Source organism: Pongo pygmaeus, chromosome 1, assembly GCF_028885625.2.
Source record: "Pongo pygmaeus isolate AG05252 chromosome 1, NHGRI_mPonPyg2-v2.0_pri, whole genome shotgun sequence".
NCBI classification, from domain to species: domain Eukaryota; kingdom Metazoa; phylum Chordata; class Mammalia; order Primates; family Hominidae; genus Pongo; species Pongo pygmaeus.
The window spans coordinates 82387716-82507254 of record NC_072373.2 but is presented as its reverse complement, the minus strand read 5'-3'; the positions used below and the strand labels follow the sequence as shown (position 1 = coordinate 82507254).

Sequence of the window (119539 nt, the reverse complement as noted above, 5' to 3'; positions counted from 1 at the left end):
TTAGCCCTTGTTTGTTTGTTTTAAAGAGATAGGGTCTCACTATGTTGTCCACACGGATCGTGAACTCCCGGGCTCAAGCAGTCTCCTGCCTTGGCCTCCCAAAGTGTTGGGATTAGAGGTGTGGGCCACTGTGCCCGGTCTCCCTTGTTTTCCTATAAATACATGATGCCTAGTCTATACATTTAAAGAGATTTATTTCCTCTAAACATAAATGATTTAACAGTCATTTATGTAGCACTTACTCTGGGCTTAAACACTGCGCTAAGTTCCAAAGAAAGAAACAAAGATGGATTAGACAGGTTAATCAATTTTTTGCAAGTGAAATAAAACCTGACATTTGTAGTCCTAAATAATTGGGGTTTCATTTTCTTAAAGTCTAAGAAGTCTGGAGAAATATAGTCCAGAGATAGTGTAGTGCCTTAATGACATCATCAAAGACCTAGGTCTTCCTTTTCCCCCAGGTATTTCTGGGAGTCATTGGGAGTCATCAGATAAGGTTGCCAGATAAAATACAGGACACACAGTTAAATTTGAATTTCAGGTAAATAACAATTCCTCTTAGCATGACTATATCCCATGCAATATTTGGGATATATGTATACTAAACATTTTTTTTGATATTCATCTGGAATTCAATATTAACTGAGAGTCCTGGGTTGTTTTGTTTTGTTTTGTTTTTTGCTTTGTTTCTTTTTTTGAGACGGAATCTCGCTCTGTTGCCTAGGCTGGAGTGCAGTAGTAGTAGATCTCGACTCACTGAAACCTCTGCCTCCCGGGTTCAAGCGATTCCCTTTCCTCACCCTCCCAAGTAGCTGGGACTACAGGTGTGCACCACCATGCCCAGCTAATTTTTTTATATTTTCAGTAGAAATGGGGTTTCACCACGTTAGCCAGGCTGGTCTTGAACTCCTGACGTCAGGTGATCCGCCCACCTCAACCTCCCAAAGTGCTGGGATTACAGGCCTGAGCCACCGCGCCTGGCCCTGTGTTTTTATTTGTTAAATCTTGCAATGCTCCCTTTAGGGAGCAGCTCACATGTGTTCATGACAAATACTATCAGTTATTCCCTCAGCCCATGTTTTCTAGAAAAACAGAGCAGAGGCAAGCCTCACATGCTACAGCTCATTGTAAATCCCAGGGCGGGGCAAGGCAGGGAAGGAAGGAAAGCAAATGCAAGGTGGCACTTGGATTAGCAGCCCACAGCTTCCAAGGAAAGAGAGCAGCTGCTCAGCTGTGCAGAATGTTGTCTAGACAGGCCCTGTAGAAACCCATGCCTTGGAAATGTCCCTCTTGGTGAAAAAGGAGAGGGCTATATCTGCCAGGTCTTTCACCTTCTGTTATTGTTAAGATTCACTACACAGGGTGTTGATTCCCCTACTCTTCTGGTTGAGTTATGTGGCTACTCTAGGCAGTTGATAGGGAGGCCAGATCCCACGTCCTCCAATGTGGCCTTCACCTGACCCCAGAAGTGTGAGAGGAGCCACAGCAGCTGTGGGTCTAGTCAGGAAAAATCTGGACACCTGTGCTGTCCCCATAAGCATTATAGAAGCCATGTAGAAGCAGGCTGTCTCCAGAGGGAGGCTGAGGCTGCTGGCACTATGAGGAGATGAAGTGATGATGACCACAGCAGCAAGCACACTGGCAGCCACAGCCCTGGGGCGAGGAGACTGGTGTACGCATCACATGGACCATGTTCTCACCTCCGCCTGCTAGAGCTTCCTATGCTGGGGATCTCCTCTAGACACTAGTGCCCTTGCAAGATATCACTACTTCTTCTGGCCTCTTCACATGCATCTGCAGGGGCCACTGTGGCAGACCCCACAATTCCTGGCAGGGGGCTTCTGCCACCTTCTGTGCCACTGGAGCCCCTAAATGCTATGGTAGAAAAGGAAGATGGCCTCTCTTTTCCTGAATTTGTTTCATACTCTTTTAGATGGTTACCTATGGGGACATTTTCTGAATCAAGTGTCTGCAAAATCACACTCAAACCGACCGTGGCAAAAAATAAGTAAGTAACCAAAAGGAAGATACTATTTATGTTATTGAAGACATTTCTTAGAAGATGACATACAAATGGCCAATGGGTATTTGAGAAATGCTCAACATCACTAATCATCAGGAAAATGCAAATCAAAACCACGATGAGCTATCATATGACCCCAGTTAGAATAGCTATTATCAGAAAGTCAAAAAAAATGCTGCTGAGAATATGGAGAAAGGGGAACACACACTGTTGGTGGGAATGTAAATTAGTACATCTATTACAGGAAACAATATGGAGGTTCCTTAAAAAGCTAAAAATAGAATTACCGTACGATCCAGCAATCCCCCTGCTGCATATATCTTTGAAAGAAAGGAAATTAATATATCAAAGAGACATCTGCACTCCCATGTTTATTGGAGCACTATTCATAATATCGAAGATGTAGAATCAACCTAATTGTCCATCAGCGGGAGAATGGATAAAGCAAATATGGCATATATACACAGTGGAATACTATTTGGCCATGGAAAATAATGAAATCCTGTCATTTACAGCAACATGGATGGAACCGGAGATCATTATGTTAAGTAAAATAAGCCAGGCACAGAAAGACAAATATCACATGTTCTCCTGCATATGTGGGAACTAAAAAAGTGGACCTCATGGACATAGAAAGTAGAATGACGGCCACCAGAAGCTGGGAAAGCAAGTGGGAGGAAGATCAAGAGAAGCTGGTTAATGGGTAGAGATACAGTTAGATAGAAGGAATAAGTTCTAGTATTTTATGGCGTAATGGGAAGTTATAGTTAATTTTTTTTTTTCTTTGAGACGGAGTCTTGCTCTGTCACCCAGGCTGGAGTGCAGTGGCGTGATCTCGGCTCACTGCAACCTCCACCTCCTGGGTTCAAGTGATTCTCCCACCTTAGCCTCCCAAGTAGCTGGGACTACTAATTTTTGTATTTTTGGTAGAAATGGGGTTTCACCATGTTGGCCAGGCTGGTCTTGAACTCCTGACCTCAGGTGATCTGCCCTCCTCGGCCTCCCAAAGGGCTGGGATTACAGGCATGAGCCACCATGCCTGGCCTATAGTTAATAATTTATTGTGTTTTTCAAAATAGCTAGAAGAGAAGAATTTTAATGTTCCCAACACAAAGAAAAGAAAAATGTTTGATGTGACGGATATCCAGTTACCCTGATTTGATCCGTACACATTGTATACATGTATCAAAATATCTTATGTACCCCAAAATATGTACAACTAATATAGATAATTAAAAATAAAAATAAAGAAGTAGTGTTAAAAAAAAAATCCCAAGAGGAGCTTTACGTTCAGATGTGGCTGGGCTCAGAGCTCAAGTGATGTCTTCTGGGTTCTTTCTAACTCTTTGCTCTGCCCTTCCCTGTGTTGCCAGCATTATTAGGCTCTAGGCAGGGGCAAACCATCATAACCTAACGGCCTCCAAGGCAGTACAAGGAAAGCCTCTCTTCTGGCAGTTCTGCAGAGGAGTCTTGGGTTTCTTCTCATCAGACCAACTCAGGCGAGGGAGCCAACTCCTAAGCCAGGGTACGAACTATGCTCACTGCCCAAGGCTGAGTCATGTGTTGCATGCACCCCAACAACATGACGAGGAGAAGGTGGGGAGGTCAGGGAGTGTTGCTGCACCAAGGAAGAGGATACTGGGAGACAAACAAAGAAATACTGGCCACAGATTGGCCACAAACAAAGAAGGACTGCTTGTGCCTCCACTCCTCAAAGAGTTTTAATGTACACCCCTCTTCTCTATAGGACCAAGCTGTAAGTTCCTGGGGACTGTTCCTGGGGCAGACTAACAGAAGAAAGCAATCTTAGTCAAAATCTTCCCTCTCCAACAACTACGCCTGCTTACTGAGTCAGGCTCATGAGCTCCCTACCACCAACCAAGCTGTCGACGGGGAATCAAGCAATGTACTTTTGGATGCATTTGCTCCCAAAAGGTGTGGTCAGTATCTCACGCAGAAAGACTGTTTGGCCTTGTGATCCAGGAGAAACCACTCTGATCTTTGCTGATCCCAGGCCCCTCTGTGATCGGGTACAGGAGATCAGAACCCTCGAATAACAGGCTTGATACGGTTTGGCTGTGTCCCCACCCAAATCTCATCTTGAATTGTAACTCCCACAATTCCCTTGTGTCTTGGGAAGAACCTGGCAGGAGGTGATTGAATTATGGGGGCAGGTCTTTCCTGCACTGTTCTCATCATAGCGAATGAGTCTTACAAGATCTGATGGTTTTAAAAATGGGAAGTTTCGCTGCACAAGCTCTCTTTGTCTGCTATCATCCATGTAAGATGTAACTTGCTCCTCCTTGCCTTCCACCATGATTTTGAGGCCTCTGCAGCCATGTGGAACTGTAAGTACATTAAACCTCTTTTGTTTTGTAAATTGCCCAGTCTCGGGTGTTTTTTTTTTAATTTGAGACGGAGGCTTGCTCTGTCGCCCTGGCTGGAGTGCAGTGGTGCCATCTCCGCTCACTGCAAGCTCCACCTCCTGGGTTCATGCCTTTCTCCTGCCTCAGCCTCCCGAGTAGCTGGGACTACAGGTGCCCTCCACCACACCCGGCTAATTTTTTGTATTTTTAGTAGAGATGGGGTTTCATTGTGTTAGCCAGGATGGTCTTGATCTCCTGACCTCATGATCTGCCCGCCTCGGCCTCCCAAAGTACTGGGATTACAGGTGTGAGCCACCACGCCCTGCCCAGTCTCGGGTATGTTTTTATCAGCAGCATGAAAGCTGACTAATATAAGGCTAAAGGTTTTCTATAATCAGATTTATCTTAAGTCTATCCTAAATATAAAGCTGATTCATAGTTAGGAGGACAATTATCTATTCCCATAAATAATAGGTCAGTTTATATAATAAACAGTTTGCTGTTTATTATATAAAAGGAGTTGCTTTTCATGCTTGACAGATCTGGTTTTTTGGATCAATATTCCCTACCAGAAGCATGTGGTAGGGAATATTTTGAACCCAGCCCCAGTTCATGACTTATATGTGAAACACCTTGTGGGGAAGTCTGTCAGAATCAACATAAGAATGTGTCCTTGTCTGGGTGGAGTGGCTCATGCCTGTAATCCCAGCACTTTGGGAGGCCAAGACAGGCAGATTACCTGAGGGCAAGAATTCAATACCAGGCTGGCCAACATGCTGAAACCCCATCTCTACTAAAAATACAAAAATTAGCCAGGCGTGGTGGCAGGCCCTATAATCCTCGCTACTCAGGAGGCTGAGGTAGGAGAATTGCTTGAACCCGGGAGGCGGAGGTTGCAGTGAGCTGAGATTGCACCACTGCATTCCAGCCTGGGCAACAGAGTGAGTGTCCCTCTCAAAAAAAAAAAAAAAGGATGTGTGCTTTATTTAAAAATATTTTTTCCTCAGCCTTTGCCTTTGAGCCTGTGGATAGGACAGGTTATCGGTCGGAGCTGTGCAGACTTAATCTTGATGCTTGGTCATTCAAAGCGCTGACATAGCTCTTCCACAGGAGGCCTGCGCACTGCCACTCATGCTGCCACCATGTCTTGAGTGATCACTGAGAAGTTCCAGCCATGTTTTGTGAGTACTCAACACCAACGTCAATGTGTAGCAGAAAATAGCCCCTGCCATCAGTGCCATTAAGGGTGTGGGCTGAAGTTATGCTCGTGTGGAGTTGAAAAAGCAGACATTGACTTCCCCAAGAGGGCAGGAGAATTCACTGAGGATGAGGTGGAACTCCCTGAGGATCACCATCATGCAGAATCCACGCCAGTACAAGAACCCAGACTAGTTCCTGAACAGACAGAAGGATGTAAAGGATGGAAACTATAGCTAGGTCCTGGTCTGGACAATAAGCTCTGTGAAGACCTGGAGCGGCTGAAGAAGATTCAGGCCCATAGAAGGCTGTGCCACTTCTGGGACCTTTGTGTCTGAGGCCAGCATGCCAAGACCACTGGCTGCCATGGCTGTACTGTGAGTGGATTCAGGAAGAAGTAAGTTTGTAGGTCTTGTATGTATATATACTTAAAAAAATAAAAATAAAATAAAGTCCTGGTATCACCTTAAAGTTTAGGATAAGGTCACTATGAAAAGATCCCAAGCCACACTATGAATTATACAAATGAGAGCACTATTTATACACAGTGGATGGACAGAAATGACAAAGTCTGACTAAACCAAATGTCAATAACGTATTATACATGACTGTGGGAATGTAAATTGGTTTAGCCACTATGAAAAACAATTTGTCAGGCCGGGCGCAGTGGCTCACGCCTGTAATCCCAGCACTTTGGGAGGCCAAGGCAGGCTGATCACTTGAGGTCAGGAGTTCAAGACCAGCCTGGCCAACATGCTGAAGCCCTGTCTCTACTAAAAATACAAAAAAATTAGCTGGGCGTGATGGCAGGCGCCTGTAATCCCAGCTACTTAGAAGGTTGAGGCAGGAGAATCACTTGGACCTGGGAGATGGAGGTTGCAGTGAGCCGAGATTGTGCCATTGCACTCCAGCCCGGGCGACAGTGTGAGACTCTGTCACAAGAAAAACAAAAAGAAAAGAAAAAAAAGAAAAATGATTTATCATTATCTTCTATAGTTACACACATATCCTCCACCCACCTCTCCTTTCATCATGGACATAATACCCTAGAGAAACTGTTGCTCATGTATACCCACCAAGAAACATGTTTAGGGCAGTAATTTTTTATATGACCAAAACAAAACAGAACAGAACCTACCCAAATTCCATCAACAGGAGAATAGATAAATAACTTGTGAAATGCTTACCCAGTGGAATATTATAGAACAATGAAAAACTCTGTCTCTAGCTGGGCACAGTTGCATGTGCCTGTAGTCTCAGCAACTCAGGAGGCTGAGGTGGGAGGATCGCTTGAGTCCAGGAGTTTGAGGCTGCAGTGAGCTATGATCACACCACTGGACTCCAACCTGGGTGACAGAGCAAGACCCTGTCTCAAAAAAAGAAAAAGAAAAGGAAAGAAAAAAAAACGTCTTCACCAGCTACCTGTATCGACATGAATGCATCTTGGAGATATAACGTAGTGGGAAAAAGAAAGTCAAGTTGCAGAAGGCAATCCACCATATAATCACTTTTTTGAAGCTCAAAAAAGAAGTAAGATTAATATATAGTTTGTACACATATACATCTGTAGTAAAACTATTTTTTAAAAAGCCAAATTAATTAAAATGTAAAAGTAGGATAGTATGACCTCTCATGGGGAGGTGGAGGGCTGAAAGGAGAAGCACGCAGGTGGTTTAGATGGTACTGGTCATAAATTGGTTTATAAACTGGGCGGTGGATGCACAGGTTTCATTATGTTATTATGCTTCACAAACATATAAGTTACACATTTGCTTTGCATCCATCAAACATTACAACATGAAGAAAATTCCTTAAGTCATGTGGGAAAAAGCAAGTGTAGTCATATTTACATTCCAACATAATCCAAGGAATCATTTGTGAGAATGCTTTGTGATATTTCGAGCCCCTTTCACTTTTTAACATTTGTAATCTTTGACCCCCACTGCATCCCTTCTTGCAATGACTGTAAAATGCCACACTAATACGGAACAAAGCAGAATAGAAGTCAGGATAAGCATGGAGTCCTGATAGATTAGGTAACAATTGGGAGTAGGAGACATAAATCTTGTTTGGAAAGAAACACTCAAAATGTTAACCAAGGCAGCACTTGAGGTAGGATTGGAGGAAGGAGGCGTTTCAACAGGAGGACGCTTCACTTTTTACTCTTCTGTGCTGCTTGGGTTTGTTACAATAAGGGTACGTTACACATGTAAAAATTTCACAACAGTAGAAATGGAAAAAAGCAGAGGGATTTTGACCCCACACCTTTTCAGTGTGTATCTCATGAATTGCTTTTGCTTTCAGGTAAGGAGGAAGCATGTGCATTTGCTATTGAAATCAGAAAGACTTTTTCTAAGATAGGTGACATGGCTTTGACGTTGCCTACTAGGTTTTATCATAGTATCATGTCTAGCTTCAATAGACAGTTGCTTTTGTCTCCTAATCTATGTCCACAAATGGCTATGGCAGAGACTGGTTGACCCATTTCCCCCCTTTTTCTTTTGTAATCAACCTCCATATGTAGCTGGGCATGTGGCCATCCGAAACAAAGATTACATTTCCCAACACCCTCTTACCCCCGACTCCTCGTAGCTAGGTATGGCCATGAGACTAAGTTCTGGTCAATGACATGTATGCACACATCCTGAATACAAAATCGGAAAATGTCCTTAAAGGGAGGGAATACGTCCACCTCTGCCCTTCTTATTTCCTGAAATCTGCAATGTGGAACTGTAGCAGGAGCTCCAGCAGCCGTCTTGGGTGTGATGTCTTCAGCATGTAGAAGCCACATGCTGAAGATCAGAGCAATGGAGGGAGCCTAGGTCCCTGTCATTGGAGAGCATGATACCTGCTCAGCACTCAGCGCTGCCAGCCTCTGAAACCCATTTCCTTTCTTTTTTTTTTTTTTTTTTTTTTTTTTTTGAGACAGGGTCTTGCTCTGTCACCCAGGCTGGAGTGCAGTGGTATTATCTTGGCTTACTGCAACCCCTGCCTCCTGGGCTCAAGCAATCCTCCCACCTCACCCTCCCAAGCAGCTGAGACTACAGGTTTGTGCCACCATGCCTGGCTAATTTTTGTATTTTTTGTAGAGATGCAGTTTCACTAAGTTGCCTGGGGTGGTCTCAAACTCCCAGGCTTAAGTGATCCGCCTGACTCAGCCTCCCAAAGTGCTGGAATTACAGAATGAAATGAGAAACTCACTTCTATGAGAAAGAGCATCTGTGATGTTTAGGCCACCGTATTTTTTCTGTCATATGCAGCCAAACCTAATCCAAACTGATCTAACGGTTTTAGTTTATCTACTCTAAAGTCAAAAAATTTGGCAGACATCCTGTAACGTAAATTAGCTTTAGCAGCAATTCTATACAGCAGGTCAAAACATTCATTTACTCAGGGACCACAATTCCAAACTAATTTGTCCTAGAAGGTTTACCAGGAAACTACTGTTAAAATAAAATCCTTAGGCAAATTAAATTTAACAGAGTTTAATTCAGCAAAGAACGATTTGTGAATTGGGCAGCCTCCCAAGCCAGAGTAGGCTCTGAGACTCCAGCACTGACATGTGATGGAAGATTTATAGACAGAAAAAGGAAAGTGATCTATAAAAAACTGAAGTGAGGGACAAAACAGCCAGATGGGTTACAGCTCAGTGTTTGCCTTATTTGAACACGGTTGGAACTGTTGGCCACCTTTGATTGGCCAAAACTTGGTAATTGGCACAAGAGTAGGCTACAGTCTGTTTACAAGTCCATTTAGGTTATAGTTCATGATATATAGAGAAACCTTTAGGTCGAAATTTAGATATTTATATGTAAGGAGGCAGCTTTAGGTTACACTTGTTTTAACTCTATATTTTAAAATTAAGTTAAGGTGTTTTACTGAGAGATGTTTGTCCAAGTGAGCAATCTTGAGCATCTGCTTTGAATTTTTTCCCCAGCTAGAGTTATCATAGACATACTTAAGGCAGTGTCCTGTCCCAGTTGTTTCTTGAGTAATTGTTTAAAATGCAGATTCATTGGCTTACTCTAGAACAATGGAATCAAAAATCCATAGAGAGATTCCTGGGACTCTGCATTTTTAACAAATATCCTAGTACGACTTACACACAATAACATTCGAGAATTCTTAGATGCCTCTCTCTTTCTCTCATAAGCTAAAGGAGCCAAACTGTTCTTTGAAAGAGACTTTGGCTTCCGTTTTTGGGTACCCCCTTAATCTACCTTCTGCTGCTTCTTTTGAGATGTTACAACTTCACACTCTGCATGTTCAGTTTTATCAAAAGCCCAGTTAGGAGAAATAATATCTGTGGTGGATTTCCTAAGAACATGCAGTCCATTCATATTGGGTTTTTTTAAAGCTATTCTAAATTGTACCCTTAAAATGTATCTGAGTATCAAAGAACTGCCTACTGGAATTGTATTATTTGGCCTTTTGTTTGGTTTTGTTTTTATTGAATTGTACCCCAGAGTTACAATATCAGCTTACTTCAAACACAGTTATAAGAAAGAACAGGAGGAAATGTGTTACTATCGCTCTTGTAGGGCTATGTTGAGATGTCTCCCTCTACAAAACAGTACTTTCCTTATGAGCACCCATAAGAGAATGTGTCAAGTCTCAATATCAGAAAGCATAATACTTCCAAAGAGCAATTGGTTTCTTTTAATCTAATGGAGATGATAAAAACAATTATTAATTATTTTTCCCTTTTGCTTTGGTTTCTGAGAGTTTTCACAATGAAATGTCTTGTGACCTACCTTGAGCAAATATATAGGACTCTATGTTATACATTACTTTGCACTGGTCTTACCCATGACCTTTTTATTATTTTCCTTCATCATATCCCTTAAGAGTATATTGTATGATTATTTACTGTACGTGTTTTAATGAATGATTGCTAATCCTTTGTGGACAGAGCAGGGAGGGGAGGATAGATGGAGAGGAACCTAGATTTTTTAAATCCAAGTCTGGTTTTCTCTTGGTTATATCATAGTGCTTCAGTCTCTGCACATCTACACTCACCCCAACACACTCTCAAAAAAGAAGAGGCAAAGTTTTAAAACCACATAAATGAGAAAAATAAAAATGCCATGATTTCTAAGTAAACATAACTATTTCTTTTTTTTTTTTTTTTTTTTTTTTCTGAGACGGAGTCTCACTCTGTCGCCCAGGCTGGAGCGCAGTGACGTGATCTTGGCTCACTGCAAGCTCCACCTCCTGAGTTCACGCCATTCTCCTGCCTCAGCCTCCCGAGTAGCTGGGACTACAGGCACCCGCCACCACGCCCAGCTAATTTTTTTTTGTATTTTTTTAGTAGAGACGGGGTCCATGTTAGCCAGGATGGTCTCAATCTCCTGACATCATGATCCACCCCCCTCGGTCTCCCAAAGTATTGGGATTACAAGCGTGAGCCACTGTGCCCGGCAAACATAACTATTTCTAAAAGTTCATAAGAAGAGTAGAGAGAGAAAGGAAAAAAAGCAAATGAAGAGAAAATAATAAAAGACATGAAAAAGAAAGTATAAAAGAAAAAACAAACATGTAAAGAAGTAAGGATCATTTTCTGATTATTATTGTTATTATTACATATATTTTCCTCATCATATCCCTTGAAACAAAAGTTCTAGACTTTCCAGGCTAGCACAGGTCATCAGCTCCCCTCAGCATGCATGAGAATATAGTCATCCCTGGACATCCATGGGGGATTGATTCCAGGATTCCCATCAGATACCAAAATCCATGGATGCCTGTATTAGTCCGATTTCACGCTGCTGATAAAGACATACTCGAAACTGGGAAGAAAAAGATATTTAATTGGACTTACAGTTCCACATGGCTGGGGAGGTTGAAATTATGGCGGAGGGTGAAAGGCATTTCTTACCTGGCAGCAGCAAGAGAGAAGAGGAAGAAGCAAAAGCAGAAACCCCTGATAAACCCATCAGATCCATGAGACTTATTCACTATCACGAGAACAGCACGGGAAATACCAGCCTCCATGATTCAATTACCTCCCCCTGGTTCCCTCCCACAACATGTGGGAATTCTGGGAGACAAGATTCAAATTGAGATTTGGGTGGGGACACAGCCAAACCATATCATTCTGCACCTGGCCCCTCCAAATCTCATGTCCTCACATTTCAAAACCAATCATGCCTTCCCAACAGTCTCCGAAAGTCTTAACTCATTTCAGCATTAACCCAAAAGTCCACAGTCGAAAGTATCATTTGAGACAAGGCAAGTCCCTTCCACCTATGAGCCTGTAAAATCAAAAGCAAGCTAGTTACTTCCTAGATACAATGGGGGTACAGGTATTAGGTAAATACAGCCATTCCAAATGGGAGAAATGGGGCAAAACAAAGGGGTTACAGGGCCCATGCAAGTCTGAAACCCAGTGGAGCAGTCAAATTCTGAAGCTCCAAAATGCTCTCCTTTGACTCCAGGTCTCACAACCAGGTCATGCTGATGCAAGAGGTGGGTTCCCATGGTCTTGGGCAACTTTGCCCCTGTGACAGCCTCCCTTCTGGCTTCTTTCACAGGCTGGCATTGAGTGTCTGCGGTTTTTCCACACACAGTGCAAGCTGTCAGTGATCTACCATTCTGGGGTCTGGAGGACAGCGGCCCTCTTCTCACAGCTCCACTAAGCAGTGTCCCAGTAGGGACTCTATTTGGGGGCTCCAGCCCCACATTTCCCTTCTGCACTGCTCTAGCAGAGGCTCTCCATGAGGGCCCTGCCCCCGCAGCAAACTTTTTCCTGGGCATCCAGGCATTTCCATACATCTTCTGAAATCTAGGCGAAGGTTCCCAAACCTCAATTCTTGACTTCTGTGCACCTGCAGACTCAATACCACATGGAAGCTGCCAAGACTTGGGGCTTTCACCCTCTGAAGCCACAGCCTGAACTCTGTGTTGGTCCCTTTCAGCCATGGCTGGAGCAGCTGGGACACAGGGAACCAAGTCCCTAGGTTGCACACAGCACGGGGACCCTGGGCTTGGCCCACAAAACCATTTTCTCCTCCTGGGCCTCCGGACCTGTGATGGGAGGGGCTGCAGTGAAGACCTCTGACAGGCCTTGGAGACATTTTCCCCATGGTCTTGGGGATTAATGTTAGGCTCTTGCTACTTATGCAAATTTCTGCAGCTGGCTTAAATTTCTCCTTAGAAAATGGGTTTTTCTTTTCTATTGCATAGTCAGGCTGCAAATTTTCTGAACTTTTATGCTGTTTCCCTTTTAAAACCGAATGCCTTTAACAGCACCCAAGTCACCTCTTGAATGCTTTGCTGCTTAGAAATTTCTTCCACCAGATACCCTAAATCATCTCTCTCAAGTTCGAAGTTCCACAAATCTCTAGGGCAGAGGCAAAATGCCACCAGTCTGTTTGCTAAAACATACAAGAGTCACCTTTGCTCCAGTTCCCAAAAAGTTCCTCATCTCCATCTGAGACCACCTCAGCCTGGATTTTATTTTCCATATTGCTATCAGCATTTTGGGCAAAGCCATTCAACAAGTCTCTAGGAAGTTTCAAGCCTTCCCACATTTTCCTGGCTTCTTCTGAGCCCTCCAAACTGTTTCAACCTCTGCCTGTTACCCAGTTCCAAAGTTGCTTCCACATTTTCCACATTTGCTGAGTATCTTTTCAGCAACACCCCACTCTACTGGTAACAATTTACTGTATTAGTCCATTTTCTTGCTGCTGATGAAGACATACCCAAAACTAGGAAGAAAAAGAGGTTTAATGGACTTACAGTTCCACATGGCTGGGGAGGCCTCAGAATCATGGCAGAGGGCAAAGGGCACTTTTTACATGGCAACAGCAAGAAAGAAGAGGAAGAGGCAAAAGCAGAAACCCCTAATAAACCCATCAGATCTTGTGAAACTTATTCACTATCACGAGAATAGCATGAGAAAGACCAGCCCCCATGATTCAATTACCTCCTCCTGGTTCCCTCCCACAACATGTAGGAATTCTGGGAGATAGAATTCAAGTTGAGATTTGTGTGGGGACACAGCCAAACCATATCAATGCCCAAGTCCCTTACATAAAATGGCATCGTATTTGCATATAATGTACACATATCCTCCCAAATACTTTAAATCACATCTAGATTACCTAATGCAATGCCTACACATCACTTCACTTGCCTGGATTCAATGTAGTACTCAGTGCATGCAAATTCAAGTTTTGCTTTTTGAAACTTTGTGGAATTTTTTTCTCACACATTTTTGATCCACAGTTGGTTGAATTCACAGATGCAGAACTCATAGAATACTAACTATTCCGAGATTACTTCCCTTTAGTTTCTCCTGCAGGTCCTGGTACTTAGTAATTTGCCTCTGGGTGGAGTTCTGCAGATTCAGCAATTTTTCATCATTTCTTCCCAGCATGCTTCAAAGACATAGAAAGCAAAAGCGAAAACAAACGAAAGAAGCAAAAACAAAAGTGTTTCATAGTTTTAAGACTGTTTAAAATGTGCCTTTCTCCAGAGTTCAAAGGTGCGTTGTGCTCCTGACACATGAGGGCACTATTTCTGTAGTTTGTAATACTCATGGTACAGAAATTCTTGTGGGAAGCTAGGTTTGCAGAACCGTGGCTAGGAACATGCAGAGAAAAATGGTTTGCTATGTGTTCTAGGCTCACCAAGTTTTCCAAGTGTGACATGTCCTAATGTACCCTATGAACAATGCCAGGACTCTTGGGGCTGCAAGCTGGCCTTCTGACCACAGGGCTGCTAGCTGGAACTTCCTTGAAATGAGGATGACCTCATCTCATTTATCTCTGCAGGGATAGAACTAGTGTATTAAAACACCAGCTTTGGAGACTGACTGAGAATGAAAGATGAATGACCTAGAGCAAGCTGCTTAACCTTTTCTTGCTCTAATGATGGAGGTATTGCTGAGCACAGTGGCTCACGCCTGTAATCCCAGCACTTTGAGAGGCCAAGGTGGGCAGATTGCTTGAGCTCAGGAGTTGAGACCAATCTGGGTAACATGGTAAAACACCATCTCTACAAAAAAATGTAAAAATTAGCTGGGCATGGTGGCACATACCTGTACTCCCAGCTACTTGGGAGGCTGAGGTGGGAGGGTCAACTGAGCCTGGGAGGTCAAGGCTGCAGTGAGCTATGACTGCATTACTGTACTCTAGTCTGGGTGACAGAGTAAGGCCCTGTCTCAAAAAAGAAAAGTAAATAAATAAAAATGGAGGTATTACCTCATAGATCTGTGAGGAGGATTAAGTGGGGGTAATCTATCTAAAGCACCTGACACTTAGTTGGAACTCAATAAGGAGACACTAATAGTGTTTGTTACTTAGCAGTGCTGATGTATAGTGATGCTCAGGACAAGTTTAAGCAAGTGAATGAATGAATGATTAGGGTGTGTAGAATCACACAGATTTTACCAAACTGAAGAAAACTAACTTTCGAGCTTTTTTAGTGTTGAATCACTTCAGGGCAAAGTGATCAGCCAGTGTGCGGTAAGCCCTCTAAACTTCTGTTAGCTTTCTTGATTCCTTAACTGAACAGGTGAGAATGCTGAGGTCAGAGGAAAAATTGATGTGCCCCAGGCTTCAGAGCTGTTTCGGGAATCGGGATGAGACCCAAGGTCTCCTGAGGCCTAGCACAAAGCTTAACCCATAGGGACCTGCCTGGCTGGACTTGGAGTTGAGGGGTTAACAGACTGATCCTAGAAAACAAATAGGCTTTTGGCTTGGTTTACCTGTGCTTGCTAGGCATACTGTTACCCAGCAGTGACCCCATCTGAGTGTGGAAAGAGCTGAACCACAAAGAGCATCCCAGCTTGCTTCAGGGCAGCCACCCAGGGTTGACCTCTAATCTGAAGACATCTTTGGGGAGAGCTCTCACACACTTCCCCAAATATACTTCTATGTGCTTCTGTGTGTGTCACAAGAGGCCTTGGGTCACCTCCTTCCTTTGCGCAATGAGATCAAAAGAGCAGTTTCTGCTTCTGCTGTTGCGTCTTTCCTGTTACCACTTTCTTTGACTTTTTGGGGACTGTTGAATTCTTAGGACACAGCCCTGCTCTGGCCCTGGTGGGTTTCCTCTATTAGAAGGCTCCCCAGGGCTTCCTGACTGGAGCAGATGGCCCTCCCTTTCCCAGGTGAAACAGGCTGACCTGGGTGGGCCGGCCCCTCTGCCTTTGATCTGCAGGTGGGAGGCAATAAAAGGCACTTTCCACGTGCCTGCTATAACCATATTTTCCAAATTCAAAAGCAGGACTCAGGAATCTCTCTGAGCCTACTCTGGTTTGAGAGGCTGCCTGTAAAAATAAATAAATCAAATAACTAAGAGCAGGACTTTACCCACCCCATACATATGTCCTTCTAAGGACTTTGAGACAAAAGATGGGAAATTGGACCATGCCAGGAAACCCAGGATGGATGGCTGCCATACACATGCCTCATGGAAAATTCTCTCCTCTGGGGGATGTCTGCCGGAAGTGCCATCTGCTTTTGCCACAGATTCATGGCTGTGAGTGTGGCTCAGGCACTAACCACAGTAGACCCTTGGTTAACTCCTGCTGTGGTTCTGCCAGGAAGCCAGGCATGAATAGTTGTGTCCAGGAAATCTTTTCCCTGATTTCACTAGCTTGTTTTATCTGCATGACAACCCTGCTCCCAGGAAGGCTTTGCAAGGCACTTTCACCTTCAGCTCTTGGAATGAATAAACACGGCTATGATTTTTTAAAAAATATCAGTCTAACAATTTCAGTATGTCCAATAAATATCATAATGACCTGTTTCACATATCAGGAACTGTGCTGCGCACTGTCAGAGATAAAATAGTGAAAAATGCCATTCTCTTTAACCCTTTTGAGGCCCTGCTGCCATGAAATTGTGTTAGTGCTCAAGGGAAGGTACAACGGCTGAACACATAGTTTCCACCTTTTCACACTCAACTACAGTACAGATTAATCACGGTATCATAGGAGGGAGCCAGACTTGGCATCAGATCCTGGATTCAAATCTTGCCTCCTTCACTTGATGACTGTCTGGTACTGAACAAGGTACTCTTTCAACCTCTTACTCCTCATCTACCAAGAAGGAGGTCATAATTCCTGCTGGCAGTGAGGTTGGGTGAGGAATAAATGCTGGCAAATTGTTTATGAGCCTAAGGCATAATAGATGCTGAGAAAAGGTTTATTTCCTTCTTTCCTTAAGGAGCTTAGAGGCTAATAGATAACAACTGGTTCTGCTGTAACTAACACACACTGCTGACTGTCATACAATCTCAATTAGGGGTGTGAAAGCATGCCGAGGTGGCCTTTTGAGGTTTGTTGCATATGCTTGGGGAAAAATGCTCAGATTAGCATTGCTGGGGGCCGTTTCCTGGGCTCCTTCCTGCAGGGCCTGTTTCGGGGCCCTCCACCCAAATCCACTCCGGGAGGAGTAAGTTTCGGGGCCTTTATTACCCACTTGTGATTAGAGATCAGAAGTGGCCAGTGGGGGTGGGTTGGCAGTGACTTGCACCCAAGGGAAGGATGGGAGCCTGCAAGAGAGGCAGGGCTCTGGGGAGAGAGGCAGGCTAACCAGTAGAAGTGAATAGGATGTGCTAAAGTATTCCCTTGAGAGTGGAAATACGATATAGAAGACTTGGATATGTGGTTTTCACCCTAAACCAAGCTGAGGAACCAGCACCAAATGCTTAACAAACACACAAACAAAAACAAAAACCCCCCTCTGGGTGGCCCAATGCTGTAGCACTTCACTTTTCATGGGACCGTGCAGCTTACACGCAGCATTCAAAGACATGAGCTTATTTGGGCCTCCCAATATCCAAGTTTGTTAGGTAGCCTAATTTCATCACTTTATTGTACAGAGGAAAAATCTGAGATTCAGAGAAGTTATGCAACTTGCCAAGATCACATCTAAGTGGCAGAGTTGTGGCTCTAAGCCACATGATCCAGACTCTTTTTTTTTTTTGAGATGAAGTCTCGTTCCGTCGCCCAGGCTTTAGTGCAGTGGCGCAATCTCAGCTCACTGCAAGCTCCGCCTCCCGGGTTCAAGCAATTCTCCTGTCTCAGCCTCCCAAGTAGCTGGGATTACAGGCACCTGCCATCATGCCCGGTTAATTTTTGCAGTTTTAGTAGAGACAAGGTTTCATCATGTTGGCCAGGCTGGTCTTGAACTCCTGACCTCAGGTGATCCGCCTGCCTTGGCCTCCCAAAGTGCTGGGATTACAGGTATGAGCCACCATGCCTGGCCCAGACTTCTTAAAGAAAACATAAATGGCCTATCAATTCATGTAAGAGTCTCCCAAAATTATTATAATAGTGGCTCCTCTATGTTCTCTCCAATTTTTTTCTCTTTTTCTACGGCAACAGAAGTTTTTTTACTGTGTACATGGAAACTCAGATAAAGACTCTATTTCCCAACTTCCCTTGCAGCTACAATTGTTCATGTCATTGTCTGGGACAACATGAGATATAAGTAGAGGTGATATATGCAATCCTCAAGGCCAGACTCTTAAAAAGAAGTCGCATGTTCTCCTCCATCTTGATGGTAGTGATGCAAGATGTGATGATAGGAGCTGAGGAAGCCATTTTGTTGTGTACCAGCTCTGAACCACTCACCTGGAATTTTATGTGAGAGAGATAAACTTAAGTTTAAGCCATTATATTTTGGGTTTATTTGTTACAGAAGCCTAACATTTACTCTAACTAACATGGGTATATGGATCTGATAATAGTCCTTAGGAAAGAAGACTGTGGAACAATCATGAAAAAAGAATAGGAGTTAAAGCCTGCAGGACATGTTACCAGTATGTTCTGCCCTTGCAGAGTCTCCTGAATTCTGTTCCCTGTGTTGGGCCTCATCCTTAGGCACACAGAGGGTGTCCCCTCAAATTCTTATTTCATCAAAATTGAGCCAACAATTGCCCTTTCTCTCAAATTGATTTCAGGTGGCATGACTCAGAGAGCACCAGACTTAAGGTCAGAAGGCCTGAAGTCTAATTCCGGCTTGGTTTTTTCTGCCGTGCACAGTTATTTAATCTCTCTGAGCTTAGCTTTCCTCATCTATAAACTGAAGATGATGGTATCTGCCTCCAGGATTATTGTGACAATTGGCTTAGCTCAATGCTTGGCACAAAATAGACACTTCATACTCTCCCTCCTGCCCAGCCCCTCTGCCTTGCCCCATGCAGAACAGCCATGTGTCACATGAGTACAGTACAGACCCCCATCGTCTCTTGTCTCACCAGCCCACCAAGGAAAAACACACTGGGAAATGTATCCAAGGATTCATCGGCCCATACCACAGGGCTTAGGCTTTGGTGAGCAGAGAATGGAGGCCCAGAGTAATGTTGGCAGAATCTAAGAGTCTTTTTAAAGGGAGGGGCGGATCAGTGAAACCCGGAGCAAAAGAGCCTTGCAGCATTTGGGAAACACAACAGTGGGCTCCTTTATGTGGATGAAGTGCTGAGACCATGATCAGAGCCTCTGGGCTCTTGGCATGACCTTTCGGGTCAGAGGTACCTTGACAAGACTGGCTGGTTGGTTCAAGTTCAGGGTGTCACAGTTCTGGTGGCTCCAGTCTCCACTGAGAAACCTGGGAAAATCTTTCTGCTGGACAGCCCAGGGGCTGACATCAACCTGAACTGCTACCAAGTATCAGGAGAAGCTTTCTTAACAAGTCAGGAACAATGAGACATTGTGCACACAGGTAGATCACAGTCTGTGTTCAAATCCCACAAGAAGAATTCTTAAGTATCTGCTTTCAGCCCTTGGAGAGAGGTGTTTTTCATCTGGGGTCCTAAACTCCTCAACCACAACCTCTGGCCACGTTCTTGGCCCTCACCAGTCCCCGTGTATCTCCTCTCTGGTAGTGGGACCCCAAATACATATATGGCTCCACTACCAGGGGGCCTGCGGGATTCCTGGAGGCTGAACTCCAATTCCCACTTTTCTATACTTATCAGAAGCCTCACTGTCCTGTCCCTCTCATCCTAATCTAATCCAGTCAAGTTCAGGGTTTGCCAGCACACCAGGGCCTTCTCCTCTCCATCCAGACAGTGATTGAGGCTCCGGGCTGGTAGAGTATGAGTCAGATCAGACCAGCACCAGCACAGCTCTCCTTCTTCTATTGGTATTTCCCAGAGTGTACGTGCAAGTTTTAGATAATATGGGAATAAAAATTTATTGTAGCCCTGTGTTTATTGTAATAGGTATAAAAAATCAGTAGCTCATTGTAGTGGTGATTTCATGGATATCATTACTTAGTGTAATGTAAAATTTAAAAAGTAAATTAATTTAATATAGATCTAAAACTTACGAAAAAAATCATGGTATGGATGGCCCACGACACCAAAACAAAAATGGTGCTGGGAAAATGCTCTTCACTATGCTGATTCTCTGGTTGAAAATGAGAAATATGATTTTTCAGTTGACCCAAATACTCCTTCCAGCTGATAAATACAGTCTCTTTTGAGGAAGATTATTTACCTGTGAAGTCACATTAAGATAGCAATAGATTAAACAGATCAGATTTGCATTTTAGAGAGGTGATTCTGAAATAGAGTTGCCAGATAAAATACAGAACACCCAATTCAATTTGAACTTCAGATTGATTATTGCATGGTGATATGGTTTGAATCTGTCCCCACTCAAATCTCATGTTGAATTGTAATCCCCAGTGTTGAAAGTGGGGCCTGGCCAGGCACGGTGGCTCACGCCTGTAATCCCAGCACTTTGGGAGGCTGAGGCAAGGTCAAGAGATCGAGACCATCCTGGCCAACATGGTGAAACCCTGTCTCTACTAAAAATACAAAAAAAAAAAAAACTAGGCGGGCATGGTGGCGGGTGCCTGTAGTCCCAGCTACTTGGGAGGCTGAGGCAGGAGAATGGTGTGAACCCAGGAGGTGGAGCTTGCAGTGAGCCGAGATCGACACTGCACACCAGCCTGGGTGACAGAGCAAGACTCCGTCTCAAAAAAAAAGAAAGAAAGAAAGAAAGAAAGTGGGGCCTGATGGGAGGTGATTGGATCATGGGGTCAGGGTTTTAATGAATGGTTTAGCACCATCCCCTTGGTGCTGTCCTCATGCTAGTGATTGAGTTCTCACAAGATCTGGTTGCTTAAATGTGTTTGGCACCACCCGCCGCCCTTGGTCCTGCTCCTGCCATGTAAGATGTCTGCTCTGGCTTTGCCTTTTGCCGTGAGTAAAAGCTCCCTGAGGCCTCCCCAGAAGCAGATGCTGTTATGCTTACTGGACAGCCTGTGGAACTGTGAGCAAATTAAACCTCTTTTCCTTATAAATTACCCAGTCTCAGGTATTTATTTACAGCAATACCAGAATGAACTAATACAGAAAATTGGTACTGAGAAGTAGGGCATTGCTATAAGAATACCTGAAAATGGAAGTGACTTTGGAATTGGGTAACAGGCAGAGGTTGGAGGAGTATGGAGGGCTCAGAAGATTGGAAGATGGGGGAAAATTTGGAACTTCCTAGAGACTGCTTGAATTGTGACCAAAATGCTGATGGTGATAAGAACAATGAAGGCCAGGCTGAGGAGGTCTCAGATGCAGATGGGGAACTTACTGGGAACTGGAGCAAAGGTCACTTTTGTTATGCATTAGCAAAGAACTCATAGGCATTATGCCCCTGCCCTAAGTATCTGTAGAACTTTGAACTTGAGAATGATGATTTTAGGGTACCTGGTGAAAGAAATTTCTAACCAGTAAAGCATTCACGATGTGACCTGGCTGCTTCTAGTAACCTATGCTCATATGATGAGCAAAGAAATGATCTGAAACTGTAACTTATATATAAAAGGGAAGCAGAGCATAAAAGCTTGGAAAATTTGAAGACTGGCCATGTGGGAGAAAAGAAAAGCCCATTTTCAGGGGAGCAATTCAAGCCAACTACAGAAATTTGCATAACTAAAAGGAAAGCAAGTGCTGATAGCCAAGATAATGGGGAAAAAGCTGAACCTTTGCGGCACTCCTCTCATCAGAGGCCTGGAGGCCTAGGAGGGAAGAGTAGTTTCATGGGCCAGGCCTAGGGCCCCCCTGCCCTTTGCAGCCTGGGGACACTCCTCCCTGCATCCTAAGCCACTCTGGCTCCAGCTGTGGCCCAAAGGGGCCCAGGTACGACTCAGGCCACTGCTTCAGAGGGTGCAAACCATGAACCTTGGCAGCTTCCACATGGTGTTAAGCCTGCTAGTGTGCAGAGTGCAAGAGTTGAAGCTTGGGAGCCTCCACCTAAATTTCAGAGAATGAAAAGCCTGGATGTCCAAGCAGAAGTGTGCTACAGAAGTGTGGAGCCCTCATGAAGAACCTTTACTAGGGCAGTCCAAAGAGGAAATGTGGGGTTGGAACTTCCATACAGAGTCCCCCCTGGAGCACTGCCTAAAGGAGCTGTGAGAAGGGGGTTACCATCTTTCAGATCCCAGAATTGTAGATCCACCAACAGCTTGCTCCCTGCACCTGGAAAAGCTGCAGACACTCAATGCCAGCTCTTGAGGGGGCTGAATCCTGGAAAGCCACTGGGTGGAGCTGCTCAAGGCCTTGGGAGCCTACCCCTTATACTAGTGTGCCCTGGATGTGAGACATGGAGGCAAAGGAGATTGTTTTGGAGCTGTAAGATTTAAAGACTGTTGTGTTGGGTTTCAGACTTGCATGGGGCCTGTAGTCCCTTCCTTTTGGCTGATTTCTCCCTTTTGGAAAGGGGGTTTTTACCCAATCCCTATGCCTCCATTGTATCTTGGGAGTAACTAACTTGGTTTTGATTTTACAGGCTCTGGACTTTTGAGTTAATGCCAAAATGAGTTACGATTTGGGGGATTATTGGGATGTCACGATTGTACTTTTGCAACATGAGAAGGACGTGAAATTTGGAGGGGCCAAGGGTGGAATGATATGGTTTGGATCTGTATCCCCACCCAAATCTTATGTTGAATTGTAATTCCCAGTGTTGGAGGTGGGGCCTGATGGGAGGTGATTGGATCATGAGGGCAGAGTTCTCACGAATGATTTAGCACCATCCCCTCGGTGCTATTGTCATGACAGTGATGGAGTTCTCACAAAATCTGGTTGTTTAAAAGTCTATGGCACCTCCTCCTGTCTCTCAGTCCTGTTCCTGCCATGTAAGACACCTGCTCCTGTTTTGCTTTCCACCATAAGTAAAAGCTCCCCGAGGACTCCCCAGAAGCAGATGCCATTATGCTTCCTGTATAGCCTGCAGAACTGTGAGCCAATTAAACCTCTTTTCCTTATAAATTACTCAGTCTCAGGTATTTCTTTATAGCAATGTGAGAACAGACTAATACACATGGGACATATTTATACTAAAAACTACTTATCAATAGTTTGATGTTCAAATTTAACCAGATGGCTTGTATTTTTATTTGATAAACCTGGCAGCCTTACTCTGAAAGTTTAAGTTAATCTCGGCTTCTCCTACTTACTCCCACATCCTAATATGTACTTAACCCCTGGAAAATCAACCTTGTAGTGTCTTTCAACCCTCTTTTTCCTCTCCAGCTTAGGTCTTCAACTCTCCTGACTTGTTTTCCTGTCTGCAAAATTGCCTCTGATTCCTTCTGCTGTCGGAATCATCTTCCTAAAATGTAAATCTGACCCCTGCAAAACAGCTCTTAAGATGTTGCCCTTTCTCCTACTGACAAAGTCCAAATTCCTTTGCATGTCCAATTCCAGCCCCTGTTCCTCTCTGTCATCCCCACCACAATGGACTTTGCTTTTCCCTCTGTACAGTGCACCCCTTTGTGTATCCTCCAGTTTGCTCCTGATAGCTTCACAGCCTTGAAAAATCTGACTTGGGTCTTTGTAATTAACCCCAGTGCTCAGTCCTCAGTGACACCTCCTCAGCACCTTAGCTCTCACTGCTGTCGCATCTCTGCCCCAGGCTAAGAGCACTGGCTACATCTAAGACTCTATCTCAGGTTTGTAGTGGAGTGCTTGAGGGGAGGTGCCAGAGTGTGGTATTGACCATAGCAGGAGGGCCTGAGGTCCTTTGAGGCACCAGGAGGTAAGAGGAAAAGAAAAAGAAACTAGTACAAAGATGAAAAGAAAAAACTGGAAAATGTTGGTTCCTCCTACTTCTTTTCTATTTAAGTCTCTGTTGATTGTGCGACTGTGTGCACATGATCTGATTTAATCCTCACGATGTCCCTGCAATTTCATCACCCTGAATTTTTATAGGAAGAACTGATGACAAGAGAAGTTGGCATGATTTGCCCCCAAACACACTCAAGAAATAGCTATATTTAGAACCCAAGTCTTTTAGTAGGAAGACCAGCCTAGTACCATTTACTGAACTCCACCACCCTACCCCACCTCATCCTACCCCATATCCCCTTCTGCCTCAGACCTTGTACTCCAGGAGGAGGTCCTGGGAAACAAACCATTTCTTCTTTGCAGGCTGCATGCTCATTATTCTGTACATGACAACTTCCTTTGGCTTAATGTGTTGAACTGGTGATTATTAGGATTTTCTCATGAACGTTTTCAGAAAAAAAACAAAATATAAAAAAAGACTGGATTCTTTCATTGCTACTGGGGCAAAGAGCTGACTAAACAGGGCTGATGCATTTTGCAAAAGGGAAAAGGCAGGATGGAAGTCTGGAATAGAACTGGAACCTTTTCCCTGACCCCTGGATTATAGAACATTCCAGACAACATTTTCCTAGCATAAGACTTTAGCTTTCTGAGTCAGGAACTCAATTTTCTTTAGACCCTAAAAATATTGTCTTAAATTTTTCTACCATTAGATTTCTTTTGGAAATTCAAAACATTTCCAGGTTTTTTTTCTTTTCGTTTTTTATTGTTTATTCATTATGATTACTATTTTTGAGTTATAATACAAATAGCATAGAGTGCACAAGTGCACTGATCTTAAATGTCCTGCTTAATGAGTTCTTGCATTTGTATACACCAGCACCTGGATCAAGATGTAAAACATTTCCATCACCTCAGAAGGGTCCCTCATGCACCTTCCCAGTCAATATCCCAGCTCAGGGGTAGCTATTATTCTAACATCTATCACCCTGAATTAGTTGTGCCTATTCTTGAAGGTCATAGCACATACTCTTCTGTGTCTGTCTTCTGCTCAGCATTATGTTTTTGAAATTCACCTCTGTCATGTGTGTCAGTATTTTGTTTCTTTTTATTGCCGAGTGTGGTAATATTTTATTGCATTAATATTCCACAATTTGTTGATCTGTTCTTGGACATTTGGATTGTTCGTAGTTTTGTACTATCATGGATAAAACTGATTTGTACCAATATGATAGGCTTGTATGTGTCTTTTGATAGGTATATCTACCTATTTCTCTTGGGAGCATGCCTAGGTTTGAAATTCCTGGTTCATGGAGCAGAGTCACAAATTTTTCAGGAAATGAATAAACTCTTCCAACAGCCATGTGAAGAATGCTGCCCTTAAGCAAACCTCTAAAGTAGATAAAGATGTATTTACTGATCTCAAAGTTTTCAGTGACCTCTCTCTCTCCAACACCAAGAGCCTGTCCTGGGTATCCAATCACCCTGAGTCTACTCACTGTTTTTGTTCTTGTTGTTGTTGTTGTTGTTGTCGTTGTTATTGTGGAAATTTGTGAGGATATACAAGTCCAGAGAGAATACTGCTATGAATTCCCACATGCCTGCACCCAGTTTCAACAACTATCAATGCATTTCCAATTCTGCCTCATCTATCTCTTTAACGATTTTTCACCCCTGGAAGATTTTAAAGCAAATCTCACACCTCATGTAACTTTAGCCATGGTACTTCAGTATGTATCTCTGGCAGATAAAATCTTTTATTTTTAACACAATCACAATATCACTTTCACACCTAGGAAAAGTAACATGGATTTCTTGACATCATCTAATACCACCTGTGTTCAAATTTTCCCAATTGTCTCAAAATTATTGGTGTGTTTGAATCAGGATCCAATGAAGGTCCACACATTGCATTTTGCTGATACTTCTCTTAAGTCTCTTTAAATATATAACAATTCTTTCTCTCTCTTCTTTTTTTAAAACGTTGTTTATTTATTAAAGAAACAAGTTCATTTGATCTATAGAAATTTCCCACATTCTAGTTTTTGCTGATTAAATCCTCATGGGACGTACATGGGCCATCTGCCATGTTTCCTGTAATCTGAAAGTTAAAGCTGGAGGCTTGATTAGTCTCTGGTTTCATTTTATATTTTTTTTACTTTTGCAAATATCCCATCATCATAGGTGGCAGTGTGCCCTTACTGCATCATATCAGGATAGGCATAATGTCTTCTTGCCTCATTTTGAAAGATGCTGCCCACCTTTCACCTGCTCTCCTCCCTTTCACTCCCCCAGGGCTTTGCTTGTTTTCTGCTCTATTCCTGCCCGTCTCTCAATGCCCACATACCACATTGCCACCCCCAGCCAATCCACCAGACACACATTGTCATAGCTGTCCTACATTTCATCCACTCAAGTGTGATGTTAGTTTGTGACTTCAACAGTTAATATCATGACTAATCACAGAAAGAGAGATAATGTGCAAAGCCAAAAGGCCTTCTACCTCTCCTATCACCACTTCTCAGCCCAAATGTATGGTTTCCAACCTCAGAATCTCCACATTGGAAACTACTTTGAAAGTCAAGTCATTAGACTCTATCAGAACATGGACATAACAAACCAAAAGTGATTGTCTGAGATTGGCTTGTGATATTCAGTGCTGGAGAACACACATCTTTAGAAAAGAGACCACAGCTAGAAGGCTTATAAAAGTGTTGTCTTTATTGATGCCAAATCTGCTTTCTTACAATTTTTACCCAGTTAGTCATATACCTGGACTTAGACGTTAACCCAGAGGAGTGACACTGATGGTGGCAATTTATGGTCAGGCATATTCAGGTGTTTATTGTTTTATTCTTAAAAAATTTTTAATTGTGGTAAAAAAAATCACATATTATAAAATTTACACTCTCAGTCATTTTTTACAGTTCAGTAATGTACAGTGTACAGTTCAGTAATCTTAACTGTATTTACATTGTTGTGTAACAGATCTCTAGAACTTCTTCATCTTGCAAAATTGAAACTTTATATCTATCAAGCAATTCCTCTTTTCCTCCTTCCCCAAGTCTCTGACAACCAGTATTCTTCCGTTTTTCATGATTTTGACTACTCTAGACATATCACATAAGTAGAACCATGCAGTCCTTTGTGCCTGGCTTATTTCATTCAGCATAATGTCATCCTCAAGGTTTATTCATGTTATAGCATGTGACAAAATTCTCTTTTTTTAAAGGCTGCATAATATCCCATTGAATGCATATAATACATTTTCTTTTTTTGTTCTTTTTCTTTTCTTTTTTTCTGAGACAGGGTCTTGTTTGTCACCCAGACTGGAGTGCAGTGGTGCAATCATGGGCTGGCTAATTTTTGTATTTTTTGTAAAGATGGGGTCTCACTATATTGCCCAGGCTGGTCTCAAACTCCTAGGCTCAAGCAATCTGCCCAACTTGGCCTCCCAGAGGGCTGGGATTAGAGGCATAAGCCACCGCACCCAGCCAAACACATTTTCTTAATCCATTCATCTGTCAATGGACATTTAAGTCGCTTCCACCTCTAGGCTATTGTGAATAATGCTTCCATGGACATGGGTGTGCAAATAATCTCTTCAGGATCTTGCTTTCAATTCTTTTGAATATATACCCTAAAGTGAGATTACAGGATCATATGGTAATTCTATTTTTAGTTTGTTTTTTGTTGTTTTTGTTTTTGTTTTTGAGACGGAGTCTCACTCTGTCACCCAGGCTGGAGTGCAGTGGTGCAATCTCGGCTCACTGCAAGCTCCTCCTTCCAGGTTCACCCGATTCTCCTGCCTCAGCCTCCTGAGAAGCTGGGACTACAGGCGCCTGCCTCCATGCCCAGCTAATTTTTTGTATTTTTAGTAGAGACGAGGTTTCACCGTGTTAGCCAGGATGGTCTCAATCTCCTGACCTCCTGATCCGTCTGCCTCAGCCACCCAAAGTGCTGGTATTACAGGTGTGAGCCACCACGCCCGGCCCTATTTTTGTTTTTAAAGGAAACTTCATACCGTTTTTCATTGGGACTGCACCATTTTATATTCCCACCAGCAGTGCACAGTGTTCTAATTTCTCCATAAAAAATTAGAGAATTCTGGGGTTTTTTTCAGATAGTGGCCACACTAATGAGTATGGGGTACACTCAACTATCTCATTGTGGTTTTGATTTGCATTTCTCCAGTGATTAGTGATGTTGAGCATCCTTTCATATGCTTGTTGGTCATTCATGTAACTTCTTTGCAGAAATGTCCTTTCAAGTCCTTTGCCTACTTTTTTTAATTTTTTTAACAGACCTTCCTTCCTTCCTTCCTCCCTTCCTTCCTCCCTTCTTCCTTCCTTCTTCCCTCCTTCTTCCCTCTCTCCTGCCCTCCTTCCCTCCTTCCTTCCTTTTTTTTTTTTTTTTTGGTTTATTGTTGTTGTTGTTGAGATGGGGTCTTGCTCTGTTACTCAGGTTGGAGTGCAGTGGTGCAATCATGGTTCACTGCAGCCTCAACCTCCTGGGCTCAAGTGATCCTCCCACCTCAGTCTCCTGAGTAGCTAGGACTACAGGTACATGCCACCATGCCTGGCTAATTTTTTTATTTTTATTTTTTAGAGACAGGGTCCTGCTATGCTGCCCAGGCTGATCTCGAACTCCTGGGCTCAAGCTGTTCTCCTGCCTTGGCCTCCCAAAGTGTTGGGATAACAGGCATGAGCCACCACGCCTGGCCAGTTACTTGTTTTTCTATTGTTGAGTTGTAGGAGTTCTTTATATTCTAGATATTAACCTCTTATGAGATATGTGATTTGCAATTATTTTCTCCTATTACATAGATTGTATTTTCACTGTTGTTTCCTTTAATGTGGAGGAATTTTTAAGCTTGATATAGTCTCATTTGTCTATTTTTGCTTTTGTTTCCTACACTTTCGGTGTCATATTCAAGAAATTATTGTCAAATCCAATGTCATAAAGCTTTCCTCCTATGTTTTCTTCTAGGAGTTTTATAGTTTCAGGTCTTTAATCCGTTTTGTGTTAAGTTTTGTATATAGTGTAAAGTAAGGGTCCAACTTCATTCTTTCATATGTGGATATCCCAGCTTTCCCAGCACCATTTGTTGAAGAGATTGTCCTTTCCCCATCATATGGTCTTGGTAATCTTTTTGAAGATCATTTGTCCATATGCATGAGGGTTTATTTCCGGGCTCTCTATTCTGTTTCATTGGTCTATATGTCTGTCATTATGCTCGTGCCACATTGTTTTGATTATTGTAGCTTTATATTATGTTTTGAATTCGGGAAGTGTGAAGCCTCCAATTTTGTTCTTTTTCAAGATTGTTTTGGCAATTTGGGGTCCCTTGAGATTCCATATGAATTTTGAATTTTTTTTCTATTTCTGCAAAAAAAAAGCTATTGAAATTTTGATAGGTATTACATTGAATTTGTAGATAGCTTTGGGGATATGGCCATTTTAACAACATTAAGTCTTCTGATCCGTGAACATAGAGTGTGTTTTTGTTTATTTGTGTCTTTAATTTCTTTCAGGAATGATTTGCAGTTTTCAGTGTACAGATGTAGTTTTCAGCTTACCTCCTTGGTTAAGTTTACTCCTAAGTATTTTACTCTTTTTGTTGCTATTGTAAATGGGATTATTTTCTTAATTTTTTCTTGGATTGTTCATTGTTAGCACATAAAAGCACAACTGGTTTTTTATGCTAATTTTGTATCATGTAACTTTGCTGAATTCATGTAATAACTCTGCGTTTTGGTGTACAATTTTCAGGGCTTTCTACATATAAGATCATGTCATTTGTGAACAGAGATCATTTTACTTCTTCCTTTCTGATTTGTATGCCTTTTATTTCTTTTTCCTGCCTAATTGCTCTGGCTAGGACTTCCAGTACCAAGTTGAACAGAAGTGGTAAGAGGAGGCAAGCTTGCCTTCTTCCTGGTCTTAGAAAGCTTTCAGTTGGCTGGGTGCAGTGGCTCATGCCTATAATCCCAACACTCTGGGAGGCCAAGGTGGGTGGATCATTAGAGGTCAGGAGTTTGAGACCAGCTTGGCCAACATGGTGAAACCCCACCTCTACTAAAAATACAAAAATTAGCCAGGTGTGGTGGTGTGCACCTGTAATCCCAGCTACTTGGGAGGCTGAGGCAAGAGAATCACTTGAACCCAGGAGGTGGATGTTGCAGTGAGCCGAGATCGTGCCACTGCACTCCAGCCTGGGTGACAGAGTGAGACTATATCTCAAGAAAAGAAAAAAAAAAAAAAAAGAAAGCTTTCAGTCTTTCACTGTTGACTATAATGTTAATTGTGGGCTTTATATAGTTTTGTTTTGTTTTGCTTTTGTTTTTTGAGATGGAGTCTCACTCTGTTGCCCAGGCTGGAGTGCAATGGCATGATCTCGGCTCATTGCAACCTCTACCTCCCAGGTTCGAGTGATTCTCCTGCCTCAGCCTCCCGAGCAACTGGGACTACAGGTACGTGCCACCACGCCCGGCTAATTTTTGTATTTTTAGTAGAGACAGGGTTTCACAATATTAATCAGGCTGGTCTTGAACTCCTGATCTTGTGATCCACCCTCCTCAGCCTCCCAAAGTGCTGGGATTACAGGCGTGATCCACCATGCCCGGCCCACTTATAGTTTTACTTTTTAAAATATAGGGCTTTGAGACTGGTTTTAAAATATTAAATTTGGTTGAAACTAGTCACACATTAGAAATGATAGCCCAGGATGACCAACTGGCAACAGAAAAATCTGCATATGTATTTTCTAGATGTGGGCTTATTGAGACATATAGGTCCATACCTGTCTTGTGAGCTACGTTCTCTCATGCTTAGGTTTCAAGCGGGGTGGTTGACAAAACATATCCAGCTCATGTAACTAACGATAAGTCATTTGCCCGGGTGGTCCTTTAAAGCCAACCTTGACGTTTCACACGTGAGCCTGATTGACCAGTGAATGGAGAACACTCTTCGTGGGTCTGGATGAGGAAGAAGAACTTGGAGAGACTAATCACCATTTTCCTTCTAGGTTCTTAGTGGCTTTAGAAACTGAAGGCCTCTAAGTTTCTCTCTAGACTTTGATGAGAGGCAGAAGAAAAAGCAACCAGGAAAGAACAATATAGTGCTCTGATATGTCTCAGAGTCAACTGCCATGAATACTAAAACAGACATTGGCAAGCAAGGATACAGAACTGTGAATTGCAGCTACAAGAAATTAAGAAATACCACCCTGAGCAGGACCAAGTTGAATTTGGAAGCTATGGCTTGTTTTTGTTTTTGTTTTTAAGTGATAAGCTGACTTGAGATAAAAGGAAGGAGAGAAGGCTCATTCCTTCAATTACCAACTGCTTCCTGAACATGAATAAGCATGAATAAGGCACGTAAGTAGGCACTATAGAATACTGAGGAGAAAAGACACACCCATTCATCACTATGATGTGACGTAGAGATAAATACCATGAGGGGGTGAGGAAAGAGAGCTATGGGCAATGCACACTGTTAATGATTTAGGAATTCCTCCTCCCTGAGCAAGCAATCAGATCATCATCCTTAGCTCATCAACAGCTAATATTACAGTCTCTAATGCCCTTTCTTACCATCCCACTTCCTTCTTACCAACCCTAGTTCTAGTTTTGCTCTACCAGTCTTAGGGTAATCATGACCTGGTGCAGGGAAGTGGGAGAAGAGGCACTAGGCAGACAAACAGACCATGCCAGACAGATAATTCATGAAGCCTTAAACACAGCTGCAGAATTAAAACAGAAATGTCAAGGGAACAAAGTGTTCCAGCTGACTTAACTTCCTGTTGATATGTCTCTGGGGAGGAGGGGTGAGGTCTGGAGTTCTAGTATTGGGGTAGAGAGAGGGCAGGGGGTCTGGTGCCGGTGGGAGCAGGACTTACGTCTTTTCAGGCATGGGTACTCAGGAGTTGAGTTCCCATCTGCAAGGCTGTTGACACTCACTTCCTGAGGCTGGCCATGGTCAGAGGAGTCTCTCAGCTACTGATGTGCCCAACCTACAGAAAAACAGGATGTTAGGTTTCAGATCTGATTGAGCCATGAGATGCAAATTCCTTTTCCACCCCACCCCCACCCCTCTCCCCAACGGCTGCCACCCACACAATTCCCCTTCCGCGGCAAAGCATTCATCTCCCTGTGTGACTTCCATCAGGGGCTGTCTGCGTCCTTTGCTTCATTGCTGCCTGGCCGTGAGGGGTCAGATTAGTGCTTAACCCATTTCATTATGGTTTCAGATTTACGGTCATTTTGATTAGGAGTTCCTTACCACATTCCTGGGTGAGTGACGAGAACTCTCATCAAATTAGAAAAGGAGAACAGTAAAGTCACTTTGCTCTCTGCAAATCACCTATCTGGTAGGATCTTCAAATCCCCAGGCCTCACTTTGGCCCCTTTGCCTACAGGTTATCTATAGGTAATTGGTTGTCAAATCTTTCTTTCCCTTGGTTACTCTCATCCCATCTCTTTCTCTTTGTTGCCACCTAAAAGCCCTTCCATGTGCAATGAAGGAAACAGAAGCAGAAAATACAAATCAGAAGCCACTGCTCAAGTTCAATTATCTTCAAAATACAGATATCACCCTTTTTCACAGAGGCAAACGCCAAGCGCAAAACTCACCCAGAACAACATTCTGAGTGCAGCAGGATCTCCATAAGGAGGCTGAAATGGATTCCAAACTTTGTGCCTACTCAAAGGACTGATGTGCACCCTGTTGGAGCCGGCCCTGCAAATCTGAGGACTGAAGCTGGCTCTGGCAATAGCTCACGTTCTCTTCTACCCCCTCCGCGGGCTCCCGGGGCTCTTTGCTCACAGGATCCTTCCACACAAAGCTCTTCCATCAGCCCCTGCACCGAGCACACCTGTCAACGTCTTCTTCCTCTTGCCCCCAAGGCCTTCCTTGACGCTCCATCCTAGTCCTTCCGGCCTTCCTCAGTACCCAGCAACATCCAGTCTTACACTGCTTCAGCACATTTAGTATTTAGCTTGTATTCTGATTCAAAGGCTCAAGGATCTATTACTGCCTTTTCAGATAAATGACACTCACAAGGTATGAACTCTATGCTTGCCTCATGGGTCCTAGAGTGGTATTAGGTACACCAAGATGAGAAAAGTCTTTAAAAGTTTCAAAGATTATCACACAGCAGGAAGCAGGCAGTGTAATTATAACATACTCCCAAACCATAAAAATATGGAAGAGACTTCAGCACCAGGAGTTGTGACTTTATACAAGGAGATGATAGTATGTAAACTAGTTGATATGTGGTAATTAGGAAAAAAAAGGTCAGGTCTTTAACTGTGCTACGGTATACTGTATATTACAACTCCCTATGTTATTACTGCATTTTTAAGTGGGCATGTAAGAAGTGGATGACAAAATGAATTATCTACCTTTTTGCATGGGGCTAGTGTGCACTCATTCATCCAACATGTATGGATTCACCAGATTTGAAGGTGGCACTGATCATAGAACTTTGACCGAGATAGGGTGGAATGTGCCTTAATTAAGCTTAAAGTTTCATAAGAATATAAAGAAAGTAGATGGGGCTGGGCGTGGTGGCTCACACCTGTAATCCTAGCAATTTGGGAGGCTGAGGTGGATGGACCACTTGAGGTCAGGAGTTCGAGACCTGCCAAACCAACATGGTGAAACGCCATCTCTACTAAAAATACAAAAGTTAGCCAGGCGTGGAGGTGGGTGCCTGTAATCCCAGCTACTGAGGAGGCTGAGGCAGGAGAATTGCTTGAACCTGGGAGGCGGAGGTTGCAGTGAGCCGAGATCATGCCATTGCACTCCAGCCTTGGTAACAGAGCAAGACTCCATCTCAAAAAACAAAAAAATAGAAAGTAAATGGGCAATTATATAATAATTCTTTCAATGGCAGTAATAGTACAGGTGTTGAATGGCACATAGGAAATATCTCTCTCCCAGGTAGTGGGAGAGTGGGGAAAGGGGTGGTGGTGGTCAGGACCATCTTCCTAGAGAAAGCCTGAACCAAGAACTCTTATTCAAAAATGAATAAAATTTCACTTTGCGCGAATCAGGAAATGTATTCCAGGCAGAGGGAAGAGCCCATTCAGGGACCTGAAAGCAGCTCAGGATGCCTGGAGTCTGGAATACTGGCTGTTCTCTGTTGAGAAGAGGCCAGACAGTTAAGTGCAGCCATGTCAGGAAGGGGTGTGAGTGAGCCATCTAAGAAGTTAGCCTTTATCCTGAATGCTTCTGGGAGCCAATTACATGTTCTAGAAAGATTACTGCCTGTGGAGCGGAAAATAGATGGGGTGGGGGGAGTATGAGTCAAGGCTGGAGGTAAGGAGAACAACTAGAAGATGCAGAGATTAACTAGTACACTGTTTTCATAATCCCGACAGAGGGCAGTGACAGTGATGGAGGGAGGGGGGATGATGTCAGGGTACTTCAGAGCTAGAACGGCAGCACCTGATTGCTAAAGATGAAGGATAAATCAAGAGTGACTCCCAGGTTTCTGTCATGAGCAAATGGGTGGATACTGAGGCCACTGCAAGAGAGAAAGAGAAACTATCAGGCGGTGACACAGGTTTTCAGTATGTTTTTGCAAATGAGCACTTTGCCAAAGTCAAAAACAAGAACACGTTGTGCAGAAACTTTTGACATACTTCTCTGCCTGTTATCCATGTAAAAAGACAACGGGAGATGGGTCATAGGTGGGATTTGGATACTATTATTTCTTATAATCTGTTTAACTTTATTTGTATAGAGTTATTGGAGATAATTGTTTTAAGGCCAAGTGGGTAACCTCGAGCTTGGGCAAGTTCCTGCCCACTTCAAGATACTGATTTGAATTAGTGAATGCCCTTAGAGGCAAAACTGCAACATCACTTAACCTTACCCACAATATCCTAAAGAAATTATTTAAAAAAACCTAAATTTCAGTAAACATCACCTCATTTTCTCGGAGAAATTTGTTCTTTGTTAAGAATGAGAAAAAGGATTATCAATACCAACTGCTGTTTAAAATTCAGATAGGAATTAAAACACTTTAAATTCTGACAATGGTTACTCTTATTTTTTTCAATTTACAATTGTTTTTCCTCCATGAATGACGTTAGGCTTCTCACTCCCTTTTTCTGCATCGCATTGTCCCGTCTTTCTGTTTCTCTCTCTTTCTCTCTCTGTGTCTGTGTGTGTGTGTGTGTGTGTATGTGTGCATGTGTTTCTCTCTCTACCCTTCCCTGCCAGTCTCTTTCTCTCCACCTCTGCTCCACATTTTTCTGAGGGTCAACCTCTTTCTTTGTACTGATATATGTGTCTGATTTTGTCTTCTTATAAGTTTGTATCTATCTGAATCAGTTGAATACCTTCAGCTATAACAAAAAATCATAACTCAGCCAGGCGCAGTGGCTCACGCCTGTAATCCCAGCACTTTGAGAGGCCAAGGCAGGAGGATCATTGAGGTAAGGAATTCGAGACCAGTCTGGCTAACATAGTGAAACCCCGTCTCTAATAAAAATACAAAAATTAGCCAGGCATGGTGGTGGGCGCCTGTAATCCCAGCTACTCGGGAGGCTGGGGCAGAAGAATCACTTGGACCCGGGAGGTGGAGGTTGCAGTGAGCCGAGATCGCGACACTGCACTCCAGCCTGGGTGACAGAGCGAGACTCCATCTCAGGGGGCGGGGAGAGGGAAGATCATAACTCAAATGGCTTAAGCCATAAAGAAATGTATTGCTTTGCTGGGCGAAGTGGCTCATGCCTGTAATCCCACCACTTTGGGAGGCTGAGGCAGGCAGATCACAAGGTCAGGAGTTTGAGACCAGCCTGGCCAACATGGTGAAACCCTGTCTCTACTAAAAATACACTAAAAATAGCCGGGCGTGGTGGCTTGCGCCTGTAATCCCAGCCACTCGGGAGGCTGAAGCAGGAGAACTGCTTGAACCCAGGAGGTAGAGATCGCAGTGAGCCAAGATCAAGACATTGCACTCCAGCCTGGGCAACAGAACGAGACTCTGTCTCAGGAAAATCAGAAAGAAAGAAAGAAGAAAGAAGAAAGAAGGGAAGGGGAGGGGAGGGGAGGGGAGAAAGAAAGAAAGACAGACAGAAAGACAGACAGAAAGAAAAGAAAGAAAAAGAAAGAAAGAAAGAAAGAGAAAGGAAGGAAGGAAGAAAGAAAGTATTGCTTCACCTAACAAGAAGTCCAGAGGGGGAAGTCATCTCAGGGTTGCTTGATTCAGCACCTCAACAAAGTTATCGGGTTTTTTATTCAATGAAGATTCACTGAGCGCCTATTTGTGCCTGGCCTTGATTTGGGCACACAGGAAACACACTGAAAAAAAAGAAACAAAAATATCTGTGTTCATGGAGTTTACATTCTGGCTTTTTGCAGCTTTGCCTCATGATAGCAAAATGGCTGTTGCAGTTCCAGGCATCATTATAAGGTAGCATAACATCCAATATTTACAGGGCATCTCTTCCTGTGTGTTTCTTTATCGGAAAGGGTAATGCTTTCCCCCTTTTGTCTCATTAGTCAAAATTTCCTCACTTATCCCTCCCTAAAAAATAAAACAATTTCTGGCAAGGGGAATGATATTTCTAAAACTGGCTTAGACTATGCAGGAAATATCTTTTTATTGAACCTTAAAAAACCCACTAACACCAGGCCCTGCTCCCTATTGTTCTAGCATGGGGCCCAGGCCCAGATTTTTTCTTTTAAACAGGGTCTCACTGTTGCCCAGACTGGAGTGCAGTGGCATGATCGTATCTCACTGCAGCTTTGAATTCCTGGCTCAAGCGATCCTCCCACCTCATCCTCCTGAGTAGCTAGGACAGATTATTTTTTTTTTAAGAGATGGGGTCTCACTACACTACCCAGACCAGTCTCTACCTCAAGTGATCTTCCTGCCTCAGCCTCCCAAAGTGTTGGAATTACAGGCATGAGCCACTGAATCCAGCCAAGAAAGATTTTTTCCAAAGCTCTCTGGGTCATTCTAATTTACAGCCTGACTTGAAACTGTTGTGCAGGCGCCCTGCGTGATATACTTTTTAGGTTTAAGAAGGTTGGAGCTTCCTTGGTAGATTTACCTAATGTCATTCCTAAAACCTGGGATAATGTGTTAGAAGGAGAAGGTTGTGACCTTTTGGGACCTCTAAGTCATCCCCTTGGGTTTTCCATCAACACTGTTTTTTAGCCTCAGTTATTCGACCAGTGTCTTCTCCTAGCCCCATCCCTCATTGGCCCTTCTCTCAGCTGGAGACCACCCAGCCCTTTTCTTAGAGTACCTGAGCTGAGTGCAGTATCTATCCTCACAGCCACCCTTTCCTCAGTCCAGTCTGGAACTCTTTTATTTTCTTCTTTTTTAAAAATTAAATCTCTCCCCCCAAATTATGAAAATACATGTGTTTACTATAACCATTGAAACAGCACAAAGTTATTTCTACCAAGAAATATTTGAATAATCTTCCTCTTCCTGTATCCATTCTCTATTATTCGAGAAGATGAGGCTTTCTCTGGGCCTGTCTGTCTCCATGGCCAGTGCCCTCAGGCCCCAGCTTGTCTGTGCATCTCTGTGGTGGGGGTAAGGAGGAGGGGGTGACAAAAAGCTGGCACAGGAGTCAGTCCAGAATCAAAGCAGTGTGGGGGCTCAATTCTTCCCCCCAACTACCTTTTTTCTTAATTTTTAAAATTGAAACAATTTTATTTATTTATTTATTGAGACAGGGTCTCACTCTGTCACCCAGGCTGCAGTGCAATGGCACGATCACAGTTCACTGCAGCCTTGACCTCCCAGGCTCAAGCAATCCTCCCACCTCAGCCTCCCAAGTTGCTGGGACTACAACTTGTAGTATACCACCATGCCCAGCCAATTTTTTTATTTTTTATAGAGACAGGGTCTTGCCATGTTGCCCAGGCTGGTCTCAAACTCCTGAGCTCAGGCAATCCTCCCACCTTGGCCTCCCAAAGTGCTGAGATTACAGGCATGAGCCACTGTGCCCAGCCTGAAATAATTTTAAACTTTGAGAAAAGTTATAAAGTTAACACAAAGAACTCCCATATAGCCTCCCACCCAGAATTCCTTTCAGTTTTGCCAATTATCCTAATAATTCCTTTAATATGCTTGGCTCAAACGAGCCAACCCAAATCACTCATTTAACCCAGTTATCATGTCTCTCTAGTCTCCTTTAACCAGAACCCTTCCTCAGCCTTTCCTTGACTTTCCTGACATTGACACTTATAAAAATTACAGACCAGTCATTTTGAGGAATGTCTTCGTATTTGGTTTGTCCAGTGTTTCCTCATGATTAGATTCAAGTTATGTCTTTTTGGCCAGAATATTACAGAAGTGATGGTGCATTCTTATTGCATCTCATCATGTGACGTCAATTTGTTTCATTACTGATGATGTTGACTTTGGTCACTTGATTAATATGATGTCTATTAAAGTTTCTTCTCTGTAAGGTTGCTTTTTTCCTTATTGTAATTAATCAGTGACTTGAGGGAGCTAGTTTAAATTATGTAAAACCTCATTCCTTACCCCACTTTTACCCAGTAGATTTAGCACACAACTTTGTTTCTTTCCTAAAATTAATTTAACTATGATGGTTGTTAGATGGAAAATTTCTAACTTTTTTTACACGTTAGTTGGCATTTTCTGTTTTTCTTTTTTTTTTTTTTTTTTGAGACAGAGTCTCAGTCTGTCTCCCAGGCTGAATGAAGTGCAGTGGGGTGATCTTGGCTCACTGAAACCCCCGCCTCCCAGGTTCAAGCTATTTTCCTGCCTCAGACTCCCGAGTAGCTGGGATTATAGGCGCACACCACCACACCTGGCTAACTTTTGTATTTTTAGTAGAGACAGGGTTTCACCATGTTCGTCAGGCTGGTCTGCAACCCACCTGCCTCGACCTCCCAAAGTGCTGGGATTACAGGTGTGAGCCACTGCACCCAGCCCGTTTTCTATGTCTTGAATGTGTCCTCCAAAGTTTATGTGTTGGGAACTTAATTCCCAATGCAACAATATTTTGAGATAGGACCTTTAAGAGATGATTATGAGGGCTCTCTTCTCATGAATGAATTAATGTTGTTGTCTCAGGAGTGAGTGAGTTATCAAAAGAGTGGGTTCCTGATAAAAGGATGAGTTCAGCTCCTTTCCTCCCCTCCTCCCTCTCCCTCTCTCTCTCTCTCTCTCTCTCTCTCTCTCATGCTCCCTCACACCAATGCATGCCTTTCTATCTTTCTTTTTTTTATGTAGAGACAGAGTCTCAATATATTTACCAGGCTGATCATGAACTTCTGGGCTCAAGTGATCCTCCAACCTCAGCCTCCCAAAATTCTGAGATTACAGGCACCACGATACCCAGCCCATGCAACACTTTTCAACATGATGTAGCAAGAAGGCCCCCACCAGATGTTAATGCTATGCTCTTGGACTTCACAGCCTCCAGAACTATTTGCCAAATAAAAATTTCGTTATAAATTACCCAGTCAGTGGTATTCTGTTATAGCAGCATAAAATGGACTAAGACAGCATTATACTGTAAGAAAGAACTTTCTCTTCTACTTATTCACTTATTTATATCATTGTAGATTCATGAGCTCCCATTTAATTTGAAGAGTTCTAATCCATTGCTTTCATTATTTATTTTGATTTTTATGCAATCTCAATATTACTGGCAGGAGCATCTGTAAACTGATATTTGTAGCATTTTAACATCTCCCCATCACTCTTTGAGTACTTCCTTATTTTCTCCTACAATAAGATGTTCCAGGCTTATCTTGTCCTACCTGCCCTGGCCCTGTTATTAGCCATTTACTCCAAGAAGTCCTGGTTCTATTAATTAAGCACAGTAGTTAGAAACCAAGATCTGGGCTTTATGTGCACCTATTGTTACTGGGGTGTCATCACTCCCAGGCTTTCTCAGTGCATCAAACCAGGAAATATATGTATGCATGTACACACATTTATATCTACACTTACTTCCATATCTGTCTATGTATACTGAAAACCCTGACCTCACACCAATACCTCCTATTCCAATGCAACATCCCAGGGTTCATTCTAGCCCTTTTCCTTTGCATATTTGTACATCCCTTCCCCATCAGTGAGGAATCTGGCTCCCGTTGTCCTCAAGATATCTAAATATCTATTTGCTCAATGTCTCTATGTAGCCAATTTCCTGATCTCTGCAGGGCCGCTACCCCACAGGCCTAGTCAAAAGCTCTCCTCATGAAGTCCCCAGCCTATGCTGACTGCCTTCTCCACCACTCCAATATCCTCCCGCTGCAGTCCCACTGCTGCTGTGCTGTCTTTCTCCTCAATTTCCTCATCTGCCTTTGGGAACCTTTCCATTGCAGGTTCTTAAACACATAAAAACACTTCAGACTTTGTGCTTTCATTTCAATGTAATTCAAATTTGTTCCTCAATGACAGTTACGGCAAAATGAATTGGGATTTGTCTGTGTGTTGTGTGTTTCATTATATTTTGTTTTGCCAAATTCCCAGAATTTAGGAATGAATGGTATTATGTAAAATGTTATGTATATTATATGTTTATATTATTTTATATATTTATATTATATATATTTATATATTATATTAATATAACTATATTATATAGATGATAGTTCATGTAATACCATATTAGGTAATTTTTACCTATATATGCATTTACCTATGCCATACTAGGTAGTATTTGTAGTTGTAAAAGAATATTTGCTTCTTGCTCTTCATTTTTAAAATAGATGATCAGCAGTACAGTGTGTCCACTATAAACAGCTGATTGAGTGGACCTCTTTGCAATTCTGCTTGAAAGCTAATTAAGTTACTACTTATTGCGGCCTTTCATGATGTTTTCTCCCACTGGGTCCTTATTTCCATGGGAGACCCATCTCTGAAAGACTCTGTCTTTGACTTAAAGGGAAAGATCCTAATTTACTTCACTTGTTCATTCATTCACGCACATATTCACCAAATTATTTTTATTTTACTTTATTTTTTTAGAGACAAGGTCTTGTTCTGTTGCCAAGGCTAGAGGGCTCACTGCAGCCTTGAACTCCTGGGCTCAAACCATCCTCCACCTCCCAAAGCACTGGGATTACAGGTGTGAGCTACCACCTGGCCTCATTCACTAAATATTTATTGAGGGCCTTCTATATGCCTGGCTCCTCCTCATACGCCCCTCCCCTGGCTGAGCTGTATCTCTGGTATTCTTGTTCTTGTTTTTTTGTTTTTTTTTTTTAGATGGAGTCTCACTGTGTTGCCCAGGCTGGAGTGCAGCTGCACGATCTCGGCTCACTGCAACCTCTGCCTGATGGGTTCAAGCAATTCACTTGCCTCAGCCTCCTAAGTAGCTGGGATTACAGGCACATGCCACCACGCCCGGCTAATTTTTGTATTTTTAGTAGAGACGGGGGTTTGCCATGTTGGCCAGGCTGGTCTCAAACTCCTGACCTCGTGATCTGCCTGCCTCGGCCTCCCAAAGTGCTGGGATTATAGGCGTGAGCTACCGCACCTGGCCCCTTTTTTTTTTTTTTTTTTTTTTTTGTCGGAGTCTTGGCTCTGTCACCCAGGCTGGAGTGCAGTGGCAAGAATTTGGCTCACTGCAACCTCTGCCTCCTGGGTTCAAGCAATTCTCCTGCCTCAACCTCCCGAGTAGCTGAGATTACAGGCACAAGCCACCATGCCCGGCTAATTTTTGTATTTTTTTAGTAGAGATGGAGTTTCACTATGTTGGCCAGGCTGGTCCCTAACTCCTGACCTTGTGATCCACCTGCCTCACCTCCCAAAGTTCTGGGATTACAGGCATGAGCCACCACGCCCAGCCTGGTGTTTTTATTGTTAGTTACCTGATGATCTCTACTTATTGCGTGGCTGGTTCTGGCTGTCAGGATATATGAAGGGGAAGGCCCAGGGTAGAGTGAAGGGAGTGGTTCCGTGTTAGCCAGCCAGACCTCCAGAGACAGAGGGGAACCAACTCCTCGGAAAGTCACTTTCCCTTCCCCTTGGGCTGTTGTTTCCTCCCAGCCCCCAGAGCAGCCAGTTACAATCCCAGATAACCCAGCAAACCCCGGTGTTTATCAGCAGAGTTACTGCTATTCTGGCTCCTGGAGATCTTCTGTAGGGACAGAAGAAGAAGATAAGGGGAGCACACACACCACACCTACTCATGGCTGCCTAAACACAGCTCGGGGCTACCTCTTGGTCCCTCCCTCCCCGTTTTCCACCCCCTCACTCAGGAGAAGTCCCAGTCTGGGGCCCAAATAGCTCTGGAGCAGCATTAAACTCTGCACTGGGGACCCAGGAGCATGGTGGAGGCCAAGCTTGTTTGCTTTGTGGTCATCTGTTCTCAGCCAAGGGAGGCCTAAGCAGGGCGTGGGGAGCAGCTGCAAGTCACCTTGGGTGACTGTGATGTTATCTAGGCCTAACGGTTTCCTCTGGGTAAGCACTTCCGCCCTCCTGTTTGTGAAGCCAGAAACCTGTGCTGGGGCAGCCCCATTCTGAGCACAAAGGAGGAATAGGTAGAGGGAGAAAGGAAAAGGCCCTGTGGAACAGACTTAGAAGACCTGGTAGTACACTATGCAGTCATCACTATGTCCTGTACCTTTAAAAAGAAGAAAGGAAAAAAGCACAAGCAAAAGTGTGCCTTGCAGGTTACCAGTAAATACCCTTCCTTACTGCCGACTCTGCTCTAGAGTCTTCACCTGAGCAGCCATGTGGCTGGACTGGGAGGGGCCTCACTATTAATTCCTGGGAGTGAGGGCTCTTTTCACTGGGTCCCCGAGTGCCTGTCTCTAAATAAAAGAAATATCAGGCTAGGCTCTTATTCATCTGAAGCTTGTACATGGGGCTAAGCATGATAAAAACAGCCACTCTTTGCAGAGTGCCTACTACATTGTATAGGTGAGGAAAATGAGAATCAGAGCAGTTAAGTGACTTGTCTAAAAAATACAGCTAGAAAGTAGCAGAGCTGGAATTCAGCCCTCAATCTGTCTGTTCCTAAAACCAGGGGTCTTCCTCTATGCTTAGCTAAGCTAAAGAACTAGAAGCCACTCTGGCATTAGGGCTGCCAGTGTTTTAGAAAGTTGGGTCTTAGAAAGTTCTAGGACAGGAAGGAGGCCATATTTCTAAGACTGGTACCCAAAGCAGCAATCTAAGTGCCTGAAAGTGCAAAGATGGTGCCAGGATAAGCAGAATCAGGGTAGTCTTTGTAGCAGGAGCAGACTCAGCCTTTTTTCTCTACTGTTTCTGCCCGTGTCTCTTCACAGGGCTCACCATCACCTGTCCCATCGCCCACCTCTGATGGGGCTCCCCTCCCCTGGTTGAGCTCGGGTTGGGCGGGTGAGAATGCTGTGGAATAACCCAGAGGCGTCATATACCCAGCCAATACCCTGGCACTCACAGGTCTCTGAAGGCATTTTCCTGTTTCTCTCTGCCAAAGGGTCCGAGGAGGGCCGGGATTCGGGTAGCAGGGAGCGACCCTGGTGCAGATTCCAGTCCCCGCATCCCTCCCACGCGGTCTCTTTGCTGCCCAGCCGGGATGGCCCTAAAGGAAGGTTGCTATGCTGGGCCCTATGGGAATCAGATGTTGAGCATCTTGCCCTTTACTATATTTAACAGGAATGGAGACGAGGACCTTTAGCAAGCAGCTTGTGGGAGCCAAAATTCCCACAAAACCGAATGCATCAGTCAAAGCAAGCTTTGAAGAAAAGATTTACCACTTCAGGGAGCTTGGAAAACTTTGCGTGGATTCCTGATTTTCCTCCTCCTCCTCCTTCTCCTCGTATACAGATGATAGATGGATAGATGGATAGATAGTGGTTTCCTGGAAGGTGGAGAGGAAAAAAGGTGAGAAGGGAAAGGTGGTCCCGTCGGCGCCACGCTGAGCTCTGAAGCCTCCGTCTGAAGGGCTCCTCTTTTGGGAGAACACAAACGCCTTCCACCAGGGAGGGTCCTCGAACTCCACCCAAGAACTGCAAGGAAACCAGGTATGACAGTAATGCAATTTTGAAAAGAGGAAGAGGAAGAAGGAAAGCAGGAAGGATGGACACAAAAGAAGGAAATCTAAAAGAGAGGAAATAAAAAGAATTAAAGGACCACTCTAATTCTTGAAGGGCACGAAAAAGAAAGAAGGCGCATTAAGGGAGGGAGACGTTGAGAAGGACTGAGACCGTGGCAAAGCCCAGGGTCCTGAGAAACTTCGCGAGACAGAGGGGCCCAGCGGCTGCCCATCCCCATGTTTGGGCACATGGAGTCGTGGCTCCCGCTCTTGAGTCCTGCCCTGGGAGGGACAGTATCTGTTTAGATTTGCGTCTAAATTTAAACCCTGATCGTCGGCCTCCCTCCCCGCTCCCCACCCTCCCCTCCCCTTCCCTCCCCTTCCTCCCTCCCTCCCTCCTCCTCCTTCCTCGTTCTCTCGCGCAGGGCCCCCGCGGCCGGGGCAGTCCCGCAGCCGAGCGCAGCCGGGCGCGCGCCGCCGCCCACTCGCCCTGTGCCCGCCGCAGCCCGAAACTGGCCACGGCCGGGAGCGGAGGGGACAGCGGGGATCGTGAGCTCCGGCCCGAGCGAGCGGGTGCGTCTGCCGCGGAGTCGGCACCTGAAGGACATGGAGGTAAAGGACCCCGGAGGGAGACGCGGGGCTGAGCGGTGAGCGGTGTATCGGGCGCCCCTTCCCCGGGCGGCTGCTCCTGCCCTGAGCATGGAGCACGCGGCTCATCGCTGCTGCCAACTAGAAGGGCAAATGCCTGCTGTTCCGACGCCTCCTTGACCAACTCCGAAGGATCATCCCTGGTCCCACCTAGGACACCCGGGTTGGGAGGCTGGGGTTGGTAAGGAAAGACCTCAGAGGGAGAGAAAAGGGCTTTCCTAGAGGCCCGGGTATTTTGGTTAGGAACTTAAATGCTAAAAAAAAAAAAAAAAAAAAAAAAAAAAGTTAGGTGCAGCCAAGGTTTGTAAATGGGTAAACGTGTCAGCAAAAACTCTGCAAGAAGGCAGAAGCCCTTGAATCTGAAGAGATGGGTATTGAAAGAGAAACAGAACTGGCAACACGAGGCCAGCACGTCTTTGTGGGTCTGTGGGCTTCCCTTTTCGCTTTCGGAGTGGCATTTTAGAGAGTCCAGTTGTCCTCTTGCTTCTGAAGTCCTTCCTGTGTCTGTCGCATCTTCTTCCATAACTTTCTGAAAGCTCCCCTTACCGGTCAGTCGAATGACATTATTTCTGATAAAACTTAAGACTCCCTTGGACACCCCTGCCTCTGAAGCTGTGTGTATGGAGGTATGCTGGCCACATCTGCAGGCTGTGCCAGAGGGAGGCCCCGCACTTCTCTGCCTGCTGAGAGGAGGTCTGGGGACTTTCCTTGTTCTGTTCCAACTTCAGCAGAGGAGTGGTTGAGTGTATTCCCCACATCCCTCTCTTCTGCACATCTTGAGGCTTCCCTATGTTTCCTCCTTGAAAATGAGACCTGATATGTTGCCCTAAGTCAATCTTAGTAGGACCTGGGGATTTTGAGAAGATGCAAATGTTATATAGTTTTAAAGGTGATTCCCACTCATATTCAAAAGGAAACCTGTGTTGCTCACTAGACTGTGATCAGTGCAGTCAGGATTCACCGTTAACTCCGCTATCTCTTCCCCATTCCAGGCTCTGTGCCTGGGCCCTGGTGGTCTTTTTATTTTTTTCTTTTGAGACAGGGTCTCATTCTGCTACCCAGGCTGGAGTGCAGTGGCACAATCTCAGCTCACTGCAACCTCTGCCTCCCAGGCTCGAAGGATCCTCCCAACTCAGCTTCCCAAGTGGCTGGGACTACAGGTGTGTACCACCATGCCTGGCTAGTTTTAAAATTTTTTGTAGAGACAAGTTCTCACTATATTGCCCATGTTGGTCTTGAACTCCTGGGCTCAAGTGATCCTCTAAGCCTTGGCCTCCCAAAGTGCTGGGTTTGCAGGCATGAGCCACACCACTCCTGGCCCTGGTTGTGTTTTCTAAGCTAGACTCTGTGCTTGCCGGCAAAGCTTCATGACTTCTCTAAAGGGGCAATAAGTTTGTCCTTTAGAGAAGTCAGGGAGCTGTATTTAGGCATCCAGCCCAACCAGTTGTCTTCAAGAAACAGGGAATCACCTTCAAGGAGACTTTGTAGACTGCAAGAACCACTGGAGTCTAAGATGGACCCTCCACAGAAACATTTGCAAGGCCAGGAAGCTCCGGCAGATTAGGGCTGGCGGTGAGGCACGCACACAGCAAAGCTCAGCAGGTGGTATGCACACATCCACCCAAAGATCACACAAACACAAAACGACAGGGTTCTCTCTGAGCTGGCCAGTGCTTCAGGTCAGAGGAGGGAAATGGCCCAGGCAACACCCAGCTTCTTGGGTTGGGTGAAGGCTCCTTAAGAAATTGTTTTAGAAATGGCTTCCCTCTTCTGGAATTGTACAAAGTGCTTTAGGCCCCAGGCTGCAGATTCACTATGATGGATGGCCTAACCTCTTGAAGAAACGGATTGGAGATAAGAGGAAAGCAACTCTTAGACTTCAAGCAGGTTGCTACTGGGGGGCCAAATGCAAGTGTCAAGTTTGTTCTAGGAAAACAAGGAGGGTCTCTTTCCACAGAGGCAGTTTCTCCCCCCTCAGTTGAGGAAGGAATAGTGTATGGCAGAGGCCCTGAAACTATCAGCTGAGCAACTTCCTGTGTGGCTTGAGGGGTGGAGGGGATTGCAGTAAAAGAGAAGGCCCTCCCTTATTGAGATGTGTAGTAACTTATGCAGGATTCCACCAAGATACCAAAATCACTCCCGTGCTAGGGTTTGGGACGGATGCAGGGAGGGAATCGCTCAGCCAGCCAGAAGCCTGACAAATCACCCTGCATCTATTGCAGGGCGTCAATTTGCTGGTTGGACAGTGGCGGTTTTTGAAGTTTCTTTGTCTAAATGCCTGGAAAACAAAAAACAACAAAAACAAAACAAACAAACAAAAAAATCAACATGCAACTGCTAGTGAAGAAAGTAAAGAGGAAACCTAGGGGCCAGGGAAGTGACCATTCTTAGCTAGGAAGTAAACTTTTCATGGTGAAGCATGATATGCAGGAGTTGGATTTGGGGGTTTCTGAAAATCTCAGAGTAAAACCCTCTTTTGAGAGGTGAAACTCAGTTTTGGGACATGAAAGCCCTACTGTATCTGGAAAGAAATTAAGTTATATTACTTCTCAGTACTAGGAATCCAAACCAGACCAACGAGGGTTACTCAATATTCATTTTCTAAAGCTCACGTACCTATTGGAAGTCTTTGAGAGATCTTTTTTTAAAGTCACTGTTACCATTATCAACAACATCAATCTTCATCCCTCATAAAGCCCTGTGGAATAAACAAAGTATAGATGCCATCTCATCCCTGCCTTTTAAAAGCTCACAACCCAATAAAGGGACTATATCCTTTCATATATATAATCTTCAAATGCATAAATGCCAGTTGAATACTGCTGCAGATCATGAGTTCTGCAGGAGTTCAGACTAGATTAGGTTCAGAAGAAGCCTTGGAAGAAAGATGTGGGTAAGGAGGAGAAGGTATAAGGAATGGGCACAGGGAGAACATGCCAGCTTTGTCCAGCTGGCTGGGAAGGAAGGTAGGAAAGCAGTAACAGAAAAAAACGAAAGTAATAAGATAAATCCAAGGTCACTGAGTATAGTAGATGCCCAGCTAAGTGGGTGAGTGGGAGCTGAAATCCAAGTCACTTGGAGGAAAAGGTTACTTTTTGTTCATACAAAATCTCCTTGCCTAGTTGAGCCTCAAACGGGTGGCTTTTTCTAATTCATGCAGAGGCCATCTGCAACCCTTGAAGGCCAGAGTTGTATGGCCCTGGATTCTGCTCCATGGACAGTAGGAAACTCTGAGAGGTGTTGAGGCAGCTGGCAGCAGTGATGTAGCAAGGATGATACAGCAAAAATGCCACTTCATGGAGTGAGCAAGGGAACCAGGTGAGAAAGCATCTTTTCCAGTACAGGTATATTCTGACTTCAGGATACGATAAGAATGGAGAAGATGGAAAAGAGTAAAGACCATGCGCTGGAAGGGAAGTCAGAAATCACCAAGCTGCCCAGAAGAGTGAAGTTCTCTATGGTGCCAGTGAAAATGGCAGTACCAACTTTTACAGCTCCATACAAAGCCTTTTGCAGGCAGATTGTCTCATTGGTCTCTGAGTCTCCAGAATGAGCACAGTATCCAGCATATAGTCATATAATTTCTCAATAAAAGTTTGCTTGATAAATGATTAGCAGAAATAGGGAACTCCTTCCCCCTCTCGGTTTGCAGCTCAAACGTCTCCACCTCTGGAAGGCTTCTGTGAAGCCCCCAGACTCTACAGCACTCTCAGAGCACTTTGTTCAAGCCACTATTAGAACACTAGGCAGAACTGGAACTGTCAGCCTCCCTAACTGTCACCCCGGAAGGCTCCTTGAGGGTAGGGGCCATGTCTTATATATTTAGAGCCTAATGGGCACCAAGAAAGGCTTGTTGCATGAGCAAATATTGAAGAGGGAAGAAAGATCAGGGTTTTTTTTTAACAAGCAGTGTTTAGATATGTTGGTTTTGATTGTTCTAAGCAGAATGTCCACCACTCCCTAAGAAATACAAACTTGTTATGATACAAATGTGATTCTCCTCTAGAAGAGATAATAGGTAATGCTGTTGTGGATAGGAACCCAGAGGACAGAGGTGTGTAAAGAAGGAGCTGGAGGCGTAGGATGTCACATTTAAATTAATATTCTTAGTCACTTAAATATAAATTGTGTGCACTGCCAATAGCCTGAGGGCACTTGAAAAAAAGTATAATTTTCACTGACTAAATCCTTTGTTTGTTCAACTAAATTGTAGGCACATCATGGCACTGAAAAAATCATGAATTTCTAACTTAGGTGGAGTCAATAAATGAATCCTTTTCTCTGGAGTAACTGCAAATCTTTCCCAGGTATTATTTGTCATTCATGGACCTACTCAGTATTTATTAGGCCCTTATTACATACCAGATCTTGTATTTTAAATGTTACTTAAAAATTATGGAGCTCTCATGTCTTTACATTCTCACAGACTGTCAGTATTATTATGATGAGAGTGTGTGTGTGTGTGCATGCGTGTGTGTGTGTGTGTGTGTACACATTGGTGTATATAATGTGTTTGTTTTGTGACCTACTTTTTCATCCATATCTTTTTACTTCAGTAAACATTTTCTACCACATTTTTTAAAATTATGGGACTAGGAGATAGAAGAGAAACATGTAACGAATCCAAGTCTTAAAAAGATTATTTTGATATTTCACCGTGAAACACTAGGAGAAACACCCACAGCCTCGCTGTTTTTTGACCCACCCACCCTCTCACTGAGCCATATGTTGGCTGCTGGTTGGAGCTGATGGGCCGTAATTAGGAATTGCACAGCCTGTGAAGCTAGAGTTTGGCTCGGTGGACTTGTGGCATGCCCAAATACCCCACATTCCTCTCTGGCTCCCACGTGCTCTGTGGGACCCTCTCCATCACACTGGCCCCCACTCAGCAGACATCTTCCATTTGTTGGACTGCGACGACAGGGGGAATTTAGGGAGTGAGACTCTAAGGGCCCAGCCCAGGCCCTATCACAGGAGGGGGTGAGTGTGCATTCCTGGAAAGGAGTCGGGTTTCAGAGCCTGATCCGCAGCGTGGCTCCTCAGAGCACTGCGAGCCAGAGCTTGGCGCGCGCGGTTCCGTGGGAAATCTGAACACTGGCGGCTCAGCAGCCCGGTAATCTTATCAGGGCCGCAAGAGAAAGCATTTTGGTTCCAGAGAAATCTGAAGACAGCTCCGCTTTTCTCCAGTAATAATATTTAAGTCTGTGGAGCCAGCCTGACCACCCCTATTCAACTCATTAGAATCTAAAAATCTCAGAGCTCTGGGTGAGATAAAACAATCTTTAACTGCCGTCTGCCATATGGTAAAGGAATAAACCAACTTACCAAGAGGTATCTTGAGGATTTAGGCACTATTGGACTTTTGGAAAGCCAACAGCTTGCAATTTTTCTCTTACCTGGGGAGTAGTTCAACCCAAGCCTTCAGAAGTAAGACAGAAGAATGGTTCTTGTAGTAGCAAAGTTTCAGTAATGCTTCGGACACAGGATGAACACTGAGTTGCCACCATCAACAGGATTGCCCTAGGAATCTCCTGAAGCTCATCACCAGAGCCAGACCCGAATGAACACTGTCCTGGTTCTTTGGTCTTCTGGGCAGTCAGCCTCCCATTTTTTTCCTTTGGGGCTTCCTGAATACCCGTCTCCTGGGAATTGTGGAAACAGATGGCTAAACCCATGAGGCTCACCCTGTAGAGCCATTTATTTGGATGAATCAAATCCTATTCCATGGGAAGGGCCTCCAGTCAGTGCAATTCCAAGTCCCAATTAGTCCCTAAGAGAGGTGCACGGCCCTTACCTCTGTAAGAGACTCCTCTGAAATCCCATTAGAGCCTATGCTTAATGAATAGTATTAGAAGCCTCCAAGCTAGAGCAGTCAGGTGGGGGCACTGAGAAATTCTGGACATCGGAACAGACATTATCCCCAGCCAAAAATTCGAGTCAGCATCATAGATGTCTCCAGCCCTTTGTTTTGAACCTGTTTGTACCATGTCAGGGCCAACCTCCTGGCCTCAGGGTAGCAATCACTACTCTTTCCCAGGCTGAATCTTTTATAATTAATCATTAATGATTCACAGCATGCCATGCACTAGCTTCTTTTTTTTTTTTTTTTTTTAAATGGAGTTTTGCTCTTGTTGCCCAGGCTAGAGTGCAATGGCACAATCTCAGCTCACTGCAACCTCCTCCCAGGTTCAGGCAATTCTCTTGCCTCAGCCTCCCAAGTAGCTGGGATTACAGGCATGCACCACCACACTCGGCTAATTTTGTGTTTTTAGTAGAGATGAGGTTTCACCATGTTGGTCAGGCTGGTCTTGAACTCCTGACCTCAGGTAATCCACCTACCTCAGCCTCCCAAAGTGCTGGGATTACAGGCCACCATGCCTGGCCCATGCACTAGTTTTTTAGTTAGATTCAGTAAGCACACACTGAGCCCTTACTGCCTGCCAGGTACTGCAGATCTAAAGGGGTACATATCTACCAGCTTGCTGACCCCTGAAGAACTTGCAGTCTAAGAGGGGAGACAAACACCTAAATAGATTATTGCAGAGCAGGGATGAGAGCTTACACCCACAGAGGAGGGGCATCAGCCTGGGGCTCAGGGAGGGCTTCCTGCTAAAAATAATTTCTGAGTTGAATCTTGAGGGGTGAGTAAGAGTTAACCAAGGGCAGAAAATTGGGAAGAGCATTCCAATCAGAAAGAGTGACAAGAGCAAACCTACTGGTGCAAGAAACAGCATGGTGTGCATGGGAAATAATAAGTAGTTCATTCCTGGAGGATAAAGCAAGATAAAGATATTTGAGGACTAGATGGGGAGTACAGGAAATGTAAGTTGCAGTTCCTGCCCTAAAAGGAACTCTATTCTATTTGGGGAAACAAGATATACCCAAATGACATGACATAAAAACATGCAAGATAGAACCTTGATAAGTCCTAAGGTATGTGGGCGTTCAAAAGCTCCTCTAATACAAGGTAGAGAAAACTGGCTTCCTGTGCTGGGGATTCCTCCACAAGTGCTGCTCTTCCCCCACCTCCTGGCAGCCCTAGGGTGCAGAACACACAGGAGACCTCAATCTAACGGCAGCACGTGCCTGCCTGGGGCCTGCCCCAAAGGCTCCTTCTAGAGAAGTTGATTTGAAATAGGCTCCAGGTCCCAAGGGAATGCCTTTAGTCAAGCTCACCAAAAGCCACCCCAAGTCCTCCTGCCTTCTCTGACAGAAAGAGGACTCTAGGAATAGACTACACACACACACACACACACACACACACACACACACCCCTTCTGTTCCCACTCTCACTTCCACCTGCAGCCCCGCTCATTCCTTCCACTATCACCACACATCCTGTACACCCCCTGAAAAGTCAGCATTTCTCCTGCTTGCCCAGAGGCAGACAAGGGACGCACCAGGGTGGACTGTAGAGCAGCAGCCAACCATATGCATCAGCCCAAACCCAGTAAGCAGTGCCGCTGGGCCTTGTGACTGCTTTGCACAATCCAGGCACCCACGCCACAGGTCACAGAGAATTTGCATCTCACAATGTGCCGCAGCAGGCTTTGGGCCTCCTCTGAGCCTCCCTGCTAGGCCCTCCACCTTCAATAGTTCATTCCCAATGCATGAGCTAAATGTACGCTTTTCCCACCCTGCTGGGCTGCCTATCACGACCTCCATCTCTGAAGCACATTCCCAGGCTTCAGGTTCCTGGCTTGTCATCCTTTACAGATATGTTTTGATGAATAATGGGAAATTCATTTCTGAGCAGCCACACTGATGTCAGTGTGGGAGAGACCTAAAGCTTGTTGTCATGGTAATTACTACCACTTGTTGAACGCCTACTATATATAGATGCTGTGCACAAATTTATTTCTTTTAATCTTCATAAAGTCGTATTATGTCAGTCTTCTAGGAAAGGATGCTGAGGCTTTGAGATGCTTAAATGATGTGCCCAGGGTCTAGAAGATAATTACCAACCTTCTAACATTTGAACCTACCCTATCGGGTGAGATCCTGTCCCTGTTCTTCCTCTTGCTCTGGAGAAACTCTGGCTTCCCCCACAGCACCTGTATGGGCTCTCAGGGAGGCAACATGCCCCTCAGCCTGGCCAGTCTTCTACCAGCTCAGGCCAGGCAGCGGTGGAGGCCAGCCAGCTCAAGGCTTGGCGCTTGTAAGGCCTGGCACAGGTTTACTCTGAGCCCTCCTCTGCACAGCTAAAAGACTTCTGAAAGGCCCCAGTTGTGTCTCTGGTTGAAACTGGTGCCCACACCTAAAACAAAACAGGAAGATTTTTCCAAATTCATTTTTAGGACTTTGGAGTTTTGAGAGCAAGAAAGAACCATAGCAATTTCTTCCATCCCCTTCATTTTAAAGACGACGAAATTGAACATAAGTGATTTACCAATGGTCGTACTTAAAGTCAGTTAGTAGCCAAGTCAAGAGTTAAAACCAAGGTCCTGGTCGGGGGCGGTGGCTCATGCCTGTAATCCCAGCACTTTGGGAGGCCAAGGCAGGCGGATCACGAGGTCAGGAGATTGAGACCATCCTGGCTAACATGGTAAAACCCCGTCTCTACTAGAAATACAAAAAATTAGCCAGGCGTGGTGGCAGGCACCTGTAGTCCCAGCTACTTGGGAGGCTGAGGCAGGAGAATGGCGTGAACCCGGGAAACGGAGGTTGCAGTGAGCGGAGATCGCACCACTGCACTCCAGCCTGGGCGACACAGGGAGACTCCGTCTCAAAACAAACAAACAAACAAAAAGCAAAAACAAAAACAAAAAAACAAGGTCCTCTGACTCCCAGCACACTAGGGCGCCTTTGATCCGCATGTTCAAATGAACTCATAATGACTTTATTGATTTCACATTTTTGTGTATTGTCTTCTTGGCTCTCTGAAATCCTCCACACAGTGGTGCTCAGCTCTCTAGGTCTTCCCTAGCAAGCACCACTATCTGTGGGGATAGGGTGGGTAGGGAGAAGAACCGTTTTCATTCTCATTGTTTTTTTTTTTTCTTTGTTTGTTTGTTTTGAGACGGCGTCTTGCTCTGTCTCCCAGGCTGGAGTGCAATGGTGCAATCTTGGCTCACTGCAACCTCCACCTCCCGGGTTCAAACGATTCTCCTGCCTCAGCCTCCCAAGTAGCTGGAATTACAGGCACCTGCCACTGCGCTCAGCTAATTTTTGTATTTTTTAATAGAGACGGGGTTTCACCATGTTGGCCAGGCTGGTCTTGAACTCCTGACCTCAGGTGATCCACCTGCCTTGGCCTCCCAAAGTGCTGGGATTACAGGCATGAGCCACCATGCCCAGCCCATTCTCATTGTTTTAACAAATGCCAAGAGACCCAGAGCTGAGGCTAAGAGGGCCCAGCTACCCTAGCTGCAGCGCCACACCTTGTTCTACTAGGCTTACTTTCTCCGATGCCCTCAAGGGGTCTTTCTGGGGGAGCCCCTTGGCCCCTGTTGTCCAGTCATGCCTGAATCCCCTCACAAAGGCCTGAATTTAAGTACTGGAGAGGAGAAAAACAAGGATGATTCCAAATGCTTGTTTTCCTTGGGGAAACAAATGGGAGACTCAGAGATGCCTGGCACTCCAGGCTGCTATACAGTGCGGAAGTGCTGCCCAGGTGGAGAATCTGATGCCAGTGGAGTTGGCAGGTGTGTGAGTTTGCGAGGGCTGCTGCTGTAACAGATTACCACAAACTGGGTCTCTCAGAACAACAGAAACGTCTTCTTTCACGGTTCTGGAGGCCGGATGTCTAAAAGCAGAGTGTCAGCAGGACCTCATGCCCCACTAAGGCTCTAGGGGTGGCTCCATTCCATGTTTCTTTTGGCTCCTGGTGGTTGCCAGCTTCCTTGACTTGTGGCCACATCACTCCAGTCTTTGCCTCATCTTTGCCACACCTTCTCCTCTGTGTGTCTCTTATAAGGACCTGTGTCATTGAATCAGGACCTACATTGATAATCCAGGATGATCTCTTCATCTCAAAATTGGTAACTACCTCTGCTAAGACTGTTTTTGCACATAAGGTAACATTCACAGGTTCCAGGGATTAGGAAGTGAGCGTATCTTTTTTTTCCCCCCTCAAGACAGGGTCTTGCTCTGTTGCCCAGGCTGGAGTGCAGTGGCACAATCATGTCTCACTGCAGCCTCAACCTTCCAGGGCTTAAGTGATCCTCTCACCTCATCCTCCTGAGTAGCTGGGACTATAGGCGTGCACCACCACGCCCAGGTAATTTTTGTATTTGTAGTAGAGACGAGGTCTCACTATGTTGCCCAGACTGGTCTTGAACTCTTGGGCTCAAGGGATCCTCCCACCACAGCCTCCTGAAGCGCTGGGATTACAGGCGTGAAACACTGTGCCTGTCCAGGAAGTTATCATATCTTTTAGGGGGTCACCATTCACCCCACTATCGCAGGCAACATGCTATCCATATAAAGGTAAAGGACTTGGGGATTGGAGGAGTGAATCCTGGGTTATTGTTAAGCTATATTATAACCACCCCCCTGAGCCCCCACTAGTGCCTTGGGTGCAAATTACCAAGGAATATTTATTGACACCTGTTGTGTGACTAATTTCCTGCCTCTTAGGTAGCCCGTATATACAGCTGTGTCATCCATACCCCTAGTGCGTGGGTCTCAGCTATAATTCTCTGTTCAGAGAGCTGCAGTTGGGAGGGGAAGTCTATCTCCAGGCCGCTATGGAGCATTTCCATGAAGCCATGAGGATTACCCCCAACTCATCTGGTCACTTTTCAGGGAGATAACTATGGTGTAAGCAGGCTGGGAAGAACCACTCAAGATTATCTAGGATCACCCACCACCATTGTAAAGGATCACGCGTAGCAAGATTATAAAATCCTATTCTTAAATATCTTATTCTTTCATTAATCCCTTCATTCATTTATTTAGAGACATGTACCAAGACGCTACCAAATGCAAATTAATAAGACCAATCCTGGCCGGGTGCAATGGCTCACTCCTGTAATCTCAGCACTTTGGGAGGCCGAGGCAGGTGGATCACTGAAGGTCGGGAGTTTGAGACCACCCTGACCAACATGAAGAAACTCCGTCTCTACTAAAAATACAAAATTAGCCGGGCGTGGTGGTGCATGCCTGTAATCCCAGATACTCAGGAGGCTGAGGCAGGAGAATCGCTTGAACCTGGGAGGCAAAGGTTGCTGTGAGCCGAGATCACGCCATTGCACTCCAGCCTGGTCAACAAGAGTGAAACTCCGTCTCAAAAAAATAACAATAAGACACAATCCTTGCCCTCAAGATTCATACAGTCTGAAGGTAAAGAGGGGACATAAATGAAAGAAGTAATTACAAAACAGTGTGATTGGTTCCGAAAAGGCAGTGAGTAAACAGTCCTGTTGCATAAATAACAGGACAGGCTAGTGTTGCTGTAACCATGCCACAATCTTAGTGGCTGAAAACAACAAAGGTTTACTTTTCACACCTGCTGCAAGTCCATTGAGGGTTGGCTGGGGGCTCTGCTCTGGGTCATTTCTTGTCCTCCCTCTGAGACCTAAGCTGAGGGAGCAGCTACCCCTTTGCTTGTTGTCATGGCAGAAGGAAGGAAAGTTCTGGAAGACTTGCGCTGGCCATCAAATGCTCTCTTTTGGAAGGTTCCTAACTATCCACGTGGCTCCACTTAACCATAGGGGCAGGAAGTACCATCCTCTCACGGCGTCCAAATGATGAGAGCTGGAAGTACTTCACAAACATTGTTAGTGGCCTGATAGAGTCTTAGAAGCCTTCACAAAGCAGACGATCTTTGAGCTGTGTCTGGAAGTAAGACTGTGTCTTTCAGGCTGACAAGAGGGGGAAAGCCGAGGGAGAAAGCGTTTATCTGCACCACTCAGGGCTCATTCGCTCAAGTCTTACACAGCTTTTGTGGTCGGAGATGTTCTTGCAGATTGAAATGAAAACTGCTTCACAAGCACAAATAATGTTTTCAATGGTGTCAACTGTTCTTCATGCTTTGGGGGTGATTGAGAGAGGCAAGTAGGTTTGAACAAGAAGCTGAGGGTGCAGATATGCAGGAAAATGTATCAGAGAAATATAAACATAAGCATTAAGGGCATCTGTTTAGACTGTTTCTCAAGCCTCTTAGCCCTGGAACAGCCAATTCCCTGGAGCATGCCACCGGGAGTTGCAACTTATAGCCTAAGTGGCTCCTGGGAGGTGGACTTCTTTGTTGCTATGTGAGCAGCATAGCAACATAGTCCATGCCTTTGGATTGGAATGCGCTCCCCCTTGGTGAAAGGGAATCTATGCCTTTTTTCTACATGCAGTTACATAACACTTAGAATCACCATTCTTTCCCATAAGCCTTGTACATAAGCCCTACCTTTTGTCCCTAAGGAAGGAGTTGGTGAAAGTCAGCCTGTGAGTAACATTGGAATTAGGCAGTAGAATTTGAAGAAATGGTAGCAACAGACTGCCCTCTGCTCCCTTAAGGCTTTCTTTGCCTGATTATTGAATTTGTAATAGATCAAGGGGGATGCCATGCAGAGAAAGACCATCAATCCTGGGTTTTAGGTTCAGGGTCAGTTACCAGCCTCAGGGTCCCGATCAGTTCCCCACTCTGTAAAACCGATACCTGCTTTACCTACCTTCCAGGATTATTTTGAAAAGGAAGTAAGATCATGCATGTAATAAATATCTTATGAAAGTACCTTGAAGGGTTCAATTATTTCACAAATGCATGGTGGTGGTGTTATTAGTATTTATTAAACTGATATTGTGAAAAATTGTAACAACCCTGAGTGTGTCTTCTGTAAGAAAGCACTGGTGCTCTCTGTGCCTAGTGGAAGATGGCAGAAGGGAAGGCAAAGAGGGTGACATTGGTGCATATGAGCAAAGTGAACCTTTCCAATATAGGACAAAGAGGCTTTTTATAGCATAAAGGAGGTTCTAAGCTGTGCAACAATAATAGGAAAAATACTTTACAATTCTACCACACTTTATTTTCAAAGTACTTTCCCGTATCTGTTCAGCTAAACTGTAAGCTCTGCAAATCCCCATCATAGGTCCTAACATCCAATGATGAGCATAATGTATGTTCAACACATCCTGTGAGTAGATGCAGGAATGCAGGCTTCATATGCCGCATGGGGAGGCAGTGCAATGGCTTAAGGGCTAAAAGCACAGAGAGCCATATGGCTGGGTTTGGGTTTGACTTTGCCATTTACTAGCTTGTGACCTCTCCATGGCTTGATTTTTCCATTTGTAAAATGGAAATAATGATAACACCTACCTGATAGGGTTGTTATGAGGTGTAAATGAGTTAGTGGTTGTGTAAAGTGCTTAGTGCGTCGCACATATTAGGTGTGATGTAATTGTTTGATTAAGGAAAGAGGCTTTTATAATCATTTAGAAGAGAACAGCCTCCTGCGCTTTTGGCGCAGCTCTGACTGGGACACAGGATGGACAAGAGGACATCTGAAGTTCTCCTCCAGCCTGAGAGTTTGACAGAGGGGTGGTTACTGCATCCTACATGCAAAACTGCCGCTAAATCTCTCTGGGCTTCTGTAGGAGGCTGGGTCTTGGGGGCAATGCTGGAACAGTATCCCACATAAATCCACGCTAGAACCTGGGAGACTAGGGGAGCCTTGGCCATAGAATAGCAAATCCAAGTGTCAGGCTCATGGGCAGCCAAGACCTGCAAGAAAAAGGGAGTCTCCTTGGCTCAAGAAATACATTTTGGCTGGGCGCGGTGGCTCATGTCTGTAATTTCAGCACTTTGGGAGGCCGAGACAGGCCAATCACCTGAGATCAGGAGTTTGAGACCAGCCTGACCAACATGGAGAAACCCTGTCTCTACTGAAAATACAAAATTAGCTGGGTGTGGTGGCATGCGCCTATAATCCCAGCTACTCGGGAGGCTGAGACAGGAGAATTGCTTGAACCCGGGAGGCAGAAGTTGCAGTGAGCCAAGATCGCACCATTGCACTCCAGCCTGGGCAACAAGAGTGAAACTCCGTTTCAAAAAATAAATAAATAAATACATACATACATACATACATACATACATACATACATTTCAAAGAAAGGGAGGGAAGGAGAGCATATGGCAAGTGTATTTTTTGGGTTCACCCTGGTAGATCAATGAAACGAGGAGGTAGGAAATGGGAAGGAGAGCAGTCTGGAGTAGAGCTTCTCTTCCACTTCCTCCCCCCACATACCTGGGTTGCCTGTACCCTGACAATTCCTTACCTTTCACACCTCTGTGGGGAGGCCCCTGCCTAGGGAGCTGAACAGGGCGGGATTCGGAGACTGCTAAAATAGCTGCAGGGATTGGACAGTAAGAGCCTAAGCATTCAAACCAGAGCCTCTCTCCCTATCTAAGCTGACATCAGTCCTGATCTTTCCAACTGGGCTTAAGGAATTGAGTGCTTTCCTATGCCAACAAGGGTATTCTGATTTCTCACGTGGTCACATTACTTGTATTACAAAGGATTTTTTGACAAGATGTATTCAGTGCAGGTTGAACTACCTTGCCCAAAGTATTTTGATTAAGGACCCCAGGTCTTTTCTGAAGAAAGTCTCCAGTGGCAGGCCACGGGGCTCTATCCTTGGCCCTGATTATTAAACATTTTTGTTAATGACTTGGATGAAAAATAGAAAGAATCCAGTTGACCCACAGCTGGGATAGTTAATATGCTACGTGACATATTCAAGTTCAAAATGATTTATATAGGATGGGATGCTGGGCCAAAACCAACATAATAAAATTAAACAGGGATGAATGTAAAATCCTCTGCTTAACTTTAGGAAAATTTCATGCACCAGCATAGGACAGACCTGGCTTGGAAATATTCATGCATTTGTTCCACAAATATTTATTGGGCCTACTGTATGAAAGATGCTGTCTGGATTCCTGGAGGGAGTAAAATATAAAGACAGTATCTCAATAAGCTGGAGGTTTAGTAGTGGTGGTGCCAAGAGATAAGATGTGTCCCCAGATAAAGCAGGGCACAGGGTATGCTAAAGTGTTATATAAGCAACAAGACCATGAGGCTGGGGAATTTCACAGAGAAAGAACATTCTCAACTTGTTCAATTGAAGAAGGCTTATTGGGAGAGGGTGACATCAGAGTGGCCACCAAAAACTAGGAAGAATTTTTTTAAACAGGTGGTAATAATGAAGGGGCAAAGAAGGGGATGGTGGTAAGAAGCTAGTGTGATGAGAAGAAATGAAGGAGGCCCACGGGGAACTGTGAGTGCCCTAAGTGACTAGGGTGGAAGACCTCTTAACCCACATGTGTGGGTGTGGGTGCACATGTGTGTGCACAGCAGATGGGGAGAGGGTGGGTAAACACTGTTGGAAGGACTGGATGCAGTGAGGTGGTGCACACATTAGGGAGACAGCACTGATGCTGCCTGCTTCCCTCAGTCTGTCATGAAGGTCCTTGCAGAGTGGGGCTCACGGGATGGAAGGAATGGAAGGAGCACTGGAGGGCCATTAATTAATCTAGAAGCTGAAATACCAGTTGAGAGGCCAAGGCACCAGTGAGAGGTGGCCTTGAGAATGGAAAGGCAATGAAGCTGCAAAACCAACTGCGGGAAGAATCCACAGTGCAGATTTGGTATTTGGTTGGAGACTGTCACAGGGGCAGAATTAGAGAGAAAGTGATCAGAATGACTGCGTTTTCCATCTAGGAGCATAGAGAATTTTACTCGTTGGGGGTGCGGAAGAGGCTGAGTTTTGGTTGAGGCATTGACAGGACACCCTGTTGGAAATTCAGAAGTGGAGTTTGGAGGGCTTTGGGCCAAGGCACAGCTGGGTGGTCATTCCCGCAGCAGTGGTTCACCGCAGGCCTGGGTGGTGAGCAGCGGCTATAAGGAGAGAAGCAGGCCAAAGACAGCTCGGGACAGCCCTCACATTTAAGGAATGCCAGGAAGACTAAGGACAGTGACAGAGGGCTTGGGAGTTATAGCCGACCATAAGCTAACACTTTTCTAAAAAAAAAAAAAAAGAAGAAGAAGAAGAAAAAAAAGAAGTAGAAAGACTCAATTTTGTGTGAGACTTAGAGATTTTTTTCTTTTTCTTTTTCTTTTTATATTACTTTAAGTTCCAGGATACATGCGTGCAGGTTTGTTACATAGGTATACATGTGCCATGGTGGTTTGCTGCATCTATCAACCCATCATCTAGGTTTTAAGCCCCACATGCATTAGCTATTTGTCCTGATGCTCGAGTTTCTAATCCTGCCTAGGCATCCTCCCCAGGACTCTCCTTTGTGTGACCCCCTCCTTTCCAGAGCTCTTTCTCAAGCTCAGGGAATGGACGCCTCAAGAGAAACAGGATCCTCGGAACTTCCGAGGCATCACCCAAAAGCTGGGGTAGTGGAGCCAGGTAGAGAAGCGGGTAGAGGCCACTGCGGTGGCTCATGCCTGTAATCCCAGCACTTTGGGAGGACAAAGAGGGTGGATCACCTGAGGCCAGGAGTTCGAGACCAGCCTGACCAACATGGTGAAACCCCATCTCTACTAAAAATACAAAAGTTAGCCGGGCATGGTGGTGCATGCCTGTAATCCCAGCTACTTGGGAGGCTGTGGCAGGAGAATCGCTTGAACCCGGGAGGCAGAGGTTGCAGTGAGCCGAGATCACACCATTGCATTCCAGCCTGGGCAAAAAGAGTGAAACTCCATCTCAAAAAAAAAAAAAAAAAGAGAGAAGGGGGTAGAGGCAACAGAATTACTTGTCCATTAGGGACATGTCTTTAAGTGCTTTTAGTGATACTCGGGCTGCAGTTTCCACAGCAAGCAATTTATAACCCACAGCCATGCATTGGGAAGGCCTGCATGAGGCATGTTCTTATTTTTAAAACAAGGGGCCAAGCACGGTGGCTCACACCTGTAATCTCAGCACTTTGGAGGCTGAGGCAGGGTGGACTACTTGAGCCCAGGAGTTCAAGATCAGCCCGGGCAACATAGTGAGACCCCATCGCTAAAAAAAAAAAAAAAAAAAATAGCAGTGCATGGTGGTCTACCTGTAGTCCCAGTTATTCAGGAGGCTAAGGCAGGAGAATTGCTTGAGCTTAGAAGTTCAAGACCAGCCTGGGCAACATAGTGAGACCTCATCTATAAAATAACTAACTAACTAAATTAATTAATTAATTAATTAAAATAAAAGCAGTGCACGGTGGTGCACCTGTAGTCCCAGCTATTCAGGAGGCTGAGGCAGGAAGATTGTTTGAGCCTGGGAGATGGAGGCTGCAGTGAGCTGTGATCATACCACTGCACTCCAGCCTGGGTGACAGTAAGACCCTATCTCAAAAATAAAATAAAACAAAACAACGATAAGAGTACAACCAATAAAAATTCTTTCTAGAAAACCGTAGGACTGTTCAGGACATTTTCTCTAGTTTCTAGTCACTTTGTTTTAAAATATTAGTTGGCTAAAATTAAGCTAATCTTAAATATTTTAAGATTTGAAATTCATCATCTTAACACAACTATTTTCTTTTTCTTTTTTTTGCTTCCTTGAAATCCTCAATTATATCCCTTTTATTGTTTTTTAAAGTTGGAATAAAAAGACAATCCTGCATAATATAACTACTTCGAATTTTCCACATCTTTATTATTTTTAGCCAAATACATAATTCTTACATAATTGTAATCAGTGTATATACAACTCTGTACTCTATCTTTTCTCTTAACATTATTTCCAGGTCAGTATTCTTGTTCCTCATAGTCATATTTTCATTGTAAATGTCTTCATGACACTCTGTTATACAAATATATCATAATTATTTAATCATTTTTCTATTTTGGAACACGGCATTTGCTTTTACTTTCTCCTTATTACAAATAACATAGGTATAAACAGTACATGTATCCTTTTTCTTCTTTTGAATTATTTCTCTAGAAGCAATTCCCAGGAGTGGAATTATTAGGTCAAAGGATATGAATGTCTCTGGACGAGCATTGCCAAATCGGCCCTGGCCTTCCTCCTTTTGCAAAGACTCACTGTGTGTATCTGGTGTGTACAATTGTAGGCTCAGCGAGATGTGCCAGGTAGGAGACGTGAGGTGAGAGCCCTCCACTAAGCCGGTTTAGCAAAGAGCCCTTTCCTCCCAGTGCCTTCCAGCAAGTTCTGTGGTTCCCCCTCCACCAGCAGGGAGCGGACAGGAGGGGAGCACAGGAAAGGGGTGTGGACACCCTGGAAATGAAGCAATCATATGGTAGTTCCCTCTGGAGCAGCTGCAGATAGGAGGAAGTTACATACCAGTGACGGGGTGCAGGCAACAGTGAGCCCAGGGACACTGGGACACCAAGAATCTCACCCACCAGTCAGGGATGGAGGTAGAACACCAGAGGGTTTGGGCTGAACTCTAGAGAGTGATGGGCTTGTCCTCTAGGAAATCCCTTGAAGTCCTGAGCAAGAGTGGCCTGAGTTTGGGAGGAGAAGCAATCACTCACTCGCTTGCTTAATAAGTATTTAATAAGTGCCCACTGTGTCAGGTTCTGTGCTGGGAATTCTGGACACAAAAGGTAATAAAACTTGGATCCTGCCCCCAGGGAGCTTGCAGTCTAGTAAGACAGTCAGAATGATAACAAGTGATTGAAACAGTTTGGTTAAGTATTCTAAGAGATCTGTGCTCAGAACACAGATCTGAGTATGACCTGGGTATCTTGCCCAGAGTGGGGAGGGGCTGGGGGAAAGAAAGGCTTCTTAAAGGCAGTGAAACCTGAGCTCAATCCAGAAGGACAAAGAGGGAATGGATAGTTGAAGGGTGAGGAGGAGGGTGTTCTAGCTGGAGGAAGTAGCGTGAAAGAGGACAGTGTGCGGGATCCAACCAGATGGAGTTGGTAAGCCAGGCAAGACCTCGAGAACCTCTTCAGGGCTTGATCTGGGAGGTGCCAGGATTTCTACACAGAAGGCGCTTGGGGCTACAGTCTAATTGCAAGGGGAGAGTCCAAGGGGCTAGCCTTGACACTGTTATTTGTATAACAAGCATACTTTTCACCTAAAACGGAATATGTATTTGGTGTGGCTGATGATATTATGGGGTGTTACAGATCTCAAAAACCACAGCTTGGCCTCACCACTTGTTTTATTCCCAGAGTGATGGGGGGGCAGAAAGTTACATAACCAGGCTTGAATTTCAGGAAGTTGGCTCTGGCCGTGGTTCAAGGAATGGATTGGAGAGAGCACGGTATGAGGCCTTTAGGAGACTGGTCATTCATATGGACTAAAGACCAGGAGAGCTGGGCTTCAGAAGGGACTGTGGGGGCAGAGAAAGAGAAAAGGAGTTTGAGAGGAGGATCCTTCCTCACAGGGACAAGAATTTTCTATTTAAAGCCTAGCTGACGACTAAGGGAGGGGACAGCATTGTTCCAAGGGACCTGTGTGTTAATGGGGATGCCTAGGTGTAGGCATAACATTTAAAGGACAGACAGACCAGGGCCCGGGTGTCTTGTGTCCATAATAATAAACAGCTCACCTGTGCCTCTGGGGCAGCTGTAAAGATGCACTGTGTGTGTCCCTGTGTGTGCCAGAGGGGAACCAAGCAAGTGTTAACACGTTGCAGGAGGAAGCTAGGCAGAGTGGCCAACAGGAGTTCAAGGCTCTGGACCAAATCCCATCACTAAATTGCTGTGGGATCTTGAATCAGTGGCACAAGATTTGGGGGCCTCACCAGGATGATCATCTCATCCCTGCCTGGTTTATTGGGAGGATTAAATGAGATAATGAATTCAGAGTTAAGGATTTGGAAAGAGTATAAAAGACTCCACAGATGCAAGGTGTTGTCTCCACTGTGTTTTGGAAAACACGGGGAAATGTCTGCAAACAGCTTGGTCCCTCAAAGAGAAGCAGGTGCTCTGGAGCCTGGATGTGCATGTGTTGGGGTGGGGGCAGGGTCAAACTGTGAGGCCTTCACCTCCCCTCTGGCCTCTGCTTCCTCCTCTTCTTGTGGCTTCCCTTTGAAGCTCTGAGCAGCTGCTACAGATGAGAGGCCAGGCTGGGCCAGGCCCAGACCACTCACTCAGAAGCAGAGGCTGTGTTTGAAGCCACCAGCCAGAGGGTAGGCAGGATTTCCTGACTCTCGAGTGTTTGGGTCCAGCTCTGGCCTAGTACCCTAGAGGCCTACCAGGACGCCTGTGCTCTCTAACCAGAAGGACCACCGCCCATCCCTTCAGCCAAGATCTCTGTTCCAGCCACAGCCAAAGCCAAAGTCCGGGAGCTGTAGGGATTGCCCTCTGTCTGGTTAAGCATTTTGAGTTTCAGAAACAAAAGCACCAATTAAGCACAAAGCAGGGAGTGGAGCCAATGGCTCTGCTTGTGTGAGGTTAGCAATGGAGTAGGGAGAGGGGTGAGAGGAGTGTGCATGGTACGATGGGGTAAGGAGGGGATAAGGAGGGGGACAGCCCCAGAAGCAGCTTCCCTGAGGCCAAGTTCAATGCCTTTATTAGTTCGGTAGCGCTGCTGTAACAAAGTGCCATGGACTGGATGGCTTAGACAGCAGAACTTTATTTCCTTGCAATTCTAGAGGCTAGAAATGTGAGACGGAGGTGTCAGCAGGGCCTCTGAGGCCTCTCTGCATCTTCTCCCTGTGTCTTCACGTGGTCTTATCTCTGTGCGTGTCTGTGTCCTCATCTCTTCTCATAAGGACACCAGTCAGGTGGGACCAAGGCCCATCGTAATGACCTTATTTTAACTTAATTTCCTCTGTGAAGACCCTACCTCCAAATACAGTCTCATTCTGTGGTACTAGGGGTTAGGGCTTCAACATGGGAATTTCAGGAGACGTTTCAGCCCAGGACAATGCCGCCAGCCTGGAGCTTCACTTCCAGCTGTGGGTGAGAATGGAAAAGTCACAGCAGAGGTTACCACTCCCAACCACAGGATGCCGCAGGCTCTGAACACCTGATCTGTACTGGAGTTCTGGGTCCCACCTTTCCCTTCATGCCTGGCTCCTTCTGTCATGCCTGCCCTGGGCCACATCCTAGAAAGAGCGTCCCAGGCACCAGGGCACACTGCATTCCGCCCTGGCACTGTTGCTATGCAGCTCTCCTCACACGCCGACCTGGGCCCAGCTTCCCTTATGTCACCTCCTTCTGAGTCGATAAATTCGTGTCACCCCTTTCTAACACAGAGTGCAATGCTGTGGACTGTGACCAGGTGTCTTCCTGCCCTTCCATCTTCTTGGCCTGTTGCTCCTGCTGGTCCCTCTACCTGCAACACCTCCCTGCCTCTTCCCTGCCATCCTGCAAGTAATTTTGTTCCTGTTGAGCTCTCACCCTCCCAGGATTATTCCATTTGGGGTGCTAGGTCTTCCCAGCCAAGACAGAGGAAAAGAGGGTATAGATACAGGGAAAGCACGGCAGGGAACAGGGTGGGATGAGCCTCTGATAGGCCTTCTCCCCGCTGTTCTTGAGGGGGGCTGCATTCCTCCCCGACCTCCACCATTATCTGGGGGTTGGATCCAGATGTTTCTTCTCACCCAAACAGTCAACAGTGCCTTTTCCCACAGAAGGGCAGAAGCCCTGTTTCCAGGCCTGAGATGGGAGGAGGTTCCCCCAGCCCAGGCTCCTGCCTCTGTTCATTTTTTTTTTTTTTTTTTTTGAGATGGAGTCTTGCTCTGTCACCCAGGCTAGAGTGCAGTGGCACGATCTCAGCTCACTGCAATCTCTGCCACCGGGGTTCAAGCGATTCTCCTGCCTCAGCCTCCTGAGTAGCTGGGATTACAGGCATGCACCACCATGCCCGGCTAATTTTTGTATTTTTAGTAGAGATGGGGTTTCACCATGTTGGCCAGGGTGGTCTCAAACTCCTGGCCTCAGGTGATCTGCCGGCCTCAGCCTCCCAAAGTGCTGGGATTACAGGCATGAGCCACCACGCCCGGCCTCTGTTCACTTTTCATTCCTCCTGGAGCCATGATTCCCCTCTTAGCATCTAGCCTGAGAGGATTTAAGTTTAAAAGGAACTGGGCCCTTTAAAGATGAAACCTCACCGGGCCCAGATACTTGAGTGTATTTTCAGCCAGAGGCCTAGGTAAAGATACAAGCAGTTGTCAGGCTGGAAACAGGCCTGCTGCTCCCTCGAGACAGACCAACAGTTGCTGCCCCAGCAGAGGACACACATTTTCTGAATACTATTTTCTAATTACGAGAAAGTCAAACAACTTTAAAGCTAATGAACAGTACCTTTTTTGCCTGTCAGATGTACCTCCAGTCTTTGTGAATTTATATTGATTTGCTGTTATGTGACTCATCGCGGGGCACAAAGCATGGGGGATTTTTTTTTAGCCTTTTTCTTGTTTCATACACATCTCCATGTGTGAGAAATGTTGGATATTCATCATTTATAGTGGGAGAATAATGTTTTATTATGCTCCAGAATTTACTTTGTGATCCATAATTTACTTCAACTAGTCTTCAAAATTCAGTATTTAGATGGCTTCTAATTTTTCACTTTTATGTCATGCCACTGCTACAGACAATTTTGAATAAACTGCATTCTTCTCCTTTATTTTCTTAGTGTAAATTCTAAAAATGGAACAAAGACTTCTCGAGCTTTGGTTACACAGTCGCAGATTATTGTCCCAAAACAGAGTAGAATTAATCAAAGTGTAATGCTAACAGCAGTTTTTAAGGGAACAATTTTCGCCATAATCCTGGCAGCCTTTTATCATTATTACATATTTCTGCCCATCTCACAGTTGTGCAACGATACCTTAGAGTTACTTTGCATTTTATTAATGACTGTCAATGTCATGTGTCTTCCTAAAACCATAATTTTGGGTTGGTATTTTCTCCTATGCTTTGGAAGTTTATCTCCTTTAGTTGCTTTCTGGTGTTTATTTTACACAGATTTCGCATGTATAAACATGTTGTGTAATTTTCCTTAGCAAGCTTCTACCCTGGCAGCCCTTGCCTCCACAAAATCTGCTTTAGATGAAGGCAGTGGTTCTCAACCCTGGATTCCTGTTAGAGTCCTGTGGGGAGAGTTTCTAAAATTTCAACACCTGAGGAATTGAGCAGACTGCTAATCTTATTTAACAGATGGAGATCCGCCTAGGCATAGTAGCCCAGTTACTTGATCCAGAAGACAGAGCCTCAGTCTTTATCCAGCGGCTGATGTCTTTAAACCCACAAATATTGCACACCTATTACGTGTTGGCCACTCTGCTAGGAATATGGGGATGTCAAGGTAAAGGCTAGGGTACCTGCCTTCAAGGCGGGCTCACACTCTGTTAGAGAGACAGACAGTTCAATGTAGCAAGATAAGTGCTATGAGAGAGAATTGCATGGAGTAGCTATGATGGCATAGCCCAGGGGAGAGGTCCATGAAGGCTTCTTAAAGAAGGCAGGAAGGAGCTGGATCTTGGATGATGAAGAAGAACTGTCCAGGTGAAGGGAATAAGGATCAAGGCATTTGAGGTAGAAGAACAGCATCTGCAGACACAGAGGCAGGAAAATGCATAATAGGTTTGGAAGGCTGCAGGAAGTCCCTGGTGGGAAGAGCAGGGGCCTGGAATTGGACTGCCAGGGTTGAAACCCCAGTTCTGCTGCAGCTTTGTCACTTTTGTCATTTTGCTTCTCTGAGCTCCAGTTCCACCATCCACAGCATACGGATCATAATGCTTGGCTGGTTCAAAAGGTAGTTTTGAGGATCAAATGAGATAATCTTCGTTAAGCACTAAGCATGGTACTGGGCACATGATAAATGTTTAATAAGTGTTGGCCATTATTGAGGAAGTGTTACTGTTTGGTGAAAGGGCCATGTACACAAAGTGGCTCCCAAATGCAGAAGGAGCTGAGCGACAAAGAAGTCCAGCTTGCCATTGGAGGGTGATTTTACTGGGGAACGTATGGACAGAAGTATGGTCTTGGGTGGCTGCACCATTACCCCTCAGACTAGGGATTATATACCATAGGGAAAGGGTACACGTGCTTCAGAGGGAATGGGTAGGAATTTGATCTAAGGTCAGGATTTAAGTCAGTACAAGTTTATCAAGGATGATTTTATGTAAGGGCAGGATTTACAGTAAGTTTGTGCTCTTACGCGAGGAACAATACTTAAACTGGAAATTTCAGAGGCATTCCTGTAGCCAGCGTTAAGCAGAAGTCAACATAGTGCTGTGTTAGCCTCCATAGTTACCTTTCAGGAAGGAGAGATTGACAGGGGCCTTATATTCTCTACTAAGATGTTTTGATTATTTAGTAGGTAGTATATAAACCGAGAAAAGTCGTGATGAGACTTATATGTGAGAAAGGTTATGTGGGCAGGAGAGGGCAGAATAGACAAGAGGAAGGAGAGCAGAAAGAAATCAGTTAGGTAACCATAATCTCTCCCCACAGTCGAGAGAGAGATGATGGCAGCCTGAAGTTCAGTAACTACAGTGAGGATGAAGAGTCTAGACCAGAAATATATATACAGAAGACAGGACTAGGCTTAGTGACCTACTGGATGTGAGAAGGCAGGGGAGACAGAATCCGACGTTACCTGATTGCCATCCCCAAATCTGCTCCTGTGTTCAGCTGGGTCCTGTAGACCCAGCCGTCATGTCTTCTCCAGATGGGCCTGTCATTGCTGCTCTTCATGGCTCCCAGAGACTGACTTCCTGAGGTTGAGAAGGCTGTGGAGGAAGAGCACAAGGGCCTCTTGTTTCCGAAGCTGGATGGAGGCTGCACCTCTCCCGAAGGAAATGAGCTCAGCTTCCCCAAACCTCCCTCCTGCAAAAGAAATCTTAAGTTTGGACACTTGGAACCTGCCCCAAGACCCTCACTGACGATCACCCTTAGGCATCCGGATGGCTTGTTAAAGCGTCTGGTCCAGGCCCATCTCTGCCTGGGGAGGGTTGGCCCACAGGAGAGATGTGCTTTGCAGAGAGGAAATGGCTCAAACCAGATATCGCTTTGTTTGTTTTCCCTGTGAAGAAAAGAGACCATTTTTTCTCTCCTCTTTTATTTTTTAGGGATCGGGGTGTATTTTTAATTCCTCTAGTTTCCTGCTGTCTACAGGTGTTTCCTGTGGTGTTGCTGTCAGAAAGGTCAGAGCTCGTCACATCATCAGCTTTGTTCCTGAGATTATCAAAAAGTCTCCCTGCTATGACCTGCGTGTGCCATCCCAAAACCCCTCTGGGCAAGGTGAAGGGAACACACCACTGCTGCATAACCTGCTCTGTGCCCTCCACCAGTCACCCTGGGGTGCAAGGCAGGGCTCTCTCTTAATATCAGCTGATAAGAGGTACAAAAGCAGAGATTAGGAGAGCAGGAAGCCTTTGGTCTCCAACAATACAACAATGGTTGTTGAGTTCCTAGCTACTGCTAGGCAGCTCCAATAGAATCTTCTTTGCTTCTCATACATAAGACAACTCTCCCATCCCAACCAGAGATGACAGCCCTATAGAACAGGTGAGGATGCCTTCGCTATTGAAAAGGCAGAATACTTGTTCATTTAGGCAAGAAAAAATGTTATACATAAACTAAAACTTTGGGAAAAACACCATGTTCTCCTTGCACCAGAGAAGCCCATTATGGGAAATCCTCTTATAAAGTGAAGAAACTATTAGTTAAACAACATAATCTTTCGAAATGTATCTGTTTACAATATACATGGATTTATGGAGCCTCACATCTGTCTTTTAGAAGCAACAGAACAAATATTTATTGAATATTTTAATTATACAGCCTATCTTTTAAAACCCTCACAGACATTCTGTGAGGTGGATATTGTGGACTCATTTAAGAAACTACGGCTCATGATGGTTAAGGGGTTGAGTAGCTGCTGAGGTGCAAGCGGAGGACTTGAACCCAGGTCTTTTCATCCTGTCTCCAGTTCTGTGTCACAATCCTCCCTAGAATTCAGTGAGGAGGTAATGATACCTTTGATATTATTTCATAGTAAGAACAATGGTATAATGATATGCATATAATAATTAAAAAGAAATTAATATATTAAACCAAGAGACACCTCCTGTCCAGGCAAATGGAATGCTTTTATTGGGATAAAATGCAGCAGGCAAACATTTTCTCCACTGTTGAGGTTCTTCTTTGTTTTTCTTTTTTAATTGAGCAAATTTTAAAAATCAACAGATTGCACCTTATCTGAATTTTAATCTTGTTTTGAAAAATCAGATCATTTGGTGACACTGGGCCTTGAATGATCTTTTGAAAAATGACCTAATGTAACACAGGCAGAGAGTGGGCTAGAGCTGAAGAACAGCAGCTCCATTCATTTGGGTGGGGACAGGACAGGACGCCTTCCACATACTCATTTACGTTGCCTGCCCGCCATCTAAAGGCACTGGAGTTAGCAACGCCTCCTCTAAATGATGGGAGAGGGAGGCATGGAAACAAGCTACAAAGCTGGGCCTGGATGAAAATGGGTCTTGCACATTGGGAAGCTCTCCCTTTTCCGTCTGCTCTAAAGGGGGTCATTGCTCCCAAGAGTCAAGCTGCAGTCTCAAAATAGGAGCTGCTGTTCAGAATTTACATCACTGACATAGAGTAGAAAGAGAGTTGATAGAAGGGAGGATAGCTGTGTCTTGTTAAGAGCCATTCTGGGACACATTTTGAACCCACCTTCACTATGCCAGCATGTGACCCTGGTTGGGAAAGCCACTTTACCTCTATGCTTCCCTGTTAGATGGGACTGATAATACAATAATATCTACTTCATAGGGCAAGTAAGAGGATTAAGTGAGCCAGTGTCCATGATGTGCCTTGCACATAGTAAGCACTCAATCTATAGATGTTGATTCCTGTCCTCCTGGTTTTTTCCGAAACTGGTGAATACATGACTCCTTTGGAGATACAATCTGTTTATCACCAGGGATATAGATGGATCTATGCTGGTTTGTCCAAGACCTACAGAAAATCAGGGGTGTGGGGCCTAAAGAAAATCACCTGTGTTCCCTTTCTCTTTCTTTTGTCTTGTGATGTGGATTTTTAAGAGTATATGCTGAAATGACAGGGCCCATTTTGGCTTCAGATTGATCATTTGCTTGAGCAGAAAGCAGTTGCCAATAGCAAAGGGACAGCATTTTAAAAAATACGTTTAGGGCTGGCTGCAAATGGGGCAAATTGACCTAAATTTTAGTAAGCCTCATACTTCCTAAAAACAGCTTCAAGGTGCATACATTTAAATTTAGTAATGAAATATCCTTATGGGATTATTAGTAATTTCACCTCCTTCCTCCCCTCCCCTCTGGGCATCTGTGCCCAGTCCCCAGACACCCAGGACTTGGTTTTGATATTCTGAGAAGACTGACTGCTCACTGCAGCATTGTTTTCCAGGTATTTGTTCCCCTGCTCAAATCAGACGTCCTGGAGAGCAGAGCTTAAAATTCTCATTTCAGCATTAAAATTTTTTTTCTTTATTTGATGTTTTCCATATTATATATCTTGACAACTTGCTTCCTTTTCCTTGAAAATATATCATGGACAGCCCTATAAAATCAGTTCTAGTTTACTCATGCACACACACACACACACACACACACACATGCACATTTTATTTTTGTTTTAATTTTTTAGAGACAGAGTCTCACTCTGTCACCCAGGCTGGAGTGCAGTGGTGTGATCCTAGCTCACTGCAGCCTCAAGCTCCCAAGCTCAAGTGATCCTCCTGCCTCAGTCTCTTGAGTAACTGGGACTACAGGTGTGCACCACCACACCTGGCTACACACAATTTTACATAACTGAGATGGTATGAGACACACTGGGTTTATGCAGCGGTGCTTTTCTTTTGGTTTGCTTCCACCAGATCAGCCCCCCTCCCTGTGTCCAGCCTCCAGAAACTTCACATATACCTTCCTGTAGGATACTTTATATTCACATAACTATATAAATAATTACATATACATTGTGAGCATATGTGTACATAGAGATACACACACATAAGGGGTAAGTTTTTTGTTGTTGATTTATAAAACTAGTGTTATATTATATAAACTTATCTGCATCTTACAATTCTCACTTTACAATTTTTCCTGGAAGTTTGGAGTTTTTTGTTGTTGTTGTTGTTTGTTTGTTTGTTTTTTGAGATGAAGTCTCGCTCTGTTGCCCAGGCTATAGTGCAATGGTGCAACCTTGGCTCTCTGCAACCTCCGCCTCCCAGGTTCAAGCAATTCTCCTGCCTCAGCCTCCCGAGTAGCTGGGATTACAGGCGTGTGCCACCACGCCTGGTTAATTTTTTTTTTTTCTTTTTTTTGGAGAGACAGGGTTTCACCATGTTGGCCAGGCTGGCCTAGAACTCCTGACCTCAAATGATCCACCCTCCTCAGCCTCCCAAAGTGCTGGGATTACAAGCATGAGTCACCATGCCTGGCCTAGTTCATTCTTTTTAATGGTTTCCTAATAACCTGTTATGTGGATGGGCCATAAACCATTTCCCTTTTTATGGTATTTTTTTTTTTTTTTTGTCTCTAGTGTTTTGCTGCTGTAAACAGTACTACAGTTAGCCCCCATGGCTGTGTACGCTGGCATTTATGTCTATGGGGTAGATTCTCAGGAGTGTAGGGTGAGCTGAAGGGTTTGTGTAATCTAATTTAATCGATGTTGCCAGATTACTTTCCCAAAAGGCTGTAACAAGTCACATTTACTCCAGCAATATATCAATATATGAGGTTCCTTATCTCCATATCCCCAACCGCAATTGCTATTTTCCCTCCTCTCTCTCTCCCTCTCCTTCCCACCGCCCATCATCTGATAAGCATAAAAAGAAATCTTAGTGTTAATTTAACTTGCATTTCGCTGACAAGTACTGTAGTAAGTTTGAGCATCTTTTTATGTTGATTGGCGTTTTGAATTTGCTTTTCTATGAATTGCCTATTTATATCCTTTGTTATGTATTTTTCCTGTCATTATGCGAGAGTGCTTTATATAACAGACATTACCTCATTTTCATCTGTGTTAGAATACTTTTCCAGGTCTCTAGTTTTCTCTTTACTTCTTTGATAGTATTTCTGTATGTAAATAAGTTTTACATTTTCCTTTATAATCAGGAGGTTTTGTTTCCTGGGGTTTTAAAATTGTAAGTTTCTGGGAGTTTTCCCTTAGTTAAAAAAGGGAAACATTTATTTTAACACCTTTTTGGGCACACTCTACACTCTGCCGCTGCATCCTATGTTTCAACTAAGTAATCTCAATTTGCCTTCAGAATGCCATGAACTGCAGAGCCAGGCGTGGGAATCCAGCAAAGCATGCTGGGAACTGTGATCACAGGCTCCCCTTGGACCACGTGTCCATTCCCTGGCCAGATGTTATAGCTGATACCAGTCTGGAATTTTTCTAGCTCCAGCTTTTAGCTTCTGTCATCTCTTTCCTCCCTTGTCAGCCCCCTCCCCCATTTGCTCCTTAAATGGAAGTTTTACTTCCATTTTCTCAGCTTTCTTCTATATTTTACCCTTCTCTCTGGTGGGATAGATGCGGAATGTCCCTGAACTCACCATGCCCCTGCTCTAGGGCCTCCCAGGGTTACAGGGTCTTTTCCTGCCATCTTAGCCAGGTCACTCACCCTTCCCTGGACATTGAACTCTCTCTCCAAAAGGATGTCTGCATCACTGTGGGGGCTGCCCACGTGCCTCTTTTGCAATCTTGGTTTGCACGTAAGAATTCAGGGCAAGTGTTTTCTCTTAAACTCCTCGTCATATTTACCCCTTCAGGATAGATTCCAAATACCTTGGCTCCATGCTTAATAGCCTGCATTTGTTGAACACTTGTTTGTGTGCCAAGCTCTGTGTTAAGCATTTTACATGTGCTCTCTTGTTTGATTCTTATGTGAGCCTATGACATTAAGTGTTCCTATCCTCACTTTTAGATGAGGCCCCTGATGCTTACAGAGGTTGTTACTTGCCCAAGGTCACATAAGGAACAGAGTGGAGATGTCAATCAGACACTCCATCTCCAGAACACTGTCTGTATCATGTTTTGATCACATCTGACCCCCATCCTTACCCCATCACTTCTCCTTCCTGGGCCCATAGCCACAGCCACAATTACAGCCTGTGCTGTTCCTTGGGCTGTGAATCATGCCCCCTACAGTTACAACTTCTATACCATTGGCTCCTTAATTCACTATTTTTTTTGTTTTGTTTTTTGTTTTTTGTTTTTTTAGAAACAGGGTCTTACTCTGTTGCAGGCTGGAGTGCAGTCATAGCTCTCCGCAGCCTTGAAGTCTTGGGCTCAAGTGATCTTCCCACCTCAGCCTCTTGAATACCTCTTGAATACGTAGGACTATAGGTGCATGCCAGCATGCTGGGCTAATTTCTCTATTTTTGTGTAGCAATGGAGTCTCATTTTGTTGTCCAAGGTGTTCTTGAAGTCCTGGCTTCAAGCAGTCCTTCTGACTTGGCCTCCCAAAGTGCTGGGATTTCAGGTGTGAGCCGCCGTGCCCAGCTTTAATTCACTCTTGCATTTGATATACCCTGGTTTCATATTTCCCTAACTGGTCTGTCAGCTTCAATACAGAGGAACTTAATTTCTCTATAAACTCCTCCCCACCACCAAATTGTTGGTTGATTGTTTCTTATTTTTCAGGAACTTCCTTTGGCCTCCACCAAAATGAGGTTTAGCTAAGAATTCTGTAGGGAGACTGAATCTTCTTAAATCTCATTGCTTTCAACTAGGGGCCTACAGAAGTCCCTGCTCGATCTTGACTATCAAGCAGGTTCTATCCCCAACATGGGCCAGCCCCCAACCAAGTAAAATCAGTTGAAAATAGGAATAATACATGTTGGGATTTCCTTATTTTTAAATAAACATTGGTTTATAAGGCACTTACCATACACATTGTGACTTATCTTCATTATGATCCTATGTAGTAGATATCATCCCCATTTTATAGAGGAAGCAAATGAAGTCGAGAAAAGATAGGTAGCTTGTCCAGGGTCCCTGCTGTGAAGTGCAGGTCTGGGACTAGACCCTGTACTTCTAACTCCACATCCTCCCCTGGTGGAGTCCCAAGTTCAGGGCCTAGTTCTGGATCTTTCATGCCAGCCTGTGCTTGGATGTTAGGCTGATCGCAGACAGACCAGCATGGGCCAGTCTGACCTCACTGCCAGCACTGTGCTGACCCTGGGGTGGAAATGAACACCATTTCTGCTCTCTGCTTTCTGTGGGGATCCAGAAGGTCCTTTTGCAATCCTGGATCCTCTCTGGGTATAGTGGCTGGAAGCCACTAAGAGTGGAGCCACCTCTCCTGCAAAAGCCACAGCAGCCACCATCCTGGGCTCCTGGAGGCCACTAGGAAGTAGATGTGGATGTGCTGAGGTGGTGAGATAAAGTACTGCCTGGGCTGTCCACAGTTCTGCTGTCGATTAATATATATAAAATCTTGTGAGTCATCTGCCCAAATAACTACACAAGAAGCAGATTGGCCAGTATCCAAAAAGAGATTCCTCATGCATTTGGTGGAGGATAGTACAGATGCTGATAGGAGTGTAGCAAGAGGAGATTGGCTTATATGTATCTTAGATCTTGTATGCATTGCTTCTTGGGCTGGGTGGCCATTATATTTCTGTGCTCACTATAAGGAGGACCCTTCTTGGGTTTCCCATGAGGAATATAATGCACCGATTGATCTGTGCAGCAACCTTGTATGTTAACCTCTGCTTAGAGGCTGGGAGCCCCCTGAGGGAGGGAGGAGGGCCCCAGTCACTCACCCTAGGGGATTAGTGAAAAGCCCTGTCTGTATCTATTCCAAACGCTTCCCTAGATGACCCATTCTATTCTTAGAGCCCCTGCTTCCTGCCTTGACCCTTCCTGCTTCAGAACCATGAGGGTCTCAAGCTGGCCAAGGGGCTGGGCCTGTGCCCTTGGTGTAGCAGATGGCAAAAAAAGTAACAGGAAAGAAAACAAAATCTTCATTCCATCTTTTATGACTTTTCTGATGAAACCAAAGTGAAGGTTATTTTTTCCCTAGCTGGGTAGCAGCAATCCCCTGGGGTGTTGGGGGATTGGGGTGTGCAGGCAGCACACTCGTGTGTGTATGTGTGTATATGCAGGCTCTCTTGATCTCACTCTCTCTCTTTCTCTCTTTCTCTTTCTGCCTCCTCATTTCTTTTTTTCTTTTTCCTGTTCACAATTATACTTCTTCTGGCCTTGTGTCCCTTGATCATCTTGGTCACTGTTCTTCATTACCAGTTTTTCATCCACTTTCCTCTATACTTGCTTGTGGACACCTCCTAGGCTATTTGAGCCATGCCATCTGCTTTCCGGAAACTCTCCTTTTCGAAAGAACGGCTGGCCTCAGCTTGCTAACTTGGAATAAAAGGACCGTATCATATTGTGCATTTTATTCCTGATTTAAGAAAGGCAGGGAGTTCCACTCCTAAAATCTTCTTAGGAAGGAAGAGGAGGAGGAGGGATAGGATTCTTTACTTGGAAGAGCTGAGTGTGAAGATGTTGGGGCTGTAGCAAGCACTGGGTTTGCTTGGCATCCCTGAGTTTCCTGGCAGAGTTTCTTCCGATTCTGCCTGAACTTAATTAGGTTATCCATTATCCACCTCTATTTTCATCTACATAAGAAAGATAACCCAAGTTTTCCCAATTTCCTTCTTACGTTATGTTAAAAATGAAGAGCGAGCCAGCAGTGTGGGTCTTAGGAAGCGTGCTTTGCAAGCCCCTCATCTCACAGATGAAGCGGAAGGTCATGGGGGCCAGTGAGTTCACGCTGCTCCTCTGACTGCTGGGTCAGTGGCCTCGCCTGCCTCCCAGCTGCTCAGCTCTTGAAATGACTCATCTGGATCTTCCCTTCTAACTCTGCAGGACAGGGCTTGTCTGCTCAGAGACTTAACCCCGTAGTCCCACTCCCTAGACCATTGCGTTCCCTGGAGAATTACTCAGGCTATTCACCCACAGAAGCCTTTGAGAGCCCCTGCCCTCACTTGAGAAGTTATCCCCATCAGGCCTAGACCTGCAGGGACAGGCACAGCCCTCAAACTGTGGCCACACCCCTGAGGCCAGCTGCACTGGCCAGCTGCACTAGAGTTGCCCTTTATGGCCCCTTCATACCATACGCCTGGGTAACGGCAAGACCCTCCCCAACCTGCAGAAGCCAGAGCAGTCTTCCCTCTGAAGGCTGATCCTGACCCATTACCCTACCCCACAGCCTGGAGACATCCAAATGACCCCAGCACACGAATGGCCCTTCTCTGAGTGAGTGTCTTCATGGCTGGAGGCCAGAATCACACTCCAGCTAGCTCTTGTGGTTCCAAAGACTCCCATTTGTAAATTCCTCTGACATGAAGATGCAATACCAGCCCATCTGCTCTGCCAACCTATTCTGCAAGATGGGAATGAAAATGACTTGGCAATAGCAGATCCCTGCCACCCCCTACAATTCTTCAGGGCCAAACTGGCAACAGCCTGGTATCTCTACAAGGAGTGCGAGGGAGCCCACATTTTGACTAACACCTACTGTGTGTCAGTTGGTATCTTAGGTGACAACAACATTAGCTAAAATGAGGGGAGAGCTTATTATGTGCCAGGCACTGTGCTGGGGCTTTATATGCAATATCTCATTTGGGCTTTATCACAATTCTAAAAAATAAGTGCTATTATAAATGTTTATTTTACAAGTGGGGAAACTAAGGCTCAGTAAAGTCAAGTGTCTTGCCTAAGATCACACATCTAGTAAAAGGCAAGGTCTGGATGTGAACCCAAACTGTCTAATCAAACACCATCTCCTAGTATCCCCATGACCTTGTAGGGGGTGTTATTATCCTCATTTTACAGATGAGAGTCTGAACAGTAAAGTCAATTGCCTAGTATCCCACAACTCATCAATTATAGAGTGGGATCCAAACCTGGTCTTGTCAAGCTCCAAGTTCTGTGCTGTCTCCACTATCTTGCTGCATGAGTCCTGGCAGCCGCCCTGGGCTGGAGAGGAGTGGCTGGATGTGGCCTGCTCCCAGCAGCTGCCAGAGGCTGCCAGCCTCCTGCAGCCACAGCACATTCCTGCTCACGCCCTGAGGCACACAGAGCTGGCATCCTGAGACTAAGCCAGGTTCCTAGCCTTAGGGCAAATGAAAGACCTCCTGCAGGCTGAGTGCACCTCAGCTTTTGTATTTGAACTATCATGAGCACTTTAAAATGTTTTAATCACCTTTTTCAGGTAAAACATATGTACAATAAAATTCACCCATTTTAAGTGTATACATTGATGAGTGTTGACAAATGTATACAGTCATATAGCCACCACCACGAGATGTAGACCATGATCAAGGTATAGAGCATTTCTGGCTGGGTGTTATGGTTCATGCCTGTAATCCTTGCACTTTGGGAGGCTGGCAGATCACTTGAGGTCAGGAGTTTGAGACCAGCCTGGCCAACATGGCAAAACTCTGTCTCTACTACAAATACAAAAATTGGCCCGGTGCAGTGGCTCACGCTTATAATCCCAGCACTTTGGGAGGCTGAGGCGGGTGGATCACCTGAGGTTGGGAATTCAAGACCAGCCTGACCAACCTGGAGAAACCTTGTCTCTGCTAAAAATACAAATTAGCCAGGCGTGGTGGCGCATGCCTGTAATCTGAGCTACTCAGGAGACTGAGGCACGAGAATCTCTTGAACTCAGGAGGTGGAGGTTGCAGTGAGCAGAGATCGTGCCACTGCACTCCAGCCTGGGTGACGAAGTGAGACTCTGTGTCACAAAAAAAAAAAAAAAAAAAAAAAAAGAAGAAGATATAGAGCATTTCTATCACCCCAAAAGACCCTTCACACTCTTTACAGTCAATTCCCTGCCCCCACCGCTGGTCCCACGCAATCAGTGATCTTCTTTCTGTTATTATAGTTTTGCCTTTTAAAGAATGTTTTGTAAATAGAATCATACGGGAAGTCATTTCTATCTGACCTCTTTCACTTAGCACAATGCTTTTCAGATTCATGCATGTTGCTGTGTGTATCAGTAGTTTGTTCCTTTTTGTTGCTGAATAGTATTCCATAATGTACGTATAACACAATTTGTCTGTCTACTCACCCGTTGATGAACATTTGAGTTATTTCTAGGTCTCAGATATTAATAATAAAGTTTCTTTGAAGATTTGTATACAAGTATTTATGTGAACATATGCTTTCATTTCTCTTGGGTAAATACAAGTGAGATTGTTGGTAGGTGTAGCGTAGGTGTATGCTTAACTTCACGAGAAGCTACCAAAATATTTTTCAAAATGACTATACTGTTTCACATTCCCACCAACAACATAGGAGTGATCCAGTTGTTCTGCAGCTTCACCGTCATTTGGTATTGTCAGTTTATTTTAATTTAGCCATTCTTGTGGGTGTGTACTGGTATCTCTTTATAGTCTTAATTTGTGTTTACCTGATGACTAATGTGCTTATTAGTGATTCATATGTATTTTTTGGTGAAGTGTCTGTTTAAATCCTTTGCCCATTTTTACTGTTGTCTCATTATTAAGAAATTTGATGAGCACCTTTTTTTTTTTTTTTGAGACAGAGTCTCACTCTGTTGCCCAGTCTGGAGTGCGGTGGCACAATCTCCGCTCGCTGCAACCTCCGCCTCCCAGGTTCCAGAGATTCTCGTGCCTCAGCCTCCTGAGTAGCTGGGATTACAGGCGTGTGCCACCACACCCAGCTAATTTTTGTATTTTTAGTCGAGATGGGGTTTTGCCATGTTTGCCAGGCTGGTCTCAAACTCCTGGCCTTAAGTGATCGGCCGGCCTCAGCCTCCCAAAGTGCTGGAATTACAGGCATGAGCCACCGTGCCTGGCCAGATGAGCACTTTTTAATCCCAAAATGTAAACTCTCTATGCTTTTCCTGCTGGAGGCAGTGTGGAGTTGTGGTTGGGAGCACAGGCTTTAATAGACCAACTGAGCATGGGTTCCAGATCTCCCATCAGTAGCTCCGCAAGCCATAATTCAGTTACTTGGGCTCCTGAGTCTCAAGTCTCTCATCAGTAAAAAGGAGACAATTATGAATCCATGGCACAGAGGTGTCATGGGGATTAAATGAGATCATCTTAGCACAGTACCTGGCACAATAATCATTCAGTAAATTAGCCATTTTATTATTGTTGAAAAATACATTACGAAAGCCTACTATTACTCATTCAAAACCAGTTTCTAAAGAGAGACAGTGAGCAGGAAGGAAGTGTAGAGAGAATTCCTGAGTATGCGGATGATGCTACTTAGAGGGGACTTGAGTGCCCGGCAGCCACTCCCCACACACGGGTCTGAATTCTTATGGGACCAATGCCCTGGAATGCTTTCCATCAGCCCTGGGAGGGGACAGTAACCGTGAATCAGCCCAAGGCCCAAAGGGAGCATCCAGAGGAAAGGTTGGGTGGAAGAGAGAGGGCTGGCCATCAGCAAACCTCTGCAGGCTGAACACCCAACAATCTTCCCTGCCATGCCAGGAGCCTAGCTGCTTTGCTCTGTAAAACCCAATAGAACAAACTTGTCCAACCCACGGCCCATTGGCCACATGTGGCCAAGGGGGACGGCTTTGAATGTGGCCTAACACAAATTCATAAACTTTCTTTAAACATCAAGAGTTTTTTAAGTGTATTTTATGTGTGCCCTAAGACAATTCTTCCACTGTGGCCCAGGGAAACCAAAAGATTGGAGACCCCTGCAATAGAACTTTCAAGTGAAGCAACTCAACTCAGCTGGATGGCTTTTGTTTCTTTTCCCTTTTTGCAGCAGGCTGGTGAGAGGAGATGGAAAAGTTTATTTTAAAAAGTCAGCTCCAAGACTCCTTTTGGTCCCATTGTAGCTGAGTAGGCTTCAAGGGAGGGGGCGCCTCATTGTAGCTAAGTAGGCTTCAAGGGAGGGGGCGCCTATCCCGTACTTTGGATGGAGCCCTCTTGATATGCTAGAGACTGTGGAATCCTACCTTGAGCATCCCTGGGCTGCAGAGGAGCCCTTGGAAGGGGCCTGGAGGCATGGAACCTCTCCCTTGGTGACTGAAGGCAGATGCTGAGACCAGACCAGAGATGTGGACTTCAGAACTGGGGCAGACACCATTCTACTATATTCATAATACATTAATTCTACCTTCTGCATTATATCTTTCTTTTCTTCAAATTTTCTCCTTGCCAAAATGGATCTGAAAATATCAAGCAGCCAACAGATATATTCAATCACTCTAGATAAAGAAACAAATTTTAAGTATTTTTGATGTGTCATGTTCTAGGATAGGTTGGGTTGTTAAAATTGGAGAAGACAGATACCCATGGATAGAGATATGGAATTATAATAGATTTCATAGCTCCAAGTAGAGACAGGAGGCTCAGATTGTTAAGTAATGGCTTGGGCAGGAGAAAGCCTCATTCTTTGCCCTTTGGTTACTATTTTAGGGAGCTTGGACAAGTCACTGAACCTTAATGAAAATATTCAAGGCTGGTGCACTCAGAGCCTCCCTGGATGACAATTCATTTCCATTTTCGCTTCAAGGTCCTGATCTATATTTATCAAGCCCTCACAATGTTGCCCCAGTGGTATTGGTTTATGGAGGCATCATTCATTTATTTGTTCATTCATTTACCGGCATTTACTGAGTACCTACTATGGGCTAGGGGATGGAGCCATGAATAACACATGGTCTGTGTGCTCAGCAATTACAGTAGAAAGAGAAAAACATGAAAAATGTGGGTATTTTAAAAGCTCTCAGTCCAGGTGCGGTGGCTCACGCCTGTAATCCCAGCACTTTAGGAGGCCAAGGCGGATGGATCACCTGAGGTCAGGAGTTCAAAACTAGCCTGGCCAACATAGTGAAACCCTGTCTCTACTAAAAATTAAAAAATTAGCTGGGTGTGGTAGTGGACACCTGTAATCTCAGCTACTCGGGAGGCTGAGGCAGGAGAATCACTTGAACCCAGCAGGCGGAGTTTGCAGTAAGCTGAGATTGCACCACTGCACTCCAGCCTGGGCAACAGAGCAAGACTCCGTCTCCAAAAAAAAAAAAAAAACTCTCTGAGTTCAAGCCACATCTTCTTTCAGTTCCTCAAACACCTCCTGTCTCTCCTCCAGGAGGTTTTTGTGTAAACTCTACTCGAATGCCCTTGGCTACCTCTGGCCACCCTCTGACTAACCCTCCTTACCCCTCAAACTTCACACTTTGCCTGAATCACTTCTACCGACCTCAGTTTAAATGTCACATCTTTGGGTCAGATTTTCTTGTCACATGCTCTCCTAGAACCCTTTTCCTCTTCAGCATTTATCACCCTAATAAATAATAAGCTGGAGTTAAGATAATAATGGCTATGGAGTATATGTCTCCCGTACTAGACTGTAACCTCCCATTATGAAAGGACCCTTTTGATTTGGTTCATTCCTAAACCCTGAGCACCCACTGCAGGGCCTGGAATACAGAAATAATAAATGAATGAATATGTCCAATATGTACTTAAAAAAAAAAAAAAAGAGGGAGCTTCCAATACTGCCTGAATGGGGGAAGGTGCATGGTGGGGAAGGGGAACTTCACAGGGGGTTTTCTGGAAGTGCCCAGGGTGAAACTGTGCTTGAAGGAAGCTCAGATGTCAGTTTTTCAGATTGTGCTCTCTGTATATCTTTCTAGAACTTTGTGTAGTGTTTTGCAAATGTAGTTAAACAGATTTGTGAATTCAATAATTTATAAAAACTTAAGCTTGTGTTCTTCTAATGTTCTTCTGAATCCAGTTATTTCTCTTCTGCTTCTGAATTAGACACTTCCCCTATGCATTAATTCCAAGTACAGTCAAAGATTAAGTAAGGAAATGATGCGCATGAAAAAATTTCTACATGTTTGCTGATAATCTAATGACTGTGACATCTAAACACTGGAAACACCTTGATTTATGGATAATAGGGCTATCTAGAATTTTCAAGGGATCATGGACAAATAATAATAGGCAATTTGATCAAGTGGCCATGTAAGACCATTGGTGCAGATGCAGACTGATTAAAGTGGAAAACGTTCTTTTTTCTTCCTAGCTTCCTGCTCTGCCATTACCTTGATAGTGTGAGCCAAGGCCTATTGGCCTCCATAGGACAAGCCCTAGGCTGTACTCTGGGCATGCTTGAACCTGCCTGACCTATCACTTCAAGGCCAGCCCTGAGCCTCTGAGAATGGGCCTGGGAACCATCAGAAATTGTGTCTATTTGCAGCAGGCAGGGCCTCCTTTGGTCTCCAGCATAGCCCTTGCCCCATCTGCTCTTTTCACTTTACATGGGGTACTAGGCAAAATGGCTTCCTCTTTGGGTTTTGTTACATACTTTAACCAAGACTGTGCATGCAGATGGCCTGGCATGTACTCGGTGCTCAGGATGTTGCAGCTACTGAATTATTATCATTGATTTCCTCTGCATGTGACCTGGATCCACAAGTCAAATGCAAAAATTTGTCTTGACTGATGGTCCTCTCCTGTCTCCCTCCAGTACCCCCTCGTGAGGCTTGCAGGGGCAGGGACCAGAGGGTCCAGCACCATGTCCTGCTCATGCTCACTCCTGATTGCAAGGGAGTCAGGGTTGGGAGACACTGTAACAGGAGAGCCTACAGCTGACTGGGACGCAGACCGGGGGCTGGGTCCTTAGGAAATTTGTTCTAATCTTAGAAGGTATGCCCTGGCTTCCTGCTGCAGCCTGAAGGACAAGTGTCCCAGACCTCAGGACACACATGCACATGCACACTCACACTGTCACTTGACTCCTGCCTGGGAGGCAGGAATGGCCCCTAGTGAAGGGTACTTGTGTGGGCCTCCAGGTGGCTGTAACATATCCCAGGACTCCAGGCAATCCTGGAAAGGTGGCTCCTGGAGCCCAACCACCCTTCAGACTCAGAGGAGCTCTCTGTGAAGTCAATTTTATTATTGAACTAACCAACAGTAGAGAGTCAGAGTAGTGCATAACAGGGAGATTCTGAACTTACCTTGGAGAGTAACAAATCGTACATTTACTTGTTGGCTTAGGTGAGTAAATCCATCTAAATCACCCATGCCAGCTATGAAGAGACACGTCTTTCCCACTCTTCCCCTTTGCAAAAGAAAAAAAAAAAAACCACTCGAGCTGTTCAGAGGCTGCCAGACTGACAGGGTTGAGTTTGATCAGCAGCTCTGCCCCTGCATGCCTGCTGGTGGGAAAAGGAAAAAGAAGACAAAAATGGTTGTGTGTAACCCCCTGAGGCATTGCTGCCTTCTGCCTCTTCATCCCAGCACCCTCTCCATCTCCTTTGCAGCCTTCGCTCACCCTTCCTGTCTTCAGGCTCTGCCATCACCTTGTAATTTGAGCCAAGATTCACCTTTAGGTTTGTCTGACTCCACAAATCCCAAGCAGGTGCTTCAGGGTCTGCCGTGGGCCCTCCACTCTGGCAACTCACCCTTTCTGAGCACTCCTCCAGTCCTGCTCCTCCCCTCGGCTCCCCGTCTCTGTAAATGACACTCCTCTTCACCCAGAAGCCAGAACCAGAAATCCGAGCATCATCTTGACTCCACCCTGCCCCCATCCATCAGTCCCCAATTCTGGTCAGTCCTTCCTCCTAAATTGCTTTTGAGTCCTATCAATAATCTCCCCTCCACTAACCATACCCCCATCCAGGCCATCATCCTCTCTAGTTTTAAAGACTCCTGAAATCAACAGAATATTGACTCCAACCCTGTGGATCCAAGCCATCCTTAAGATCTCTACTTATTTTCAGATGGACTTATCTGCTCATGGTCACCACTGGGCCCAGTTTTCTGCCTCTGCTGAATCCCTGTTCTCCATTCTCTTATAAGGAGGGAGCCTCATCTGCTCTGCTCTGATGAATCCCTAGAGCCTGGCCTAGGGTCTGGCATGTTGTAGGGTCTCATTAATAGCCACTGAGTAGTTCATTCAATAAACTCCACATCTTGAAGCCATTCCTTTACTCCTCTAAATGTGGGCTATGCTCTTGATTCTCACTCTACATGTCTAAAAAGCACCCACAAATAGAAGGCTTCTTCACACAGTTCAACTTTTACTGAAGGTCTGCTGATACCACACAGCTAACAATTCTAAATCAAGCATTTGAGATCCTGATCTTCACAGTCCTTTCAGCCATCCCATTGCCAGAGGTTCTTTCTTTCTTGCCATTTCACCCCGGAAGGGGCCAGCCCTTATCCATTTCTCAGCTCTCCTTGCTCCTGCTCTCCTCCACACTCACCCTTCCCAAATGCAGCTCCCAGTTCCCTTGGCAGATCCAGACCCCACAAGAAGCTGAGCCCAGTGAAAAGATCTTCTGCCACCTTCTGCAGGAGGCAGCATAGTTGCCAACTTGCTCATTTTTTACCTTCCATGATAGTTGCAATGGCCTCTAGACTGGGCTCTCCACCTCCTGAAGCCCACTCCTGAACCCCAGCCCACACATGTCTTACCCTGCAGCCATAGGCATCTTGCAAAAATAAATCTGTGGTTTTGCTTTTTGCTTAGAACCCTCCGGTGACCTCAGATGGCCCTTAGGCCAGAGTCCCAACTTAGGCAGCCTTTCATGCTCTGGCCTCATCTTGCATGCATGCCTACATGACAGAACTTGTCATTCCCTGAGGCTCCCCTGGCCTTGAACTCCTCAACTGTGCAACTCCCTCTTGACAATGACCAGCTCTGCTTACCCTTCAGGCTTGGCCAGTTTGTTACTTCCTCCTGGAAGTCTTCCTGGGTGCCTCTGGCCAGGTTGGGTGGTCCTGCTGTGCATTTCACCATGTCCTTCTGCAATCATAGCACCTGCAACTCAATGTCAACTCCTCCTCCTCCTCCTCCACCTCCTCCTCAGAAGGCTTCTTGTGACCTCCCTTGCACAGGTGGAGGCTGACACTCTCCATATTAGCACCACTCACATACTATACATTCACTTGCTTATTTGTTTACTGCCTAGCTCTCTCCACTGGAATGTGAGCTCCAGTGATAAGCAGTGAGTTTCTCTTCTTCCCCACTATGTTCTCAGAACTCAGAACACATTGTGGATGCTTGCAAATACTTGACCGACTGACTGTATTAGTTTCCTATGGCTGCTGTAACAAAGGTCCACCAACTTAGTGGCTTGCACTATATGAACTTATTATCTTAGAGTTCTGGAGGTCAAAAGCTCAAGATGGACTAAAATCAAGTTTTTGGCAGGGCTGCATTTCTTCTGAAGGGTCTAGGGAAGAAACCATTTTCTTGCCTTTTTCAGTTTCTAGAGTCTGCCTGCATTTTTGCTGGTTTGTGGCTCCTTCCTCCATCTTCAAAGACAGCAATGGTGGGTAAAATCTTTCTTGCCTCCCATCACTCTGACTCTCACTCTTCTGCCATCCTCTTCCACTTTTAAGGGCTCTTGTGATAATATGGGACCCACCAAATAATCCAGTCAGCTGACTGGCAGCTTTAATTCCATCTGTAACCTTAATTCCTCATTGCCATTTAATCTAACATATTCACAGGTTCCAGGGATTAGGATGAGAACATCTTTGAGGGCCATTATTCTGCTACCATACTGACTGACCTATCATCCTTTACATACTTGCTTAATTGTCCCTGTTCCACAGTAGGCCATAGACTCCAGAGGTACAGACCGTGCTCATCCTGTCCTTCTCTGTGCACGTCTCATCCAGGGTGCTTTCATTCATTGTGTCTTTAGAGCCTCACAACTATCCCATGATAGTTGGGGTAGGCAAGGCAGGTATTTTGATCCCATTTTACAGATGAAGAGGCTGAGACTGCAAGAGCTCATGTGATCTGACACTCACGAAAGAGGCAGATCCAAGACGATGCTCAGGACTAACCTTGCGTTCTTACCAGCAAGCCTCTGAGAGCTCCCTGCATTAGGCCATGGGAGAGCATATGAAAGATAGCAATAAGCATAATTATAAGAAGAAGAGAAGAAGAACAAAGAAGAGAGGAGGAAGAAGACATGACAACAATTCCTTTTTAATAGCACTGCCTTAAAAGAGTAGCAGCAGATTCCCTCCATTTGCCCAAGGTTTTCAGAATGGATTAAAACATAGATTGATAACTATCTGCTTCCACGTAATCCTTCTAAACAGCAAATCAGATAACTTCCCTCATCGCCCCGGCTTAAGAAATGAAGTCCACGTGTTGTAGCACAGCCTCAGTATAACCACTTTCACCAAGCACTTCCCATGTGCTCAGCGGGCACTTGAGGTATGAGCCGGCACCGAGGAAGCTCACAGTGAGTGTTGGCTATGATGGCTGTTATCATCTTAGATATTCATCACCACACAATGACACAGTTATTGCCCACCTGATTTTACAGATGTTGAAACTGAGACTCAAGAAATCAAGTGACTTACCGAAGGTCACCTAATAAGTTCTGGAGCCTGAATTATAACTTGTATATGCCTTACTCTGGACAAGCCACATCTTTCAATTTCTCTACCTTTCTTTTTGCTTAGATCATATTGAACTAAAGTTTCCCATAGACACCATGCTCTTCCATGCTTTTGACACTTTGCATGTACCAGCCAGCCCCTGTGCCTACAACAGGCCTTCCTCCTTCTCCCCTCATACCCGCCTTCTCTCCTGGCAGGCTGTTATCTGTCCTTCAACACTCTGCATAAGCATCACTTCCTCTGTGAAGCATTCCCTGATTCACCTAAGCAGGTTAAGTACCCCTTCTCCTGAGCTTCCATTGCAGTGTTATGCATTTCCCAGTTGTAGCAATGGCCTGTTTTCATTCTGATAGTTTTATTGCAAATCTGCCTTTCAACTAGAGTAGAAGCTCATTGAGCTCTAGGACCATGAAACTTCATCTTTATATCCCCACATCTGACAAGTGTCAGGCCCATAAGGTGTTCAATAAATATTAACTGAATGAATGAATGAGTGAACAGCCATGGACTGTCCCCTCAAGCCAGACCCTTCACAGGTACTTGACACGAAACCCACTCTGTCTTCCTCGCAGACCTATAAGCCCTCCCAGTGGTGGGTTGGAAGAGACTTCTCAGATGTGTCTGCAGCTGCAAGGCATGCTGGAGGCAGGGAAGGGCTGAGCCTGTGGGTGGAGGGTGCTGAGCACAGGGGAAGGGAAGTCACGAACATGGAAGCAAAGCCAATTTCCCTCCATTGGCCCCTCCTACCCACAATCCAACAGACTGGCTGTAAGGACTTGACAATTTTGAAAATAACAGTTTTATTGAGATATCGTTTACATACATGTCACCTATTTAAAGTGTACAATGAAATACTTTTTGGTATGTTCACAGACTGTGCAACCACCACCACAGTCAATTTTAGAACATTTTCATCACTGAAAAAGAAGAAAGCCTGTAGGCTTTAGCTATCACCCCACCTCCTGTCTTCCCATCTTCTCTAGGCAACTATTAATCTACTTTCTTTCTCTCTGGATTTGCCTATTCTGGACATGTCATAACAATGAAATCACATAATATGTAGGCTTTTGTGATGGGCTTCTTTCACTTAGCATAATATTTTCAAGGTTTATCACATTTACTATATATTAGAGCTTCATTCCTTTTTATAGGTGAAAAATATTCCACTGTGTGGCTGTGTCACATTTTGTTTCTCCATTTGTCAGTGAATGGACATTGTATTAGTCTGTTCTCATGCTGCTAATAAAGACATATCCGGCCGGGCACGGTGGCTCAGGCCTGTAATCCCAGCACTTCGGGAGGCTGAGGTGGGTGAATCACAAGGTCAGGAGATCAAGACCATCCTGGTTAACACAGTGAAACCCCATCTCTACTAAAAATACAAAAAATTAGCTGGGCATGGTGGCATGTGCCTGTAATCCCAGCTACTTGGGAGGCTGAGGTAGGAGAGCTGCTTGAACCCAGGAAGTGGAGGTTGCAGTGAGCCGAGATCGCACCACTGAGCTCCAGCCTGGATGACAGAATGAGACTCCATCTTGGAAAAAAAAAAAAAAAAGCATACCCAAGACTGGGTAATTTATAAAGGAATGAGGTTTAATGGACTTACAGTTCCACATGGCTGGGTGGGCCTCACAAGCATGGCGGAAGGCAAAAGAGAAGCAAAGACATGGCCTACATGGCGGCAGGCAAGAGAGATTTTGCAGGAGAACTCCCCTTTATAAAACTGTCAGATCTCGTGAGACTATTCACTATCACGAGAACAGCATGGGAAAGACCTTCTCCCATAATTCAATTACCTCCCACCTGGTCCCTCCCATTAAACATGGGAATTATGAGAGCTAGAATTCAAGATGAGATTTGGGCAGGGACACAGCCAAACCATGTCAGACATGGACTTGATATTTTGGTTCAGCTGTTTGACTTGACCCAGAGCTCTGGACAGCTGGGATGTGTGAGTATTCAAAACCCTTTTCATGACCCTAAAAGCCATAAAATGAAACTTAGCTGTATTTATTTTTTAATTGCTAGATACCAAGCACATCCATCTCTCAGGGATGATATGAGCTCACAGATGGGGTGAGAGTGTCTGTTAAGCTCCTGCCTTAGTAATAAAATAGCCCACCAAAATCGCTGAGTCCAGATGGTCCATTCTTGAGCAAAGAATGGCTGCAAGCAGCAGGGAGCACACTTAGCTAGCTGGGGCTCTCTCTGGGACTTCTGTATCCAAGAGGGAATGGAAGGACAGGAGAAGATTAGACATCTAGGATACAAGCCTAGGCATCCCTCAGAGTATTCAGGAATGCTGCTAGCTCCATAGCCAACATCCAGTATATAGCTAACAATTATCAAACACTTCCTACATGCCAGCCCTGTTCTAAGCATTTCATGTACAAAAACTCATTAAATCCTTCCAATGAGCCTGTAACATAACTACTATCATCATCATTCCATTTTACAGATAGGCAATCTGAGGCACAGACAAGTTAGGTAACTTGTCCAAGGCCATAGAACTAGTAAATGTAGAGCTGGGATTTGAACTCAGACAGTCTGGCTCCCTTCATAGAGCTGTGCTTCCCTTCATAGAGCAGTGTAAAGCGTAGTGCACCCTCCAGGTCAGACAGTGCATCAGCCTCCTTCCTGCCATCCATGGAAGAAGGGCTGTGCCGCTGCCAGAAAACAAGATGAGTGTTTGCATATTGGGTTGAACCAAAGGATGATAGATGTTAATGGCCTCATTTATAAACAAGGAAACTGAGACTCAGAGAAGTTCACACCCAACATATATCAGAAGCAAGACTGAAACCCAGATCTGACTCTGAATTTGTTGTTCTCTGTGCTTTCCCACCCCCACCAGACTCAAAATAATTTCTTTTCTTTCTTTATGCTTGTACAACAGTTAGCACATTTTAGAGACAAATTTCCCACCATCATCTCCCAAATTACACTGATAAAATCCCGTCACTGCAATGGCATTCTGGATGAACATCTCCCTCTCCTCTATGGTCCCCTGCTGGCATCTCGGAATTTGCCCAGACACTAGCCATCACTACTAAACCCACAGACCTCCACCTGGAGGACCCCCGCGGGCACCAGAGGCTGTGAACTATGCTGATTTTAAAACCACTGAAGCAGCCAGGACTGTTTCCCACAATGTGAGGACAGCTAAACCCTGTCCGGACTATTGGGTGACAATGCCAAGTCCTGGGAGCAAATGGGAAGCCCTGGAGGTTCCAAACAGGGACACACTCCCGGGCTCAGTGTGGGTCCTTTGTGTGAGTGGAGCACCTCCTGGGATTCTCCCTGGGAGCCAGTTGCAGAGACCAAGGACCTGCCATTTTCAGATCCTTAAAGCCTACAAGTGGTTAGGTAGGGGACATCTGGGACTTTTTTGGTTTTGTGTGAAATATCTGATTACATGTATTGTTAATATATGCTTGTTTCAATTCCTCTACCTTATCTATTTCTTGCAGTTCTTCTATACCTCTCTGTATTCTCCTCACCCCTGAAAAAGGCTGTTCACTCCTTAAGGGCCATCACGGTTACCCCAATGCATTCTACAGTGTCTATAGACGCTCAGGAAGGGGTGATTAAATGACCCAACAATGTGGATGGGGCACGCAACATTCATGAGTGACATTCAGGATTTCTTACCCTCTATCACTTTAGCCAAAGAAATCTTCTGGCTCTAACCCATGTAAACCAAAAGTATCTGAGACAGGTCTTTATTTAGAAAGTTTATTTTGCCAAAGTTAAGGATGTGCCCCCAGGAGGCAGGTCTGTGCCTTTCTCCAAAGATGATGTTGAAGGCTTTAATATTTAAAGGGGAAAGGATGAACATTGGGGAAACAGGAAGAAATTTTTAAAAGGAGTGGGTAGATAAGAGACAAATGGTTGCATTCTTTTCAGACTTTGATCAGCCTTTCACCAGATACACAATTTACTTGTGAGAGATGAGTAAAGGAAACAGTCCACCTATTGCCTCCATAGCTCAGTGAATCTGCATTTTTACATCAGAGGAAGCAATCAGATATGCATTTGTCTCCGGTGAGCAGGAGAGTGACTTAGAGTTCTGTCTTTTGTCCCACACTTGTGAAGATAAGCTATCAATTTACACTGTCAGGGTAAAATTCAACAAAACTGTTTTAGGGTAAAGATCTTGAGGCCCACAAGGAATTTTCTAGTGGGAAAAATTATGAGGGGGGTATGTCGCTTCTTAATCTTTGTCTATCTTATTCAGGAGTAAAGTGGGACGCAGATTTGCCTGATGCATTTCACAGCTTGACTTTTCCCTTTGGATTAGTGATTATGGGGTCTGAGGTTTATTTTCCTTTCAAGCCCATCCCATCTGCATTCTACACCAAAATGCCCTCTAGGCTGCCACTGGAATAACAGGACCAGTCCCCTCACATTGAGAATGAAAGGCAGCTTAGGGTGACTAAGGAGACAACCCAGACCTCAGTCTTTGGGCCTCTTCTCTTCCCTATTCTCTGTTTCCTCTGACTTTATGCAGTCTTGTAACATCAACTACCATCTCTAACTAGTGACTCTCCAAGTTTGGTTTCTGGCCTGAAACACTTCTCTGAACTCCAGACTTGGGTATATATTCAACCTCCTGCGCTGCATCTCCACTTAGACGTCTAATAGACGTGTCAGACTTTCATGACCAAGGAAGAACTATTCATTGCCCACCTAGGCCCACCCATCCCTCTCTCCCCAACATGGCTTTCCAACCCAGAAGCAAATACCCTATGCATCCTGTTATCCAAGTCAAACCCTCAGGAGTCATCCATGATTCTTCTCTTTCCCTTGCTCACACCCATGCATCAGTAATTCCCAGCAGCCTGACCTTCAAATCCCATCCCTCTGCACAAGCCCTGTTCACTCCCGCACCCAATCTCAGCTGGACCGCTGCCAGCACCTGCCTCTGCTCACCCTCTTCCACTCCTGTCTCTCCTCCACAGACAGCCCCTTGATACGTGATTCAGGTCACATCCCTCCTTGAAACCCTCCAAATGACATCCTGCTGGCTCAAGATGAAACACGAACTGCGTACTCTGGTCCATGAGGCCCAATGTAGCTGGCCTCACACCACCACTCGCATCTTCCTGCCCCCTCTTGTCCCTGCCACCCTTCTCTTTTCTCTGCTCCTCAACCTTTGTTTCTGTCTGTGCTTCTGCTCAGAACAATTTTCCTTTTCTGTTTTCCCCAACTGGGATTCAACTTATGTGCTCTCTCTTCAGAGATGTCTTCCCACATTCCCATAAAATAAGTGCCCTGTTTTATTTTCTTCATAGCATTTAACAAAGTATCTTATGGTTTCACTGTGTACCTGTTTATTGCTGAAGTAGCAACTTCTGAAGGGCAAGGACTGTCTTGTTCACTGATGTGTCTCAGGGCCTAGACCAGCAAATGCCTATTAACAACAGACTAAGTTAACTCTTCCAGTAAAGGCATAGACTTAGTACAGCATGTTGGTGTGGAAAGAGCTAGAACTTTGGAATCCAGAAAATTCTCATGCCTGCACTTACTGACTTGAATAGTAACTTACTTAGCAACTCTGGGCCCCAGTTTCCTCTTTTAGAGAGGTAAGAATTACAGAAAATATATCAAAGGCTGTAAGGACAGTGCCTCCCACAGAGGAGGTACTCTCGTAGATGAGTAGGTCAAATGGACCTACCTGGTTCCCAGTCCAGAACCCTTTCCATCCTCCTAGGATGGTAATGGTCAAACACTGGGATAAATTGAAGAACTATGGATAAGTAAGGAGATAAAGGAAGATTCTAGAGTCATTGCAGTGTTTCAGAGAGATTCTATGGTGGTCTTTTTGAAGTGATGATTTAAGCATGGTCACACTAGAAGGGGTGGTCCCCTTCAGTTCTGGAGGAGTGAAGAAGCAAACATACCTCAGATCTTTGAGGTTCTGGGCTCTGGCCTATTTCTGGTGAGAGGGAGAAACTTCCTTTTGGCCAAGAGCATAGTTCTTCCAGCCCCACACTAGGCTCTCTCACTGCATCTTCTCTTAAGCTGTAGATGATGAGGCCTTCCCTGGTGCCTTGTTTCCCTAAACCATAGCCCAAAGGCTGGGAGATACTGACACCTTGGACCAGCGTGGAGGGTGGAGAGACAGGGCAGAGCCTGGGAAGCAGGTAGAGCCTAGTCTGGCCTGTACATAAAGGTCTCATTATGTGGATGGTCAGCAGTATCCAAACTGTGTTTACGCAACATGGCAACAGCAGAGGGGAAGTTCCATGCTGTCCAGACACAGGGGCTCCTCAGTTCTCAGAAGAAAGTCCCATAGAAATAGAAAGTAAACATCAGAGATGATTTTCTCCTGGCCTTGGCAAAGTCAGGCCAGACAGTAACCACAGGTATGGTTTCTGCGTTACCTGGCATGGCCCAGCTGGAAGGCAGCAGGGAGGGCTTCGTAAGCAAGACCTGGGCCCAGGAAGATGGAGTGCAGGCCTCCGATCTGTAAAGACAAGTGTGAGCTAAAGCAGGGCACAAAGGGAGATGAGTGCAGAAAACAGATCTAAGACATGGAAAATGGCCCAAGAAGAAAGGACAAGCTGAAGTCAAGGCAATGACCAAGACCTAGAGGGTAGATGCTGGCAGGGGAGGGACTTCCATCTGGGTATGGTCCATAGGGGTGAGTTGAGGGTGTCAGTGACTCTGTGAGCAGGTACCCAGGCCCTGACACCAGCAGACCAGTTCGGATGGGAGGAGGAGGAGGAAGAAACCAACCTTAGATGAGCCCTGTTTTTTTGTTTTTTTTTTGAGGCAGAGTCTCTGTTGCCCAGGCGGGAGTGCAGTAGTGCAGTGATGTGAGCATGGCTTACTGCAGCCTCAACCAACCGGGCTCAAGCGATCCTCTCTCCTCAGCCTCCTGAGTAGCTGGGACCATAGGCACACGCCACCACACTAGGCTAATATTGTATACAGATGGGCTCTCTCTTTATTGCCCAGACTGGTCTCAAACTCCTGAGCTCAAGAGATCCTCCTGCCTTGGACTCCCAAAATGCTGGGATTCCAGGCATGAGCTACCATGCCCAGCCAAGTACATGCTATGTTTCAGGCTCTGTGCTAAGTACTTTATGGACATCACAGGAACAGAGAAAGAACATTTAATCCAGAGAGGCTGAGGGTGTCTCAGGAAAGTCTGGGAATAGGTAGAGAAACTGAAGTTCTCAGACCTAACAGTCAAGGTGAGGGTATGGCCTTAGCGGGACTGCCATGAAGAGCTCCTGGCCCATGTCTGAGGTGGTGTGGTGCTGAGCACACCGGAGGGGGGTTAGCAGCTGTACCTGCCAGAACTGCAAGGCAGAAATCCAGGCAAGGCGTCAAACAGGCTGAGCCACCAGCCCCGATTCATCCCCAAGACCACACTTCTTCCATTGCAGCTATGCAACTCAGAGGCTAAGAATAATGTTGAGATTTGTATAGCACTTTAGAGTTGCCAAGGCATTTTCACAAATGATGCTACTTAACTGATATCCATTACTGGAGTCTCAGGAGTTGGAGTCAGATGTTTCACAGATTATCCTGTTTGGCCTGTTCTGTGTGACTCTGGCTGTCACTTGCCTTCTCTGGGTTTAATGTGCCCGGAGGGCAGACGGTAATAATCAGTCAGTCTTCTGCAAAATAGGATGGGAAGTGTCTGGAGAGGGGCTGATGGTGAGAGGATCTGCCAAGCTTCAACAAGCTCTGGAGTCCTTAGTCTAAAGAAAAGCCATTCACTAGGCTCCAGGAAAACAAACTCAGAGGTAATAGAATCTTTCCTTCAACCCAGCTTTTAAGCCCTAAATGCTTCCAGAAGCCTCAGAGTTCTCTCACTTCTGAGCCCCTTGCCAAGGCTAGTTTTGAGACAGGGAAGTAAGGGAGGAGCTTTTGATTCCTATACAGCTCTATTTTTAACTGGAATTTATCTTCCTGCTCTACCAGTGATTGGCGCCTTTGAAACTGAGGTAAAGCGCACTGTCAGCAGGACCCAAGCATAAATAGCAGGGGACAGAGAGACTGATCTGTGATGTGGGCAGGAAGTTAGACAGATGGACAAACCAATCAGCCAGTGTCTTTGCCAAGAACAGCTCAATTAATCACACACTGTCCCCAAGCCTCTCTCTCGTTCCATTCTCTGACTTCCTTATGTGGCAAGTGTGAGCGTAAAACGGGTCAAGTCTAGGAGCCCTTCCCAGTGGGGAACTCACCAGGGTGGAGCCTCGCACTCCTCGGCTTTCCCCCAGCATCATATGGGAAATCTGGCATCTTGAATAGAGGTGAATCCTTTTATATCTTTATGTGAAATCAGCATTTGGTGTTTAGGCTGGGATGGAGATGAGCTTGAATTATAGCAACCCACAGTAAAGGGGTACCTGTCTTTTCCTCCAGAACAGCCGTTTGCAGATCGGAAAGTCCATGGCCCCAGCAGTTCCTTCAAATCCCTAAACTAAGCCTTTTTTTTTTTTTTTTTTTTTTGAGACAGAGTCTCATTCTTTTGCACAGTCTGGAGTGCAGTGGTGTGATCTTGGCTCACTGCAACCTCTGCCTCCCAGGTTCAAGCGATTCTCCTGCCTCAGCCTCCCGAGTAACTGAGATTACAGGCGCACACCACCACACCCGGCTAATTTTGTATTTTTAGTAGAGATGGGGTTTTACCATGTTGGCCAGACTGGTCTCGAACTCCTGACCTCAAGTGATCAACTGCCTCGGCCTCCCAAAGTGCTGGGATTAGAGGCATGAGCCACCGTGTCCGGCCTGTCAAAGCCTTCTTCTCAAAGCTTTGCCCCATTAACTTAACTTCCCTGCCGGAAGTGGCTGGGGGGTGAGGAGATCTGCCCCTCCCTTGCTGCAAGGGGACAGCGTCTTAGAATGACTAAAGTTATTTACTTTGGAGGGAGCACCCAAATAAGAAAGCTTGGAGACACCACTTTTAGCACAAAAGGAGGCCCATGGAAGAGTGTGTGTGTGTGTGTGTGTGTGTGTACAAGGGAGTAAGCTCGCTGCTGGAGGGAAGCATCCTTTGTTTTTGTAGACCACGAGAGCCAGGGAAAGGCAGAGATGGACTTTCTCAGACAAACTGCTGCTCAAATCCTCCCATTTTCAGACTAGACGTGAGGAGGGGAGGTGAAGGGGGAGTTCGAAGTCTGTGTAAGAAATGCTGCCATCATGGTGACAAAAGACAAAAACCTAATGTCTCCGGGACTGGACATGTAAAAAATCTTATTCAAACCAAGTGGTTATGTAGGCCTCCTGTAACAAGGCAGAAATGAACTGTCCATTTCCAGCATCACCGACTTACTCTGTGCGTCTTGGTGACAAATGGTACGTGAGAATAAATGGTGTCCTGGGGTGCATCTTGTCCTCTTCAGGGAACCTGGGGGCACCTCAATGGAGGGACAGCCACGGTAAACTGATGACCGCACTGGAGGCAAGACTCATCGCCAGTAACAATAACAACCACCCTTCCAAAGCACTTGCGATGAGCCAGGCCTTGTCCCAGCACTCTGGGTATACAGCAAATCATTTAATCCACAAAACAACTGATGAGGGATGTGCTACAGCCATCCTTGTCAAGGCACAGAAAGGCTAAGCCATTTGCCCTGGGTCCCCAAGCTGGTAAGAGATGGAGCAAGTCAGGGCTTGAATCCAGGCAGTTTGGCTCCCATCCACTGTGCTATCTGCTCTTGTGTCACTTATTTATTAATTCCACAAACATTTACTGAACACTTCTTTACCCATGGCACTCAAGTAGGGAACATAAGACACATATATATGTGTTTCAAGTTCAATAAAGGGCATTTGCTCACCCTCGTTCAGGAGGTAAGGAGACTTGTACACTGTCGCAGACATTGCCCTTTGCCAGTGGGGTCTTTGAGGAATGAGAAAATTGGACCTGTACTGCCTCTGACATCCCTGGGCACCCCTCCAGGATAGAACCACCTTTTGTTTGTCTCCAGGTCCCCAAAGCCACACCCAGGACCAAAAGCATTGTAGATATTCACTAAATGTGATTGACCGAATTTTTTAAGTCCTTGAATGCAGGAGCCAGTTGGATAATGCTGTTAAAATACCTCACCGGCACAGCAGTCCTGCTTGCGGCCACAAAACAAGTGCCTTGCGTGGCATCTGGTACCCATTTGCTGATTAACTGTTTCTTCTCCTCGATTTGCCAGGAAAGACCGGCAGAGACCAATGCCAGTGTGGACAACTCGGCGTCCCCCTCGGTGGCCCAGCTGGCCGGGCGGTTTAGGGAGCAGGCGGCTGCAGCCAAGGAAGTGAGTCAGGCTGCTTCAGAGCAGCCTCTTCGGCAGGGGGCAGGAGGAAGGGGAAATCTGGTCAGGCCCAGCAGAGAGGGAGGGAGGAGGCTTGGTAGTTACCAAATTAGGAAGAGAAGCCAGGGGCTGGAGGGGTTTCTCTGAATGTGAGGAATGTCTCACTGCTGCTGTGCCTGGGCAGAATCTGTCCCCACCAGGGTGAGGCTTGCACTCTGGCCAGGAGGAATCAGACACAGGGCAGAGATGGGCAGCTGTATCCATTTCCATCTTGATCATCCACCTATACAGACTTAGATCTCACACAGCTGTGCCAGGCCTGGACTGTGTCAGAATAAAGAAGTTCCTACAGCCAGCTCCTACCCTGTAGCCAGAGCAAGGCAAGGCTGGGGCAGACTCCAAACTGAGAATTGAGAAAGAAGAGAGGACTTGAAGGAAAGCACATTCAGATAGGAAACCAGGGATCAGGAAGGAAGAGCGTCCGGTGACCAGTAGAGGAAAGTGTGACAAGGGAGGGTCTTAACTTTGGAGAGATTTGGGCTAGATTTTCTTGAGTCATGCAGTGTGAGAAGCTCATTAGAAGTGAGATGAGGGGGCCGGGCACGGTGACTCATGCCTGTAATTTCAACACTTTGGGAGGCCGAGGCAGGCAGATCACTTAAGGTTGGGAGTTTGCGACCAGCCTGACCAACATGGAGAAACCCCATCTCTACTAAAAATACAAAATTAGCCAGGCGTGGTGACACATGCCTGTAATCCCAGCTACTCGGGAGGCTGAGGCAGGAGAATCGCTTGAACCCAGGAGGCGGAGGTTTCAGTGAACCGAGATCATACCATTGCACTCCAGCCTGGGTAACAAGAGCGAAACTCAGTCTCAAAATAAATAAATAAATAAATACAAACAAGTGAGATGAGGGAAGGGTGTCCCAAGGTGGAGAGAAATCTATCGTGGCCCCTTGGGGCAAGTGAGTACTTATTTGCCTTGCATTTTAAGTGCACTATTTTGGGGTTTTGTTTTCCCATCTGAAAGATCAGGTTCATAATTTCTAGACAGTATAGGCATGTCATAAAGGATAAAGAAGATAGCATTGATCTCAGATGCTGGCACTGCCTGAAAACTGAATGTGATTCAGGTCGGGGAATCTCAAGTAAAAGAGGATGTTCTAGCAGGAAAGGAAATGGAGCGGAGAGGGTGAAAGTCAAAATGGGTAGATGGTAAATAGAATTAATTTAAATAATAAGCGGGCTGTCCCAAAGACACGCCGTTCCCTTCCTCCATTCTTAAATATTCCTACACTTCCCTAACATCTTAACATTCCTAAATCCCTAAACCTTCCTGAAACCAGTTTCCACTTCCTTGCTCTTCCTCCCTGTTGCCTGATCAGTGCTCTCTTTTTCTCTGTGTGTCTGTCTGTCGCCCTCCCTCCAGACACCAGCCAGTAAACCAACCCGAAGGAAACCGCCCTGTTCCCTCCCCCTGTTCCCTCCCAAGGTAGACCTGGGCCAGAATGGTGAGGAGGTAAGTGCTGCTGTTGGGGCTCAGAGGATGCTGTGATGGGTTTTCTTTCCCCTTCTTGGAGGAGGGGGGACCAAACTCATACTTTAAAGCTCAGACTCTGTGCAGGGAATTTCTCCATTTCAGAGTGAATCTCCTCTTAAATGTTTTGTGAATCCTTTACTTTGGAAACCAGGCTCTTCCCTGCTCCTTTTTACTGAGGCTCCTTTATGATTTCTCAAGGACAGGAACACTATTTTCCAAGCCTGAGAATTTTAGCAAAGAGAATGGGTCATATATTATTAACAGACCCAATTCAGGAGCCAGGAATGTTCTGTTTTATTCCCAGGTCTGACTTAGGTGATCCTGGAATAAGGTGTGGAGAAGGTACCTAGAAAGGGGGCTACACTTACATGGGTCAGGACAGAAGCATGAGAAAACCCCGTGGTTCTGCAGTATCCTTGTAAAGCCTGGCTATTGTTCAAGATCACTGGAAGAAAACCAGAGCGCACAGGAGGCCTCGTTGCCCTCAGATATAAATAGCCAACGTTACCAACATAATAAAGGCTCTGGTATCATAGATCATAGCCAGTAATAGGTTCTTATTCTGCATATTCTCCTATCTTTATTTATCTAATTGTAGCTGCAGGAGTGCCTTCTCCACACCTTATGCCAGCAACCCATGAACCTTCACTGTGGTCATAGTCTGTGCCAGAAATGGATTTGTATGTTCTGTCATCTCACCTGGGAGGCCAACCCCAAAATACAGCAAGCAAGCCAAAGACAATGTCATTCCCGAATCCCACTTCAACAACCTCTTTATTCTCCCCTTCTTTTTGGGGGACCAGCATCCTGACAATAGCCATTAGGTGCCCTATGTGAACTTGGGCAAGCAACTTAATACCTACATTTTCTCATCTATAAAGTGAAACAGCTGAAATAGATCAATGGTTTTCAAGCCTTTTTGTCAACTAAGGCTTATAAGCAGAAGCCCACAAGATAAAGCAGAAACTCATCGTTGCCCCAGGTCAAGTGAGATGGGGGAGGGGAGGCCTGGAGCCCCAAATGCTCTCAGAATACTCTCTCCCCACTGACCAAGGGTCTTATTCTTGGACGAGAACCCCAAGGAGCACAGTTTAAAAACACTGAGGTTTTCCTTGGGTCTCTTCAAGTGCCAACAATATGATTCTGTGGCTTTATGGGGTCATCAGCCAGTGCTGTGACCAAACACATACCAACAACTTCTCTTTCCAGAGGATCAACGTCTCCTTGTAATCTTCAACCTCTGGGCTCGGTGTCTCCGCTGCTGTGCAATGGGTTGAGGTTATGGCCACTCAGAGCTTAATGTGAGGCTGCCCCCTGATAGCCTGGGCTTGGCCCAGGAGAAGTCACCGCACCATACCGAATCGGTTTTCTTATTTGTGAAATTGAGGACAAAAACACTAACCAGATAGATCAGGGAGGCTAGCTAGGGAAATTTCATCCCCTGGAGTAAAAGCAGAGGGAGTTAGGCTAGTGATTGGGTTAAACAGCTCCATCCTGGCAGCTCTGTGGAAATGCATTCACAGGTTTCACCCCATGGGGCACATCACCCTGAAGTTAAATGGCTTATAATGGCCAAGGGCTGGATAAGTCCAAGGGTGGATTTTAGAAAGTCCTGCCTGGAGTGACAGGCTGCTCGCACATTGAAAGGACACTACCTCCAGGGATCAATGACTTTTCGTGGGCTTGAAATTCACATAGAAGCAGGGCGTAGTGGCTCACACCTGTAATCCCAGCACTTTGGGAGGCTGAGGTGGGCAGATCACGAGGTCAGGAGATTGAGACCATCCTGGCTAACACGGTGAAACCTCATCTCTACTAAAAATACAAAAAATTAGCCAGGCGTGGTGGCGGGCGCCTATAGTCCCAGCTACTCGGGAGGCTGAGGCAGGAGAATGGCGTGAACCCCGGAGGCAGAGCTTGCAGTGAGCCAAGATCGAGCCACTGCACTCCAGCCTGGGTGACAAAGCAAGACTCCGTCTCAAAAAAAAAAAAAAAAAGAAAGAAAGAAATTCACATAGAAATAAAATGAGCAGCCTGCTTTGTCTGGCAGGGCTAATTGGAGGCTGCTGTCCACATTTCTCCTTCCATACTCCTGTAACTCAGCCTGCAGAATGCTCTAATGCTGGAAACCTTGGGGGCCTGCAGGGAGGGCCCCAGTCAGGCTACCCCTCGGTTCCCAATGCACAGTGCCAGGAAGGGTCATTTTATCCCTGCCCCGCTATGCTTGCTCAGGTCTGAGACAGTGGGGTCAGCCGCCTGACAGCACCTGCTGACTGCAGGGCCCCTCCTGATGGCAGGGTGACCAAGAGTTACTCCTCTCTGGAAGAACCAGCCAAAGGGGTGTTTAATGCAGCCACAGATCCTGCCTCCTCTACTCAGAAAAGGCTGAAAAGCATTCCCATCTGGAAATTAGTCCGTAGTTTCTAGACGTGGTAATAATTTCATGTAAATACAGCTATATATATACATATATAGGGATGGAAGGCTGGTTTTTCTCCACCGGATTGTTAATCTCAGCCACTTGCCTGAAGCCCCTTGTTAAACCGCAAAGGAAATGATGCCACCTGCTGTCGTTTCCAGGAACTGCACTAGAGGCTTTTTGGATTCTTTCTGCTTTGCAATTCAAATCAATAGGGTTTTATGGAGCATCAGCTGGGTCCCCAGTGCTGTACTGTGGTTAAGGGGCAGGGTCCACTGAATTTCCACAGACTTCAGAAATCAGTGGTCAGCTGGGGAAGAGAAGAAATAATATTACTTGAAGTCAGCTTTATCAGCAAAATTGTTGCTGCAGTTTCTAAAAGTTTCTCTGAAAACCCCAGCCCATGTGAAATTTCCTTGTAAAGCACAGAAACCAAGGGCACTTCCACTGGGGCTGGAAGCTCTTTATACTCATCCTAGATAAAAAGCTCCTTGAAAGACTGCTATAGGAACATACCCGACAGTGAAGACACATGGAGGCAGAGGCAGCAGGAGTCCTTAGAATCATTTATTCCCGCCCGGCTGCATCTTGGTAGAGGAGGCTGAGGCCAAGGGCATCATCTGGCTCCTGCCAAAACTAGAATTAGAAGGAGTGGGGATCCTGTAAGTCCAGCCCATGCTCTCCCTTAGTGTTGGGCTGTAAACAGATCACGAGGAGTTCAGTTGAGTGAGCCTCCCTCCTTCCATCACTAAAATACAATCATCTCACATTATAAATATCTCAGAATCTTCTCTGATTCTGATTCAAAGACCTTGCTGTGGTGGGATGGGGAGGGAGGGGGAAAGCTCACCTTGCCCAGGCCCTAATGAGGTATGTGGGCTGCTGAACTAATGAGAAAGTGGCAACACCAACTTCTCTTCTCCTTCTGCCTGTTGCTTTTGGGTTCCAACCAGAACCCCACTTTCCTCACCTTACTTATCTGGTTGTTTTGGTTGATTTGCTCCATAGAAATCACCACCCAATGCGAGCCACCCTCCTAAATTCAAGGTCAAGAGCTCGCCTCTGATTGAGAAGCTTCAGGTAAGTGCAGAATTCATTGTCTATTGCTACCTTTTATCTAACTCCACTTCTTATCCAAAATTTGCATGACTTTGAGGCTCATAGGGGTAGCCTATGTGTCACCTGGATAATTGGCCCCAGTAATCAGCCAGTGATCAAATTGCAGTAAACGATAAGGATCTCACAGCCCTGCCTGAGGGAAAAGAACTAACATAAGGACCACATCAAGCACAAGCTCATGTATTTGACATTTAGTGTGGGGGTTGATGGACAACAGGATGCCTCAAGAGTCTGTATGGGACTGGGCTCACCCCTATAATCCCAGCACTTTGGGAGGCTGAGGCTGGAGGATCACTTGAGCCCAGGAGTTCAAGACCAGCCTGGGCAACATAGTGAGACACCATCTCTACAAAAAATTTTAAAATTAGTCAGGCATGGTGATGTGCACCTGTAGTCCCAGCTACTCTGAAGGCCTAGGTAGGAGGATCGCTTGGGCCCAGGAGGTTGAGGCTGCATTGAGCTGAGGTCGCTTCACTACACTCCAGCCTGAGTAACAGAGCAAACTCCTGTCTTCAAAAATGAAAAGAAAAAAAAAAAGAGTCTTACAGGAAAGGACACCATAGTTGCAATAAACACTTCTGAAATAGCCAAGCCCTCTCTCCCAAGGCCTGAATGTAGCCACAAACCATTTCAGCCCTGCACAGGGCTGGTGTTCAGCTGCTGCACCCTGCACCAGTATGGACAAATTTGTTGTTTGGGAAGCATCCTGTCCAACCTCTCCACCAGTAACCCTGTGTGCCCAGAGCCCTCGCCTACCATGCCCAGGGCTGGCTGGCTCCCTGGGACTATAATTAAGCAGGAGACACTGGCCCTGAGCTCACAGTCTTGTGGAGACAGAGCTTTCACAGGTGATATAATAAAAGGAGCTAACGCCAGAGATCTCTACTGCAGGTCACTGCCCAGCTCCTGCTGCTCAAGACCAGGGTTTCTCAGCCTTGGCATTACTCGAGCTGGATAGCGTTGTTGCAGGGGCTGTCTCGTGAACTGCAAGATGTTTAGCAGCATCCCTGGTCCTACCCACTGATGCCACTAGCACTCTCCAACAAGTTGTGACAATGAAAAATGTCTCTAGGCATTGTCAAATGTACCCTGGGGGCAAAATCGTCTCCTACCCCTGATCCCAGGTGAGACTCACCATTCTAGAATTTCAGAGCAAGAAGAGAGTGGAGTGGGCCAGAGTAATTAATGAATGTTTTATGAAACACCTATGTCCTTAGCCCATCCTTAAGGGATGGGTGGCTGAAAAGGAGGGAGGAAGATGTTCCCCGTTGGGGAATGACAGAAGCTAAAGTGCAGAGGAAAGGTAGGCATGTTATGTCCAGGTGGGGGCTGTAGGAGAGGCTCCTGTTTTCACCCCACCCTCTGTCCAGCCACCCAGGAGAAGGAACAAGGCTCTTGTGCACCATACCTCCCATCCAGGCCCAGCTAAGAGCCCTGGCTCACCAACTTCATTCTGAAGGCATCAGAGGTGTCAAGACGAATAGCCACAGCCTCTGTAGTTCCCAGCCATAGGAGAGCCTAGGGATTTGGATCCCAGCCTGATTGGGGGTTAAGGCAAGCATCTCTGGTTTCTGGCCATAAGCCTACCCTGTGGAGGGTGGGGAGGGCTCTGCAGTGTCTACCTGAAATTTAATTCAAACTGAGAAGCCCTGATTCCACCCAGCTGCAAGAATAGGGTGGTGCTACCTGTCACTCCAGGAGGCTGCAGGGCTGCTAAATAAGTAACAGGGGTTTCTCAGAAGGGATCCCAGAACTCCAGCACCCCTCCTAGCATCCAGCTGAGGGATGTAGCCCCAGACTCCTATCTCTGCCTCCCTGTAGCCCACCCTACCCCTCATTCAAGTACCAGAAACCAGTTACCAAATGTTCTGTACCCTGTAGTTTTGGACCCATTCCTTTTTCTAGTCATTAATGAGTCTTTTGGGGAAACACAACAACTTGAGAATGTGGTTTGGATGTCTGGTTGTTCAATCTCATTAAGATTGTCAGCAATAGAACGACAACTTAGCCAAATCCCACAGGAACCTTTCTTTGTTGGGAATATGTGGGAGAAACAGCTAAGAAATGCATCGCCAGCTAGATTTTCTTCTAACTATTCTACTGAATGAATTATGAACTGGGGATTTTCTTTTTTAGGATAGCCCAAAATTCACAATTCAACTTTTCTGCTGACTATCAACGTCCATTTTATTTGCAAGCAGTCTTACAGAGGGAATTTCTCTGCTTGAAATTTAGAGAAGAGCATTTCCTTTAAGGTCCAGTGAACCCCCTCTGCCATGAAGCCCTCTCAGCCATGCCAGCATATCAACCTGCACAGCAACTATGCTCCAAATCCTCCCCTGGGTACCCCCCATATGCTGCTTTTTTTTTTTTTTTTTTTTTTTGAGACAGGGTCTTGCTTTGTTGCCCTGGATGGACTCAAAGTCTCAAACTCCTGGGCTCAAGCAATCCTCCCACCTCAGCCTCCTGTGTAGCAGGGATTACAGGCACACACCACTGCACCCAGCTTCATATGCTGCTTTTTGACATGGCTGGGGCTAGTATGCTGTTTAACTTTCATATTTTATATATTGAACTCTTACCATGACTCAGTCTTGTCTGTATGATACCTTCTTTCTTAAGATCACAATGAAAACACTAACACCCTTCTAAATGTGTGCAATGCTTTCAAGTCTGCAAGTCCTAAAGTATACGTAGGAGTTCTCCAGGACAGCAGAGTCTGGCTGGTGGGAGGTGGGAAGGTGGCCAAGGGGAGCCGGGAGGGAGAGGGTGTGAGTGTGGGGTAGGAGAGAGTACACAGGGACCAGATAGAAAAGACTTTGGAAGTCAGGCCAAAAGGTTTGGACAGACAAAGAATCTGAGATTCAGAAAGGCTGTTGGACTTGCTGAAGGCCTGAAGGTCACACTGCTATTAAGTGAAAGATCCAGTATTTAAAGTCAGATCTGTCGGTATGGAAAACCCATGTACTTCCCATTGCACCGTCTGCCCCTCACACTCCATCCCTTCTCTGTGAAGTCTCAAAGCGGCTCTGTCTCCTGGCTCGGCACTGCCACAGAGTCTGCAGGACGCAGCTCTGTGGTGATTTGGGAATGCAGAGGGCAGGAGAAGCACCCTAGATGGCCTTAAAGAGGATCAGACTCTCTCGCACTTTCTCCCCTTGAACTCCTTCAGGTATCTGGGACCACCTGCCTCCTCCCCAACCAAACTCAAGACTCCCTGAGGCTTTTGTTACCTTTGGGTGACTCTCCCATTTGGCTGCCTTTCATTTTGATCAGGTCACACCTGTAGCTTGATACCCCAAGTGGTGGTTCATACTATGGTGTGTCCTGCTGCCTTCTTCCTGGAGCTCAGTGGCCCACTGTGTCCACCACTCTGCCGTCTATTAAGAGGGAACCTGATACCTGGAGGCTGAGGGAGAATCAGACCCGGTGTGAATCTCAGGGCAGATCCCTTAGCCACTTTCTTGATTGTGCAATGAGAACAAAGCTGAATGTGTGGGGTTGCTGTGGAGGACACAGCTACACGTGCCCGGCAATAGTAGGCATCCAGTGGGAGTGAGTACAATTGACTCTGATGAGGAGGCGATCACAGAGCCTGACTTCCTGTGAGATCCTGGTGCCACAGGTGCTCCTGGCAGTTGCTGCTTTGCCACTTTGTTGATAAGTTGAGCTTGTTCCGGGACATTTTTGTTGGATCCTTGTCAGTGCTGGCTGAGCATTTTGGAATGCAGCCTGTGGCAAGCCAGGTAGCAGAAGGAGGATAGAGTAGGCAATGCTGCCAAGAGCAGGCCATAATGGGACAGTGGATAATGGGTTGGGAAGTAGCATGAAAAGCCTGGTGTTACCTAGTCTCAACCAGGCCTGAGGCCAGGTAACCAGCAAGCTAAAGTAGAGGCTCTCATCTTCTCCCTAGTCCTATTTGAAATTGTTCATCTTTTCTTGACAGGCCAATTTAACCTTTGACCCAGCTGCTCTGCTGCCTGGGGCTTCACCCAAGAGTCCTGGACTCAAGGCCATGGTGTCACCATTTCACAGCCCACCTTCTACCCCCAGCAGCCCTGGTGTGCGATCTCGGCCCAGCGAGGCAGAGGAGGTGCCTGTCAGCTTCGACCAGCCCCCTGAAGGCAGTCATCTGCCCTGTTACAACAAGGTAAATTCTAGCTCCAGTTATGGCAGTGTGTCTGTGGAAATGTGGGCACTGGCACCCCTGAATTTTCTCTACCCTGTTGTCCTGGAGAAAGGAGGAAACATTCGGAGTTACCGTCAGAGCTGCGTGTTAACCCAAGTGAAATTTTTCCTCTCCTTTGCAAGTGATTCCTGAACTAGGATCACCTTCTTCCTCGACTGACTGGCTCATCTCCCCTCGCTGTAACTGTGCCATTCAACCCCAAGACAAGCCTGGGGGATGGCGTGCTCTCTCCTTTGTGGAGAAAGGTATGGAAATTCAGGACTGATCCTAGCTGCATAGTTCATTAATGTCAAAAGCTGAACGCAAAAGCTAAAGGCCTGATCAGTGATTTGCACAGAATGCTGGGCAGCATCCCTAGAACTCCAAAACGTCCTGTCTGGCCTGGTGTGAATAGTCCTAAGTGTCCCAGTGCGGACTCAAATCATTCTTCCTGCAGCTTGCCCCAGTTAAAGAACATCCAAACTGTTCCCTTTGCAAAAATGACATGGCAGGGTGCATTTCTACAGATGCAACCTGGTCCTCTGTGTGAGCTTTCATCACATCCCTGGCCCTGCTGGGAGGAGGTAAGGATCAGAGATAGGGGCCAAGCAGGTAGCCAACAAATGTGGGCCAGGGCCAAGCAGGGCCCAAGACTTCCGGGGGTCTGGTGCCAGGGAATGCTAAATGGGTGTGGCTTTAAAATTAATGATGGAGAAATGAGATCTTCTAGGCCATTCTAGGAAGTCCAGCTAGCAAAAAAAAAAAGTCAAATGTGTAAAAACAGGGAGGACTCAAGGAAATAAGCTAGTGGTAAGGAGGGGTTCAGGCAGGCTTGAGCCTGCCAGCTAGGGCCAGAGTGGAAGTCCCCCAGCCAGGGTGATGGAGACCCCTGAAGGCAGAGAGGAACCTTCAGAGAGAGCCGCATCTTCTCACAGCGTGAGGCAGGGAGGGAGGAGCTGCTGCCTCGTCATAATGCCTGGAGGCTTCAGCCTTCTGACAGCAGCAAGGGGAAGTTATTTTGGAACCCTGCTGGTCATGAGGGCTGGGGCCTTGATACCTTCCAGAGCTGGCCCAATCATGGTCTCAGGAAAGGGCTTGGGAGGCCCTGATAAACCAAGTATTCATTCCATACTTCTTAGATGGGGAACTAGGATTGATGAATACCAAAATGTAAATCAGTGGGAAAATAACATTTACAAAAATTTATTTTACATACTAATTTTTTTTTTTTTTTTTTGAGGCAGGGTCTTCCTCTTGTCACCCAGGCTGGAGTGCAGTGGTGCGATATTGACTCATTGCAACCCCCACCTCCTGGGCTCAGGCAAGCCTCCTAGTAGCTAGGACTACAGGCATGCACCACCACGCCTTGTTTCGTATTTTTTGTAGAGACAGGGTTTTGCCATGTCTTCAACCAGGCTCCTGCAGCTCCTGGGCTCAAGTGATCTGCTGGCCTATGCCTCCCAAAGTGCAAGGATTACAGGCGTGCACCACCACGCCCAGCCCACTTACATACTGATTTTTAAAGGATGCATCACTCTAGTAGGTAGGGTATCTGATGTGAACATTTCCATTGCACCTTTGACTAAGGCTGATGAGCTGAGAAGAGGCCTGATTCTGAGATTCACATGCTTCCCAGAGAGATCACCTTCAGGCAGCTCTGCTGGTACTCCTGAGAAACAGCTTCTGACAGTGGTGGACCTGAGTTCTAGAAGCAAAGGAATCTGGCTGCTCAGGTTTCCCAGTATCAGCCAGCTTCATGGGGGACGGGAAGGGCAGAGTTAGGCAAGAGAGGAAGCTGGTCACCAGGTCTCCAGCTCAGCACCCCAGAGGTCCCTGCACCAGGGCCTGGCCATCAGCAGGTCTCTAACCCTCTTCTCAGTGCAATTCATCTTTGTCAAAGTATAATTTTCAAAAGTACAATTTTCAAATTTTTCAAAATTTTACAGTGCAATAAAATCATAAGTTATCTTTTTTACTGAATGGAAAGCATTTTGCATCTTCACAAGATAAAAGTCTGACTCTTATGCAAAATAGAGAGAGATTTTATTCAATATGTCAATTTATGAGGAAACTTGTAAGATGGTAAAACTTACTCAAACAGCATTTGAAGAACTGGTTATTTATAGACAATTAGACAATTTCTTTTTTTTTTTTTTTATGCAGGGTCTTTCTGTGTTGCCCAGGCTGAAGTGCCGTGATGTGATGACAGCTCACTGCAGCCTCAATCTCCCAGGCTCAAGCTATATTCCCATCTCAGCCTCCCAAGTAGCTGGGACCACAGGCATGCACCAGCACGCCCAGCTAATTTTTCTTACTTTCAGTAGAGACGGAGTCTCGCTATGTTGCCCAGGCTGACCTTGAACTCCTGAGCTCAAGCAATCCTCCTGCCTCAGCCTCCCAAAGTGCTGGATTACATGTGTGAGCCACCATGCCCGGCAACAATTTTTTTTTTAAGTGTCAGGATAAAATTGCCAAATTAGACACCAAACTGGTCAATGTTTTACAGTGCAATAAAATCATGAGTTTTTGTTTTTGTTTTTTACTGAATGAAAAGCATTTGCATCTTCACAAAATAAAAGTCTGCAGGTCACCATGTGATCTCACAATCCTACACGACTCTAACCTATAATAAATAGCAAACAATGATTCGTTCTCCTGGAAAATTAAATAGTCCTTGCGTGGACTTGTGAAGCAATGCACCAGACTAACACTGAAAGTGCATACAGTCCTTCTCTTGGCCTTTTTTTTTTGGATAATTTTTTCTTATTAAAAGTTTTTGGATAATTTTTCTTAACACTTTCTTCTAGGTGCGGACGAGGGGCTCAATCAAAAGGCGCCCTCCCTCCAGGCGATTCCGAAGGTCACAGTCAGACTGTGGGGAACTTGGAGATTTCAGGGCGGCGGAGTCATCTCAGCAGAACGGTGCTAAAGAAGAGGATGGGGATGAGATGTTGCCATCTAAGAGCAAGGCCCCAGGATCCCCTTCGTCCAGTGAGAGAGCAGCAGGAGAGGGAGTGAGAACCCTGGGACCTGCTGAAAAGCCTCCTCTGAGGAGGTCACCCAGCAGGAACGAGAAGCAGGAGGAGGACAGGGCCACAGAGGAAGCCAAGAACGGTGAAAAGGCCAGGCGGAGTTCAGAGGAGGTGGACGGCCAGCACCCGGCCCAAGAGGAGGCCCCGGAAGCACTCCAGACCTCTGGCCCAGAGGAAGAAAATAGGTGTGGGAGCCCCAGGGAGGAAAAGCCAGCTGGAGAGGAAGCAGAGATGGAAAAGGCTACAGAGGTGAAGGGGGAGAGGGTGCAAAATGAAGAGGCAGGACCTGAACATGAGAGCCAAGAAACAAAGAAGGTGGAGGAGGGAGCTGCAGGGAAGGAGACCCCCCATAGTCCCCCTGGAGGAGTGAAGGGCGGAGATGTCCCCAAGCAGGAAAAAGGCAAGGAAAAACAACAGGAGGAGGCAGTGCTCGAGCCAGGCTGCAGCTCCCAGACCAGCCCTGCCCAGCTGGAGACCAGCAGTGAGGTCCAGAGCGAGCCAGCAGTCCCCAAACCGGAGGTAGGTGGCCTGGCTCATTCACACACAGAAGGCAGTGCCAGGGCCAGTGTGTGCCTCTGTCACATGTCCTGTTCCATACAGTCCCTTCATAAATCAGTTCAATATGCAGAAACAAAGGTGCCAGGCTCCTGCCTCGTGCCAACTGGTTGGAGAAAGGCTGTCGCTGAGGCTGAGGGGACAAAAGGACACAAAGGGGAAGTGTGTCTTCTGCTCTTGCCAACTTCTCGCTGACTTGGAGTTCTGGCAAGCTTCTGGGTGTGTGTAGAGTGACCGAGCCTTGGCACGGCTCAGTAACTGAGGCCTGCAAGCATCTATGGAAGTCTGCTGAGTGCAGGAGCCTGGGCGTGCTGCTGCGGGGGATCCAGAGATGAAAAAGAAAGGGGAGCTCCTTTCTAAAAATCATCTCAGTTTAGCACATGAGACCAGCAGCTCTTTCACGTGCATGAACAAGGTGGAATAGGGCAGTGGACAGGGGGCATTCCTAGGGAAGCCCAAAGTGCAAGGGTAGCAGAAACAATTTGTGTGTGGATGGGACAAAAAGTTGGGGATGCTTCAGGGCCAAGGTAGCATTTGAGTTGGCCCTCAGAGAAAGAGGCTGCATGTGATGTTGGGACGTTCACTCTCTCAGGAATTGGGCATCTGCTGCACATGAGGAGGACGGGGTGACTCCCTGCCTTCCTGCCCGGGCCTGCACTTACTGGCCCTTTCCCCCACACCTGTCTGCTCCCCACCAGCTCCCAGGAAGCCTATCTTGAGCTCACCTATCTATGCTTTAAGAGCAGAACCAGCTCTGCAGAGTCCCTAACAATCTCATCAAGTCAGTCACCCACAATTGTTTCCCCCTTCGCTTTTGTTAGTGCATTCATTCATTCATGCGTTCATTTACTCACACCACTATCAGCTTCCTGCTACAGTAGCCTCTTTTTTTTTATTTGTTTGTTTTTTGTTTTTGTTTTTGTTTTTTTTGAGAAGGAGTCTCGCTCTGTTGCCCAGGCTGGAGTGCAGTGGCGCAATCTCCGCTCACTGCAAGCTCCGCCTCCCAAGTTCACGCCATTCTCCTGCCTCAGACTCCCAAGTAGCTGGGACCACAGGCGCCCACCACCACGCCCGGCTAATTTTTTGTATTTTTAGTAGAGACGGGGTTTCACCGTGTTAGCCAGGATGATCTCGATCTCCCGACCTCGTGATCCACCTGCCTCGGCCTCCCGAAGTGCGGGGATTACAGGTGTGAGCCACCACGCCCAGCCTTACAGTAGCCTCTTTTCTGGCTTCCTGCTTCCACTTTTTTTTCCCCTTGCCTATATAATCCATTCTCTGGACAGCAACCAGCAGGTTTGGTTTGTTTTTTAGATCAACTGCTCTTTGCTAAAATTACTCACCTCTTGTATTAGGGTCGCCATAAGGCTCAAAACAATAGAAATATACTTTCTTACAGTTGTACAGTTCAGGCCTTCAAACTTAAGTTGTTGTCTGGGTTGGTTTCCTCTAGCAGTTCTGAGGGAGAATCTGTTCCTCTCCCCTAAGTTCTGGCAGCTGCCTGCAACCCTTGGAATTCTCCCTTGCCTCCTCTGGTTCCTGGTGGCTGCTGCAGTTCATGGCATCTCTTGGCGTCTAGATGCACCACTCCAGTCTCTGCCTCCATCTCCATCACATGGCCTTTCACTGTTACTGTGTGTCTCATAGTCCGCCTCCTCCCCCTTGTAAAGATGTCAGTCATTAGATGTAGAGTCCACCCTAAATCCAGAATGATCTTGTCTTGAGATTCTTAGTTACATCTGCAAAGAACCTTTTTCCAAATAAGGTCAAATTCACAGGTACTATGGGTTTGGATTGGATGTACCCACCTCTCCCTGACTCTCCCCCTCACTGTGCTCCAGCCACGCTGAGGTCTTTTGTTCTTCAAATACAGCAAGCTCATTCCCACTTCAGAGCTCTATCCTTGCTGTCTCCTGTGCGTGGGACATTCCTTCTGATCCTTACAGGGCCGCTTCTTACCCACGGCTCGGAACTCAGCTCAGATGGTCCCTTCTCACTGAGGCCTGTCTGTGCCACTCAGTCTAAGCGGACCTCCCTCCTCCCATCAGTTACTCTCTCCCAGGATTCTGCTTTTATCATAGAACACATCACTATTTGAAATTCTCCTCTGTATTTTTTAATTGTATTTCTCTACTCCTTTTCCTCACTGCATCTCCAGCACCTGCTACAAAACCTGGAACATAGTAGGTTCTTTAAAAAATCTTTGTTGAATGAATAAATGAATTTTAAAAGAAGACAGAAAATTGTCTGACCCAAAAGAAATAATCTCTAATGACAGAAGTACAGGTATAAGAGGAATTGATGTGTTTAGGGGATCTCCTGGGGCCCTCACATTATTCTCACTCATTCTAGATCAGGGAGAAAAATGTGTGAGTCCCAAAGACTCATAAAGTATGACTGAGACCCCTGGGTTAAGTTGTTAGGCAGAGGTGCTCCAGATTTCTTTAACACCTTCCATTCTAGTGCCGGGTGTGGTGGCTCACACCTGTAACCCCAGCACTTTGGGAGGCCGAGGCGGGCGGATCACGAGGTCAGGAGATCGAGACCATCCTGGATAACACAGTGAAACCCCATCTCTACTAAAAATACAAAAAAAAATTAGCCAGGCGTGGTTGTGGGCACCTGTGGTCCCAGCTACTTAGGAGGCTGAGGCAGGAGAATGGCGTGAACCCGGGAGGCGGAGCTTGCAGTGAGCGGAGATCGCGCCACTGCACTCCAGCCTGGGTGACAGAGCAAGACTCCGTCTCAAAAAAAAAAAAAAAAAAAAAAAACACTTTCCATTCTAAGTAAGCAATCTTTAGTTTTAGGACCTTCTGGAACTGAGAGATTCCACCAGGTCTAGAGAAGGCAAATACATGCCCCAACCTGTTAGTCCTTTTTGAGGATGAAGTCACTGGGTCCAAGTAGTCACCTGCCAGTGGTTGCAACATCTTATTTTCAGGTTAGGAGACACCTGCCTTGCCAAGAGACCTCCCCATCTCACTGACAGCATCTTCCAATCCTGAAGGGTTGAAAAGTCACTTTGGCTGAAAAGCTAGTAGGGAAGAGGGCTGTTTCAGGGAGGTCTCAGGTAGAAGAAGTCTTCCGGCAGGAACTCCAGGAGCTCTGGGACAGGCTCACTGGTAATCTCTCAAGCCTTGCCACTTCCATATTCCCAACAGAGCCTTGGGCAGGGGAAGAGACTGCCCAGCAACCTCAAGAGCACGCTCCTCCCAAACAGGCAGCTCAGGTGGAGAAAGAGTAGCTCCACTTCCACCTCTGAATGGAATGAGAGGAACGCTTTTCCTTTGACACCACTTAACCCAATTGCCTAGTTTCTTTTTTTTTTTTTTTTTGAGATGGAGTCTTGCTCTGTCACCCAGGCTGGAGTGCAGTGGCACAATCTCAGCTCACTGCAAACTCTGCTTCCCAGGTTCAAGTGATTCTCCTGCCTCAGCCTCCCAAGTAGCTGGGATTACAAACCTGCACCACCATGCCAGGCTATTTTTTGTATTTTTAGTAGAGACAAGTTTTCACCATACTGGGAGGCTGGTCTTAAACTCCTGACCTCAAGTGATCTGCCCACCTCAGCCTCCCAAAGTGCTGGGATTACAGGAGGGAGCCACCATGCCCAGCCTAGTTTAGAGAGAGAAAGAAACCAAGGCTCCAAGAGAGGACAGGAGTTGTCCACGGTCACAGAGCTCAGTCAATGTTGATATATTAGGCACCTGCCCAATCATCAGAATAAACTGCTTACAAAGCACCTGTGCACGTGTGCATAATTTGTTTAATCTGGAAGACGGCACTGTCTCCAGTCCTCCCTGTTCCTCTTAAACCAGGTCAAGGTCAGAATCAAAATGCCTGAGTCACTAGTGCAAAAGGAATCATCAGTAAGAACAATTACAAGGTTGACCCCTTGAGTTACGGGCTTCTTCAGGCACCCATGTCTGTCCCAGGTCTTTCCTGGATCCCCTAGAGGCAGCACACATCTCTAAGCAGTTTTCTAACCCCCTAACCTAATTCTCATCTTGTTCCTCTGTTGGTAGAAATAGATTGATCAGACAAACTAATTATGGTTGCATTCATGCAATCAGCATTTAACAAGCACCCGTTATCCCTACCACTATGTGAGATACTTGGAGTCAAAAGTGAAAAAGACAGAGGCATAAACAAATAACGACAAGGCAGAAGAATAAATGGGATTCTGCCCTAGAAGGGTGCTATGTGAAGCACAAAGGCTGGAGCAATTTGTTCTTCGAGAGAAAACAGGGGAAAGTTCCAAAAGTATGCCAAAGGCATCAGATGTGTGAAAGCACTATAAAGGGTCACCTTACTGTTAGGTTGCCCCTCACAAGTGTTTTAACATATCATACTGAAAGAAGGAGCCATCCTGGGGATTTCAGTCATAGGCAAGCTGGACGTATCAAGTCACTGCACTTAGGATTCTGTTTATAAGGAAAGGTCGCCCTGGAAAGAGGGCACAGAATCAGATACAACTCTAATACTTCAAATAAATTTAGCAAGTGTTATCCGGGCTCGGTGGCTCAAGCTTGTAATCACAGCACTTTGGGAGGCTGAGGCAGGCAGATCACTTGAGGTCAAGAGTTCAAGATCAGCCTGGCCAACATGGTGAAACCTTGTCTCTACTAAAAATACAAAAATTAGCCGGGGGTGGTGGTGCGTGCCTGTAATCCCAGCTACTCGGGAGGCTGAGGCAGGAGAATCGCTTGAACCCAGCAGGTGGAGGTTGCAGTGAGCTGAGATCGAGCCACTTCACTCCAGCCTGGGTGACAGAGACTCTGTCTAAAAATAAATTAAATAAATAAATAAATAAGTAAAAATTTATCAAGTGTTTCTCAAACACTCATTTTGTATCCAGTATTGTGTAGGGCACTCAGCTATGCCAGAGACTAACTTACCCAAACAAAGACATTCGAAATGTTTGGACATCAAATCTGAGACTTTGCTGTATTAACAATAAGTGCTGACTTCTTAATTGCCTGATTCAATTGCTTTCCAAGTCATTCCCCTTGGTTTCTCAACATTTGATTTGAAATTCTTTTCTCCCTGAGCTGATGAAATACATCCTTCTCTTGAGAATCCCCTACCTTTGTGACTTTGTAGTGTTAACATTTTTCTTTCTTTCTTCTCCCTCCTGGTTAACTGGCAGGTCAACAGACTCAGTTCTTGGCCCTATTTCTTCTCAGTTCTTTTGGGGACACACTCCCTGCATTCCCACCTCAATCATCCCTCAGACACATTAACTGTCCTTGCCAGAGATCACTCTGTCTCTCCTCCTTCTCCCCTTTCCCACCCTCCGCTCCTCCTTGATCCTCCTCAGCCCCGAGCATGACCAGCGCTTTGTGGGAGCTCAATCAATAATGGAATTGTGGCCAGGCACAGTGCCTCACACCTGTGATCCCACTATTTTAGGAGGCCGAGGCACGAGGATCGCTGGAGCCCAGGAGCTGGAGACCAGCCTGGGCAACATGGCACAACCCCATCTCTATGATGATACCAGTGCTAGCCTTTCTTTTCTATCTCTACAATCACAACTCATTCCTAACAGAATTCCTGGTCTCCAGACTCACCCTACACATCATTGCCAATTCCTCTTCCTATAAATACCATAGGTTGTCTGCTCCCCTATCCCAACCCCTTTGATACTGCCCATTGGAAAATGGAGTTCATGCTCCTCCATGGGCTGGGCTTTGCCACATGCCTAACCTTCACTGTCTCCATGCTCCCCAATAGTGGGGCCGGGGCTCCAGCCAGCCTGCACCCTCCACCATTCTGCAGTAGGCAAGGCATCTCCTCACCCACTCCCACAGCCTCTTTGCCCAAATGCCTGCACTGTGGGCTGAAATTGCCTGCAGCCCACTTTAACCCAGCCCTCACTGGTACCTGGAAGTCCTCTCACCACTCCTCTATCTTCCCCTCCACAGGCCTTTTCTGATTGCTCTGAGGACAAATGCCCCCCTGCTCAGTATAATCCATTAGGATGGTCCACATCACACCCCACCTTGTACTGTGGTTACATTCCCAAATGTTTCCATTTCTCAGCTAAAGAACTGATGGGGACGAGGCTGGAGTCCTGGTACAGCTCCTAGCACAGAAGGATCTCAAAGTAATACCTTCGGAATGACTGTTGAATAAATAGCTACTTTACTGTCCTTTTACTCAAGTATTAGTCTTTTATTTTCAACTCTTTCTGTCCTTTTTCCATTTGTATGCTGCCTAAGAATCTTGAGCAGTGTTTCAGGAGAGCACATTGAATGGGAATGAGTGAATAGGTAAGAGGCCAAGATAGAGGGAACTCAGGCATCAAGAGGTAGGCAGGGTCACTTAGTACTTGACAACTCAAGCTCTGATCCCTGGGTTAAAATCCTGACTTCACCACTTACTAGCTGTGTGACCTAGGGGAAATAACCTCTCTGTGCCTTCATTGCCTCACCTGTGACAGAGTTAATAAAAGTACCTACCTCATATTGCTTTTGTGAGGATTAAATAAGTCAATGCATTAAAAAAAAAAAAAACTAAGTCGGGCACATAGCATTCTTATGACTATCATTCTTACTATTACCCCTACTGTTACTATTATTGCCTGATCCAGCATCCCCAAGGAGGGATGCTGAGTGTCAGGATTTCCTCACCATTTTCCTAATTAATTCTTTCCTCCCCTGTTCACAGGATGACACTTCTGTACAGGACACTAAAATGTGAAGAACAGCTCATTGTGCCCCAGTGATAAAGTTGCTGGACACATCCCTTTGCAAGTAGCAGCAACAGTTGTAGCAGCAGCAGACGAAGCCATTGCAGAGCTAGAATATGCTGAGTGTCTGGAGTCAGCCTGAAGACACAGGGTGGATTGTTTCCTGGCCTCCACATCAAATGTTCCCTTGCAGATGGAGACTGAATCTGAGGGCAGCAGACTTTTATCAGCTTGAGTTTATGTCATTTGATGGACTTGGTTAAACAACAACAACTTACTTAAAACAATGTACTGTGGCTATGAGTCCCCAGGGGCACTGGTCAGCCTGTGGAGCCCTGGATGCTATCCACACCCACCTATCCCTGCAGCCGACCTCCAAACTGAGCTCTAATTTAGCTGATCAGATTTTGCTTGGGTAAAGTTCCCTTTTATTGTTCTAAAGTGTTTACGGTTCTCAAATATCAGTTAAAAACTAATTTTAGGTGGCCATAAACATAAAATAGAAATCCTGTAAGTTACAGAAAACCCTAAATTGTATCAAAACCCTAGAGACAACTTTTCAACTTGATCCGAATTTGAAGTGGCCAACCAGTCTTTAAAACATTGGACTAGAAGAGATAATGATTGAAACATTAAAAAAAAAAAAAAAAAAGTGCTCCATTCGCAGGAGCTTTTCCTGCCCTGTGGTTTTCCAGTTGGTGACCACCATGGGAGGTCGCTGGCTCAGCTCACTCCTTTCTCCCACCCTTGAGAATGTGGAGAACTGCCATGGAGAGGCAGAACAGCAGGAGGTTTCATGTCCTGCGTTGCATCTCCTCCTGAAAGAAAAGCAGTGATACCTGAATAATGCCGGCTCTCCGATTGATCCTGTGAGGCTGAATTTGCATTTCCAGAATCCTTGAGCATGGATTAGATGTTTCCTGGGAGGTGCCTTGAGTGCCATCTTGTGCAAGCTACATAATTACAACATTTTTCTTAGTTTCCCTGGGAAGCTTTTCTTGACTCAACAGCCCAGGTTCTTCTGCCCAACACAGGAGGAGTGAGTTGTGGTCTGTAGTCTCTTCTCATTGGGTAGCTCTTGCCTTAATATTCTGTTTGGTGAGTATAGGGGGTTCTGCAAGGGACAGGGGGCCTGACTACCCAGTCTTTGACTTATATCCTCTCCCCTCTTCATGCACTCCTGCTGAAAAATGTTAATCCAAATACACATTTAAACTTAGGGTCGGTCCTTATTCTGATTTGAGTATTTTAATGTCTCAATGTGCTGATTTGGTAGTTGGAAGAATTATTCTTCTGGAGGTCTGTTAGACTACATCCTATGCTGACTTCAGAAAACAGTCTCTCAGACAAAAAGGCCTTATGTCACCACTGGTACCTCAGTTTCCTCATCCCATTTACAGTTTTTCTAACTCCAGGGTAGTGTTTAGTGTTAATATTTGGGATATATTTTTTTTCAAAACTGTTTTTAAGTAGTTTGTAATTTGTAACAAACTTGTAACCTGGTTGGGACTGATATTGTCATAGCTATGATAAACTTTGGATATTAGCAGAATTTGGGAGATGTGTGTGTCAATTATTTTGAGATCTATAAACTTGTCTGTCTATCTATCTAGCTGGCTAGCTTCCTATCAATCTAGCTACTATCCATTTATTGACAGAGAAGTCTACCCCTAAACAATACTTGGTTTTATTTATATATGTCTTTGGGTTGTTTATACACATGCACTATCTGGGCAAGTACTTTGTGAATATGTGCATGATTGTGAGTGTGTGATGAAAAGGGCCACTTTTCTTTACTTGAGGAAGGCATGGAACAGAAAGTATGGGATTTAGATATGAAAAATGAAACTGCATTTTTCTTCTGGAGGGTCTAAACATAGGAGCAGATGAGAAAGGGGCAGTAAAAATGACAAGAATGTGACATTGCGGGACCATGCTTGTGGGCATCAAAATACCTTTCTATCCCCCAAGTCTCCTGTTAGTCACATTATTTGGTGTATTTTGTGAAAAAAATAGAGGCCCCATTCCCAGGGCTTGTTCATTAATAAAGGGGGCTCTTGGCAGGGAACTCATGAAGTACAGGGACTGATTTTTGTTGGTGCTGCAGCCCCACTGCTTAAAACTCTCCTTTCTCGAAGCAACCATGATCAGGTGTTTTATTTGTATGGTTGATACTGGAACTTCTAAATTTGGGATTAAAGACATTCATCTGTGTCTTAGGTAGCATAAAGTTATTAACAGGCCAGGAAGACCTTGTTTCTTTCAGGCTTCCATAA

At 45.5% G+C, this 119539-nt stretch overlaps 1 protein-coding gene, 1 long non-coding RNA gene and 1 pseudogene across 2 annotated transcripts; 2 read left to right on the top strand and 1 right to left on the bottom strand.

Moving 5' to 3' along the window:
* The first annotated feature begins 5531 nt into the window (after positions 1-5531).
* Positions 5532-5987, top strand: LOC129009555 (small ribosomal subunit protein uS13-like; annotated as a pseudogene).
* Positions 5988-30111: 24124 nt separating this feature from the next.
* On the bottom strand, positions 30112-43867 carry LOC129009560 (uncharacterized). The gene is made up of 4 exons (XR_008492803.1): positions 43312-43867; positions 35788-35928; positions 32247-34144; positions 30112-31627 (listed from the first exon to the last, which is right to left on the bottom strand). It is a non-coding gene; the product is annotated as an uncharacterized LOC129009560 (long non-coding RNA).
* A 139-nt stretch (positions 43868-44006) lies between these two features.
* Positions 44007-118815, top strand: RCSD1 (RCSD domain containing 1). The gene is made up of 7 exons (XM_054442694.2): positions 44007-44204; positions 97641-97742; positions 99169-99258; positions 102707-102778; positions 106764-106967; positions 109793-110536; positions 117242-118815. Exons 1-7 carry the CDS (start codon positions 44199-44201, stop codon positions 117272-117274), a joined length of 1251 nt encoding a protein of 416 aa, XP_054298669.1. The 5' UTR covers positions 44007-44198; the 3' UTR covers positions 117275-118815.
* Positions 118816-119539: the final 724 nt, after the last annotated feature.

Excerpts from the sequence above, each read along its gene's own strand:
- RCSD1 (XM_054442694.2), top strand. Across the intron at positions 97,743-99,168 it reads AGGCGGCTGCAGCCAAGGAA|ACACCAGCCAGTAAACCAAC; the intron begins GTGAGTCAGGCT and ends CCCTCCCTCCAG. Across the intron at positions 102,779-106,763 it reads CTCTGATTGAGAAGCTTCAG|GCCAATTTAACCTTTGACCC; the intron begins GTAAGTGCAGAA and ends TTTTCTTGACAG.